Consider the following 102709-nt stretch of genomic DNA (forward strand, 5'->3'; position numbering starts at 1 on the left):
TATCAGACTATGCATTAAAAATGAGATTAAAGATTAAAGTTTGAAATTTAACCAATTAAGACAAAGTAATTTTAGTTCCCTTTATTCTGATTAGTCAAATTCTAATCTTTAATCTTCAATTTTCAATTCGTAGTGTGATACGGGCTTTAAGGCTTATTGTAAATCCGGCCTAAAATGCCTGTGTTCGAAAATTCTCAGCGGGAACTGGGAAAGCTCTCTTGGTTTAATCAAGTAGTTAATGATCGTGTAATAGAAGCGAGCAATCATGGCGGATGCTGCGGCTCGTCAATTACAATACGAATATAAAGCGGTTTGTATTTATTATTTTTGTCATTTACTTTCCATTTTAATAACATATTATAATAATTATCTCTAAAATTTATATATATATATTTTATCTTTAAATATAATTTATAATCTTATACAGTGTGTTTTGAATACTGCCTCTCTAGCATGTGATATTGCTTTACATTGCTTAATATAATAATAATTATTACTTGCAGAACTCTAATCTTGTTTTACAAGCTGACGTCCGATTAATAGAAAGACGTAGTCGAGATGAAGCTACTGGCGAAGTTATGTCCCTTGTGGGAAAATTGGATGGTACACGCATGGGCGACAGAGCCCAGCGTACCAAACCAGGGAAAGCAGAAGAGAGAAAAGTCAAGTAGGTTTATCATCAATGCAATCTAATACAGTCGGACTTCTTATCGTACGACAAAAAATCCTCTCATGCTACGACCGCGAAAGGGGAATTATACTCCCACTTTCAAATTTTTGTCGTAGAATCAGAGGTTAAGGGGAAGATTCCGGACCGAAAATGTCGTAGGATAAGAGGTCTGACTGCATTTCTTACATCAACAGAATAATCCATGTATTTTTATAGTGTTTGAAAAATGTTTACCATGACTCAATAATTTTATAGTTTATGATTGTATTAAAGCTAATATTTAATATATTCTTTTAGGCGTCAAAAACGTGATGAAGCACAGTATGACTTTGCACGTATGAAAGGAGCAACATTATTGTCCGAAGGTGTGGATGAAATGGTTGGTATTGTATATCGTCCAAAAACACAAGAGACACGTCAGACTTATGAAGTATTACTCAGTTTTATACAAGAAGCTTTAGGTGATCAACCACGCGATATCCTTTGTGGTGCAGCTGATGAAGTACTGGCTGTGTTGAAGAATGATCGGCTTAAAGAAAAAGAGAAGAAGAAGGAAACGGAACTTTTACTTGGTTTATTAGCGGAAGAAAGATTTGCCCTGCTTGTCAACCTTGGGAAAAAAATCACAGACTTTGGCAGTGATGAAAAAAGCACGACAAACGATGAAAATATCGATGAAACATATGGAATTAATGTACAGTTTGAAGAGAGCAGCGAAGAAGATGACGAAGATGTGTATGGAGAAGTCAGAGAGAATGATGATGAAGGGGATGAAGGTGAAGAAGCTAATGATGATAGAGCTATTCATGCAGAAAATGTAAGTATTTGCTTGATTATTATTAACAGCAGTCAGCTCAAAGAAAATGTTTGCCTCTAACATAGCTATACTTTTATAGTTGGGAGGTACGGAAGAAATGAAGAAAGAAAAACCATTACATCCATTAGACATAGATGCATATTGGTTACAAAGAAGGTTAAGCAGAATATATGATGATGCTATGGTTTCACAAGCAAGAGCAGCAGAGGTACTAGCCGTTTTAAAGGATGCTGCGGATGATCGCGAATGCGAAAATCAACTTGTGCTGCTGTTGGGCTACGATTGCTTCGACTTTATTAAACAGCTTAAAAAGTATAGGCATACAGGTAAGTAAAAATTGCGTATATTTGATAAAAAAAACATGCATTTGTGTAATTTTTAATTTTTCTCTAATAATTTTTTTTTTAAATTAACTTTATTGGGGAAATTTACAGTTGCATACTGTACAATGTTGGCCTCATCGCAGTCTGAATCAGAGAGACAAAAAATTCGTAACAAGATGAATGATGACCCAGTACTGGCGAAAATTTTACGACAATTGGACACTGGTAAAGGTGAAGACGATGCTGACGAAACAATGGAAGCGAGATCACAACGTAAGAGACGGGAAGAGAATGAAGACACAGGGGGGCCTGGGGGACAGGTTCAAGGTACAAGAAATTTGATAGATTTGGAGGATCTGACATTCGCTCAGGGAAGTCACTTTATGGCGAACAAACGTTGCCAGCTGCCTGATGGTAGTTATCGAAAACAGCGGAAAGGGTAAATATATAAATATTTTATAAAAAAATATTTTTTCTCTTCAAAACTTGTCATCTTAATCATTTGTATTAATATTCAATTTGTTACAAATACTTAGATATGAAGAAGTTCACGTTCCTGCCTTGAAGCCGAAACTGTTTGAGGAAAACGAGAACTTACACCCGATCGAACAGTTGCCGAAATACGTGCAACCCGCTTTTGAAGGTTTCAAGACATTGAATCGCATACAAAGCCGTTTGTATCAGACGGCATTGGAAAGCGACGAGAATCTACTGCTATGCGCTCCAACAGGAGCGGGTAAAACCAATGTAGCTTTATTATGCATGATGCGAGAGATCGGAAAGCATATAAACGCCGATGGTACAATTAACGCAGATGAGTTCAAGGTGATTTACGTTGCTCCGATGCGTTCGTTGGTACAGGAAATGGTTGGCAATTTTCGCAAGCGATTGTCAACGTACAATCTGACCATCTCCGAGTTGACAGGCGACCATCAGTTAACACGAGAGCAAATCGCTGCCACCCAAGTAATAGTATGTACCCCGGAAAAGTGGGACATCATAACGAGGAAGGGTGGTGAGAAAACGTTTACATCACTCGTACGGTTAATCATTATCGACGAGATTCACTTGTTACATGACGAGAGAGGTCCTGTTCTAGAAGCATTGGTTGCGAGAACAATACGAAATATCGAGACTACTCAAGAGGATGTGCGACTTGTCGGTCTATCGGCTACGTTACCTAATTATCAAGATGTCGCAGCATTTTTGCGTATTAAACCAGAGTCAGGATTATTCTATTTTGACAACAGTTTCCGGCCTGTGGCTCTTGAACAGCAGTATATCGGTGTCACCGAGAAGAAAGCGCTAAAACGCTTCCAGGTGATGAACGAGATCGTTTATGAGAAAACGACAGACCACGCTGGCAAAAATCAGGTTTTGATATTCGTGCACTCGCGCAAGGAAACTGGAAAAACGGCACGCGCTATTAGAGATATGTGCCTGGCGAAAGACAGTCTGGGTAAATTTCTTAGAGAGGGTTCTGCATCGATGGAAGTTTTAAGAACGGAAGCGGAGCAAGTAAAGAATCAAGAACTTAAGGATTTGTTGCCGTACGGATTCGCGATTCATCACGCTGGTATGACTCGAGTAGATCGCACATTGGTGGAAGATCTCTTCGCCGATAGACACATACAAGTTCTCGTATCTACCGCGACTTTAGCCTGGGGTGTAAATTTGCCGGCTCATACAGTCATCATTAAGGGAACTCAGGTTTATAATCCGGAGAAAGGCAGGTGGGTAGAGCTGGGCGCTCTCGATGTGCTACAAATGTTAGGAAGAGCTGGTCGACCTCAGTACGATACCAAGGGCGAGGGTATTCTTATCACAAATCACAGCGAATTACAGTATTATCTATCGCTTCTAAATCAACAACTACCTATCGAATCCCAATTAATCAGCAAGATGTCCGACATGTTAAATGCAGAGGTAGTGCTAGGTACAATCCAGAATATCAGGGATGCGGTCACCTGGCTTGGCTATACTTATCTTTATATCAGAATGCTTCGTTGTCCGAATTTATATGGAATAAGTCACGACAAGTTGAAGCAAGATACTTTATTAGAGCTCCATAGAGCCGATCTGATTCATTCGGCCGCAGTCGGATTAGATCGCAGCGGTTTAATCAAGTACGATCGCAAGTCTGGCAATTTTCAGGCAACCGAATTAGGCAGAATAGCGTCTCACTATTATTGCACTCATGATACGATGTCTACGTACAATCAGCTGCTGAAACGTACATTGAGCGAGATAGAATTATTCCGTGTATTTTCGTTGTCGAGCGAATTTAAGAATATAAATGTCAGAGAAGAGGAAAAGCTAGAGTTACAGAAGCTAATGGAGAGGGTGCCAATACCTGTGAAAGAGAGCATCGAGGAACCGAGTGCGAAGGTAAATGTGCTCTTACAAGCGTACATCTCGCAATTGAAACTCGAGGGATTCGCTCTCATGTCCGACATGGTGTTTGTGACGCAATCCGCCTCGCGTCTCATGCGAGCCATTTTTGAAATAGTTCTGTTTCGCGGTTGGGCACAATTGGCGGATAAATGTCTCTCCCTGTGCAAGATGATCGATCGAAGGATGTGGCAGTCTATGTCGCCGCTCAGACAATTCCGTAAAATGCCAGAAGAGATTGTAAAGAAGATCGAAAAGAAGAATTTCCCGTGGGAGAGACTGTACGATCTAGGTCCCAACGAAATCGGAGAATTGATCCGTGTACCGAAACTGGGTAAGACGATTCACAAATACGTTCACCAATTTCCGAAGCTCGGTTTGTCGACACATATTCAGCCCATCACGCGTTCCACTCTGCGAGTTGTGCTAACTATTACGCCAGATTTCCAATGGGATGAGAAAATTCACGGTATGTCGGAAGCATTTTGGATTCTGGTCGAGGATGTAGATTCCGAGGTGATACTGCATCATGAATACTTTTTATTAAAGGCCAAATACGCGGGCGACGAACATATAATCAAGTTTTTTGTGCCAGTTTTTGAGCCTCTGCCGCCGCAATATTTTTTACGTATGGTATCCGACCGATGGATCGGCGCGGAGACGCAATTGCCTGTTAGTTTTCGACATTTGATACTACCCGAGAAGAATCTACCACCCACAGAATTATTGGATCTACAAGCGCTACCAATCACAGCGTTAAGAAACGCAAAGTTTGAAAATATCTATTCGGAATTTCCGCAGTTTAATCCGATTCAAACGCAAGTGTTCAATGCGGTTTATAATTCTGACGATAATGTGTTTGTCGGAGCGCCTACGGGTTCAGGAAAAACGACCATCGCGGAATTTGCGGTATTAAGATTGCTAACGCAAAACTCAGAAGGTCGATGCGTATACATGGTGAGTAAAGAAGCATTGGCAGAATTGGTCTACGATGATTGGGCAAAGAAATTCAGCCAACAGCTAGGTAGGAAAGTCGTCCTTCTAACGGGAGAAACGGGAACGGATTTAAAGTTACTGGCCAAGGGACAGATTATTATCACCACAGCGGACAAATGGGACGTGTTGTCACGAAGATGGAAACAACGGAAGAATGTGCAGAACATCCAATTATTTATCGTGGACGAGTTGCAGTTGATTGGTGGCGAGGAAGGCCCTGTGCTGGAAGTCGCGTGCTCGCGAGCACGTTACATCTCCTCACAGCTCGACAAGCCCACCAGAATAATAGCGTTGTCGGCCTCATTGGCCGACGCCAAAGACGCCGCTCAATGGTTAGGTGCACCAGCAGCGGCTACTTTTAATTTCCATCCCTCCGTGCGACCAGTGCCACTAGAGCTTCATGTCCAAGGTATAAACGTCACTCACAACGCATCGAGATTGGCCGCTATGGCGAAACCAGTATATAATGCAATCCTTCGGCATGCTGCGCATAAGCCGGTAATCATATTCGTGCCTACTCGTCGACAAGCGAGATTAACGGCTATTGACTTGTTAACGTTCACGGCAGCCGAAGGTCAACCGTCAAAGTTTTTCCACGCAGAAGAGGCCGACATTAAACCGTTCCTCGATCGGATGGTCGATCAAACGTTGAAGGAGACTCTGTCGCAAGGTGTGGCTTATCTTCACGAAGGTTTATCAACGGATGATCGTCGTTTGGTCGAACGATTGTTCGACAGTGGTGCTATTCAGGTGGCAGTCGCTACGAGAGATCTCTGCTGGGGTTTATCCATCAATTCTCACTTGGTTGTGGTCATGGATACACAGTGCTACAACGGCAAAACACACGCCTACGAGGATTACCCGATCACGGACGTTTTGCAGATGGTGGCGCGAGCTAACCGTCCGCTGGAAGATGAGGATGCCAAGTGCGTCCTCCTTTGTCAGAGCTCGAAGAAAGATTTCTTCAAAAAGTTTTTAAACGAACCGTTACCAGTGGAGAGTCATTTGGATCGCCGATTACACGATCACTTCAACGCAGAGATTGTGACAAAGACGATTGAGAACAAACAAGACGCAGTCGATTACCTCACGTGGACCTTCCTGTATCGACGACTTACTCAGAATCCAAATTATTACGGTTTGCAGGGTGTTACGCACCGGCATCTCTCGGATCATCTGTCCGAGCTAGTCGAGAGTACATTGACCGATCTTGAGCAAGCCAAGTGCGTGGCCGTGGAGGACGAGATGGACACTTTGCCGCTCAATCTAGGAATGATCGCCGCCTACTATTACATCAATTACGCCACTATCGAATTGTTTAGTCTGTCTCTCAACAATAAGACAAAGATTAGAGGCTTATTAGAAATTATTTCAGCAGCCGCCGAGTACGAGAGCGTTCCGGTGCGACAGAGGGAAGAAAATTTATTGAGAAGTTTAGCCGCACGTCTACCTCATGCACCACAAGCCACCAGAATGGCCGATCCTCACGTGAAGGCGCAATTATTGTTGCAGGCTCATTTGTCGAGGATACAGCTGGGCCCAGAGTTGCAAAAGGATACCGAATTGGTGCTGGGTAAGGCCGTAAGACTGATACAAGCTTGCGTCGACGTGCTAAGCTCTTCCGGATGGTTAGCGCCCGCCGTCGCCGCTATGGAATTAGCACAGATGGTGACGCAGGCAATGTGGTCCAAAGACTCTTATTTGAAACAGCTGCCGCACTTCACAGCGGAGACTATAAAACGCTGCACCGACAAGGGCGTTGAAACGGTGTTCGACGTGATGGAACTCGAGGACGACGATCGGAATCGACTATTGCAATTAACGGACGCGCAAATGGCGGATGTCGCCAAGTTCTGTAATCGTTATCCCAACATCGAGATGTCGTACGAAGTACAAGATAAGGATAAGTTGCGCAGCGGCGGTACGGTAAATGTGATCGTGCAGTTGGAACGAGAGGACGAGGTCACCGGACCAGTGGTCGCGCCATTCTTCCCACAGAAACGCGAGGAGGGCTGGTGGGTGGTGATCGGCGACCCGAAGAGCAACTCGTTACTATCTATCAAGCGGCTAACGTTGCAGCAAAAGGCGAAGATCAAGCTGGACTTCGTCGCCCCGGCACCTGGTCAGCATTCCTACACTCTATACTTTATGAGTGATGCTTATCTTGGCTGCGATCAGGAATACAAGTTTACCATCAGTGTCGGCGAATATGAATCGGATGCTAGTTCCGCTTCCGATTCTGATTGAAGCATTTAAAATTCAATATTCTTTAATATATGTTTCATATTCCTCATTTTCTCGTGCAAAGCATATATTTGTCAAATATTCCGATATTACCATCCGATATCAATCAGATTATTTCTTTTAATTAATAGTTAAAATAAATGGAGTAATTATGAAAAGAAAGCGTGTAGAATTCGGTAAGAATTTAAAAGTAGTGATGATTTAGTATAAGTAATAAATACACACTAAGTGTTATTATTTCAGTAATTATTGATAGGAATTGTCTTAGATAAGAATTAAGAATAAAATTTATATTTAAAATGAAGAGCGATATAATTGTGTGTTATTTCTTAATATATATTCTTATTTTGTGTATCAAGTTTTTTGCACTTAAATTTTCCGAAATAATCTAATGTTATAATCAGTATCTATTTGTATCTGTTCTACTTCATCAAGAAGAAATCGAAATATATACGATATATTTTATATTCACAGTTTCACTTCAGTATCATCAGTCCATATTTGGAATGCATAGTCGTAATCGTAAAATCCATATATGTATCACACTATGTACATTGAAGATAAAAATTCAAGATTGACAATTAAAACCTTTGACCAATCAGGACAAAGAAATTTTAGACCGCGCCAATCACATTTAAACATTTTCAATGTAATAAGGTTTAATTATGATTGGTTAGTTTGGTTACAATTTTATGGTACAACCATAGTCACTAGATTTATAAATCTAGTGACTTTAAATATTAGATATAGAACACGCTTTAGTTAGGAACTAAAACTGCTTTGTCCTGATTGGTCAAATTTCAATCTTCAATGCGTAGTCTGATACGGGCTTAAGGTATGTGTATGTATGTACATACACGCGTCACGAACACGTATGTACTACATACATGTGTGGAAGACACTCCTATGTCCCATATATACAAGGTGTCCCGTAAAGATTGAATCAACGTTCGTGAGAAGGTAGAGCGCATTAAACTGAACAGAAAAGTCCTTTACCATTTTACATTTTTTGCAATATTTATTGAAATATTAATTAAAAAAGATTGGCGAAAAGCGCGCGCTCATTCGCAGAGCATTTTTAATTAATATTTTAATAATTATTGTGAAAATCGCAAAATGGTAAAGGACTTTTCTGTTGAGTTTAATGCGCTCTACCTGCTCGTGAACGTTGATTCAATCTTCACGGGACACCCTGTATAATACATGTGTAAAATAAGTTATAAAATAATATTTTAAAATGCTTTTTGAAAATATTTTATACAAGGAAAATTTAGAAAATTAGTAGTCTAGTAATATATGGAAGTCTATGATATTATATACGGTTGTCTTTGTCAAAATTTTCGATTATCCAACAATCAATCAATAAAAACCGACAAAAATTTTGTGCTATACAACTATTTATTCTAAAATGTAAAGAGCACCGTAGTTGAAACGTAATTTATTGAGAATTTTTCAACAAAACGTATGCAGAAAAATTTTCTAAATTTCAAAAATTCTCTATTTGATAGCCAATTGCTTGTCTACCTATTCATTTTCTTACTAGGAAGCTTTTATCGCTACTGGCTCACGCAACCAATCAAAATCGTGAAATCGCTTGAATCATGGGATAATTTTCTCCTTTCTTCCGCGATACGGCGCATATAAAAATCCGTCAGCCGGTTTCCCGTCTATTCTACAGTTCGTCGACCGTTGCTTCTCCTCCATCCGATCCTCTTCGGTTACGCTGACCTCAAGAGTTCTCTTTGTGATATTCCACGTCGAGATCACGTCAGGCTCGTGGTAGAAGTTGTTCTGCGGTTTATACGTGAGTCAAAGTAAGTAACGCATCGGACAAAAGAGATGAGCGACGTGGCGAAATTGGCGAAATTGGCGCAATTGGCGCGCGCTTTGCCGGGCTTTTTCGCGAATATTTTAATGGCCTCGGCCATCATCGTGGACATGCATCGCGCGCGATCTTAACCTCTGAATCAGCCGTTGGCGTTACGTACGTAATCCGCCGGCCTTGTACGTCACATGTAACCGTACTGTGCCCGATAATAGCGGCCGATTCCTGACGCCGCCATTTGTCAAAAATCACGCTCAACAGTTTTAAGGTCAAGTGTTGGAACGCAACGTGATCAACTTGCCCACACACTTCCCTCGGCTCTTCGTATTTTCGCACGATTGTATTAGTAGAGATTATCAAATGTAACAAATCTCATTGTAATATCATACGAGATGGAATTTGTTCGCACTTTTTTTTTTTTTTTTTTTTTTTTTTTTTCCCCCTATTGAATTTCCGTTGATTTCACAACTTTTCGCAATTTAATCTTCCTGAAAAGATAGTAGTGTATATAATTATTGATTTTTCTTTTTTTAATTTATTTTTCAGAAAGGTATTGTATGAGTCAAAAAATAGAAAAACCAATACTATCAGGTCAACGCATAAAGACCAGAAAAAGAGGTATAGATAAATGTGATTTTATTATGTGGAAAACAATTTTTAATTCTCAAAGTATTAAAAATAAAAAGAAAATAAAATGATTTGCAGATGAAAGAGAAAAATATGATCCAACTGGATTTCGGGATGCGGTGTTACTTGGCTTGGAAAAAGCTGGTAACGACTTAGAAGCAATTTCTAAATTTCTGGATGCGGCTGGTTCCAAGTTAGATTATCGTCGATATGGGGAAGCACTGTTTGATATCATGATAGCTGGAGGCCTTTTAGTTCCTGGTGGTTCCATTGCTCAAGATGGAGACAAACCAGTCAAGACTAGTGCATGTGTTTTTGAGCAACCAGAGGACATGGAGTCTATGCGGAATTTCGAACAGGTACAAGCTAAAAAAATTGAACATTTAAATTACTTTAAAATCATATTTTTTTCAAATATTCAACTCGAATAACAAATGTGTTTAAATATACAGGTCTTTATTAAACTCATGCGACGTTACAAATATCTGGAAAAAATGTTTGAAGAGGAAATGAAGAAAGTATTGGTCTTTATGAAGGGATTTTCACCTAAAGAAAGGATTAAGCTGGCTAGAATGACAGCGCTATGGATCTCGAATGGTTCTGTGCCACCCACAGTTCTCTCAGTTTTGATCAACGAGCACCTTGTTAAAGACAACCTGGCATTAGACTTTCTATTGGAAGTCTTTGTTACTTGGAAACAGGAGAAGGGTTTATCTAGTTTAATGACAGCTCTGAAAAAAGGAGGCATTGAGGGAAGGTAAAATTAAAATATAGTGTATTCATATTTGTTATATCATTATAAGATGTAATTGTATGAATTACCATCTTCCTTGTTAACACAATTCTTTTTCTGTGTATATTACAGGTTGATGGAATTTGTACCACCAAATAAACGAACAGAAGAGCATTTTCGGTCTGTATTTGAAGCAGTAGGACTGGCAGATATTGTAAAATTACACAAGGCTCAGGCAAGTCAGGAAGCCAAACGAGATTTGCAACAACTTCTTTTGGACGATTTAGCAGAAAATAGGCCAATGAAAGATATAACATTAGATCTCAAAGAAATGGCACAAAGAAGTTGTATTCCCGAACACGAAGTGATTGGATTGGTAATGTTTCTTTTCTGTTTCTTTTATATATATATATATATATATATATATATATATATGCTCCATTAAAACTTTTTATGAGAAAAAAAAAAAAGAGGGAAAAACCTTTAAAGATAATAATCAATATTCTACATCTATAGATTTGGGTTGTTGTAATGGGTCAAGCTGAATGGAACAAGAAAGAAGAGTTAGTTGCTGAACAAGCGCTGAAACATCTAAAAGTTTATACTTCATTGTTCGGTGCTTTTACAACCACTGCCAGATCTGAGCTCGCACTTATCCTCAAGGTCCAGGAGTTCTGTTATGAGAACATGAACTTTATGAAAGTCTTCCAGAAGATTGTTTTACTCTTTTATAAAAGTATGTTATTATGCAATGTATTATATACAAAATAGTCTAAAATTAAACATAATGTATTATATTTATGTATATGTATGCATGTGTATGCATAACTTTAATATTTTACATATAAATTTAATCAATTGTTTAAATTTCAGCGGATGTTGTATCAGAAGAAGTAATATTAAAGTGGTATAAGGAGGGTCATTCAGTTAAAGGAAAAATGCTCTTTTTAGACCAAATGAAAAAATTTGTAGAGTGGCTACAGAGTGCTGAAGAGGAATCGGGATCAGGAGAGGAAGAAGATTAAATATATTCAAGTAAATTATTTATTATATAAAGCTATGTGAAATATGTACATTATATAGCTACTATGTTCTAAAATATTTTCCTTTACAGAAAAACACATCATTGCCAGCCATTGATGAAAAATGACGGTCCCAAAATTTCAAGAACAATTCAATATCAATTAGAAAAGACATGGACTCCATTGAAAATATACAAAATAAAAATAAGACTTAAGTCAATGTTAGGTACACCATGACGGATCAGGTATTCGAAAGAATAGAAAATTTTTAAAAATTATTGTCAATAAAAACTCCAATACCAATACATCCGATCAGTGTTAAGGAACTGTAAATTTACAATGTCTTTGAATTGTATTACTTTAAGAAAAAATATTTTGTGTTACATTTTTATAAACTCCACTACAAAATATATACAGAACAAAAATTATAAGAAAAGAAAAAAATCTTTATCCCTGTGTACGTACAATTTTCGGATCCCTGTCTTTCTTTGTATATAATAATGTACTAGTTTATAGAAAATATATACTGACAGGTGGTGTTTAATATTCGATCTCTTTCTCTTTCTCTTTCTCTCTCTCTCTCTCTTTCTCTTTTAGTAATTCCTAACTTCCTTTCATAATAGAATGAACAAATTCTTTAAATTTTTCTTCTATAGATTGAATTCCGGATAATTACTTATTAGGATATTTATTGTAAATTTATTTTGGACTTAATCTTTGTTTATACTTATAATGTCTCATGGGTGCTATTGATTGTTTCTTAATAAGTGTTTTACCCTTCATTAAAGGCACCAATTTCTCTGGCACAGTAATTCGGTGATGTTTTGTTTGATAAGTCTCGCATAACGCGATTAGCATGCGAGGTATTGCACACGCAGTTCCATTCAATGTATGCACGTGAACTATGTTACCCTCTTTGGTTCTATATTTAATGTTGAGACGTCTAGATTGATAATCTGTGCAATTACTACAACTAGATAATTCACCGTACAATTTTCTTCCAGGCATCCAGCCTTCCATATCACATTTTCTGAAAAAAGAAGAGGAAAAACAAGGAAAATATTGCGTTTGCATATGTAAAAAAGTGCAGACTAAACATAAATGAAATATAATTACTGTACCTATAAGCTGGTGAACCGAGATCAGTTGGAGGCATATCCATTATTTGAAAATGTAATCCTAATGAAGAGAACAATTCCTCTTGTATGTCTTGAAGATCTTGAAATATTTTCTCAGATTGACACGGCTCGGAACAGACAAACATTTCCACTTTGGTGAACTGATGAACTCTGTGTTTAAACGTGATGAAATTAAAGGATAAAATCAACTTTATAATTTTTTAAAATATATTTTTATACCTTAATAATATTATCCATTACCTATATATTCCTCTTTCATCGAGTGAACTTGAACCCTCGGCACGATAACATCGACTAACAGCGACTAGTTTCAGTGGTAAATTATCACAAGAGAATGTAGTATTCATCAGCTTTCCAGCTAACGACATTTCTGCAGTCCCAGACAGACTATAGTCATCGCCATGACAAAGATCCAAATTGTATACAAGAGTTCGTTCATCACCCACTATTAAACCACATCTCTCGATAATTGAAGGTTGAATAATATCAGGAACTGATATTAGCTTAAATCCATACTTCATCAATTTCCCAATAGTATACTGAATTAGTGCCTCTTCCAATTCTGCCAAATCGCCCAAAAGTATATAACTCCTCTGTCCAGCAATAGGACCTAGAATTTGCGTTCTTATTGCTTTTAGATTAGCGGCAAGCTCAGCAAATTCTTCAGGTTGAAAATCGAATTTTACTTTTTCGCCACATTGTTTCAAAAGCTTTGGTACATCGCCGTATTCAAGTACTGCAGGATGTGTACAGTTTGGTATTTTACTTAATTCTTGTAAGAACAATTCTCGCTTCTCGGGCTTGTTTGAAAATTCGAGAACTTTATCGATATCGCCAACATCCTTCCTTCTTTTGATATTATTCAAAATAGCATCACGATTTTTAGCATTGCATAAAAAATCTGTATCATATTCCGGTTCAGGCAGGCATAATTTCTCGTTGGCCACGTTTTTTCCTGATGTTTCTGCAGGCTGTTACAAGCATCAATATTATTAAAATAAATTATTTGTATAAAAATAGAAGATAATTACGCAAATAATGATGCACAGCATTACGTACCAATGTGTATAGCCAAGAAGATCGGAGTCTACAAAATTGCTTGAGACACTTTTCAAGCTTAAATTTCATTTTGTATAAAAAAAGAATGTATTTATTTATATTATCTTCTAAAATATGTCAGATAATAAAAATAAATTCATTAACACTTGGAAAGTTTATAACTTGAAAAGTATGCTCGTTACGCAAACAATGAAAGATGTAATATGTTAACAAAAAATGTATATATTTATTTAAATTTTTTTACATGCCTATTTGATATTTGAATTTTCACTATTTTTATGCAAGCTCACGTAATAACGTTTATTCAATTATTACAATTATAATCGCATTAATTTATAACAGTTTTTGTGAGTAAAAGTTAAGGCTGGATCTACAATGGTGTAGGATCGTCCCAATTGCGCACATGTTCGATCGGACACTCATACAATTGTCAGATACCTAGGATAACCACCAAGTTGACCAATCAAGAGTTGAATATGAGAAAAATACTCAAATGTGATTGGTTAATTTTTCACAGCTTAAGGCTTACTACACCTACAACTGTGATTGGTCAATTCTTTACGATTTAAAGCTTACTACACTATCGGGGTGAGTATCGATCGGACAATGCTTATTGGTCAGATGAAAATAAGGCCCTTTGATTGGTCAACTCTACTAGTTACTCTAGACACCGGTCGATATGGGTTAAGTGGAGAGTCCGATCAAACATGTGCGCAATCGGGATCCCACAAGCTTAGTTTACACCGAGCACTTGATATACGTACTAAGTACTATACTAGCCAATCATGACCAGTCTTCTAAAGAATGGAATGGCTATGATTGGCCAGTAGTATTTAGTACGCGTATCAAAGTATGTCGGTGTAAACAAGGCCATAGAGAATAAGAACAGAGAATAATACAGGCAAGAAATAAATAGATGATCTTTTTCTCTCTTTCTTGCTGCGTTATTCCCTATTGCCTGGTATTGTGATAAGTCTATTGCACAATACAAATAATTAGGAAAGTACCACAGACTTCTATATACATATAGAAGTCTGTGATCAATACTGATTCAAAATTTTTCACTTTTCAATTTTCCATCGTAGGGAAAAAGTTTTATAATTCATAGGGCTCTATATATGATGACTCTGGGGGTCGATTGTATATTTTTGATGGAGTAGAAATGCGAAAAAGTGGGGAGTGTCCCGTTAGCACACAACCATACATATTGACCGATGACTAGGGTAACCAACACAGTTAGCCAATCAGAAGGTCCTAAAGGAGTTATTGTTGGACATTAGGAACCAACCAATCACAGCAAAGGTTGCTTTGCTGTGATTGGTTGGTTCCCAATGTTTCATAACTTATAGTGTAATCACGGCTTAATGTTCACTGACTAATTAGCATTGTGCGCTATCGGATGTCGTCCGAAGAAGTGAACAGCACTGATTGATGTATATTGTTAGAGCTAAAAGTACACACTAATGATCACGCAAGCTGCTCACTTTTCATATTTCTTCAGAAATACACAATCGACCTCTGATTGATCAATCTAGTGAAAAACACGTCGATTACCGGTCGTTGGGAGTGGTGCGGACAATCACAAATGGGCGGTTGCATTTTTGATAGCCACGTATAGAGAGAAATTATAATAAGTACACAATATTTAATAGAAAAAAATAAAACACATTTGATCTTTAATATACATATTTCAATCGATTAATTTCTTTATTCATTGCGATACGCAATAAAATCTGTCACGGCAGGTACATACTCAGGTTTTTCCGGTTGCGCGTGCGCACAAGAGCCATTGCGTCCGAGCGCGGGCTTGGCGTCGCTCGCCTGGTGGAGAAGACAGAACGAGAGGCAGCTCATACGAGCAATTGGCGTATCGACCGAGCACTTGGCAAAATCTTATTTCGCGCACTTACGCGCGCGCCGCTGCGATCTCGCGTAATTACGGTAGGTACGGCGATCGATGATGAGCGAAAATAATTGATCGCGCGCGCGCACGTTATTCTCGCACGAGAAACCCGCTCGGAGCTTGCCTCGCATTCCGCGTGACGATAAACGCTCTCCCCTCCGTGCATGCCGTTGGCCATATTGCTATCCGTTGATAAATTCACGGAATTTTACCGTACCGACTGGTGAGTGAGGCCTCGCGCGGGGATCATCGCGTCGTGCAAAGTGTCAAAATATATACACGTCCCTCGTAAACGCGTACCTCGACGCGCTCTGACAGCCAGCTGAGAGCCGAGTAGCCTTTCGCGCCGCGACGCGCGTTCTACCCGTCCTCTACGATCCGACATTATCTCGACACGATGCGAAAACGCGACCTTCGTCGTCTCCCTTGAATATTTTCGAATATTCCGCATTTACCCTGGCTTTCTCAGCGTCGGCACGTCTTTCACGCTCTCGGATTTTACGTAACGCTGCGAGCAAAAACTCGTGTGGAAATATCCGTTGGCGTAAAAAAAATACGCGACGCTATTCCTTAGCATCAACCTGCAATTTACGAGTGTATATAATAATTCGTTCATGTACCAATATATCGTTTATACGTGTACAAACTTGCGTGCTAATTTTCACGTTGCATTTATTTATTTTTGTACATACTGAATTTTAGCTTTATCGTATGTATATATATATATATATATATATATTTGTTTATTTTTTAGATACAATTTGTATATGTAATTCAAGAATGGAGATATCCTCAGAATTGTTGGAGAGCTTGGTTATGGATAACAAAGATGTTATGGAGGTGCTGAAAGATGGAAGTGTCACGGAGGAAGATATTATTTTTGAATCTGAAGCAACCGAGGACTCCGAAGAAGCAGAAATAGAAGAAATTATAGAAATAATCGAGGAAGTTGAAGAGTGCGACGATACTGTACAGGATGATAATGTATCTTTGTCGGAGGATAAAGATAAGACAGTGACTAAGGATAGCGGAACGGTTGAGAGAACAGAGAAGATTGATCAAGTAACTAGGAAAAATATAGAACTTTATGGCTTCGAGGAGGAGAATTTAGTGTTTGCTGTGCAATCTGCAAAGAAGGATTCGACCAAAAATACTAATAGCACCACAAGGAAGATTATTAGTAAACAAGTTATAAATTATGACGTAGACGAGGACTGGCAGGATGAAGAATTGGAACACATAAATGAATTGGATAATACTTCTGAATTAGCGGGCAATCATGCAGATTCTTTACAAATACAAGCAGATAAAAAACATGTAAATAATCAAACCGCTTCGCTACAATCAAACAAAATAGATTTAAGAATTCATGTGGATTCCGTGAAAAGGTCGGACAAATCTCGAATGGACAGTGGGATTGGAAATAATATAAATAATATTGAAGATGATAACGAGACGACTCACGAGATAGTGAAAAATGTAGAGAATAATTTATTGTATACTGTGCTTGGTACAAAGAAGCAAGATTCGTCTAAGCAGCAACAAGAAAAGCTCAATGATGCGCATTATGTCAAAGTAAGTATACCTTTGAAATACTGTCAAAAAATATAATTAATCTTTTGATATCGTTAATGTTTATCTTAGATGGAACGACTCGAGGAAAACACTATACCAGTCGAGGGTACTATTTACTATGAAGGAGACAATATGGAAACATTATATGTAGCTCAACCTATCGATGATAATGAGCAATATCAGTATGATAATGCGACAATAGAGCAAGATGAGCAAATGTCTTGGGAAGCGGCAAATCCCGAATCTAATCAAAATCAGGAAGAGGATAATTCTCAAGTATATCATCTCTAGCTAAAAAATTAACGTCCAAATGTTAAACAAATATCTACTAGTAAATATCTCTACTTTTTTTTTTTTTTTTTTTTTTTTGCATAGGATCAGATATTTTTACACGAAGACGAGGACGGTCAGTTGTACTTTAAGGATGCTAGTGGAATTTTGCAACCAGTATATTTGACCGAGGATGGAAATTATGCGATTGCTGAACCCAGTGATGATCATACTGGTAAAGAATTGCAATCAAAAGCTCAACAAAACGATACGATTGAAGATGATACTTACATTTTGCCTGATTCGGATTCTAAGTCTAATAAACAGGTATGGATCTAATCTGACATCAATTTAATATATATACATTAATAGGCTTTATACATATAAAAGTAAAATTGTCATTTCATTTTATTTATATTTACAAAATTTACTAGGCGACCAGTAATGCGATATCACCGACGTCGCTTCAAGATTTTGATAATGAAGAAAATACTGTAACTATATCTTTGATAATATCGGAAGATGAAAATGGACAAAAGAGGACTCAAGTTATTATACCAACAACGGATAATTTAAAGTGTGACATCTGTAACAAAAGTTTTAAAACTTCCTGCCAATTACTCAGACATAATAGATTAAAACACGCTCGCGAGGAAGATATAACTACAAGAAACTTTCCTTGCGATTTGTGTCCTAAAAGGCAAGTGAGCCCTAAAAATAAGTTGAAAAATTTAGTATTTTAATTAAATTGTTTAATGTAAAATTCTTCATATATGTGAAAAAAATCTTTTTTACTTCTAGCATTACGCTTTTTATTTTTTTCTTACCAGGTATCCGGATCAAACTTCTTTAGCTCGCCATAGAAAAACACATACCGGCGATCGACCGTTTCAGTGTCTGGAATGTCATAAAAACTTTCCTACTTCTACGGCGTTACGTCGTCACTTAACGTTACACAATTCGCAATCGCGACCGCTTCCTTGCATCTACTGCGGTCGCCGGTTCATGGACAAGACTAGTTTAGCGAAACACGAAGAATCACATATGCCTAATGAACAGCGCAAGTATACGTGTGACATATGTCAAAAGACCTTCCATCATGTAACTGACTTGAGTATGCACAAGAAGTATCACGATCCTGATAAGAAATTCGATTGCGAGGTCTGCGGTCGCGAGTTTAACAGATTAAACAACTTGCAAAGACACATGATGGTACATCAACAAGTATGTATATAATTATCTTAAATATGCTTTCTGTAATATTCTCTTCAATACATAAAAGAACAAAATATAAAGATAATATTATAATTTGATTTATTTTTACGTTTTACAATTATCTCATTTTTTATTTTCGTTGTAAGTTATTTTTATTACAAATTAAAGAGTTATAAATTATTTTTCCTTCGTGTATAGCAACAAGGAGGAAACGAGAAGATACTTTATAAAAGAAGAAAATATAAAGATAATATTGTAATTTGATTTATTTTTACATTTTACACAATTATCTCATTATTTTATTTTCGTTGTAAATTATTTTTATTACAATTTAAAGAGTTATAAATTATTTTTCTCTCGTGTATAGCAACAAGGAGGAAACGAGGAGATACTTTCCTGCGACGTATGTGGAATCACGTATAAATTCATGAGTTCGTTGACGAGACATATGGTGACTACTCATATGAATCCTGAAAAATTGAGACAGCAGGCAGAAGAGCAGAGAAGGAAACGTGAGAATAATTACCGAAAGTATTTAGAAAACCGAAAGATGTACGAAACTCAGCATTCTACGTACGGTACAAGACGTAAATATCATTTAGTTTCCGAAAGTAATGACGAAACGGCCTGACTTAAATTTTCTCGTAGTCTCTTGATAGTTTCGTAAAGAGCAGTCACAAGATTTCTATGGGTGTAATAACTTGATAGTTGTCTTTGTATCATACATAAATGATACAAATGTGCATTTAATTTAATGACTTATTGATAACATATACATACATACATATATATATATACATATACATATACATATATTAATTAAAAAATATAAATGTAGATGTCTAAATCAGTATCCGATCATTATGAAACAGTATATGTATACAGTGTGAATGCATATATATAAATATAATTTCTCTTTAGTCACTTGCATGCACTGATTTAAAATAAAAATAGCACCGTTTATATACAAATGTTTATAAAATGTGCCTTAACCACAAACTTACTTGTTTATTTGCACAATGTCTCAAGTGTTTTAAAGTACGCGTATTTAATATCAAATTCCATATCGTACCAATAATTGATGGATATACAACCATGGGACTGTCTTACATGATGGAACCATAAAGATGGTAAATATAATGCATCTCCAGCTTTCAGCGTTACTTTCAAAGTGTGTGCATTACGATATTCTGGATATCTATATATAAAAAAAAAAAAAAGAAAAAATAAATGTTTAGTTTTAGTCTTATTCTCGTAAATAAATGTCTAAAAAGAAAATTGTACGCAATATTTGTACTGAACTTTTTGTAATCTGGATTTAAAGGGTCTATACATATCCATGGTGTCAATGTAGAATTGACAGTCTGTTCTAAATCAGACATTTCACTAGCTATCGGTTCGATAATCCATTTTCCAGATTCATATTCTTTGTAAGTAGCAGATGGATAATTTCTATACGGAATCCATGGTAAATCCGTGGGAGGATGTAAGATAAAATTCTTTTCACCAGACACAACACAATATATATTTTCATAAGGATCTTTGTGCACTATATATAAATTGGTAAAGTAAGTAGTTTAGTATAAATGTGAATTTTGTCAATTCTTTTAGAATTAAATATATAGATTTGTAAAATAATGTGGATAATATGCAAAATTTCAAGTTATAAAAATAAGATTCAACCACTGATGATCTTGTACCAAATTTTTTAAACTTTGAGATATTAAAATACTCTTCCAAAATGTTATCAAGTCAAATAAAACTTTACTGGAAGTTACAGCTCTTTCATCTCCCATCCAAAAGTTTACAGCGTCGGGTTGCTTTCCAAATGCTTGCGTGGCCCATGGTATTTCAATTTCCGCATCTGACCATAATTTGCGAAAACCATGTATAAAATTTGAATTTTGCTTCTGTATGTAAAACACGCTGTCTTTCTTTACATTTTCTAACGTATCGAGAAACTCTGACATTGCGAGTAAACGTTCCTCAGGCATTACGAAAAATTCTTCCCTAGTCTCGTCATCCCTTCTGGCTATTGCATCTGCGTAGCCATTCGGCGTTACAGCAACTGTAACATTTTCGTCGCCAAATACTTCACCAAGGTATGGTATAGACCATTTGCTTAAAGCAGGCCAGTGTTTTATCGCTTCTTTTATCACCAATGGTATATTTTTCGAGACATACTCTCGGTAGAAAGTAAGAGGTGTAATTTTTGTGTAATTTATTTCTGCAACTTTACTTTGCAAATACAATTCTACAAAAAAATATAAAATTACAAGACTTATATATTGTATTACATAAATGTATATTTTAATTATAGAAGAATATATATAGTATTTTTTATACGTATATCCCCTATATAATTGTATATATAATTTATACACACATATATAAGCCATTTTAAACACAGTCATGCTTTTTCTTCACATATATATTATTTAAAGATAATACATTTTTTTTCAATTAAAGAATAAAGAAAATAATAAAAGTTATATATTTCTATCCAATATATTTTATAAGTAAATCTGTATAAATCCATTTCTATTACTTATAATAAATTATGCATTATAATATGCGCTATAATATTGATTAGTAATTAGTTTTTGTGACCAAAGGAGAGACGAAGAATAATATGTTATTAGTACATAATTATGTCATAGAGATCAATAATTAATAAAATTTAATAATTATATATTAATTAATATAAATTAATAATTATATTTTTACATTTATACATAGTATAAATATTATATATACATATATATTTTTTTTATGTGTATGACAAAATTAAAATTGTGCTATATTATGTATAAATTGACAACAAATTAATATATACGACTTTTTGATAGCCATTAATTAGTCTTCTGCACCTTGGATGTGAGGTTAACCACATGCCATACATATTTTGAAAAATAAATAACAGTAACACAGTAACAAACCTTTTGCCTCTTGTGACAAGACATGATACGCCTCGTGGATTCTAGTTTCAGCATTTGACATTCTGCAATGCAAGTTGAGAAACACAAAAAAAAAAAAAAGTATATTAAAGTCACATGTCAATAAACGCAGGAACAGATACAGATGAAGGTTAAAAGTATTTAAATCTTATATGTGTATAGCCAAATCAATTGTATATACGAATAGTCTGGTGATTATTAGTCACATGTGCTACCTACTATTTGAAGGATTTTATTTTATTTCCCATCTATCAATGATATAAGATAGATTGAAAAAATAAATTAGGTAAATTCATTCTTCTCACAATAAATATATAATCTGATAACAGTAATGACAAAATTGTAATGATAAAACAGGCAGGAAATTATAAATACAAATTTTCTTAATTATAAATAGTAATATATATACATAGTTGTGCATAGAAAAAAAACGTGAAGTATATTTTATTTATCTTACATTATACATATTAATATATAAAATATATTTTTTTCATACGCATAATAAATTTGCAGTAAAGTTTGGTTTATAAATGTTATATACTAAACTGAATTGTTGCAAGTTTAATATACAACAGTAAAAAAATATTAAAGTCAATGTATATATATATAAAGATGTTATATAATTATGAGTGGTGTTAGATATTTTTTGATTATTGAAAACTTAAGATATTAATGTAGGTATTATCAGTTATGTTTATATAATGCTGATTATACTGTGTAGATAAACTAAATAAAGTATAAGGAATGGTCAAGGATTCAGAGAGATAAGCACATTTTTTTATACTAAAAATATGTATAATTCTTAAGAGTGAGCGTGCTTAGTGATTACAGACTGCAATAATGGAGAAGCGTGACGTGCTGTTGCAAATAAATTTAGAGAGGCCTCTTTATGAACACGAAGCATTGAACCAAACTTACGAGTATGAGCAACCAAAATCACTTTGTAAGTTATGACATAATAAAGTAACAAAAAATAAGGGATATTTTCTGTGTCGCTTGATAAATTTTAAAGCACATTTATATTTTATATTTCTGTGATGCAGTGGTGCAAAATGCAATGAACGTCATCAAATCAAAGGATTGGCGAGCTTGCATAGTGTCAGCAGTACCAGCGGTGAAGTGGCTTAGCAAGTATAACTGGAGAGAAAACATATTGCCTGATATTATCTCCGGTCTAACTGTTGCAATCATGCATATTCCGCAAGGTATGGCCTATGCACTTTTGGGAAATCTACCACCAGTGGTCGGCATATACATGGCCTTTTTTCCTGTCTTTGTATATTTTCTATTTGGGACATCGAGGCATGTATCTATAGGTGAGAAAGGTGTAGAGAAAATATATGAATTAAAATACAAAATACATAATTTTAGAAACTCTACTAAAGTATATCAACGTACAACAGAGTTGTAAAGATATGATATTTTTTTTATAGTTTGTAACTCTCGAGCGTTAAAATGCATTTATCTGGTTAACTTCCATTACAGAACAATTAGAAATAATACAACTTAATATGTGAACTTATTCAACAATCTTGAAAAATCAAACATTCTTGGCATCCATCAGGAACTTTTGCCGTGGTTTGTCTAATGACTGGTAAGGTGGTAACGTATTACTCAACTCCACTCACGGGTCATACATCTGCGAATCTTTCGGACGCTCTTCCTCAAGAACTCGAAGATGTTACGTATTATACATATACACCCATGCAGGTAGCAACAGCCGTGACATTAATGGTCGGAATATATCAGGTAAATACATCACGCTATATTTTTCAAAACATATTAAATAGAAAATTAATCTATCAAATACAATGATGAAAAATGAAGGTTTCTCTTACACGTTATAGATAATAATGTATACATTCCGATTAGGCATTATAACAACATTGCTCAGTGAAACTTTAGTGAATAGCTTTACAACAGCAGCTGCTGTTTATGTCTTTATCTCTCAAATCAAGGATCTTTTTGGTTTAAAACTGCCAAAGCAAAAAGGATATTTTAAGTTAATTTTTGTAAGTAAATATAAATTTTATGTATATATATATTTGTGCATATACATAGACACATAAATTATATTAATGTATTAATACTTATCGAGAGTAAAACAATCAAGCAAAAATTTTTGTTTTAATTTTCAGACTGTTATAGACATATTTAAAGAGATAGAAAATACCAACATGGCTGCACTAATAGTATCAATTGTATCAATTATTATTCTTATTTTTAATAATGAGTTTCTGAAGGTAAATATATATATATTGCATTAATTTGATACTTTAATTTGAAAATATTGGTAACGTAATGACATAATTTGTCTTCAATTAGCCAAGAGTGAGCAAAATATGCAGCATACCAATACCCATTGAACTCGTTGCAGTCGTCGGTGGGACATTGATTTCCCGATATTGCGATTTACCAAAGATTTATAATATTGAAATCGTCGGATATATTCCTACCGGGTACGTTCTAAATAAAGAAAGTTTTATCGCTTAAATTTATTTACTAGAATTCTGATGTTTATTAAAATTTGGACATTATATAATTCTCAATAGGCTTCCCAAACCAGAAGTGCCGAGTCTTGAATTATTGCCCTTAGTAGCGATTGATAGTATTGCAATAACAATGGTTTCATATACTATCACTATATCAATGGCATTGATATTCGCGCAAAAACTTAACTATGAAATAGATTCTAATCAAGAACTTCTTGCAATGGTGAGATTAATATATATATATATATTTTAATAATATATTTATATTTATTGTATTTATTCTCTCGACAATAAATTATTTCAATTTCAGGGCTTTAGTAATGTAATGGGCTCTTTTTTCTCGTGTATGCCGATATCAGCTTCCTTAAGCAGATCTCTCATTCAACAAACTGTCGGAGGACGTACGCAGATAGCGAGCATCGTGTCTTGCTTACTGCTGTTTATTATACTCTTATGGATCGGACCGTTTTTCGAACTGTTACCAAGATGCGTGTTGGCTTCCATAATAGTTGTATGCATAAAATTATATCGTAATTCATATAACGTTAAAAATAGTCACATTAAAAGAAAAAAAAGAAAGAAAATCTGAAAATTTGTCATGCAGGTAGCATTGAAAGGAATGTTCCAACAAGCTAGTCAGTTTGTTAAATTTTGGAAACTGAGCAAAACTGATGCCACAATTTGGATCGTAACGTTCCTGATTGTAACGCTAGTAAACATTGATATTGGGTTGCTCGCTGGTTTGCTCGTGTCGCTGGCCATTATTCTGCTGCAGGCTATTCGGCCTTGCATGTATTTGTTAGGTCACATACCACATACGGATTTATATTTGGATTTGCATAGATACAAAGCGGTAAGTTTTTATCAAGTAGATAAATGCGAGACAAAAATAAAAAATAAAATATTAATCAGTTTTACGTATTGATTTTAGGCGGTAGAAATACACGGAGTAAAAATAATTCATTATTGCGGCTCTTTGAACTTTGTCAACAACAGTTACTTTAGGTCTACCGTGTACAAACTCGTAGGGGTATGTCCGCAAAAGATGATGAAGAATAGAAAAAAATTAGCCGAAGAGAATCATTTTTTAAATGATAAAGATTCCGAGGATAGACATGAATTACAATGCATAATCATGGACATGAGTGCATTGAGTCACATTGATCCTAATAGCGTTCAGATGTTACACCTGATTGTCGAAGAATTTACACAGGTGAATATAAGGTTTTACTTTGTCAATTGTTCAAGTCTCATCTTCGAAATAATAAAGAAATGTGATTTATATATATACGGTAAGATGTCGTTGAAAATCTTCGCGACTATACAAGATGCCATCACTTACTTTCGAAACGAGGTTTCCTCGAGATAATAGTTTTCTCAGTCACATATATATGCTATGTATACGACATATTTTTGATATCAACATTAATTATAATGGAGGAATATGCAGTTGTATTTTGCATTCTTTTCAGTATTGCTTTTTACGTTGTACGTTCGCGAGAAGTACTGTCTGCAAAATGATATTATGAAGAAAGAAATGATATTTTTTTTACTCAGTGCTAATTTTTAATAAAAAAAAAATGCATTGTAAAACATGTGGATATTCGTAGATTGCACTGAAGACACAGTGTACTTTGTGTAGATACAAATGTACTTTACAATAGATACTACCTGTATCTAATTTGTTTGTACTTATAGCAATACTTAAAAATTTTTTGCAGATTTTAAACCGTTTGTGTGTGTGTGTGTGTGTGTGTGTGTGTGTGTGTGTGTGTGTGTGTGTGCGCGCGTGCGTGTGTGTATGTATGTATGTATATATATTTTTTTTGTTACATAAAATTTTGATGGCTACATGTATCATAAATATTATTGCGTATCGGAAGGAGAAATATTAAGCAATGTAACATGTAATTGAGCAATCGTCCTGTTTATTTACAGCGATCACCCTATGTACAATGACAGCTTTCACTTACTCAGGGTAACGTGCTGTAACTGTCATAAAGTAGATTTACTGTGCCTTTTATAATTATAGAGTCAGTAATTAGCGTTCTATATATTTCCTATTTGTAAGACACAATTATTTTGTCTAATAATCTGCGGCAGTGTTGCCTGTTGATACTGAATTGTATTTCACAGAATAAATATTTGAAAATAAATGACGGGACACATTGTTCAACAATGGTACGGCACAAAGATCAAATTGAAATTGCTTTATACGTTTTCTTCTCTAAATTCGCCGATCCGAACGCGGCGTTTATGCTACTCCGTACTTTTTCTTGAGAGATTCTGGCATTTCGGGTGGTGGCGGACGGGGCATACGCAGCCAGACCTTGACGGCATCGTAGATGAACCATTGCGCTGCAGTCAGGGTACCGATCATTACAATCCTCGGTCCTAGGCCCTTCCACACACCACCAAAGCCGAGTTTCTTCAGAACGTCACCTGCGGTCGCTCCCTTCTCTTGGTTCAATTTCGATACCACCTAACGCACACATAGACATTTATATATATTTATATATTTAATAAACGTTAAAAAGAGCTCTCTTTTAAATAACAAAAAATGAAATTTAATTTCCTTGCTCTCTACTGCCTTTTGATCATTTAATTTTTTATATATTTAATAAATTAAAAAAAAAAAAAAAAATGATTTGAGAATTTGTGATTATGCAAATTTACCGTATCAGCGGGGTGAGATACGATGGCGCAAAATACGCCGGCGATGTATCCAGCTGCGAAAGTGACTACTAATTGTTCGCCTTTACTGCACTCCGACCTAGGCTTAGGTACTACGAATTTATACAGAAGTTCGACGGTGCGTTCGAAGCAAGCAAATTTCATCATCGTGTAAGGGATTTGACGCAACCACAATGGCACTAGACCTTTGTAGAAACTGGAAATACCCTCGTCCGCATACATCTTCGGCATTGCTTGCCGCAAAGTGTTGGCGTATCCAGGCATAGTTTGTATCCTGACCTACAATAAAAGTAAAAGTTTCGTTGTAATAAAATAGAATAAATGACAAGATATCGAATTGTCTATAACGACTTGGAAAAAAAGAAAAAACATTCGAGTAATTTATTACCTTGGCCGCTTCAAACGGCGCTAAACCAATATCCGCGAAGAATTCCGCGGAAGCTGACGATACCAAATATAACGTGGTTCTGTATTCATAAGAGAGTTCTTCACCGGCTAACGCAGCGTACTGAACTTTGAAAACCTCATAAAGACCAAATTTAAACATTCCCTGAATAGAATAGCCAAAGAAGGTAGGCGCCCAGCCTTTTACTAATCCTCGAGTGCCGTCTTCGGCAAATGTTACCTACAATCAACAAAAGATCTGTGATAAGTATTACATTTATAGAAATCTACAAAAATTGAGGCATAATCAGAATTAAAATTACCCGAAATCCATTGAACACTGATTTATATTTTGCAGGGTCCACCTGAATTCGGCATTTGACTAAATCTAAGGGAGTGATACCGGTATGAGTGATACCGCAAGACAAAATGCCTCCGAGGCCGCACAACATGAAATAATGATTCGACCCAAATTCGCAGCTATCTGTAAATATACAAAACATCATATTAATTTTTATTTTCCACATTTTATTAGAAAATAATATTTTTTACAACAGCCAAACATTGTGATTAATAAATAACATCGTTTAAAGATTTAAGAATTATATTCTAAACGTGTTTTAGAAAATTTTTGAATATTAGGGCTACGTTCCAAAACGTCCTCTTCGAGGAAAATTTTACTCGAAAGATACAGGGTGTCCCAGACACCCTGTATAGTACACGTAACATATACTACATTATAGAGTAAAATTTTCCTCGGAGAGGACATTTTGGCACGTAACCTAGGCAAGTAAATGTACAGAAGTACAGAGATCATAAAAGGTTTGAAAGTTCATTATTCGATCAGCTGATCAAACTACCAAGGCATTCGATGAGTTCCTCTGGCGTGGATTCAAAATTCAAGTCGATTCATTTTTCCCCATTCTTAATCTAAGAGGAACAAAAAAAATTAATTTAAGAAAAAAAAATATCCTTCTCTCGACATGTTTCTGGGTCACGGTCAACGTATAACGAATTGGATTTATTTTTACGTAGCCGTCATCATGTCCAAGGTTAAGGGAAGCACGTTTTTAACATGCGTCGATATGATAAGATGGCCGCGCCTTATGCAACCTAATGTCACCTAATGCAACTTGCGGCGTGCGTGCATTTAAATTCTGCGGATTATGTCTTCGTGACCTCTCTTGAGGATTTGTCATTTGTGAATTATGTAATTCATAATTTTATCCGTCAATAGGAAAATCAAATCAAACAAACGTACATGCATATCGTAAAATGTGATCGTATATACATTTAATTGAACGTCCATTCGAATTTACGTAAATTTCAAACTTAAAAGTATATTGGCTGTTTCATGCAGGTGCACGAGATGTGCAATTATATAATAAATGTATCATAACCGATCGAGAGGTACAAAAAGAACAGAATGTTACTGAATGGTAGTGAGAAAAATTATATCTTGTTGTTATTAAATTTGAATTTGAGAATGATGTCACGTGAATACAATCGATAAGGAACTTTAAAAATCGAATTCTGACAATTGAACCGATGTTCATAATTTCGGGTTATGTAACGCGACACGGTCAGACATGAATGTCAGAGAAGAAATGGCGGGCGGTATTATCACATATAAATTTATATATCTCGACATATATAAATCTGGAAGATAAAATTTTTGAGACAAGCAGTTGTTTCTCAGCCATTACGAAATAATATGTAAGATATATTCTTTGTAACGTTAAACAGAAAAATTATACAAAAAAGATATAACCTCTCGGTTAACCGATCAAGGAGATATTCGGTCAATCGTTCCCTTTAATTCGAAAAAATCATAGCGAAAATAATGACTGACCACCCTCCTCGACGGAGGCAGCGGCGGCGGCGGCGGCGGCAATGTTGCGATTCGGAACGAGCGGTCGTGTTCCATCGTCCTTTAATGCCTGACACTTCGCCTGTGTGAACGGCGACGAGAATGGGTTCATTTTCACTGCCTCCTGCACCCAAGACAACATCGTGATCACTCGCACTTGCACCTAAAGTATTCAAAATTAACGACAGTTCGAATTAGATCGTATTAGGTGTATTAGGTTTACATTTGCTAAAACACTATGTCAAAGTACGGCACCTGTTCTAAAGGAATGATTCTCGCCACCGAGAAACCGCGAGAGTGGTAGAGTGGAGGTAGAAGATGCAGCAGCACAAGCGCAGTCCGTCTAATGCATAGATATATTAAATATAGATAGAGCTTTGTGCGATCTTTCTACTCTAGGGCCGGTATTCATAGTTCATCCGTTCTTAGGCCGGGTCTACAATAGATGTAGTAAGCCTTAAGGTGACTTTTCATGCTGACGCTCGACGCTCACTTTTGGCGTCAAAACAGATCACGTGATCAAAATTGACGAATTGGTATTTTTATTTTTGGTCACGTGATATCTTTTGACGCTGAAAATGAGCGTCAGCATGAAAAGGCACCTTTAAGCTGTAAGAAATGAACCAATTACAATTGACTTTAGAGAAGAATAATGAATATGATTGGTTCATTTCTTACGACTTAAGGCTTACTACAGCTATTGTAAACCCGGCCTTATATTCAAGCTCGTCTTAAGAAAGGTCTTAAAATTCCATTCGGTCATCTGATTGGCTGAACGTAGTCTTAAGTCGACTAAAAACATGTCTTAAGATGATCTTATATACAGGGTGTCCCATAATTCGCGAACCACCCATTACGTGCAGATAGAGTAGGCTAAGCGCGCCGATATGTGTGTGTGACTATGTGTGTGATTCTTCAGGTGTCAATGCAGACAAGTTCCTCTCACCGCTTTGTCGACGCGCCTAGTATCAAGTAACAATGGGAGGTTTCTTTGTGCCATGCTCTCCTGTCGGGCGCCGATTGGCTGATCAATTATAATTAATATCTCATTAACTATTGCGAAAATTGCAAAATGGTAAATAATTTTTTTACTCAGTTTAACCTACTCTATCTGCACGTAACGGGTGGTTTGCGAATTATGGAACACCCTGTATGTATAAGAACAGACTATAAATACCGGCCGTAAATTCGTTGCCTTGTATAGTATACGTCCCGATGTTAGTCGTCTCATTCTGCATAGTGTATATTAGTAAGTTAGAAAGAGAAAGAAAAGTAAGGAAGGTAGAGTAAGCGAGATAGAGACACTAGTCATGATTGGTTCCCTACCAAGTTCGCGCATGTGCAGTTCATTTTTAGGTACGCTGCATCAAAGATGCCGCCAACAGAGTTGCGCTACTGTATATACTATGGTCACGGGCCATTTTTCTTTATGCCAGTGCCTCCCTCTTTTTAGTATGTTTATATTTCAATGGTTATCTTTGGAGGTTATGTTTGTGAGTTGTGCATGTAGTTTTACACATTTACAGGCACTCGCGTAAAATGATTTCTACTTCTACCTTGCAAAGAATTGCGATGACAAGAATCGCTAGCAAATTCTACAGGTCGTGTTTTCGAACTATAAGTAAAAACTCCAACGACAACTCTGCAAAGATCAATGTAGCGGTGGAAAATGACATGGTAAATTAAAGTTAATGTATTATAATTTAGCTTGTTATGTGTTGATTATAAACAGAAATAACTGCGTTAAAAATTATTTATTTTAGTTGTCACATTTTATTCTCAATTCTTGTTATCTGATACTGCTTTATTCTTGAATTATATACTAATATTATTACGCCACTATATATTTGTTTTTATATAATTTATAGCCCATAAATATTCAAAATCCTTTTGTAAAGGAGAAAAGGCAATGTATCTTGTGCAAATTGAATATCGAACCAGATTATAAAAATGTAAGATTGCTTTCTCAATTTCAAAGTCAATACACAGGCAGAATATATGGAAAACACATAACTGGATTATGTGAGCATAAACAGAAGAGAATAGAAGAAGAAATTGCAAAAGCTCAAGCTGCAGGTACTTCAATATGCATGTATATATACATATATATATATATATATATGTATAGAGAGAGAGAGAGGAAGAGAGACAGAGAAATTTAAAAGAAACTATAACAATATACTTCTTTTACATTATAGGTTTAATGGCCTTTTGGACCAAAGAACCAAAGTATATCAAAGATCCGCAGCTGTTTGATCCAAATCATCCATTTAGGCCACATAAATATTAGACAAGTAATAACGGAATACATATATATGTACAAATATATAAATATATGTGCATTTAAAAGGAAAAATTAATGTTCTATCATGGAGTTAGAAGACTATTACGTTTGTCAAATGGTACTGATTGGTTGCCATTGCAAAAAACTATAGGAATCCTAGAGATTCTTTATCTAGCCAATTTGGCAAACTTTATGACAAGCATAATATTATTCTTAATTTTTCTTTTAATTGTACTTGAATAAAAGAAACAATTGAATTGTTTAATGATCTTTGGTTTCTCTTAAATAAAGAAGATTTGTATTTATCATTAAAATTCTTTCTTTGAGGACATCTTATTTTATTGCATTTTATTGTATTGCAAATATAAAACGGTATATGTTAAAAAACGGGGAAAAAAGTCCATTGGGATAAACGTACTTTATTTCCATCATGTATAAGATGAGAAGAAAAGGAGACAAATATCCCGATATAGAACTCGGTTTAAGAAATGTATAGTCAATAAAATTGTCGCTGTTCTGTAAAAGCTACAAGCTAGCTATACATTTTTCGAAATTAAAACTTGGACTGAGTTCTTGAATCGTGAACATAAAGCCTCGTTTGAGTCAATTTGCTTGCGACCTTACGTTCTACGGCCATTGTAGACGAGGCTTAAGGGCCGTCGATAGGTGTTGTAAGTTGTAAGTCGTAGGCAAGAAATTAACCAATCATAGTTGAATGTGAAAAGAATAATTGTATGTGATTGGTTAATTTTTTACGGCTTAAGGCTTACTACACCTATTGTAGATCTGACCTTACATATCGCTTGTCTTGTCTCTCTTCTGACGTCAGAGAAGAGACCTACTCTTTTTCACTGAACTAGCTGCACTAATTCAGAGTTCATCTTTTTCCCTTCGTATTAGAAAGAGAAAGATAAACTTTGAATTAGTGCAGCTGGTTCAACTAAAAAGAGCAGAGAGCAGACCTTATTGATACTTGTCAATATATATGCATAGTTTGCTTATACTCGAATCGGACGAATTTTGATTTGCATTCTAATTTAATAAATAATGGATATTGACGAGGATTATGACAGCGAGGAAAGCGATTTGGACGAACGTTCCATCGTAGGTAGGTTCTTCGACGGAGATTATTTGACACGCGATACACTTTAAGATATATCGTGTAAGGTTACACACAGAGATGTATACATTCGTATATGTGTATATATATATATATATATATATATATATATATCGCGTATTTATATTTGCAATTGTTAATAACATTACGCGTCAACTAGTAGTACAAGGGTCGGTTGTAGTCAAATCCTCGTTTATAGTAATTTGCTGTCACTTTTTAGATTATAGCTTAATCTATGACATATAGATAGAAAAAATGACATTGACGCAACTGTGCGTAAGACCGTTCAAGTGCCCAATATTGAAGTTAAACTGCTTTGCAGAAGTTAATCCGCATAGTAGTCCAGACGAGGATTTTGAAAGTTCGTCAGATGTAAGCACGCTCGAACTAGGTATATTCTCTGATATTTTTCGTATCTTAATGGATCTTCACTTGTTTCCCTGAACTCGTAAAAAAAAAAAAAAAAAAAAAAAAAAAAAACAGAAATGTATACATATATTTTATTAAAATACATGTGCCATGGTATATTTGTAGACCCAGCTCATAGGCGATACGTAGAACCCAATATGGAGGATATACCGGTGCCTACAGAGAACACATTTGATGTGACATTACCAGCGACACATTCGGTAAGTGTGTTTTTCATATTAAGAGTATAATATTCAATTGATTTTGTAACTAGTGGAATAATTTTCTATAAGATAATTATGAATTTTATATAAATATATGTGTACATTTTCTTTATTTAGTATTTAGGACAAAATTTAGAGGAAGTAAGAGGAAGAACAATACTGGACGATGGCATTTATATGAATCTACCACTGTTGATAAAACCATCTGTATTATTCCCTGGTCAAACATTACCTATGACAGTTTTTGGCACACAGACTATAGATATGTTGCAAAATTGTATACAAAACGATCGTACTTTTGGTGTTGTATGTAATGGTTTCCCTGAGATGGAGCGAATAGGAACAACTGCCGAGATCTACGAGTACACAGATGGAGGTGTATGGATGGATCATGGTCGGCGAGAATTTCGCTTGAAAGCTAAAGGCAGACAGCGTTTTAAAATATTACGTATTAATACACAGGTCAGTTTTTATATGAGAAACGTACAAATTTGTAACCATAATTGCTTGAGAAATATAAGAAAATTATGTCTTAGACAAATTAAAGATATACTTTAACATTATTAAAGTAACATAAATTACAATTATTTCTTAATATAATTATGTATATGATGTAATATGATTTTATAAAAACGGAATATTATTATAGCTTTTAAATTTCTGTAATCTTATTGTAGCCATATGAATTATAATGTCAAAGAATCATAAATTTTTTCTTATGAAATATTTTTTTTAAATATTTTCCATGAGCGCGAGTCGAAATAATTTTGAAATAATTTTCATTAAACTAAATTAAGCTTTTTTTTGTATGCATTACTCATATTGGATAATACTATTATAGCTTTTAAATTTCTGTAATCTTATTGCAGCTATATGAATTATAATGTCAAAGAATCATAAATTTTTCTTATGAAATATTTTTTTAAATATTTTCCATGCGTGCGAGTTAAAATAATTTTTGTTGAAATAAATTAAACTTTTTGTATGCATCATATTGGATAATACATATGAATTTGTAAAGTATCTTAATTTTTTGTTGTATATTATTATACTTAATACATGTAAAACTCAATCAATGTGTTTTACTTTCTTGGTAAGAATATGTCTTGTGATAATTTTGATTGAAATTTACAACTATTAATTCAAGAGTTCTGAAAGGATGTTCCTTGGTATAATTTATTAATTTACACTATCAAGTTTGTGAACAATGCAGAATATTAAAAAATTAATTTACTTTCATATATTTCACAAAACATTTTAAAAAGATATACATGATTTATCTTATTATCATTATTATCGTCTTGATTTATTTATTTTTTTAAATATAATTCAATATAGCTGCAATGAAGAATCAGGAGATGATTTCTTCAATCTCAGATATAGATATTATAGTTATATCACACATCTTTACAATTTAGTGTTTATAATGTGTTTATTGTTTACAAGATTTTAATATTATAATCAGGATTACAATAAAATTTCGGCCAATGTTAAAGTATTACCAGAGATAACACTTGGGCCACCATTTTTGGATGAACGTTTGGCCTCGTTAGATCGCTTGAGAGTTTTTTCTGATTCAGAAGAAGATATGAAAAAACAGCAGAAAGTAGAGAACTTGGATGCCGCTGTGACTGCTTGGCCAGCTTGGGTTTATAGGCAGTATGATCCTACAAGACTTTCCTTTAGAATACGTCAGCATCTACAGTTTCTTGAAACTAGTAGGTTGCAATTGTATAAATAAAAATATGTATGTAGATTTATGCAACGTTTTTATTATATAAAACTGTATTTTTATAGGAGGTGGTAGTATACCTAAAGATCCTATAGATTTATCCTTTTGGGTTGCACAAAATATTTTAATGGATCATGATGAGAGACTTATGTTATTAAGTTACGATTGCGCAATTTCTCGATTGCAAAGAGAATTAAAATATCTTATGGAGGTATGTACAAAACAAAACGCTATATATATATAGGTACTTGACGAGAGAGAGAGAGAGAGAGAGAGAGAGAGAGAGGGGGGAGGAGGGGGGAGGAGGGAGGGAGAGAGAGAGAGAGAGAGAGAGAGAGAGAGAGAGAGAGAGAGAGAGAGAGAGAGAGAGAATATATTTGCATTGCCTTTTTTTTTTTTTAATATCAAACTGTTATTTAAAGGATAAAATTTATGTGTGCGTTAATTGCGAATCCTTCATCGGAAGACAGTCGCACATGTTTCCGATGAATAAGGAAGGTCCGCAGGGTACTTACGTCAATCCCGGCGGTGTCATACACGAGACTATAACTTTTTACCACGTTCAAGGAGTTATGCTCAATGATTCGGCTCCTTCAACTGAATACAGTTGGTTTCCAGGGTAAGTTGCAATATTCACATTCGGAAATGCGCTCAAAATACGTGAGATTTATGTTTTATTACTAATAATTACGCTCGTAATTTTAGATATGCTTGGACAATAGCTATCTGTAAAGGCTGTCATCATCATGTCGGTTGGAAGTTTACAGCAGTACATAATAATTTAAGACCCAAAACATTTTGGGGTCTTACACGTAGGAGTTTGAAAAATAAGAAGAAAGAAATAAAATAAAGATGTATGTTTATTGTATATTGGATGTCATAAATGTTTTATTTATTAGATGGGTACTTTTGTCAAATGTATTGTGTCTGATATAATCAATTTCTGTTATTTTAAGATTTCTTCTCGTAAACTTATTTTTAATAGCATGAACGGAATGAGAATGACTGTGTATTCTGTTTTTCGCTTACTTATTCAGTTTAACATATGACCATGTGGCAAATACGATTAATAGAAGAGCAGCGCGAAAGAGAAAATTTAGATTAGAAAAAAATCTAAAGTAGAAGAGATCTTGAAATAGAAGAAACTTTCATACTATGACTTTATATATCATGATTGATATGCAGTTTATATATGTATATTTAAAAGAATGTTAAAGTGACTAATAGTAAATAAAGTAAATTTGACAGGTTTTATAGAAATGAAGATAAATGTAAAGCATAATGTATATTAAACATTAACTTATACTATTCTGTATTACAAATTATGATACAATGCATCCTCCCAAAAAACTCTTTTAAAAAATTCATCCAATAAATATCAAAATGTTTTTATGACATCCAATATGCAGTACGCAAGTTTTATTTTATCTCTAATTTAACTATAAACGCTTTGACAATAGCGATTTATAAAAATTATATATGCAGAGGCTAATGATTACATCAATAGCAATTCTAATACAAAAAAATTTTATGTACATTTTGAGTGGTTGAGACTGTTGCAAGAGAGTGATTAGCCACCTGTCTTTCTATTTATATTAATTAAACGTTATATAAAATATTGTTTTTTAATATGCAGATATCGCAGAGACTGTATAATTAGAGGAGATAAGTGAGACACCTTTTATATTGCCGTTCAATCTCTTGTCTAATTTTATTTTTTGTATCTTGTATAGTCTGCAGTCAAGACTGCGCTACGAATGCTTGGAAACATTATTCTACCTTTGTTCTATGAATAAAGTTAGAATGTTTCGAAGCATTCTAACTAGTGCAGTCTCGATTACAACCATAAGAAGAGTATGTTGTTTCATATTTACAGTAATTCTATTTTATAATTAATCTGTTGAAATTTTGTTTTTCTATCTATAATGTTCGCATTTTTTTTCCTTTGTGCAATGGAGGTAATAATAGAAAGGGATACGAATAATTTAATAATTTTTACGTGTATTATATGAAATGTATATGAAAATTGCATACATATGTATACCTTTATCTATTGGATTTTTTTTATTACAGTTATATAAATAATTTAATCTATTCTGAAAAGTTAATAATAAAATGTATATATATTAATAGACAGAATAAAAAGTCTATATGAGTTTCATATGTGTTGTGTGTATTTAAAAGATACACAAATATATAAAGGAAAAAAATCACGTATTACATACATAGAGATATTACATATCATGCTTCGTAACATATATCAAAAAAATCTCGGTCGGTTTTTATAAATTTTATAACAAAATAAAAATATATTTTTATTAGAATTAATAAAATAATAATTGTTAATTATTAATAATAATAATTATTAAATATAATTTTATTATAATTTATTTATTAATCTTCAATGCGTAGTATGATACAGGCTTAAACTCCGCTTGAAGATTGAAATTTGACCAATCAAGACAAAGCAATTTTAGTTCTTTTTGTTCTGATTAGTCAAATTCTTTTTTAATCTTCAATCTTCAATTTTTAATGCGTAATCTGATACGGGCTTAATAATATCTCGTCGGTGATACAGCTATAAAAAGAACAGATTTTATATTACCGCCGATAATATATATTTGCATATATTACGTAATTATATTTATTACAAAACAGAATTGTAAATACCCTTTAAGCACATAATATTATATAATATTTAAGATATATTCAAGATATATTTGTAGAACATATAATATTCTAAGAATATACCTTAAATATTATATAATATGTGCTTATAGGATAGTCTTATAAATAATAGAATTAGAAATATTTACAAAATTATAATTATATACTGAAAATTATATACAAAATTATCATATCAATAAGGTTGAAATCATATGGTGCGGAATATAAGTATACGGAACAGAGAGTGCGTCATAGAAACAGCCAATCAGAGCTTTGCCGCAGTGCCTACTTAAGCTCTGATTGGCTGTTTTTATGACGCATTTTCTATTCCGTACTTCTATTCCGCACCATGTGATTTTACCCTAAGGGTGACTTTACACTAGAGAATAAGGAATTGACCAATCACAGTTGAATGTGAGAAGAATAATCGAATGTGATTGGTTAATTTCTTACGGCTTAAGGCTTACTACACCTATTGTAGACCCGGCCTAACACAGATGACGCGACGCGTGACACGCTCAGTGGAAACGCACCCTAACTGAGTATTTATGTACATATCATGATTCGGAGAGAGAGAGAGAGAGAGAGGAGAGAGAGAGAGAAGAGTGAGAAAGAGAGAGAAAGAGGAAAGAGAATATTTTTCCAACCTAATGGTGTAAAATAGTATAAAATACGATAATTTTTGGAAGTTTCTCTATGAAAATAGTACACATAGAGAAATTAGCAAAGACACAAGGAAGATTCCTGATAAATCGATCTGTTGGTAAAGTAAGAGCGAAAGAAAATTTTGCTTATATTTTAAAATGGATGAGAATGCACGCACACTTTATTGCGGAAATCTAAGCGAAAAAATAACTGAGGATATTCTCTATGAATTATTTCTACAAGTTAGTATATATTATACGTATAATAATATTAGAAATTAAATACATAAATATTTATATTTATATATATATATATATATATCTATTAATATTTCTTTCAATATTCTTTATGTAAAGATAAAAGTTTTTTCTCTCTAGCTATTATTTAAAGAATTAACTTTTTGTTATTAACATAAATTGCACAATATGTTATATATGTATTTTATAGCTATTATAGTATTATTGTATTTTAGTATCATTATTATCCTTTTTGCACACAATTATTTGAATAGTAAAACATAATATTTCTTCCAAATTATACAATTTATTTGCTAATTTTTAATTGTAATGTTTGATTTGAATACATCATTATATTTGTATTTATAGTGCAAATATAAAGCACTGGATACTTTCAAGATTTAAAAAAATATTGTTTTTAAAAATAATAAACTATTAAATGTAAATTATAGATAAAGTTTGTGTGAATATCTTTGTTGTTATATTAGGGAGGCCCTGTACAAAAAATAAGCATTCCTAAAGATCGTGATGGCAAACAAAGACCATTTGCATTTGTCACGTATAAACATATACATTCTGTGGAATATGCTTTACGTTTATTCGATGGTACAGAACTGTACAATCGTACTCTTAATATGAAATTGAGAAATAATGTTGAGTCACAACAAGTGGAACAATCTTCGAATCCTGTTCGCAATATAAATCATATGCTAGAATTAGGACAGCAAATGCTTTTGGGAAATTATCCACCGCAAAATGGGGGTCCAATGTTTTTTGAACATATTTCACAAAATGTTCCGACATATCCAAGACAATTAGATGTAAACTGTGGCAATGACGATAGAACTAGAAGAAATCATCCTTATGTAAGGAACAGAGATAGAAAACAAGAGAGGAACAGAGACAGAAATCGAGAGAGAGATAGAGAGAGGGATAAAGATAGGGCAAAAAGCAGAGAACGAAATGATCATTATAGAGATGAAAGGTCATACCATAATAGAGATAATTGGAACAGTCACCGTTTCAATGGCTATTCTCGATATAATGACAATAGAAAAAAATGGACTAATTGATAAATATTTTTTTATCCGTTATCGCTAATTGGATTTTCAATTAATTTCTAAATTTCACATAATAAGTACAGATTTAGTTATTTTTTTTCTTTTATTTTATCCTGAAATAAATACATTTATTGATATGATAATTTTATTATCAATGATTGTCAATTTTCAGTATATAATTATAATTTTGTAAATATTTATAATTATATTATTTATAAGACTATTTACAATTCTGTTTTGTAATAAATATAATAAATATAATATAATTACATAATATATGCCACAATATGTGTTATATAAGCAGTTTCTATATAAATTGCTGAAACAAATAAATGTGTTTTTGCCACATTTTTAACATTATCTATTAAGAAAAATTTATATATTGCAAAGGAAAAGTATATGTTCACATTAATGATTTAAGTTAAAGATTATTTAATATAAGGAAAACTTTGTGTTACTGTCTATTATTACATCAATAAATGTATCACTATTAACAATCAATTTTTCATGCGCATCCCAATTATATAATTATATCAATAAGCCATTTTAATTATTTATAGGTTTAATTTTGTATTTATGGATATGTGATACTTCACATATCCATACAAACATTAAATACATAACAAATGTTGTATGATTTGTACAGCCTTTGTATGTTTTTTTTCTCTTCTATCCTTTTACTTTCTTTAATAATATGGGCAGCTTTTTGAGCTAACATAAGTACAACAGCATTGATATTTCCACTTGGTAAATATGGAATGACTGATGCATCCACCACATACAAATTTTTCATATTGTAAACTCTATAACATACGAAGATAATATTTGCATATACGCGATAAGAATTTAATGATAATAAAATGAGAAAAATTTCGAACATTTAACACAAAATCTAATATGAATCAATTGTAAGATAATAAAAGCGTATACATCGGTCATTGTTATATGATTAGTAGATAAAAACAATGAATTTGAATTTTTATTTTAGAAATCATTAGATGTATTATCTTATTAGTTGTATTCTTTCTAAAAATCCTCTATAAAAACTTGTTATATTTTCTCTATGAAAATTTATTATAATTTTCGATTTTGACTTCATATTAATATAGTTTTTCTTTTGAATTGATCCTTTAAGATAAAAATTGAAATTTTTTTCCTGTTTATTAGTCTTTCAATGTTGAATTAAGCATGCACGATATTACACTTATACATCTTACTTTTGATTCGTATTATTCTTTTATTTTCTTCTAATTACAGTAGTTTTAATTTCATGAAGTAAATACCTGAATGATTTATCAACAACGCCGTTTATACGGCATGTACCAACTGGATGATAAGATGTCAGTGTTAAATGTTGCACATAACATTTCCAATACTCTCTGGTGTCAAATGTATGATTTTCACAACCAGGAAAAGATTTTCTGTTGAGAGACGCGCCAAAACTTCTCAAAGCACTTGTCTTCAAAAGCTTCTTTATAAAATACAACCCTAAACATTTATACATTAAACATTGCTTCGAGAGGATTGTTATATTTGCAGGTATATATGTTTTATCTATTAATATATCATATATGCATTTAATTACCTTCTACGAGAGTGTCAATATCTTCTTTGTTCGATAAGTATTTTGGATCAATTAATGGTTCATCAAAGGGATTGCTACTTTGTAATCGTAATTCTCCGCTACTCTTAGGATGTAGTAAAACAGGCGCGATTGTAATTGTATTTTCATGTGAAAGAGAAGCGAAATATTTGTTGTAAACCTAGAGAACACAATATAGAAAAATAAGATTTTTTATAAAAAGTATTTGAACTTTTTTCTGGTCTTTAGTTCAGTCTATTTTCTATTCTGTATCTCTTTTTTTTTTTTTATTTTGTATACCTCATCGGAAATTCCCATTGCTCTTTTGAGAATAAAGCCATAGTCTTTTGCCGCTCCAAGAGGTAATACCATTAATTGCAAATCTGGTATTCCGGTTTTATTTGTATGTAAAGCACTGTAAAAAGTTCCTATTACTTCGACTCCCGCTGATGTCCATGGTCCTAAATAAACCGATGAATTATCTCTACAATAAAGTATGTTAAAATGTAATGATCGTAATACACATATGTGCGTTATGGAAATTGTTCATGGTTATACTACTGTTTTATCAGCTGCTATAAACTAGTCATTTGATAATCTAAAAGCGGAAAAAACATTGTAGCCTGTGAAAAAGGCATGATTATGTGCATTTACATGCAGCTTTGCTTTATTACTCTGTTCAAAAAGTATAAGACTTTATTTTTTTTTCTCGGAAACCAGTTGGAATCGAAAAACAAAATTCACAGAGTCTGATGGCGAACCTTCCTGTGCATGCAAGACTTTTTTTCAAACTCGAGTGAGTCACTGCCATGCAGTCATACCTATGTGTAGTTGTGTAAAACGTGCTCATTATTTTTTTCACGTACGATAACGGAATTCGTTGAGCAGCGTTACCACAAAGTTTTCGAGTAAAATTAAAGTCGGATATTTTTTGAACAGAATAATATTTGTATTAACATATTCTTACCTTTCCCAAAAAAGAAGTAATTAAGAGCTGACATAGGATTAGTGACATCAAAAAGATTCAGTCCAAGGGTTGTATTAAGCATGATTAAATCGAGACCAGTTAATATATGATCCATCAAATTTTGACCAACTGGCAAATCATTGATCACACTAATCTAAATGATAATAATTAATATAGAAGTAACAATGTAATAGAAAATAATAAGTAAATAAATGACTCTTATCAGATTGTATAAGTATTCTGTATCTTGTTTTGAAAAATAAGCAAATTTTGTGACATTATTAATGTAAGTTATGTGTTATGACTCGTGTATAAATATATCATATACATATAGTGTTTTTCTAAAATTTTCTTTATAATAAAATAAAGCTTACGATATAAACTATAAATTGTAAGAGAAATATATACATTTTGAGTTACGTACTAAAGACTTACTTACATTTAAATCCTTCAAGTGCTTCTTTGGTCCAATTCCAGATAACATTAATAACTTTGGGCTCTCAATTACACCAGCACTTAAAATAATTTCTTTTTCTGCTATCGCTGTATATTTATTACCAAATCTAAGAAATTCAATCCCTTCAGCTTTATCTAAATTCACTAATACCTTTAATAATAATTAATTAGTTAATCATATTTAATTTGTCTCGTTGAGACAAATTTTCTATTGTATATAGCAATATACAATAGAAAAGTAATAACCTTTACAACAGGCTTACTTTAGTGGCACGTGCATGAGTAAGTATGGTCAGGTTGGGATAATTAGATTTCTGGTGTAGAACTTTGTCTGAACTCCATCGTCTGCCATTTTCCATTGTCAATTGAGCTTTCATAAAACCTAAATAATAGACATCATTATAGATAAGAATGTAACATGCAACTAAAATATTTTATATAAAAAGAGATACCTGTATCCAATTGCAAATTCATGTCGCCTATATTATGATTTAATTCTTTTACTGCTTTTAAAAATACATCAGCAAAATCAGAGCTCCATCTTAATTCATCAATGCTCACTAATTTATTATTCTCTACAATTGATTCTAAAAATAATTAGATAAAATTTATATAGTGCAAATTTAAATATAATTTAAATATATCTTTGAATCTAAATTATATGGATTAAATTAAAGTTTCTTACGTACCCATAAAATCTGGAAACCATGTTTCATAGTCCTGTCTATGTCCCAATACATAAGCCATATAATTTAAGCGACTTGTTCCCCCAACAATTTTACCTCTAGGCCATCTGCTTTGCTGTAAAAATCTTTGTGACAATATATATGCAAGACTTTTCGATAAACATTTCAAAACATGTATTTACATTGTTAATTAAACCTTTACACGCATGCTCTTGAGGAACAGTAATATACTGCCAATCATAGGCAGTTTTTTGAATCATTGGTGCCAAGAGTGGTATATCGAGAAAAAATGGTGCAGTACCACCTGTTTCTAGCAATAATACACTTTGTTTGTCCTCTGCTAGCTGTGTTGCCAGAATTGTACCCGCACTTCCAGCACCAACTGTAATTATTCTGATTAGATATATAGAAATAAACATTATTGTTTTTAAAGTAGAATAAATTAAAATAAAATAACAATAGTTTTGTAAATGTTAAATACATACAGGAATAAATATTTAAAAAAAATGGAATCAATTATTGTTCCGCAAGTTATTGAAAGAATCATTTCCAATTAAAAAATATACACTAATTTGATATATTCAGAAAAAATAAATAAACAAGCTATAAATAAAGTTTTTAGATAATATATTTGCTTTTATATTTATATATTTTATTATTTCGGTTTCAATTTTTATTCTAGATCGTATAGCTCACCAACAATATAATCGTACTCTTGCATATCACGGACATTGTTGTAGAACCATTGTAAATATAAGTCCAACATATATGCAAAATGAATATAAAAAAGAAATAGCGTTATAGATGTGCCAGTGAAAATAAATAATAGCGATTTTGTAAAAAGAAACATTTTAATTAAATTGACGCTAAGATAAAGGAAGACCATTCAAAAGACATATCCTCTTCTCATTAAAAAATTCTATTTTTCAAATATGTAATAATAAATTCCATAACAGATAACACACATGCGTACGATGCGCGAGCTTTCTGCTGAAACCATAGAAATATAAAAATATAGTAGGCGAATCAAGGGTCAAGGGTTGACAGGAGGCACTGTGGAGACTCCTATCAGCCGGCTGCAAACTACAGATTCGTATTTTACCATAGAGATATATATAATATCTCTATGTATTTTACGCATTATGGCTAAAATATAGAAAAAAATTGAAAAAAAATTATAGTATTATTCTTATCTCTCTAATCAGCAACATCATCTGCAGGTTCCTAAAGAGCGATTTTTTGAAAAATAGGAAATAAAATTTTCAAAAACATGCTGCCAGCTCCATTTTATGGATCGATAAAACTACATGGCTGAATCCACTTTCCATGCCATGGTAAAACAACCGATTGGTTCAAGTTCGTGCTAGATCCACAATTGTGGATCTCAAAAGTATGAAACATTATGGATTTATTAGTATGTTTTATATTATATATTATTAATTAATCGTGCGTAATCTTTTACATAAATAATTATTTTATTAAAATTATTGTACTTACTATTTATCAGATTCAAAGTTATAATAAGCTTTTATAATTAAACTAAAAAATATTTACAAGGATTTGCTTATCAAAGATATAAGACAAAATAATAGCATCCAGTTTAATAAATAACAGCGTTATGAGTTCAGGAAGAGATTCCAAAGATCTAATTATGTGCCATTTTGGCACTTTTAACTTGGAAGCATACTCCTCATTTTATCCGTCTAGCTAGAGAAATTTGAATAATTCTTTTTCTGCTAGCATGTAATCTTTTCTGCGTATTTTCCTTTCAGATGGTAGTAAAAATATTAATATTAAAAAGACATTGAAATTCTAACTCTGTCGATTAAAATATATTTATTTCTTTAAACATATCAGAGAAAAAAATTGAATTTAATATACTTTAAAAGCTTTTTTTCTCGAATTATCTTTTCTGGCAAGTATAATAAGGGACTATTATAAATTTCAAATCATTAGTTATAAAAAGTTTGATTTTAATGTTGACATTTATTTGAAATCAGTTTCGTATATAAATTCTGTTTTTTTTAAATTTTAATTTTTTTATTTTTAAATTTCTAAAATTCTTTTATTTTTAATTATTAAAATTTAAGATAAATCTAACTTTTTTTCTATTTCCTCCCCTCAGCGCTGATAAAACTTTGAAATTGTTTTTTGATATAAAGTATAAGCAAGCCTGTTACTTATTGTTACGGTCGATTGATGGATTCGTTAAATTAAAAATTATAATATAAATTAAAAATTACAATATAACCACCAATTGATATGAAAATATAATTATTAATTGAATTAGAATAATTTAAATAATAAAAATTAGTAATATAAAAGGAAACAATTATATTATTAATATAATCATAAAACTTATAAAAGGACAAAAATAAAATAAATTATAAAATTAGATTTATAAATACTTCCATAAATAATTGTTTAATGAACAATTTAATTGCATCTCTGAAAAAAATTAAAAAATTCGTACTATTCTAATTTTATTTGGATTCTTTCACATCGGAATATAACATAGATTTTTTCGTTCTAATAAGGATAAAAAAGCATTAATAAAATCACTAATAGAATTAATATATTTAAAAATATCAATATTATATAATAATATATGTTTTTAATTATTACTTATATAAATTTTATTAACATAAATTAAAAATAAAAAATAATACAAAGTTAGTAAAGATAAAAAATTGTTCTATTTAAAAAAAATTAAGTAGAATGAAGAAAAAAGAAAACACAAAGAAAAATATTATATCTTGCAAAAAATGAAAAATGTGTATATTATTTCATTTTATGTAGATATTTTAGTCTCTTCATTTTATATATATATATATATATATATATATATATATATTTATATCTTTATATAAAATATAAATACATGTAGATAAGATAAAAATAAAGAGTATTTTTGTTTGATCAAAACTAATTGAATAAATTTAATCTCTTTTATTTTATTTATTTTAATCTCTTCTCTCATTAAAATAAACTAAATCTCTACGCAAACTCTCTTAGCAGTTTGGGCAAACTATCCTTACTAGGTAGGAAATATTGCGCACTCACGTGATCGGCGATAGTAATTTTCACGGTGTTTCAAAACTTTATGAAATATTAATCTCAAAAAAAGAAATATCTCAGGAACTATTTTATCTGCATTTATTTAATAGTAAAATATTTCTTAAGAAAATATACAAAACATTTCTCAAAATTTAAGCATTCATTTTTAACAAATCAAGCCGAAGATTGTAAATAACACACTAATAACTCCTTGAATCAACACAAAAAAATTTAATCGAAGTTTCTACGAATGATGTTTAAGTTCCTTACATGAAGGCGCATCTTCCTACCTACTAGAATTTTAAAATGCAACAAAACAAACTCTCCTACCGCGCAATCTTTTCTAGCTTTATCTTATGTAATTGAAGTCGCACGTTTCTTCATATTAGTACAAATATTTCGGCAATCTTCTCAGTTATATGTATTTTTTTATATTAATGACATCAACACGATACGTCTTTTTAGCTTGCTTTCTAAATAAATATCAGAATTCATCGAAACGGTCAGGTCTATAATCCTTACAAAACGCAAAATACAAAGACAAAGTGCGTACAGTTTCGAAGTAAATTTCATCATCCAGAAATTCCGCTCAATTAAACAATTATTAAATCGTTAAAATTAAAACTATCGAAATCGTGATACAATATCAAACACAAACTTACTTAAATAATTTTCATTGATACATAATTTATATAAGTATAGCTCGGCGAAATTTATATATATCTCTCCAATTGTCTTGTCAGTTTATATCGTCAGCGTGAGTCGGCTAAAAATAATAACACATTATAAATTATACATATATATTATATATAAAATTATTTACTATTTGTTAGATTCAAAGTCCACAATTAAAGTAAAAATATTTAAAAGGAATTGTTCCAATATATCAAAGATATATGCGTATAAGATAAGAATGTAAATATATATATATATATAGTTATAACTATCTAGTTTAATAAATAACAGCAATAATTACAAGTTTAAAAAGAGATTCTTAAGATTTAGACAAAATAAGACTTTAAGTCAATAAAGGCCAATAACGGAGCCAAACAGCAACTGTGTATTCAACAAAATGCTCTCTCTTTTTCTTTTATTTTTCTTTAGCAACAACTTTCCTAGACTGCATCATTGTGCATCGATACTTTACGATGCCAACACGATGGAAGGTGAAAAGAGAGGGGAAAAAAAGTAGTCCAAGTGTACGTTGCTGGGAGATGGCGATTGCGAGATTCGAGATATGTATAGTACGCAACGGTCTTTGATTATAAATATAAGTCACCTCCATCAATTTTAACGGTTTGCCTCACATTACAATTACGTCTCCTACATAGTGTGGTTAATTTTTTAGAGATATAATTTTTTGAATTGTAATTTTTATAATACTTAGCTTGCGTGTATGACATTATTTAATTTTTATTTTGCGAGTTTTCCTTAATTTTTCCTCCTTTATTTATCCGTGATTTTGACAGACATACAGATTTTGTACAATAGTTTATATTTCATAGTGCGGCAGTTATTTTTTTACTAATAAGATGATCGTTAATTTTATATTGCGACACGACCGACATTTCTTGCGTTTTTTTTTTTTTATATAATTTCTACTGAAGAGATCTCAAAATAGAGATTGAAACGTTTGGTTTTTAGTAACTTTATATTCATTTAGTTTCATATGTATTAAGCATTTTGTTAAATACAGAGTCGCTCGCACTAACAATAACTGCTGTTTGGCTCCGTTACTGGCCTTTATTGACTTAAAGTCTTATTTTGTATAGATCTGGCAGCCTTTGTAAAATTAAATTTTCTAAAGCTTTAATTATATGTTCCATGTATCCATTTAAACTTGAAAACATACTCGTTATTTATTAAGCAAAGAGAAAACTTGTATAGTAATATAATTTATGCCACAAAAATATTTAATAAAACTTTTACAAATACATTTAAAGTCTATAATGAGTTTCTCAGTTGTGTACTAAAATTTTTAAAAACAAAAGAGTAAAATGGGCTAAATTTTGCCTTAAGAAGTGTAACGTAATTTATAGGTGTTTTCTTATAGTTTTGAAGCTGCTGAATATGATAGAAGTATATGTTTTATTCGTTTAAAGCCGTGGAAAAATAATCAAAATTTGTTTTAAAGAAATCATAATATATATTTTTCACTACTTAAAGTCTATAATGAGTCTCTCAGTTGTGTATTAAAATTTTTAAAAAGAAAAGTTTTTTATTGAATACCTAAATGGCATTCTTTTATTTAAATTTAAAATAAATACGTATATTATCTGTTTGCATATCAATTTGATGAATTTAATACTTATCTGTCTTGAAAATAACTTGAGAGATTTGAATTCTTTTGTTTATACAACTAGTATGTAATTTTTTCTACATTTTCTCATTTCAGACAGTCAAAATGTTAATATTAAAAATACATTAAAATTCTAACTTTGTCGATTAAAACATATTTATTCTTTTAAACATATGTGTAAAAATCTGAATTTAATATTTTTTAAAAGCTTTTTTTCTTGAATTATTTTTTCTGGCAGGTAGACACTATCATAAATTTGAAATTATTAATTATAAAAAGTTTTAGTTAAAAGATATTATTATTTATATACATTTTAAATATTACTTATTATATAAATTAAATTTATATTTAATAAATAAGGTATATTAAATTTATATTTAATAATTAAGGTATTTATATAAATTAAATTTATATTTAAAAATTAGTTACAAACAGTATAAAAAATTATTGTTTATTTGACATTAGCATTTTTAAACAATGTGAAGAAAAATATTCATAAAAGCTTAAATTTTAAGTTTTACGTATAAAATATTCATACTTTATTTTACACATATAGAACTAATATAATAAAATAATGTGATAAAAACTTAAATATTATTATTGAAACATAAAATTTTACCAACTTACCTTGAGTCTTTTTCTGCGTAAATATAATTTTAAATGTTTGCAATTTTTAGTATAAATCTCTGCTGAACTTTCAGATGAACTTCAACAATTTCGATGTCCTGCGTATCTATTGCTTCATTATTGTTCCCAGTCGTTGTTAATATTTTCTCGCTTTAGTTATTCCGTAAAAATTGATATATTTTGTTAGGTTTTTTGGACAAATACATTTTCATATTCCGTCACATCCATATTTTCCACTACAGGACTTAGCATTTCAGGTATTCCCTCAAGGACAGTGTCTTCCTCTATTACATATTTAGTTGATGTTTCAGCATCAGATTGGTCAGTAATTTCAACATTTACAATATTTTGCTGTTGGTTTAAATATTCTTCTCTTCCAGATTTTCTAATAGGACTTAGCACGTTAGGTATTTCCCCAAGAAAAACGTCTTCCTCTATTACAATTTTAAATGATGTTTCAGCATCAGATTGATCAGTAAATTCAACACTTACAATATTTTGTTGTTGGTTTGGATATTCTTCTCTTCCAGATTTTCCACTAAAACTTAGCACTTTAGGTTCTTCTTCAAGAACGATGTCTTCCTCTATTACATTTTTAATTGATGTTTCAGCATCAGGTTGATCGGTATCATTATCTTTTTGCAAAATCTCTTTCTTAATTTTAAACCTTTGGCAACGGTACTTAGTTCTCCACAGCCAGCTTTGTTTTTCCTTTTCTGTTAATGTTTCACTAAATTTGCCCATAAGTTCCGATATTTTATCTATAAGCATTTTATGTGAAATTATATCTCCTGATTTTTTCCGTTCTATTAACCACTTAAGTAGTTGTTCATCTAAATCAGGTAGATTGGTCGCATCATTTTTTTTATCGAAATTTTGTAAAATATCAGGTTTTGTTAGAATCTCATGACATTTTTTAAATCTATTCAGCCACCTGTTTCTTGTTTCACGTGTTGATGATTCCGCAAACTTGTCCATAAGTTTGTTTGTTTCCTCTTTAAGCTTCTCTTGTGAAATATTATCCCGTTTTATTATTTGCTCTAGCAACCAATTAAGCAATTGTTGATCCACTTGTTTAAACGGGAATTCACTAAAGTGTAATTGAATATTGTGACGATTTGCAAATTTTCCCAGCCAATTGTTTAGATTCTTTGGTGATGATGTCCCAACATTATTTATGATTTCTTTTGCTTTCGTATAAAGTAGCTCGTAGGTAATTTTGTTTCCTGATTCTTTCTCCTCTACATACCATTTGTTTAATATATCGTCCAAATCTTTATACTTATTAGAGACAGAGTGCAATGATTTTCTTTGTAGATTTACTCCTACCTTCACCGATTCATATTTTATATTGTTCTTTATTTTACTAATTGTCGATATATGCATTTTATATTTAACAGCAATTTTATTTAGACTGACACCTGCATTCGCTTTCTGATGAATTTCAATTTTCTGTTGGTTCGTGAGTCGGATTATTTCCTTTCTCGTTTTACGCTTGGATGACATGACGAGTATTTTATATTTAAAATTATTTGTATTTTATTTCAAAATTTTATTTCACTATTACTGACTTTAGAGAGACTCTGAAAACTTTTTGCAATATAATATGAGATTTTAAATGAAAATTATACTAACAACTAAATGTACTTGCTCTTGAGAAGAATTTTCCAAACTAAATAAAAATATTGTTTGAAAGTCATGTATCCACTCTTAACGGCAATATTTTCGCTTTCTCGATGTTTACTGTTTACGTATAGTGATATCTGCTATTTATGTTTAAAATTTAGGTAATAAATTTGATATAATCGCTGACGTAAATAATATATAGTTTTGTTATTTTACTTATATTATGATGAATAGTGTCGTCGCTTTTTCACCTGGTACTTTTTGAATAAAAAAAATTAATCCGAAATTAATGATTCGGCGATTTAATAAACGTACCAGAATTATATCATAAGTACAACGAACTGCAAAGTTAATTAACTTTACGTAACGCACTGAGAGAAACGCTCAAGGAACTTTATAAAATAGCATTCAGTTACAGTGGAAGATAAGAACAAAAAAAAGACGTCTCACATTTTACTAAATAAACTCATTAAATTTGCCCTTTCTTAAATATTAAATTTAAATCCTATAATTAATGTGAAGATAACACATATAAGGATATAGGTTAAATAAAAAATGACAATTAAATAATAATGCAAAAGTTATGTGTCCAATATTACCGTTTAAAAAATTCAGAGTTATATACTTATGAGATTCATAGAAATAAGGTTTCTTCAACGCACACGTAATATTATTACACGAAATTTTAAGGTTGCGTGCATCGTGATATCGTGAAATTGAAAGAATCGCAGATATTAAAATATTGATATTTGTTTAGGATTCCTTTCGTTTTTACTCGTATTTTAGATCATTACAACTATTTATTTTTACTGAATGTATACTTTTTGAATGATAATAAACCCCAAATTGCGATCATTATCCCTTTTGTCAATAGAAAATCTATAGAAAGATTGAATAAAATAAAACAAATTGAGTGCGATTTTAAATAGAAATACCATTTTAAATACGACGCAAATTTATATATGTTGTCTAATGTAACATATTGGTGTTTTGAGAAGCAGTAATGATTACGCGATGAATATCAATATTCATTTTAATTTCTGATTATTCATACTGTATCCTGTGTGAAAAAGAATGTATTTTACTGCGATCCATCATACAATTGCCGAATATAGATGCAAGCAGTATATAATAACAATAACTGAATTACGTAATTTAGAAGTACATTTTTCATCGTTTCCTTTTATATGGATATCTCTAAGGATGGGAAAGTTACTTTTAATAAGTAACTATAATTACCGCTACTCGTTACCGAGTCGAAATAGTAACTATAATTGCCTATCGCGGCCAAAAGAATTATTAATAAATCTATATTTCTCAATTAAAAAAAATATTATATATCTGAATTAAATGAAAAAAATTTGAATATATGTTGTAAGACTTTTTGAAGAAAATATTTGTCGACGCTAAAGGATGCACGAAGTTTCAATGTTAATCCAATGATTAAATCAGAAGATAAAGTGATTTAAGTTTTGCAAATGCATTTGCGTTGTACACGATGAATAAGTACAATAAATTGACGGTTATAATATTTAATTGTAATACACGTTATTTCTATAATAATTGGAACACAAGGTGCGTGCGCACCATATACGATTATTAATATTTTATACAACAATAAAAATATTTCGACATGGAGCATATTTCAGAATTTGTAATTATAATATTAGTAAGGAATCGAACGCGGATGTAGACACTATAATACCGATTTATTTTTAAATGTACAATTTTATACGACTTTGGCAATCAAAAATAAGATATAATCTATTCGTGATAAAAATAAGACTATATCTTTTTTAGCAGACAATTATAATCCTTAATTATAATCGACTTATCGTCGCATTCAATAGAGAATAAATAGCCCATCGATTAGACCAAATCAAGATTCTTCTGACAAGTAAAACACTAGTTAACGCGAAATAAAATTCGCTAAATACGACTAAAAGGATAAATTATTTTGTTTTGCTGCAGATATTTTCTAAGCGTGATCGATAATATTTAATTCTAAACTTTGTAATATTTTACTTTAGAATGTACTCATATTTTTGTGCGATCGATATCAATATCAAAAACGCGACCGACAAATTTCGCGAATAAAAGATTAATATTTAATAATTATAAGTATTATTAATATTAAGTGTTAATTTAACAAAATTTAATTTTTATAGAATATATGTTAGTGCAATGAATTTTGTAATATTGTACATGTTTGTTTAATTTCGCGCAACTTAAAATAGATAATTTTATTACAGAATTACAATAAATATAATATAGATAATAAATATAGAAATATTGCAATGAAAATGTCTGTAACAAATACAAAGCATAAATAAAAAATACTTATTTACTTAATTTATGGTTTTATTTTCTCTCATTTAAAAAAAAAATTATAATACATTTCTACAATTGAAATGACGTAACGTGGAGTCAAAATAGCGGCTATGTTTCCCCTAATTGCAGTACTTTATAATCTAGTGACTTCAGCAAAAATAGGTGGCTGCAGAGAAATTTTTCATGCATCTAGTTAGAAAAAATTTGATAGCCAAAAGTATGATACATTTTAGATTTATTAGTATGTTTTATATTATATATTATTAATTAATCGCGCGTAATCTTTTACATAAATAATTATTTTATTAAAATTATTGTACTTACTATTTATCAGAGTCAAAGTTATAATAAGCTTTTATAATTAAACTAAAAAATATTTACAAGGATTTGCTTATTAAAGATATAAGACAAAATAATAGCATCCAGTTTAATAAATAACAGCGTTATGAGTTCAGGAAGAGATTCCAAAGATCTAATTATGTGCCATTTTGGCACTTTTAACTTGAAAGCATACTCCTCATTTTATCCGTCTAGCTTGAGAAATTTGAATAATTCTTTTTCTGCTAGCATGTAATCTTTTCTGCTTATTTTCCTTTCAGATGGTAGTAAAAATATTAATATTAAAAAGACATTAAAATTCTAACTCTGTCGATTAAAATATATTTATTTCTTTAAACATATCAGAGAAAAAAATTGAATTTAATATACTTTAAAAACTTTTTTTCTGGAATTATCTTTTCTGGCAAGTATAATAAGGGACTATTATAAATTTTAAATCATTAGTTATAAAAAGTTTGATTTTAATGTTGACATTTATTTGAAATCAGTTTCGTACATAAATTCTGTTTTTTTTTAATTTTAATTTTTTTATTTTTAAATTTCTAAAATTCTTTTATTTTTAATTATTAAAATTTAAGATAAATCTAACTTTTTTTCTATTTCCTTCCCTCAGCGCTGATAAAACTTTGAAATTGTTTTCTGATATAGAGTATAAGCAAGCCTGTTATTGTTACGGTCGATTGATGGATTCGTTAAATTAAAAATTATAATATAAATTAAAAATTACAATATAACCACCAATTGATATGAAAATAAAATTATTAATTGAATTAGAATAATTTAAATAATAAAAATTAGCAATATAAAAGGAAACATTTATATTATTAATATAATCATAAAACTTATAAAAGAACAAAAATAAAATAAATTATAAAATTAGATTTATAAATATTTCCATAAATAATTGTTTAATAAACAATTTAATTGCATCTCTGAAAAAAATTAAAAAATTCGTACTATTCTAATTTTATTTGGATTCTTTCACATCGGAATATAACATAGATTTTTTCGTTCTAATAAGAATACAAAAGCATTAATAAAATCACTAATAGAATTAATATATTTGAAAATATCAATATTATATAATAATATATGTTTTTAATTATTACTTATATAAATTTTATTAACATAAATTAAAAATAAAAAATAATACAAAGCTAGTAAAGATAAAAAATTGTTCTATTTAAAAAAAATTAAGTAGAATGAAGAAAAGAGAAAACACAAAGAAAAATATTATATCTTGCAAAAAATGAAAAATGTGTATATTATTTAATTTTATGTAGATATTTTAGTCTCTTCATTTTATATATATATATATATATATATATATATATATATATATATTTATATCTTTATATAAAATATAAATACATGTAGATAAGATAAAAATAAAGAGTATTTTTGTTTGATCAAAACTAATTGAATAAATTTAATCTTTTTTATTTTATTTATTTTAATCTCTTCTCTCATTAAAATAAACAAAATCTCTACGCAAACTCTCTTAGCAGTTTGGGCAAACTATCCTTACTAGGTAGGAAATATTGCGCACTCACGTGATCGGCGATAGTAATTTTCACGGTGTTTCAAAACTTTATGAAATATTAATCTCAAAAAAAGAAATATCTCAGGAACTATTTTATCTGCATTTATTTAATAGTAAAATATTTTTTAAGAAAATATACAAAACATTTCTCAAAATTTAAACATTCATTTTTAACAAATCAAGCCGAAGATTGTAAATAACACACTAATAACTCCTTGAATCAACACAAAAAAATTTAATCGAAGTTTCTACGAATGATGTTTAAGTTCCTTACATGAAGGCGCATCTTCCTACCTACTAGAATTTTAAAATGCAACAAAACAAACTCTCCTACCGCGCAATCTTTTCTAGCTTTATCTTATGTAATTGAAGTCGCACGTTTCTTCATATTAGTACAAATATTTCGGCAATCTTCTCACTTATGTATTTTAATGCGTGTTTTAGCACGTAAACTGATGAATTTTTGATCATTCCGAAATATCTGTTTTTTTACACAAAACGAAAAGCACAAATATTTTAATAATATAATATAAACATTATAGTACAAATCGAACAGAAATCGAATAGAAACTATACAGTAATAATACAAATTTAATCAAGGAACATTTAGTATAATTAAATTTTTTAATAAATCTATTATATGTGTATTATCTATTTCCTAGAGTAATTAAAATAATATAGTAATAATAATTAGTTTGTAATAACAAAATTATCACTTTTTAATTATTTTGGCGCAATATGTTAAAATTAAGATACTTAAAATTTTTTAATATTTTATATAAATAGTTCATTTTTTGTTTTTTTTCATTATTTAAAAACTAATTATATTTATAATTTATTTATTTTTTCAAAGTATAATTTTTTAATGTATTCCTAATTTAAACTTCAATATTACACAAAGTTACGTCTACGGAAAATTTTTTTATATTAATGACATCAACACGATACGTCTTTTTAGCTTGCTTTCTAAATAAATATCAGAATTCATCGAAACGGTCAGGTCTATAATCCTTACAAAACGCAAAATACAAAGACAAAGTGCGTACAGTTTCGAAGTAAATTTCATCATCCAGAAATTCCGCTCAATTAAACAATTATTAAATCGTCAAAATTAAAACTATCGAAATCGTGATACAATATCAAACACAAACTTACTTAAATAATTTTCATTGATACATAATTTATATAAGTATAGCTCGGCGAAATTTATATATATCTCTCCAATTGTCTTGTCAGTTTATATCGTCAGCGTGAGTCGGCTAAAAATAATAACACATTATAAATTATACATATATATTATATATAAAATTATTTACTATTTGTTAGATTCAAAGTCCACAATTAAAGTAAAAATATTTAAAAGGAATTGTTCCAATATATCAAAGATATATGCGTATAAGATAAGAATGTAAATATATATATATATATATAGTTATAACTATCTAGTTTAATAAATAACAGCAATAATTACAAGTTTAAAAAGAGATTCTTAAGATTTAGACAAAATAAGACTTTAAGTCAATAAAGGCCAATAACGGAGCCAAACAGCAACTGTGTATTCAACAAAATGCTCTCTCTTTTTCTTTTATTTTTCTTTAACAACAACTTCCCTAGACTGCATCATTGTGCATCGATACTTTATGATGCCAACACGATGGAAGGTGAAAAGAGAGGGGAAAAAAGTAGTCCAAGTGTACGTTGCTGGGAGATGGCGATTGCGAGATTCGAGATATGTATAGTACGCAACGGTCTTTGATTATAAATATAAGTGCCTTCCTTAAATTTTAACGGTTTGCCTCACATGACAATTACGTCTCCTACATAGTGTGATTAATTTTTTAGAGATATAATTTTTTGAATTTCAATTTTTATAATACTTAGCTTGCGTGTATGACATTATTTAATTTTTATTTTGCGAGATAGTTTTCCTTAATTTTTCCTCCTTTATTTATCCGTGATTTTGACAGACATACAGATTTTGTACAATAGTTTATATTTCATAGTGCGGCAGTTATTTTTTTACTAATAAGATGATCGTTAATTTTATATTGCGACACGACTGACATTTCTTGCGTTTTTTTTTTTTTATATAATTTCTACTGAAGAGATCTCAAAATAGAGATTGAAACGTTTGGTTTTTTGTAAGTTTATATTCATTTAGTTTCATATGTATTAAGCATTTTGTTAAATACAGAGTCGCTCGCACTAACAATAACTGCTGTTTGGCTCCGTTACTGGCCTTTATTGACTTAAAGTCTTATTTTGTATAGATCTGGCAGCCTTTGTAAAATTAAATTTTCTAAAGCTTTAATTATATGTTCCATGTATCCATTTAAACTTGAAAACATACTCGTTATTTATTAAGCAAAGAGAAAACTTGTATAGTAATATAATTTATGCCACAAAAATATTTAATAAAACTTTTACAAATACATTTAAAGTCTATAATGAGTTTCTCAGTTGTGTACTAAAATTTTTAAAAACAAAAGAGTAAAATGGGCTAAATTTTGCCTTAAGAAGTGTAACGTAATTTATAGGTGTTTTCTTATAGTTTTGAAGCTGCTGAATATGATAGAAGTATATGTTTTATTCGTTTAAAGCCGTGGAAAAATAATCAAAATTTGTTTTAAAGAAATCATAATATATATTTTTCACTACTTAAAGTCTATAATGAGTCTCTCAGTTGTGTATTAAAATTTTTAAAAAGAAAAGTTTTTTATTGAATACCTAAAAGGCATTCTTTTATTTAAATTTAAAATAAATACGTATATTATCTGTTTGCATATCAATTTGATGAATTTAATACTTATCTGTCTTGAAAATAACTTGAGAGATTTAAATTCTTTGGTTTATACAACTAGTATGTAATTTTTTCTACATTTTCTCATTTAAGACTGTCAAAATGTTAATATTAAAAATACATTAAAATTCTAATTTTGTCGATTAAAACATATTTATTCTTTTAAACATATGTGTAAAAATCTGAATTTAATATTTTTTAAAAGCTTTTTTTCTTGAATTATTTTTTCTGGCAGGTAGACACTATCATAAATTTGAAATTATTAATTATAAAAAGTTTTAGTTAAAAGATATTATTATTTATATACATTTTAAATATTACTTATTATATAAATTAAATTTATATTTAATAAATAAGGTATATTAAATTTATATTTAATAATTAAGGTATTTATATAAATTAAATTTATATTTAAAAATTAGTTACAAACAGTATAAAAAATTATTGTTTATTTGACATCAGCATTTTTAAACAATGTGAAGAAAAATATTCATAAAAGCTTAAATTTTAAGTTTTACGTATAAAATATTCATACTTTATTTTACACATATGGAACTAATATAATAAAATAATGTGATAAAAACTTAAATATTATTATTGAAACATAAAATTTTACCAACTTACCTTGAGTCTTTTTCTGCGTAAATATAATTTTAAATGTTTGCAATTTTTAGTATAAATCTCTTCTGAACTTTCGGATGAACTTCAACAATTTCGATGTCCTGCGTATCTATTGCTTCATTATTGTTCCCAGTCGTTGTTAATATTTTCTCGCTTTAGTTATTCCGTAAAAATTGATATATTTTGTTAGGTTTTTTGGACAAATACATTTTCATATTCCGTCACATCCATATTTTCCACTACAGGACTTAGCATTTCAGGTATTCCCTCAAGAACAGTGTCTTCCTCTATTACATATTTAGTTGATGTTTCAGCATCAGATTGATCAGTAATTTCAACACTTACAATATTTTGTTGTTGGTTTGGATATTCTTCTCTTCCAGATTTTCCACTAAAACTTAGCACTTTAGGTCCTTCTTCAAGAACGATGTCTTCCTCTATTACATTTTTAATTGATGTTTCAGCATCAGGTTGATCGGTATCATTATCTTTTTGCAAAATCTCTTTCTTAATTTTAAACCTTTGGCAACGGTACTTAGTTCTCCACAGCCAGCTTTGTTTTTCCTTTTCTGTTAATGTTTCACTAAATTTGCCCATAAGTTCCGATATTTTATCTATAAGCATTTATGTGAAATTATATCTCCTGATTTTTTCCGTTCTATTAACCACTTAAGTAGTTGTTCATCTAAATCAGGTAGATTGGTCGCATCATTTTTTTTATCGAAATTTTGTAAAATATCAGGTTTTGTTAGAATCTCATGACATTTTTTAAATCTATTCAGCCACCTGTTTCTTGTTTCACGTGTTGATGATTCCGCAAACTTGTCCATAAGTTTGTTTGTTTCCTCTTTAAGCTTCTCTTGTGAAATATTATCCCGTTTTATTATTTGCTCTAGCAACCAATTAAGCAATTGTTGATCCACTTGTTTATACGGGAATTCACTAAATTCACTAAAGTGTAATTGAATATTGTGACGATTTGCAAATTTTTCCAGCCAATTGCTTAGATTCTTTGGTGATGATGTTACAACATTATTTATGATTTCTTTTGCTTTCGTATAAAGTAGCTCGTAGGTAATTTTGTTTCCTGATTCTTTCTCCTCTACATACCATTTGTTTAATATATCGTCCAAATCTTTATACTTATTAGAGACAGATTGCGATGATTTTCTTTGTAGATTTATTCCTTTCTTCACCGATTCATATTTTATATTCTTCTTTATTTTTCTAACTGTCGATATATGAATTTTATATTTAACAGCAATTTCTTCTAGACTGACACCTGCATTCGCTTTCTGATGAACATCAATTTTCTGTTGGTGCGTGAGATGGATTCTTTTCCTTTTCCTTTCGCGGTTGGATGACATGACGAGTATTTTATATTTAAAATTATTTGTATTTTATTTCAAAATTTTATTTCACTATTACTGACTTTAGAGAGACTCTGAAAACTTTTTGCAATATAATATGTGATTTTAAAGCGCTGAAAATTATACTAGCAACTAAATGTGGTTGCTCTTGAGAAGAATTTTCCAAACTATATAAAAATATTGTTTGAAAGTCATGTATCCACTCTTAACGGCAATATTTTCGCTTTCTCGATGTTTACTGTTTACGTATAGTGATATCTGCTATTTATGTTTAAAATTTAGGTAATAAATTTGATATAATCGCTGACGTAAATAATATATAGTTTTGTTATTTCACTTATATTATGATCAATAGTGTCGTCGCTTTTTCACCTGGTACTTTTTGAATAAAAAAAATTAATCCGAAATTAATGATTCGGCGATTTAATAAACGTACCAGAATTATATCATAAGTACAACGAACTGCAAAGTTAATTGTAACGCACTGAGAGAAACGCTCAAGGAACTTTATAAAATAGCATTCAGTTACAGTGGAAGATAAGAACAAAAAAAAGACGTCTCACATTTTACTAAATAAACTCATTAAATTTGCTCTTTCTTAAATATTAAATTTAAATCCTATAATTAATGTGAAGATAACACATATAAGGATATAGGTTCAATAAAAAATGACAATTAAATAATAATGCAAAAGTTATGTGTCCAATATTACCGTTTAAAAATTTCAGAGTTATATACTTATGAGATTCATAGAAATAAGGTTTCTTCAACGCACACGTAATATTATTACACGAAATTTTAAGGTTGCGTGCATCGTGATATCGTGAAATTGAAAGAATCGCAGATATTAAAATATTGATATTTGTTTAGGATTCCTTTCGTTTTTACTCGTATTTTAGATCATTACAACCATTTATTTTTACTGAATATATACTTTTTGAATGATAATAAACCCCAAATTGCGATCATTATCCCTTTTGTCAATAGAAAATCCATAGAAAGATTGAATAAAATAAAACAAATTGAGTGCGATTTTAAATAGAAATACCATTTTAAGTACGACGCAAATTTATATATGTTGTCTAATGTAACATATTGGCGTTTTGAGAAGCAGTAATGATTACGCGATGAATATCAATATTCATTTTAATTTCTGATTATTCATACTGTATCCTGTGTGAAAAAGAATGTATTTTACTGCGATCCATCATACAATTGCCGAATATAGATGCAAGCAGTATATAATAACAATAACTGAATTACGTAATTTAGAAGTGCATTTTTCATCGTTTCTTTTTATATGGATATCTCTAGGGATGGGAAAGTTACTTTTAATAAGTAACTATAATTACCGCTACTCGTTACCGAGTCGAAATAGTAACTATAATAGCCTATCGCGGCCAAAAGAATTATTAATAAATCTATATTTTTCAATTTAAAAAAAATCTGAATTAAATGAAAAAGATTTGAATATATTTTGTAAGACTTTTTGAAGAAAATATTCGTCGACGCTAAAGAATGCACGAAGTTTCAATGTTAATTCAATGATTAAATCGGAAGATAAAGTGATTTAAATTTTGCAAATGCATTTGCGTTGTACACGATGAATAAGTAAAATAAATTGACTGTTATAATATTTAATTGTAATACACGTAATTTTTATAATAATTGAAACACAAGGTGCGTGCGCACGATATACGATTATTATTTTATGCAACAATAATATAATATATTTCGACATTTCGGAGCACATTTCAGAATCTGTAATTATAATATTAGTAAGGAATCGAACGTGGATGTAGACCCTAATACCGATTTATTTTTTAATGTATAATTTTATACGACTTTGACGTATAAAATGATCAAAAATAAGATATAATGTATTCGTGATAAAAATAAGATATCTTATTGTTTGGCAGACAATTTTGTAAAATAAAATAAAATAAATTATAATTCTTAATTTCAATTTTTAAAATAATCAATTTATCGCCGCATTAAATAGAGAATAACTAGCTCAACAATTCAATGATCAAATTAAGATTCTTCTGACAAGTAACACACTATGAGTTTAATAAAAGAAAAAGATGAATTACAGAAAATCAAGATATTATTGGCGAAATTAGAATATTGACAATATTTATTTGGTTATTTGATATTAAAAGTAAATTATTGCCAGAGTGAAGGGAAATAACAAATTATTTGTGGGTGAAAATGAATAAGCAAAATAATAAATTTTGTGGACATAGCACGGAATAGAATCATAATCTGTGGACATAGCGTGTTATCCTCTGAGAAGTTTCGTGGACTGTGCTATGTAGTTCCAATGTCCATTTTTTATGGACATAGAGGCGTCTTGATTTGCGGTCGCACCTAAATCGAGGGGATGATCACTCTCGGACTACTCTCTCGTATATGTTCTATCGAGTTTTTATACAGGGTGTCTTGTAATTGGTGGAAAACCTGCTAATGATAGATTCTTGAAATCATTTGGAGAGGTCATCATTTTTTGCAAGTTTCCAATTTTTATCATTATGTATCTTTGTAATTAAGCCTTTAATTAAAATTTTATTACGGTAAACTCTATTTGAAATTAACTGAAGAATGTAATAGTTTTGGTAATTTTTTAACTCCAAAAAATTTAGTTTGCGAAAAGCGCCTTTTTTCAATCGCATATAATTCGGAAATTATTGATGCCTCGACATTTTCGCTGAGGAAAAATGCGTCTCTAAATGCTCTCAAGAATCTGCCATTAGCAGGCTTTTTACCAATTACCGGACACCCTGTATATTCTTAATTCTAAAAGCTATGTCGATCATGAATAATCATTGAACGGTTCTGCTTCTGGATGCAACTATATTATTTTCCCCTGCTATTGCGTATACATTTTATGTGCATACATACATACATGGCATGAAAACGCATTATCGTTGCAGTTGCAATTGTGATGATGCAGTATACATGTGCACGCGAGTTGTTCTGTAAAATGTAAATATATCCATATCAACTGCTAGAGTAAGAGAGGTTGTGAAAAATTTGTAGCAGTGCCAGTGATTTTATTCATTTAATGCAAATTTAGTATATTATTGCTTTTGAAGAACAAAGAAAATTAAAAAGTGAGTAACAAAAAAAAACAAACTCTTCTCGAGTTTACAATTGTAACGAGTTACAAATTTTATGACGAGTTGCTAATTTTGTTCGAATATTTAGAAGCTTAGTAGTGAGTAACTCTATGTAATTTTATTTGTCAAGTAAAAATTTTATAAAAAACTAATTGTTTTTAAAGCATGGAAAAAAAATAATTTGAATAATCGTCTTAAATCCTATAATTCTGTAGGTTAAATAACATGAATGTTTTATATTTTTCATTTGTATCGATAAGGAAATTTTTTTTTAATTTTGAGATTTATTAAATAATAGAATAAGGGAATAACTGACATGCATGTATCATGTATTTTGTAATATTATATTATTTAAATAATATAAGGAGATATATAAATGAATGAATATTTATATGTAATATATATGGCTCAACAGATTCATATATATATATATATATATATATATATATATATACTGATATACATTATACTGCAAAATGAGTACGTTGAAACCCTTGACCCAAACTCTGCAATATTTGTTGAACTTCAGTTTCATTCCGATGATAAAAGATGTAAGCTTCAAATTTTGTTGCCATATTACAATTTGTTTCTCTAAAAACAAAATACATAGAATATATAGAATATAGAGTAAAGTGTTTATATAATTTTTCAATATTATGCAATCCATCTTGATAGAACTTACCCTGCGATAAATGCGAAATAATCTGGGATGTTAGCGGTACACCCACACGATGAGATTTCCATATAACTTTGTTTGCATATTGTCTATAAAATGAAAATTACTTTGTTTAATTTAATATAACAGTATTTTTTAAATATGTTTATATATTTAAATTTTATATAAATTTTATGTACACACACGTGTATGTGTGTGTGTGTGTGTGTGTGTGTGTGTGTATAAAAGATTTAATAATTATTACTATTATTAGCCCTAATTATGTAAAATTCTACACATTACTCTAATTAACTCACTTTATCATCTATTTCTTGAATTACTACAATTCCAATTTCTAAGCATTCAAATTTCACAGGCACTTGCTTCGCTTCTCCTGATTTTAATAAACGCCGAATGGCTTTTTCAATTTGTTTAACATCACCTTCTGTACCAACATGCACAGAACCACAATATTTTACCGAAAATCCGTTACTTAATGTTTTAGTTTTTAATTTAGAGAGTTGATCTCTTTTAGTGATTTCTGCTTGGTCCAATTGTGATATTTGTATTAAAGACTTCATACTCTCAATACCCGAACTTTTGATAAGATGCACTATTGGTTCATAAAGTTCACGGGATTTCTTGGTACGATACTAGAAACATATGTAGTGTCATATTAGTACAAACATTTCTAATTTTTAATTGATGCTCAAATATACAATATACACACCTTAATGATATGTAAAATTATCGGTTGTCCATTAGCTTTCCTCATAATTTTACGCAATTTTCCTTTACTATCGCCATTGATGACATTTTCGTTTATCTCGTCTAATACATCTCCGATTTCAATTTTATTCTGATTTACATGCAACATGTAATTTAATTAAATTTGCTTGTAATTTTAAAGAACTATTAAATATTTAAATTTTGTTCTTACATCCTCAGCAGCCACTGATTTTTCATCAACCTTTACAATTAATGCCTTCTCCTTGGTAAAACTGCAGCAATAGCAACAATTAGGATTCATCTATTTTCTTCTGATCAAAATAAGCACTTACCACACAGAGATACCTAAACTTTTACAAGGTACTAATTCTAAAGCTACGCATGATGGCATTTGCCAGGTGTCATCCAAGAAAGCTGCGTTTCTTAAATTCAGCTTAAAATTAAATTTACTGCATTGCAATAGTACAGAGAGTAATATCTCTCGTAAAATGTCATCTCCTAGAATGCTCTTCAAGTCATAAAACTCTGTAGCTAAAGTTGGTATTCTCGTCTATATGAATTACAAATTTTTGTAACTAAATAATAAATTGGTATATAGTTTTGTATATGTATGTATATGTGTGAGTGCATTTCAGCAGGAAGATATCTTACCAATATTTCTATCGGCATATGAAGGCATTTTCGCACCAGACATACTCGTATCAGAAAACGAAGTCGTCCAGTAGATGTGTGTATCTTTAAATTTTGGTTTACTTGTTCTACCATCAAAGAGAATGTATTATAGGAACTAGAAATTACATTAATAAAAATTAAATAAAAAGCATAAATTATAAATATGGATGTTGGAGAAAATAAAAGAGTTTTTTTACCTATAATTTTTTTCAGCAATATATTTCAACCAGTGCCACGCGCAGGGTACTTTCAAGTATCCAACACTATCGAGACAAGGCAGTAAACCTTTTTGTAAACAGTTTTCGAAGCATTTACAAAAGTGAGACAAGTCTTCATTTTCATCATTGATCTCCTTGATATATTCCATCAGCTTTCGAGTCCATCCTGAAAGGATCATATACATTGTATAAAATATATTGGATTAATCTGCAAACTAATATATATTTATCACACAATTATGTTACAATTAATGTTCTCTATAAATGAAGTAAAAATATCAATAAGATTTGCAACAAAATTATGATAATAGAATATGTACTATCGATGAAAAAAGGACTGTATATTATTTATTTTTTGAAAAAAAAAAAAAAAAAAAACATGAAATTATAGATTGATATTGTCAAACGATAATAAACATTGACTCGGTGCAGATAGGAAAACATTGAAAACTTTTAAGGTTAATATTAACATGATTTAATTAATTTTATACAACATTTGTATATGTTTTTACACATACAATACGTACATATGTAATGTTTGGGTGAAAATGTAATATATTTTATATAAAACTTATACATACATACATATATATTAAAAGATTCATCAAAAATATTACAAAAAAAAAAAAAAAAAAAAAAAATTGAAACTACTTATCGATAATTTTTTCTTTTCTTTTTTTAATTATGTATGTCAACCGTATAAAATGAAAGAAAACCGTAAATCTTTTCCTCGTATTCTCGTAATAATAAGACATCTAACCTGCTAAATCGTGACGTTACCTTTCAACTCTTTGATGAGGGGATCCGAGACCGACATGACACATTCTTCGCGGAATATTGCCGTTAAATTACCTGCACCAACCCCTCCATGTCAGGTCCTTGCGTAAATGACTGCGTAAACTCAATTTAACGTCGTAATTTGGCTTTTTGCATGTTAACTTGGCTTTGTCAGCGATAACGCTTGCATTCTGCACTGCATTGTTTCTAGCAACAGCGGAGATGACAGATGACAGATGACAGTAGAACGTTAGAGCGGTAGAGCGGTAATAGTAATGTATACATACATATATAATAAAATTGCGCATTCTGAATCGCGCTCGTTGAAGATCGAACTCGCGTATCGCGTTAATACGTACATACACGTGCGCACATATACGCGTATTGTGTATGTGTGTGCGTACGGCGTACGTGTGTGTATATAGTGTAGCGTGATAAAAAGAAAACAGAGTTTCATTCTACTTATATATTATTAGGCGAAAATATAAATATAAAGAAAGCATAAATTTCACGATATCTATAAAACAGTTAGGATAAGTTTCAATATATAGAAATTTTATTATATATATATATATATATATATATATATACATTTTTTAAATGTCAATGACACTCATGAAATGTATATATACATATATATACAGGGTATCTGAGACCACCCGTACACCCTTTTTATTTCGGAAACAGTGCATTTTCGAGAAAAATGTTTCACAATCAGACTATAAAGGGTGGTCTCAGACACCCTGTACATAATTCGCTTGTGTATGTAAACATTATATAGATAATTTTTCTTGCAGAGCGAAAAAAGAGAATTAAAAATTGACGCATGTCGGATTCATGTACGGGCAAAAAATTGCGCTGATAACACGTCCACGTCATTCATTACCCCATTAATCGTGCGTAAGAAGATTTATATTAATCAGTATCTTTATGACCATACGACCGTCAACCGCGGCGCAGTTATCATCTATCTCATCGCCTATATAATCTCTCAATTTCTTTCCTAGTTCTGACAGAGTCGTTGTCATTTGAAAAGTGAAGTTTCCGAAATATATAATTATTTAATATGGCAGCATCGGTCCCGGACGTTCACAGTGTGAAAGCGAAGGCGTTGCAGATTTTCGCCGAGAAATTTAACGAGCAAGCCGTCGTCTGCGTGTACGCGCCAGGTCGCGTTAATCTCATTGGCGAGCACACCGATTACAACGAGGGCTTCGTGTTGCCGATGGTAAAAAAGTCTTAAGCCTCTGCCGAAGCAGGATGCACTTTTCTGCATAGCCTTTATGATTTATTTTTTCTATTTTTTTTTTTTTTTAGTTTTTTAGTTTTCTCTTTTCTTTCAAAATATTCTATTCCGAGCGTAGAAAATGCATGTGATGCATATGAGTGTGTGATGTGCGTGATTATTATTAATTATATTATACGCGCGCACACATGCATGTGTATTAGTTCGAGTATCGTTTATTCGATATCTATTAGATATGCACAGAGTTATAAATTACATCGACATTCAGATGTCGTGTGACATGTCTCGCGATTTCCTCGACGCGTCGAATGTCGTCGCTTACATAATCAAAAAAGATGCAAATAAGAATCGTTTGATAAATGTTCGTTTAGCGCGCCAATTTGGTGACGATTCAAACGTTTTCAATCGCGACGCGCGGATCAATCAATGCTATTATAAAATAATATCCATGTTTTATAATCTCGAATCTTATCGATTATGTTTGCCATTACGAAAACGGTTGTTGCATTTTTCCTCATTAATATCATAAAATAATTCTAAATTTACAATACAGTTATTTAAATCTATATTTATTAGTTGAATGATAAAAAATATATTGTGTATACGATAAAATATATATTGACTCTTTTCAAAAGTGCTTGTTAAATGCATTTGATACAAAAAATGCAAAAGTTATTTTTTTTTATAAAGTAATGAGTTTCAAATTGTTATTGTTATTAATTTTGTTCTAATATTCAGAGGCTTAGCAGTGACTAACTCCATGTAATTTTATTTGTCAAGTAAAAATTTTATAAAAAGCTAATTGTTTTCAAAGCATGGAAAAAATAATTTGAATAATTTTGCCTCAAACCATATAATTCTGTGGGTTAAATAACATGAATGTTTGGTATTTTTCATTTGTATCGATAAAGAAATTTCTTTTTTTAATTTTGAGATTTATTAAATAATAAAATAAGGAAATAATAACTAACACGCATGTATCATGTATTTTGTAACATTCTAGAATAAATAATATATATAAGGAGATATATAAAGAATGAATATTTATATATAATATATATGGTAAAATAATTTTAAATTTACAATGCAATTATTTATTGAGTCTAAATTTATTAGTTGCATGATGAAAAATATATTGTGTATACGTATAAAATATATCTCTTTAAAAGTGCTTGTTAAACGCATTTCGTACAAAAAATGCAAAAGTCATCTTTTTTTTTTTTTATATTCACACATACATACATATATTAAAATTACCAGATATAAATTTAAAATAGTGCTACGTGTGCGTATGTGTGTTTTTACCATGATATCCAATGATATATATTTCTAACGGTTTATCGTTAATAAAATATTTCATGATTTCAATATTATAATTTAATTATCAGGCGCTACCGATGGTCACGGTGATAGTTGGAAAAGCTCACGATGGTCGGAAAACCAAAATTATTTCTTCGAGCAACGTAGTCGATGCTGTGAACGAGTTTGAATTTGAAGCAGGAAAACGAGCTGATATAAAACCAGGAGAGCCAAAATGGGCGAATTATATAAAAGGATGCATTGCCAATTTTATTTGTAAGTCCTCTTCACAGATTTTACCATTGCATATTTAATCCTAAAGCTGAATATATAGTGTTTTGTGATTTTAATTATAAATTTTGGTACAATTTTTAAACAGGAAAATTTACATTAAATTCTACGACTAACATAAGTAAAATAAGTACGCAAAAGAGACAGGTTTTGGGCTATTCTGTATATAATCACAATCACAATACACATTTTAGGCGACGTTCCTGCGTTTAATGCCGTGATTGTGTCGACTGTACCCATGGGCGCTGGTCTCAGCAGTTCGGCGGCTCTAGAAGTAGCGACGTATACTTTTTTAGAAGCGTTGAGCGGAAAGAAACCGGAGAAACCAGAACAGAAAGTAATTGCGTAAAGAAATTGTTTGGTTTTGACAACTTCGCAATATCGCTGTTAAAAGATTAATAGTTAATTAATTAAATAATATTTAAAAAGACGCGTAAAGGCAGGCGGATAAAAATTTCATCATTTATATAAAAATCGACTTAATTAGGCGTTTCGATTTTTTGTAGTATAGATTTATTTTATAATATTATTACTGAAGATGAATCGAAGAGATACCGAAATGTCTAATTGACTTTTATTGTAAATAATGGAATTTTTATTCGCGCAAGCGCAAGGCTGTTATCTACTGTTAATACCTATTTATGTATGTCTTTTTATATATTTTAAATATTTTTATCAATATAAATATTTTGTAGGTTTTGGCATGTCAAAAAGCGGAGCACGAGTTTGCTGGAGTGCCTTGCGGTATAATGGACCAGTTCATCTCGGTAATGGGCAAGGAAGGCTGTGCTCTTTTACTTGACTGTCGGGATCTCGCTACTAAGCAGATACCCATGATGCATATAGACGACTATGTCTTTCTCATAACAAACTCGAATGCGCCGCACAAGTTAAGCTCGAGTACCTATTGCGAACGTCGAGACTGTTGTTACGAAGCTGCTAAAATATTAGACAAGAAGAGTTTGAGAGATGCGGATATGAACGACATCTTAGGTAACGAGAGATTATTTTTCTTCAATTTTATTATTCCTCGACTGACAATAATGAGTCTTATTTTATTAAGTATGGATAATCACTTGACACATTCATTTTATATTTTATATATAATACAATAGAAATAATAAAAATTAACGTACATTCTGCTTTCTTATCATTTCTACGAGATATGTTAATTTAATGTGTTTTTAGCGTTAATATCACGGAATGTCGCATCTGATTGCGTTGTGAGAAGAGCTCGTCACGTAGTCGCAGAAATTCAACGTACCAAAGACGCCGCGGTAGCGCTTGAAAAAGGCGACTTTCAGTTATTCGGTCGATTAATGAACGAGAGTCACGATTCATTGCGCGATGATTACGAGGTCTCGTCCAAGGAGCTCGATTCACTTGTCTCGGCGGCTAGAGAAGTGGACGGTGTTATAGGAAGTCGTTTGACAGGCGCAGGCTTCGGTGGTTGCACTGTCACTTTGTTGAGAAAAGAAGCGGTTAATAAAGCGATCCAACATATAAAAGCAAAGTTAGTATCATTTTCACAATCTATTAGGCTCCTCTTTCTCTTGTGTTGTTTTTTATATAAATATTACTAAAATATTTTTTGGTCGTAGGTACTCTGGTGTACCTGAATTCTACATAGCGACGCCGACCGGAGGTGCCCGAGAAATCAGCGTGAATTAATTAGTGCTCATTTCTTAAATACAGGGATGGGAAAGTTACTTTTAAAAAGTAACTATAGCTACCGTTATTCGTTACTTAAAAAGTAAATATTTGTTACTTTTTTCGTTACTTTTTTAATATTAAAACAAGATTAAAAATTAAATAAAAAATATACTTTTGTAATATATTTTATTTAAAAAATTAATAATTAAAATATTATTAAAATATTGACAAAATTTTAAAAAATTTTTTATTTTAAATTTGTAAAACCATAAATAATAAGGAAAAAATTTTAAAATACTCAAAGTATAAATAAAAAAATTTTGGTTTGCATAAAATTTATAAGCATAGTCAAATACACGATATATTTTTTGTACTCTCATAATTATGGTCTGTATTCAGAACGCTCTTACAAAGAGTTGTTAGGTATTCTATATGAATATCAGTTGATAATTGAAGGTTGAATATAGGAAAATAGAAAATATAATATGTCATAAATAGGTTCGATATATAAAAAGTAACGATAAAAGTAAGTGTTAAATTCGTTACTAAAAAAATGTAACTACGTTATCGCTACAGTTACAGAAAAAAAATAGTAACGCTGTTATCACTTCGTTACTAAAAAAAAGTAACTGTACAAGTAACGCGTTACTTCCCAACCCTGCTTAAATATACATATTGTACATAGTTTACAATGTCGTATGATAATAATTGTGATTTAAAATATAGATCCACTATCTTTTCAAAATACATGTATATATATCATTTTATTGAATACATATTTTACGCGCGCGCATACGTATGTGGATATGTGGGAAAATTTCAATATATTTATAAGATTTTTTCATAATGAACGTAATGTCATCACAATTCACATATATATATCAAACGTACATACAATGACATAAAATGGTCGCACACACATTACGAAAACATACACATTATTGCAGAATTGCTATTTTTCCGATTCTACCATACAAAGAGAAAAAAAGTAATTCTCTCTCTCTCTCTCTCTCTCTCTCTCTATATATATATATATATATATATATATAAAAAATAGATAGAAAATATACAACGTTTCATATGGGTAATTTTTTTCTTTTCGAGAAAATATACTTCAAAAATCAGAAAATCTTTTGTCATTACAAAAATATATAATTTATATGTAACATGCATATTCTAATGATAAAAAGTCACAATAAAATAGAGAAAAAATTATTTTAATTTTTATAATAATAAATATTATAATTTTTTCATTTGATTTTCTTGAGAATGGAACATTATATGAAAATTTAACTTAAAATTTTTAATCTGTGTCTTTTTATTTATAAAATTCTTTTCTCAGTGTTATCAACTGTGCATCAATTAATAATAGACCTTATAGCTAATACCTTTTGGTGTTAATTCGATTTAAATTCAGAACATATATTATTTAACCTGCCGTTTTTTTCGTACTATTAAAATATATTTCATTTGTGTAGGCATTGTGTCGCACAGATTTACAATAAAAGTGACAAGCTAACTTTATACTGACTGTCATAAATATATTTTTATATATATACACACTATTATCTGTAACGCGTGAAGACCAGGATATTTTCATTATAATACTGACGTTTATCTCTCAAGAAAGGAAAAATCTATCCGAATCATCCGTATCTTGATCCCTATACATATGTATATAGGTTTTAATATCGATTGAGACTTTCTGTTGAAATATTTGTGTATTCTGTAATAAAAATATGTAATACATAGAATTTAGAAAAATACACGAAGGAATCTGATAAAAATCGGTTTACATACCTTTAAGGCAGTCGTTAAGTTCGAGTTCACTAGAACTGCACGTGAGCCCCGAGGGTTTTACACCTTTAAAGATCTCGATAACGCTCGGCTTTAAGTTATGAAAGATTAAGGGCTGACCCCGCTTAGCAAAATCCTCTATTAAAGTTTTAATACCCTGTAAATGGAAAAGTTGATGATGGAGAGACGATGCGACATTTGATTAATATAACGTGTCAAAATAAGAGTATAATTAAAGAGTTTGATTATTTATTCTTTCGAGAATTCTATTCGCACCTTTGCAGCGGTGAAATCGGCTGCTTGAATATGCGTGGAATCTATTACAACTGGCATGGCGGTTCCCTCTCGCAGTCCTTGCTTACTAATGACGGTTCGTACGTATTCGACACTTGGAAACACCAGACTTCGATCTGGAGTTATGACAAGATATTCACAGCCACTAATGCTCTGTAAGAGTAAGAAAAAGAGGAAACGCAAATTAGCATTTTGTTCTAATGCCGACTATATCTTATGTCGATATTTCCTTCTTTCCAATCTTTTTCGTTTAATTATTATTTAATTATTTTAATTGAAGATATTAATTAAAAAATTAAATATACAAATATGTAGGATGTAAAGAAAGTTTAGTATAAACGCAACAATATACACACGTGAAATATAATGAATATAAAAAATATTAGTATGCATACGATGTGCAAAGGTTTTTATCATTAGAGTTAGATTATATTTTTGTGGTAGATTAAATTTATTGTACAAAAATTGAGGTTTAATTTAGATAGAAAAATTTTACTTTTTAATTTATAAATAAACAGTTTTATTTTTTGCCAATAAAAAAATACTTTACGTGTCATATTTACATGGTGCGTTGTGAACTTACCGTAGCTTTATGAACTCGTAACGTCGGCCTAGCCGAGGCGTAAAGTAGGAACAGAAGATTTATACCGATGCCGATCACTATGCCCAATTCGAGTCGTATAAAGAGGCAACATAGGAACGTAGCCACGGCAGGTATGAGATCAATTTCTAAAAATAACGAAATTAGTACAAAAGTTTGTAAAAAAGAAATGTTAAAAAACAATTTTAAAAAATCTTATAATATCACAACAGAAATAAAATAATCGATCGAAGATATAATGGCTTGAAAAAATAATTAATGAAGATGTAGTTTTGACAGGGATGGGAAAGTTACTTTTGAAAAGTAACTAGTTACTTAAGTTATCGTTATTGTTACTTAAAAAGTAACTATTCGTTACCTTTTTCCTTACTTTTTTAATGTTTAAACAAGATGAAAAATTAAATAAAAAATATACTTTTGTAATATATTTTATTAAAAAATTAATAAAATATCAATAAATTTAAAAAAATTTGTTATTTTAAATTTATAAAACCATAAATTATAAGGAAAAAATTTTAAAACATTCAAAGTATAAATGAAAGAATTTTAGTTTGTATTAAATTTATAACTATAGTCAAATCACATGATATATTTTTTGTACTCTCATTGTCGCTACAGTTACAGAAAGTAACACCTAACGGCGTTACAAGTAACGCGTTACTTTCCAACCCTGACTTTTGATCTACCTTGAATTCTTTGAAAAAGGGTCTTTTATGTCATTATTTTTCCTATCTATTTATTTATTCGAAACTGTTTAAACTCCATTTCGTCTTATTATTGTGCCGTGACTTGTGATTCGTTCGTAAGTAATTAATAGTTTTGTGAAAAGAAGCGTACTTTTGCTTCGCCACATGGGCTTCACCACCTGAAATTCCATCATAAAGACGACCGCAGCGATAATAACGGCTGCCAGGGCGGCTTTCGGGATATAGTAGAGATAAGGTGTGAGGAACTGCAACGATATAAGCACCAATAATCCGGTGTAGACTCCACCGAGCGTGGTCTTTACTCCAGACGAGTGATTGACCGCTCCTCGGCTAAGGCCACCGCTTACGGGCATCGATGACACAAACGACGATATCACGTTGCACGCGCCCAATGCCAGCATCTCTTGAGTCGCGTCTATCGACTTGCCCTCCGCTGTAACATTCATTAATTACACTCGAAATATATTGCAATGCATTTAGTTACATACGAATAAATAAATATAAATTTGTCGCTTTGAAAATCCCAAGTTTATCCGGAATCAAATAAATAAAAAAAAAAAAAAAAAAAAAATTAACCCTTATTCCGTACTGATGGATACCATTTTTGTCTGTGATTTTTCTAACAACGTCAATTTCTCGAAAACAAATAACCATTATAAAATAATATATTTAAGGAAATTATTTTTCAAATTTATTATTTTAGTCTTTATTTAGAATGTTCAAAGAAGGTGTATACATTTTTTTCAGATTTTTTTAAAACACTTTTACATATTAATAAACTTTATCGAAAATAGGCTGACCCCACCTGTACAGTTAGAAGGTGCCAAAAATAACAATAGGGAGTAAGGGTTAATATTAATTGTTTTTACATCACAGTCGTAGTTTTATTCCAATTTTCGTAAACATAAATTTTAAACACTCTTCTTACAGAATACTTTGGCGATGGAGATGGTTTCCAGCAAGCTCAACATAGGGACGACCAGAGAACCGGTCCCCAGAGAGGAAATCATATCGATGAAGGTATAAGTTTCGTTTCCGACCTGGGCTTCGAAGGGTGGCAAACGAAATTCCGGCAGTCCTTGTTTTACATGGCCCGTTAAAATAACGGGCGATTCTCCGTAATGTTTCTCGAGGAGCCAGGACATTATCGCGCAGACGATCACTATGATAATGTTTCTGGCCGTAGAAATCAGCCAGAGCAACTTTGTGATGACTTGTTGAAGTTGAGATGGTACTTTGGTATTTTTTGATATTAGCCGCCAGTCTTTCACCTTCTGTCAATACATGAAAAATATTATCCAATTTTCATTTCCTTTGCTATTAAAGTATAAAAAGCAAAAATATTCCAAAGCAACGTTTCCATCACCAAAAGTACTTTATACTTTAAGAGGTAAATAATTTTCGACACTTGTCACATATGTCGCATCCTTTGACATACGTCATTTATATATTATTTATATATTATGCTATATATTATAATATGTAATAGCTATCTAATTACATATTGCACATGTAAAACAGTAAATTCATTTCACAAATGTGCGATAAAAATATTGTATCGAGAGACAACTTTTGTGGTATACACCCAGCAGAAAGATTAAATAAATTCAAGTAAAAATGAAAACATTATTAATAATATGAACAAAAATATCATTATTTTGAATTACAATCCCTATAGTTGTTTTTTAAGCTATATAATAATCGATATTGCAAATATCCGCATCAATTTGTAAGATTATTTTTATTAAATGACGACAATTAGAAAATAATGTTACGCTGTGCGTAAAAACACTAGCATAACATTACTAATTAACGAATTTGAAAAGAAAAACAATAACGACTATAATAGCTCGTTATTTAAGAGTTGCGTAAATATTAAACTATTTAGAATTTAAACAAGTAATAAAAAATATAATTTTAAAAAACAAAAATATAAATTTGTTCAACTTTTTACTATAAATAAAAGAAATAAAGTTATCAATATTTTTTTAGTTTGTTTTTAAGAATACAATAAAAAACCGGTGTCAGAGTTAAATTTTACATAATTTTAATTTGAGAGACGCTTATATATATATATATATATATATATATATAAGCTGTAAATATGTAATCGAAAGAGAATTGCTTGATTACACATTTTCTTGACTTGGACTATTCGCGTATACTATTAAAACAACATGTTGCAATTTAAATAGTGTCGTGCTTACTCGGAGAAGCAGAAGAATAATTATGCAAACAATTCCGAGAACGGTATCCCAACATCTCGTCTCGCCGATATGCTCGAAGATACTTTGCCAGACTTGTACGAATTTAGTACCGGTAACTTTGAGTCCGAGAATATCTTTCACCTGGCTGGTAGCGATGATGATCGATGCCGCAGATGTGAAACCCACGGATACCGGTCCCGATATAAAATCCAGCAGAAATCCTAATACATCAAATAGCGTAAAAATAATTCGAGACAAGAAATCCAGAAAAATATTGAACAATATATTAAATATACAAGAAAAAATAAAAGTGTATACACATTTAAAATATAAAATGCAGTTGAATGTTTATATTGTAAAATCATTAGGGAAATTATTATCTCTTTTATTATGTGTAAAATTGTCTTTCCACATTTATTTTAATGGCACATGTGCAAAATGTATGAATATATTGCGACTCTGTCTTTCATTCATATTCTAGTATAATGCCAGGTAGCAAGCATATTTGACATTTGACATTTTGACAATTTGACGTCAAAATATGGTCAGTTCGAACCAAATATGACGTGATGTAATGACGGAAAAATGACGGACTAATGTCACAGACCGAATGACGACATTTCAAAACGTTAAAAAGACTTCATGACTATTTTAAACCTATTAGAGACGTTTTAATGACATTTGATCATGAATCTTTTTCTCTAGCGTGAATTCGTAAAAAATGAAAAATTCATTCAACATATTCAAATATTGAGTTTGTTAATGAAACTTTTCACTTTTCACGAGTTTACGCTAGAGGAAAAGATTCATGATCAAATGTCACGATCAAGTCCCAGGTTATAGAGGAAATTCATGTTATAGAGAATTGTGAATATCAAAATTATACACAAAATTGTTTGAATAATTTAAGATATTATAAAAAAATTAAATGAATTTTTAGTTAAAAAATAATAATATTTGGATAATTTATAATAATGAGTTAAGAATCACGATATTATGACGTTTTTTTTACAACATCAGTTAGATATTATTTGATCACGTGACGTCATTGAACCGGAAATGATCAGTTTTCGACGTCAAAATGACATGTGCTTGCTACCTGGGATACGTGATACATTGTCATGCAAATGTCGACGTAATGTGGGAAAACATCGTAGAAAGAGAACATTAGGAACATTAGGAGCGGTCAACTCTGATTTAAAATATATAACATTTTACTATATAAATATTCGATTATGTATATACATATATTTTGAATGAAAAAATGTATTATCTTCAAAAATTACATAAAAATATTATTTGTGAATAGCGCTAAAGCTATGTTAATTAAGGACACAATCGCGAATGCGATGACTAGTGAGGCGTGTGAGTTTTGTATCTTTGCTTGTAATTTTACCTAAATGCAAAATGCCCATCAGTAAAGAAACGCAGCCTGAAGCGAAACACAATAATACGGCGAATTCGGGCCCTAAATGGGCCTTTTGTAATGTCTCTCTCGTTAGAATTGCGGCGATCGCAGTTGGTCCTACAGGTACGTCCTTCCAAGAACCGAAAATTGTGTACACAAAACAGGCCATGAAGGACGAGTAGAGTCCATACTGTAAATCCAGAACAATATGCGATATGTTGTAAGTTTTTCATCTCTTTAATCGTCATCAATTTTATTCAACTCGATTCATTGAGGCACGTGTTATCGTTATTTAAATAAAATCTTTTTAATAAAACTGTATTATTTATTTTTTTCTACTATCTATCACTTAATATACATATAAAAAAATTAGAAAAATTTAAAAAAAAAAATAAGAAAAAATCCATTACATTAATAAACTTTGAAATTCACTAGATTAATAAATTTTGACGGATATTGTCGAGTCTTACCTGTAGCGGAAGTCCGGCAACATTAGCATATGCTATAGCTTGCGGTATGACGGTGAGTCCTACGGTAATACCAGCCACTAAATCGCTCACTACGTATTCTTTTCGATAATTTGGTAACCACGCTAAGATCGGTATTCTTTTGAACAAAAGTTTCTTTCTGCAAGACCTTTTCACTCGCTGATAAATCCATCTTCTTCCTGAGGTGCATAAGGCATTCTTATCGGAATTTTGTGGTACTGAAAAGTACGATAAAAGTACATATATACATGTGAGGAAAGTACATTGTATATGGAAGGTGTTTTAATTAATACGTGCACTACAATATATACTACATATAATAAGAATATATGTTTAGAAAGAAATTTCAAGAGACAATATTTTTTTTTAGCGATTTAAAAATTTAGATTTAGATTTTAATCTCCTACATATATATATATATTTATTTCGCAAGATTGTTAAAATTATAGAATTTAATGATTATATCTCAGCTTAATCATTTTCCCATTAATATATAACATTGGAATAGATGACATTTGAAAAACTCGATATGTATATTTTTGTGAAAAAAAAAAAATTAATATTTAAAGAACAAAGTTTAGATATGAGCAGGTACAAAAATTTTTAAAATATTGTAAAAGGAAAACTTTACTAAATAATTTTAATAAAGTTCCAATAATAATTAAATCAATGTAACGAAGGAGCTCAAGGAGCAAAGCGAAAAGTGCGAGAAATTTATTATAATTAATAATAATTTATATTAAATTTAAATAAGCGCGAGAATTTTACATTATATAAAAGTAGTAAAAAACAAAGTATTTTACAACTTAAAAACTTTATAAAAGTGCAAATAACAAACATTTCTTTTCTGGACTCAAAAAACTAAAAATATCGTAAACAATCAGAGATGAAATAAAACAATCGTATGTCATAAATCCTGATGTATAAAAATTAATAAATTACAAAGAAAAAAAAATAAAATATAAAATATAGCAATGCGCATTCATAGTTTTGTCCGCATAGATGGATATTTTGAAAGCAAGTGACAATTAAAATCGATTGTTTACTACATACAGTTTTTCCAAGAACTTGCGGCAAGAAAAATCCAGAATCAAAGTGCCGTCTAAAAATTAATAATTTAAAATTGGTACAACAGAATATTAAATACTTCGCTTTAATATTAAAACGCAGATTCATTGAATCCATATAAAACCCGAGAGCAAATCAATCAACCGAGTTCTCGTGACATTTCGATGACAGCGCGCAGAGACACACAATGTAACGGAAAAAGAAGACAGACAAACATGTTATGAATGTTCGAAATCAACGAAGCAAAAATATAAAGAAAAAAGATAAACATGGAACAAAAAAGCATTAAAATATTTAAGCTTTCCTTAATAAAAAGTCTCAATAATAAAAAGATAAGAAGGATGGAATGATTCGATGTCGCTCTGCAGATTTAATCCTTATTTTTGCCTCTTAATGAAAAGCATTTCGAATGCAAGACATTTATAATAACGAGACTCCCTATCCAAAAGCCCATCCCAATCGAAATCATGGCTCTCGTTAATTCTATGATCTATGATGATGACCGAACTCTGAGAACAGGATTATTAATATATGATTGCGGTTTTCTGAGATACGAATTTTCAATAGTCTCTCTTTGTCTGGCTGATTTAAGAGGCATCGCATTTTTTGCAATTAATCCCATAGATAATGTTATTTAGACACGATTATGGCGGCGGATCTTTATGTACTTTTATAAAAAATTTTAGATTGTTCAATGCCGTGTAAGAAAGATGCAAATCAGATTTTTTATTAACAAAGTTAAATTTCTCTGACAACGATTTAATATATAATAATAAGAACTGCCTCGTATGAGGATCAACAGTTTCTCTTGTTAATGTCATTGTTATAATAAAATTTTATTACCAAATGTAATATATATAAATGCATTTTTTATTTCATGGCACATTCTATGTGTCGTTGTTATATTAATGTATCAACAATGCGATTGATAATGATATTTATCTTTTTATATTTATCGCCGCTTCGTGAAATGCTTATTCGTGTTCTCAGTTTATTTTTAACAAAAGAAAAGGAAACACACCTGAGTCAAATATACAAAGAGCCCAAGGCAAATGATTCGACGTGTTTTTAAATTATTATATTCTGTAATAATTTTAAAGCGGAGCAAACAACTCGTCATATACGCAAAATCACTTTTTTAATTTAAATTTTTAATTTGAAATTAATGAGTTTTAACATTGGAGAATAAAATACTCTTGTAAATAAAGATGTATTTCCAATGTAAAATATAAATATATAAAATAAAAAATAGATATATAAAGTTTAAAATTTAAGATGTATTTTTTTAAATGTGTATTTCTTGGAAAATTTTACGAGATCGTATAATCATGTATAATCAGTTATAAAAAAATTACAATATTACACATATATAATGATAATGTTAATTTTTTCAAATATCGTTAAAAATTGTTAAAAATATTGGTCAAAACGAAGAAATTAAAAAATAATAGCCTATATTTATTCTTATTACAGCCACGTTATAATAACGTTGAAACGGAAGTTAGACTAGTAAAATATAATTAACGTGATTTTAATCAGGATACATCAGGAGCCGCGCTTAATTCGCGTAGCATCTTCAAAAACGTCACGCGCGAGGTTCAAGGATGCGTTAATGCCTACTTTTATATTATCATCAGACACACCTGAGTGAGGTGCCAATTTCTGTGAATTTAGTATTTCCAACACGAAAAAGAGTTGCATTATGCGAATCTTTCGCAATTTATATAAATACAATACAGTTTTTTATCAACTTATTTTTCAATATTGCCATAAAGTGTCACGCAGAGCGTAATAAAGTACTATTGACACATTGTCACTAATGTATGATAAAGCTTAATCAACTGCGAATGATACGATGTGAGTCTGCAAACGCGTAATAGTAATAACATTATTACGGTAATTAATTAATGATTAATGCAACACTCAATATCAACAGATATTCATTAAGATTGTATTTCATTATCTTTATTTTGAATTTCGTTTGCTATTAATATTAATCGAAATGATAATGATTAAATTTTTTGCAAAATAATAAGAGAAAACGTCAGAAAATAGACATGTTATTTTGCGTTTTATAGCTTCGATTATTTGTAATATATGTCAACATTATTGATTTTTTGCGACGTGTGCGACTATTGTTCGAACGATTGTACGAACGAGGATATTTAGAAGATTAGAAAATATAAATATCGATAAAATGACTTGTACATGAGAGTAGAAGATAATGATTATTATTAATTTTTATAGATTTTTATATAATATTTTAATAGAAATATTGCTTTTTGCAAAATGATTATTGCTCTACAAAATATTTATTTTTTCCATAATAATCAACGTATTGACAGCAAAAATATAAAAACATCAATGCGCAAATGTCAGATGTCTTATATAAACTTGCAGAGATTCTTATATAAAGAGTATAATATTTTTTCATTGCACTTTTTCTCTCTTTCATGTCGTATTTAGCCGTCTTACTGTTGTAAATATAAATTTGCTTTGAGTATTTAAACTTACACTAAAAAATACAAATTTTAGCTTGATTTTAGCACAATTATTGTCGCGACTACATTCTTATTTGGCTATGGTATATTATTTGTATGCGGAAAAAATTGTACTCATATTATTTTTAAACAAAAATATTTCTCCAAGTGTTATGTCTACACGGTTAAATTTAACACATTTCTCGTGTCCCAATTTATCCACTCTAATTTCAATGTTAATTTAACAGAAGGCAAATATGTAAACAAATAACACAAATAATATGTAAAAAATTAACACAAAAATGTGAATTAGTGTAAGATTTTACTTGTTAATTGTGTTGTTTTGTAACTCTTAGAAACGGTGAATATTAACCCTCCCAATGCAGGAAAGTTAAAATAACATAACGACAGTATGTTAAAGATTTAACACAAAAATTTCAACAAAAATACAAAATGTTTTTTACCGTGTATGTAACATATTATTAGGAAAAAACCGTTATATCCTCCGTTATATTATGCGTGCATAAAGGTATACATATATATATACGCAATGTAGATAAACTGATCGTGATAAAGGTAATGTGCCTTGAAACAATTTTTCCATTTATATATAATTATCGTAAAGCGTTATAAACGACCGTTTAACCGTGAAAGTGAAGGTCGGTATACGGTGCATGATCATTTTTGCAAATTTTTGCCGATGTGTCCACCGCCATTCCTCGTTACATGTTGTGTCGCGCGTTGAATCATACGCCCATTATTTTCTCATTTTCTACTCTCACGTTCATTGAACGTTGATAAAATTTTTACACGAATCATCGACGAGTTGGGCACACTTTGTGTTAAAAAGTTACAATTACATGTGATGGATTTAAAAAAAAAAAAAAAAATAAGTCTCTAATCGGGATATATGGTATTATATAGAATATCCCTTACTGCTTTTCGAATGTCATATTTTTTGACCAATTTTCACATATAAATATCGAGGAATATATTTTTTTCTCAAGTTCAGCATCTCGCGCTTTTTTGTGGAATCTCTTATTTTAATGTTCTTTAAAAAAAAAAAATGGTTGTATGGGAAAACTTATATATTTCGGAATTGGTTTCTTTCTGTGCGTAAAGAATGAAGATGTAATATGTAATAGAGAAAACTTACCTTCGAGATTAACAATTTTCGCATCTTTGGTGATGGCGTGAGCCCCGCCGGGATTACCGTTTAAGGTATTCGATTCATTATTGTTGCTACGAAGAATATCGTCAAGCGCATTACTGCTGAAGCCGGTCAATGTTACTTCTCTGCGGTTCTCCATATCGTACTCCTCGTTGATGTTGTACTTGGACATGGCGCGATTGCCTGAGATCGACAAGCTCGATCAAGCGTGAAAATCGGAAGAGATGCATAAACTGACGTAAATCGATGTAAAGCCGATGATTTGTCTGCTTTTCAGATGGACTCCATTCTGACAGCTCTCGTGATCGCGCGGTGACTCTGGAACGAATAAATAACCGCGATAATTTACATATAATTTGTATATATAATTTATATTGCAACTCTACAGTTTTTTTTTTACTTGTCGCTTTTATTTCATTTATATTTTCAACTCGCTTATAGTTCTCGCGATTTCGATTCACATTGATCCAATAATATATAATACTTTTTTTGTTTTTTCTCTCAGGGACTGTTCGCTCAGGCAATTGCCTCGTTTCGTGGCTATTATTATATTTACGCAGGATTTTCTTGCCACTGTGAAGCGCAAAATTTTCCAGGAACTATAGCAATTTCACATATAAATAATTACATTATTTTTTTCTACATTTTATCTTGGCAATAAATAGTCTTATATAAATATATAGCCGATTGTTTCTTTTAATAATGTAATTAAATAAAAGACTGTACGGTAGATTATCTTTTTCGCTCTTTCGTGCAAAGAGAAAGGAATAGCAATCTGAAAATTCACACCATCCTTTCCTTCAATGAAGTAATGTGCATCATATGTATATATATATATATATATATATATATATATATATATATATATTGCGTTTACAATTGCCGTGCGAACATAGATTTCTCAGATGGATGACAAAAACGTGGCGAACGAGTACAATATAATTGACGGAATTTTGCAATCGGTTTTGCGAAAGTACTTGTAAAAGATCGGATTTTGTCGAGTGCGTGTGATACGAATTAAGCAACAATTTATTTAAAAAGAACATTGCACGCATAGAATAATCATTGTGTGTACATTTTTAAAAAATTCTTTAAATAATTACGTATATAATTAAATCTAATTAAAATCGAGAGAGCACATCATGATTCGTAGGTGTATTATATCTATTTGATTCCGAATTCGAAATAAAATTATATGAAAAAAGGATGCATCTTGCCAGATGCAACGATATAAAAAAATATACAAAACAATATTTTATTAAGATAACTTTTAATCGATATATATATATATATATATATATATATATATAATGATCGGGGTAAAAGTTGTCAAACCTTAAATCACACCTATTTCATGATTCGTGCAGTTTATTCAAGTATCGAGCTCGTTAAAAGGCGGAAGCGTGACGATACCGGAAACCGCTGTTTGATGATGTTACGATGAATAACAAGTCAACGTGAAAAGACAAGCGTATAAGAAAATTATTTGAATCACGTGTATAATCTAGAAATCTAATATTATCCCGTGAGGTTTTTTACACACGAGAAAAGCATACAATACATATGTAATATGTATTGTATTTCTCGGAATTTGGAATACAATAATGCGTCTAGCATCGCGTCCATCGCTGGAATTGGTCTTGGCAAGATGTTTACGTAATTAATTTCGTATTGAAAAATACTCTGATTAGCCATGCCTTCCTCGTATCGAATAAACGTCGTTCTCATTACTGCCTATCTACCGCATCGAATAATGCGATATTATGTAAGACGATATCGAGCACATTACGGTCGTCGTTATCATTGGAAAAAAATAAGTTTAATGGTCTTTTTCTTCATTTTTTAACGACTTTAACATTTACACAATTTTCTGCATATTATGCACAATATAAAATGCATTAAACGATACGCGAATTCTGTTATTATAAGTTGAAGAATTATTAAAATAAGAGAAATAACCTTCGCATTCTATGGAATAATGATTTATCGAACACGTTTTAGCTGTCTAAAATCCGGTTTTTGGCGTCAAAGTTTACACAGTTATCTTTAAAATACGCTCATCGTTTTATTTTATATCGATGGAAATGTCGGAAGTGTATACCTTGTATTCTTTTTCAAGTAATTCGGGCCAATGAAAAATGTATATGTACATTTGTGGTAAATACATTATATTTTTATATTCCGGTACTTTTGCAAAATAATTATAAATAAATATAAACGATGAAGCGCACTTGGCTGTATTAAATTTAGATTCGACGAATTTGCATCAAATTACACGTGTGATGTTTCGATTTTCAGATCATTACAATAACATTATTCAGGTTTTTCCTTGTATCAATTATTTTTATGCTTCCGCTTACTTTACCTTTTTAAGTGCGTGCGTATAAATATTTGATAAATATCGTTGCGTTTTCTCAAACGGCATCATTCAAAGTATTTTTTTTTTTTATCATAAACACATTTAAATACGATTTTCGTAGTGTTTCGCTGTTGATTTTGTTACTACTGTGTTAAATATATATTATCGTAACCATCAAATTTTTTGATTTTGTGAAACTTGCTGCCTCCGACAATATGATGTAAGACTACTTTGCGAGAGATATTATTTGAAATTTTATATATATATAAATTACAATAGAAAAAAAAAAATTCAAATCTTTGTTTTATATATATATTCAAATTCGTCGCGCTTTATCGTTTATATTTATTTATAATTATTTTGCAAAAGTACCGGAATATAAAAATATTATGTATTTACTGCAAACGAACATATACATTTTTTATTAGCCCAAATATATATTATATATAAAACAAAAATTCCAATATTTTTTCTATTGTAATATGTATAATATCATAATATATTTAAAAGACATTAAATACAATAATAATAAGCGAGAGATTTCGAGTATTTTATTATGATAGATCTTAAAATATTATTGCTCAGCGACTGTAAAATTCAAGTCATTATTGATTCAGAGCTTAAATCAATAATCTATCTGATTAATTTAATTATTTTAATTCAATATTTGCGGTATATTCTGAGGGTAAAGAATTATCACGTTTCCCCGATGAATTTTTCAACGTGAAAAATACGTCATGTACGGAGAGGGAAAAACGGAAGTTTTTACCATTAGGCTACTCTTATCTCGTGGATTAATTACGATTCATCGCTCAAGCATTTTGCACGTGACGAAAGAATGTCGTCGTGAATAGCTGTCCAGGTTTTTAAATGGATCGTCAATGAATCATGCCGCCTCGCGTTAACCGAGGAATGAATAGTTCACTTGGAAATCCTTGAATGTCTTTGTCGTAAGCAGACGATTGTAATTTCGAGCTTTAACTCGGAATGTCGTTTCCACGTTATCCACAACATTAAAACATCACTAATGTCTTAACTGACGTTTACAGTTTAAAATGAGCAATTCTTCTGAAACGATCCAACTAACATAAATAAACAATTCCCGCTAAACAATTTTAAATATTTTCTTTTAATCGATAATAATCTAACTTTATAAGAAATATCTATTTATAATCATATACAGTATCGATAGCTAACCATTTCACATATGATTAAAACGATTTTCATGTCGTGCCATATGTCACTGTATGTCTCTATTTATTATACAGATATAATTCAAACAACACAAATGTTTATATAAAGTATCGTAAAACTTACTTTTAAAAATGACTAAAAAATGTCTCAATAAAATTCAAATTATATTAATATTTAAAAAATTTTTTAAGGCTCTGTTTTTTTTTTACAATACTTTCTTGATATCCCATATTTCTCCTTACTCTTATTAGGATTTATTAAATTTCTGCCTATAGTTTTTAGAATATTTTTACTATAACTAGGATAGAAATTAATGTCACATGAAAATTTTGTGAGCGCGATTGCAGCACGAGGAAGTATATCGGAGGTCTATCAAAGTAGTTTTTACCTCCAATATCGTCAGATACCGTAACTGAAAAAATACCGCTTTGGTCAAGGTTTCCGTTTATAAACGAAGTTGACACCGACTAATACGAGTAACGCACAACGTTTACAAAATTTATAGAAGAACTACAGAAATTTAATTTTACGTTCTTTGAAGACAATGTGTACGATACATATATGAAGAATTAAATGCAATAGTGATTATAAGCACAATAGACTTTTCCGCATATTTCCAGTAATTGTTTCAAGTACATTTGATAAAAAAAAATCAAAATTTAAGAATATAAAAACTTACTAACGTAGAAACAAAAAATCCATCAAATTTATTTAATACAATTCTTCATTTATAAATTTTTTTTTTAATTTAAGAATTCGTCTTATCCGCTTGTTGGATTTATACATAAACTATATAAGCTATAGTTTAGAGCCTCACGCAAAATTAGTGTTGAAATAAAAATTATTTTTTGTTGTAGACTATTTTGTAAATTTATGATAATTTTTGCATGTATAACTGTAACTGTAATTGTTTTCTTTGCTCGTTCAAATTTTCCAAAGAAAGAGATGTCACTAGATAAATAAATAAATGAATAAAAAAATGTTGGAAAAAAACATATTCTTTTTAAATATTATTAGTTTAAAAGCTAGAAAATTGTAAATCCGACCCCTGTATCTACCTTTTTTCTAAAAAAATAATTTCTTATTCCAAAAGATATTGATTCGTATACGTCTCTTGTATATTCCTGTGCGTATCTAATTTGAAAATTCGCGTTCTCGTCCTTTCGTGCGTGCAAAATGACACGATAAATTCATGCAATTTGCCTGTTTCACACTACAACCGCCACGCATAAAGTAAGTCTATGTGCGAAAGTTTATTAGAAGGCCTATAATCCTACATAAAGGCGGATGATGCTTTCTCTACCGCGATTTCAGCGTTTAACGCGGTTGATCGGTATATTTTTCCATGAGTGCTTTCCATTTAGCAAGTTGACACAAGCGTCATTCTATCTTTGCTGACCCTGGATGTTGAAAAAAGATGGAATGACGCTTGTGTCGACTTGTATCGCTAAATGGAAAGCATCTTATGTAAATGTGCACAAATAATAACTCACAAATGAATTTTTTTGCCTTTCTTTTTACAAACTAGCACAAAAGCGTGCCATTCAAATTCATGATGACATTTAAGCATTTCTATTATATATCGATTTTATTCGCGCGAGTCTGAGATAGTCAATGAATCGCGCGCAACATTCTTAATGTATAATAAAAAAAAAAAAACTGTCAAACGAATCATTTAAATATCCTCGACCGCGTTTGGTTTTTCATTATGCCCCATTAAGTGCCAATGCACTAAGCTAAAAATATATTTTTTTTAAATATTATTTCTTAAATTAAATGTTGTCGTGATATAAAAAAATAAAATAAATATATTTAAATATATATTTGCTCCATTATATAATACATAATCTCCGAATCAACGCGCTTCTGTTTGAATTATATTTACGAGAGTTTAAATTTATCACTCTACATTTCTTATTTTCTCGCCCATTAATTATATCAATACTCACCCCTGATTGTCTCTCTCTCTCTCTCTCTCTCTCTCTCCGTAATATTACACGTGACGAGATTGAGTTCTACGTTTCGCGTTCATCGTCGATACGGTACGCGTGTTTTACCGTTTACCGAGACAGGTTGGTTTTTCGCGATGAACCGCGAGTTCTCCTCTCGATGAGCGATCGCGATCACCTGCCTGCTACCGAGACGCTTTCTCGCGCGCTACTGTCGCAGTTCGCAGTCGTCAGTCGCACGAATATGCCGAAAAAGCGGAGGAAGTGCGGGTGGTTGCGTCCGCGCGTCGCACGCGAGTCCACCGGCTACCGATTCTCCTCTCTTGTCTCTTGCAGCGCCGCGTGGAAGTGGTGCGTTCGCTCGCGCTCGCTCACCTCGTGTCAGACGTCGGGCGTCGGGCGTCGGGCGATCTGACAGTTTGAGAAGTCGGTCGGTGCCACGTGTTTTCCGACATGATGCCGAACAACCAGCAAGAGATCCTTCTTTCCTGCCGATCTCTAGATTATTTCTCAGTTTTTTTATCAGGTTCTTCCCCAGCTCAAAGAGCGTCTTCTATTCATGATATTGAACAAAAAACGCTTGGTGATTTTTCTACAGTTGAAACTAATTATTTTGTATATGCCTATATTTAGATATATTTTATATACATATATATATATATATATATATATATATATATTTATTACATATATTATTATACATATCCTAAGTAGAGGAAATACACATCATTTGACGTTAAAATGCGCTTTATTATATAAGTATTATTATATAAATATCAATATTTTTAAATTAATAACTAATATATATAATAATATATATAAGTATATATATATATAAAGTATATATATATATATATATATATATATACTTTATAGTAATTTTACTATTAGTGGGTAACTAATTGATATATATATATATATATATATATATATATATACTTTATAGTAATTTTACTATTAGTGGGTAACTAATTGATATATATATATATATATATATATATATATATATATATATACTTTATAGTAATTTTACTATTAGTGGGTAACTAATTGATATAATAATTATAATGACTGGGATTCAAAATTACTCACAAGCTGGAATTATAAATATAGCTTGGATATTTCAAAACATGTGTATGATATGGTAGTTTTTGTAAGCAATAAAATTTGAGACCAATTATTTATGCAAATATTGTACATTTACATATACAATATTACATTGCGTAAGCAAAATGATACGCATTAAGGAAAATTTTTCTTATTAAAATTTAAAATAAAAATCTCTACAGAATAATTGTTTCTGTTTTTTTATCGCAACTTTTTTAGTTATATTATCTATCCATGTTAGGAATGTATTTTTCTATTCATCTATTAGGCATATATTTATCTATATTTTTAATTACAAATTAATGCATATGACGTCTCTTGACACCATATTCAAAACTCGGAAAATAAAAATAATTGATTTTCACAAATCCTAAATCTTGAATGTACCAGCAGGTAAAATGTCACGTGCAATGGGAAAAAAGGGAGTGAGAGCGAGCAATTTGCGAGAAACGTGGGCTATCAATATTCATATATAATACTCTATGCAAAGGGGATTTACCGACAGACCTGTAATTATTGTTACGCAAACAATTATAATGTCCACCGGTTTGCATTCTCGTGTATGTGTGTATACGGTATATACAGTGCGAGTTCGCGTTTTATAACGGATACCTATCTGATTCGTAATGACTTGCACCATTCCTGTTGATCATAATAGTTATATATCCGATTACGTGGTATTGCTTTCACGCGTGTTACATTTACATATGACAGTTATTGTTTACATCGTAATTAAGTGTGGTAAAAATTAAAAGACAAACAAATTCGATCGGAAAATGTAAAGTTTCTCTAGTGAATAATTTAGCACGCCTTTGCGAAAAGTTCTCACGTAGAACAATTATTTATTATTTTTTTTTTACAATCGATGTGTCTTCTAATAATGCGGATAGTTAAAAATAAACCGCACAAAGCGCGACTGCGAAAATGATATATGTATGTATAAGCGTACCGAGAATTCATAATGACGCGCATTTTACACGCGTAATCAGTGTCTGCGATGGAGTGTAGCGAAACCTGAAAGTCAATCGGATATACTCGATATAATTTTGCTAGAGCGAAAAAATATGTTAATCGATGAAACGATAAAGCGATAAAACAGCTGAGCATATATTTACGTTTTAAAACGGGTAATTTATGCATGTGTTTTATCGATCCGATTTGTATCTCTTATAATGTAATAATATTCTGTATGCATAAGTAGTTTGTAAACTTTGCGATATAGAGCATGTGTTACATATCTTTAAATTATAAGAATTTAATTAAAACATAACAAGTTAAAGATTTATTAAAATGTTTCGTGTCAATTTATTAGTGACGGTGTATATTTTTATTTTACGTGAATTATCACTATGTGATATATACAGTTATTACACAGTAAAAAATTGTGCGTCCATATGTTAAAATTTCCTTGTGTTACCACGTTTTGATTACTACTTCGATGCAAAATTATTATAGTATACAGTCGATATGTGATTATTTTTATAACACTTTGATGTGTTACATTTATGCCAACTTTATAACTTAATACTTTGTTAGAAATGGAATATTATTTTGAGTGCTTTCAACACATCATTAACAATCATTTCAAACAATCAACATGTTTCAAAATCAATTTAACGTTCTAAGAAAAATTAAAATAAATCTTAGTAATCGAGTAATCATGAACTTTAAAATGTTCTATCAATATTTCTTAACAGTTATTGTGACTACTCTTTCATATAGTTTTTAATTAATTTGTATGTAATTTTTACATCACACTTAAAGTTACAATAACAAAAATAAATGTAAAGTTTTGTGTCAATTACTTAACATTTCTAATTTGTCAATATAAGTAACACACAATAAATAAGTCTTATTTGAACTTAAAATTTAGAGTGCACTTTCTGGGACATGCAAAAAATATTAAAATTAACATTTTATTTTTCACCGTGTAATAACAAATTTTCACAAATTGTTAGGAATATCTTTGTGGATATTTTTTATGCCGCAGATATGTACTAATAATAATATAAATTGAATGAAATAAAGAACTGTTATAATTAATATAATATATAGATTATATAATTTTATATAAATCTTGACCGGTATAATAATTTGACATTATCATAAAAATGGATTTAAAGTAAGACTTTGGCAAACCTTTTTGTGTTTCTGCATTAAAATTTCTTCTTAATTATACCCGAGATAAAGAGCGATTAATTTAATTCGTACTTTTGCATCCTGTATACACACACGCACGCACCTATACACGTGGGCACGCACATGTATACATACATGTATTAAAATTTTATTTATTTATATAAGAAAAAAATATAATTTCGAGAAGCGTTTGACGATTTATCGATGATAATTACACAAACAAAGTATTATCACGCTTCTTTAAAAGAGAAAAATTTCTGTAATAAAAGGAGAATTAAAAAATTTTTTCAACTTTCATAAAACTCTCTCTTTCTTTCATTCCTTCTTTCTTTCCTAGAAACGATAGAATACATACAGAAGAAACATATAGGAAATGTTGAATATTCCATCGGCATTCCATCCATGTATATGATGGTAATTACTGTTTACCAGCGGTGACATTACATAATTTGATGCTCGGCATGCAACGTTAGCGATAAGGAACGCGATCTTCCTCTGTGACCAGAGATTTTTGCTGCCTACCTGCCTGTGCTCGCTATCTCGGGATTGTTTCCGTTCTCTCTTACATCATCACGCATGCACGTTTACACTACATTTGCACACGCTCGCACGTGCATCACGAGCGAAATGTAATTATCGTAATGTAAGTTTAACCCAATAAAAGCGTTTTGCATGTTACCTGTGAGCTTGATATTTATCATTCTATTTATGTTTAATCAATCAAGATTAATTTCCGCATTTAAACTAATATGTATAATTAATTTACATAACTCATAATTGCAATCTATATTTATGTTATCGGCATTTTTATTCTCTCTCTCTATCCTCACTTCAATATTATATTTTTAAAGTCGATCTTTGGATTATTTTTTCGTAAAAATATTAACAGTAATTATATTATTTAACTTTTTTTTTCAATTATTTATATGATATTATATTATTAGAATATTGTCAAATATATAATAAATAAAATAACATATTTTTTAAGTTGTTTTCAAAGAAAAGTACCTGTTATATAAATCACAAATTTGTTATTAAAAGATAACAAAGATAAAATAAATAACAAAACAACTTATGCATATTTTATCTGTATTGTGATAATAAGAGTAATTAATTTTTTGATTTCAATCTATAATATCAAACTGTCAATTTGGTTGCCAGATATTAATCGATCAATCAAGATGAAGCTTTTATTACACTTTTGATTCTAATAAGATTCATTTTTAAACATTATACATTCTCGAAAAATAATTTATATACTATTATTAAATAATATATATATATATATATAGTTTGAAAATTTAAAAATAATATATAATTATTTATATACTATTATTAGTTTATATATTATATATAATTTATATAAATACCTGTGTGTTTGTAATGATACATATATTCAAATCATGTTACGCTCCCGTAATATGATTGTATAAGCGTATGCAATCAATTTTCAATCAAGAACATCGATGACACGTGTTTGCACGCAAACTCATCTCGTTATTCATAAAGCCTTACATGCTGCATTTGATATTAGTTTCTCTTTCTTTTAGTTAATCTTTGCGATAGAATGAAGAAAAACGTTTGAGATGACGATAGTTGCAATTGTGTCAATTAGCTTTCGAAATGATTCAATTTGTGCTAAAGCTATATCTTAGCAAACGCAAGTTGCAAAAATGTATCATTTAAATTTTAATAAAATGTATTACCCACGCTTTTGTAAGTGTATAAATAAGTGTGTACATATGTATGTATATATATTGTATATACATTTATTTATTAATTTATTATATATATATATATATATATATATATATATATATATATATATTACCCTCTAGCTTTAGTGTTTTATCAATTTTTATTTATTACACTTTCATTTTAATATATTTTTAATTTATTACATGTATATATAATAAATTAATAAATAAATGTATATACAATATATATATATATATATACACATACATACACTTATTTATTAAATTTCTCATATTATTAATGCTTTTTCATTCATTTTAATTATAATTTATTAACTTTTTAAGAAATGAAATTATTAATAAATCAATTATGTATTATCTCTACTTTGTTTAGGTATAAGATACATATTTCATAATTTTACGAAAAATCTTAATAATTAATTAATATAATAATTAATTGTTATCTTATAGTTAATTCAAATTAAATAAAATTACATGCATATAATTATTAAGGTATAAAGTCTATTTTAGTTAATTAAAAAATAATCAGAATTATTAGACTAAATAAACGTTATCAACATTAAATACATATCTTAATTCATTTTCATTTCTTCTCAAGGTAATTAAAAAGAAAATGCAGGCTGGAAATTAATCAAAGTTTTCTTAGCTTTTTGAAAAAAGTAGCCTTTGTTCCGCCACATCTTTTATATTACGCTTAAATCTGTTCTAATGCTTAAGAACGAGGAAAGAGGAGTGCGTATCGATTCGCCGCATGTATGTAGCAAGTCGAATAATTGAATCTTGTTGCGAGGCGTTATCACGAATATGTATGTATGCATGTATGTATATACAACGGAACTCGATCGCGTTACACAAATCGCATTACATTAATCGTGTGCCACTTGGCGCGCAGTTAGCTCGATTTTATCGATTATCTTGAAGGTGCGTAAGCCGGTGGAAAATTTCTATCTTTTTTTTTGGTCTCAACTTTGTTTTACATCGCGTTCGCATGTAATGAAGATAAAACCGAGATTAATCGTACTCTAAGTATGGTAAGTATGATATTTCAGTTTTCTTTCATTTTATTTGTTTTTATTATTATTTGTAACATTTTATTATAATCAAATATCAAATTCTGCGGATATGATAATAACGTGTATAAGTATTGTTGTTTTTTATCTTGTTTAAATAGATCTAAAGATAATCCATAATTTTTATAATAAGACAACATTTTCAAGATGTGTGTATATATTTATTACTTGTTCAACTTTTTATCTATAATTAAATTTATATCGAAAATTTTTTTTTTTTTATTAATAAAATCTCTCGTCGGCGAATTTTTTTCATCAACAGAAATGTTAATTCAACTTTGTATTAATTTTTAGTATTGATAAATATTATTTTTATATAAAGATATATAATAAAAATTATTATTTTAAATTCTTGTTGTCAAATAACATATTCATATTACATACAGTTCTGTAGTAATCGAGTTCACAAAGAAATTACATTTATCTCAACGTGTTTAAATTATTCGGCTTACCTGGTACACAAGCTGATCCATCGAGCAATGCAGTTTCCTGCAAAAATGAGAAATTTATACAAAACAACAATTGTACAATACGTCGTGTTATGTCTGATTAGAAAGCTATCCAACACGTAAACTTTAAAAAACCATTAAGAATAGCTCTCTTGTAAATAATAATAAATTAAACATTAAGTGCTGTAGAGAGCAAGATCGAAAGACATAATAAAAAGAAATAAGATAATATTAAATTAATATAATTCAATAAGCATAATGCTACATATAAAGGTAAACTTTATTTTATATTACATTGCTTGCCTCAATTGTAATGTTTAAAAGATACTTTCTTTATTAATTTTTAAAAAGATGAATTAAAAAAAACACTAGCAACTCAGAAGAAGCTGATTTTGTACACAGAAAAAAAAATAAGTGTCAAATGAAAACTTATATACTCATATGACCGCGTTCATTGTTTCATATATACGCAACAATTTATAATCTTCTTGGAAGAAGTAAAAAATTTTTAATTTCAACAATATTATAATCTTATTTCAATACTACAATTGTCATTTCAAGAACAAATTATAATCTTCGATTTGAGCAAGTGTTATTTTCTATCCAACATTTTTTCCTCTCCATTCGAGAAAATTATTCTTAAATAACAAGAATATATTTTTTTTTTGGGTCGAATTATATAAAATGTACATATTGTCAAAGTAAGAATATTCTTTTTTTCTGTGTACTGATAGAAATTTTATTGTTGTTGTATTTTTTGAAATAACGATACATAAGGATATATTAGCACGTGTTTTATTTACATGACACACACAGAGTGTCATGTAAATAAATTATTTTCGCGCTGACCATTAATAAAAAAATCTCGTAATAAATTGCGCTGATCGTGAGTCTGACAAGTCGTAATCAGCGGAATCCTAATAGTTTCTCGATCACGATCCTCGGATATCGCGTCAGACAATGTGGCGCGATGCCACATTACGCGGCCGCGAATCTCCAAGATCGGCGGCGGTGCCGGCGGCTCGTCCCGGTACCCGCTACTTGGTACCTACATTCCTCACGGAACGACGGCACATTCCTCGGCTTTTCTGCTCGCGTTCGAATTCCTGGTTCTGGCTTCTTCCCTTTACCTCCTCTGAATCGCCGATGAGATTACATAACCGTGGCTTTTCAGCACATCCGCGTTCTCTGTGAATTGTCCGATTAAATGCGTATTTCATGACTAGGAAATACATATATTTGAAACAAAATTTCCTCTCTCTTTGTATCGCGTATACCTCATTTTGTACACTCGTCTGAAGAACGTTGAATGGATGATTTATATATTTATAGCACGGTTAATATGATAATTTAATTTAGTATAGAAAATGTATGCGTCATAGAAGACGACATTTTTTTTCAAAGTACAAGAAACTTTTTCAATTGTTTAGCAATTTTATTAATATATTAATATATTACTTATTGTATTATTATTTTATTATTTATTCTTAATCCTTGTCTTTCGGCTTAAGAAATGCCTTGGCTTCCAGCTTACATGTTTTACATATTTACATATAACCATTTCATATCTTGAATTCTATAAACCACATGAGTACGCTTATTAATTCTACCAAATATAATCCAAAAATATATCCCATAAAATAAAATAAACTAAACTAAATAACTCCATAAAAATATAGAAAATATAATAAATATAATATATATTTATATATAATAGATAAATATATATAAATTCAAGAGAAAATATTATAAATATAAATAAAATATAGATTAAATATGTATTCTTGATTATCGTATATTTTAAAATTTTAAGTGTTACTTTTTTTTTTAGAAAAAAGAAAATGATTTAGATCTTTTAATTGACATAAGAAAGACACAAGCACAATTATCAATTCTATCAATTTTAAATGTATACATTATGTTACAACAAAAGAATGCATTGGGCAATTAGCAGCCAGCAAGAGCAACAGGTTGTATCGTGATTGATGCGAGGGATTTCTGGAACTGTGCTGTTGAAATTGATTTGATAATACCGATTATTCTTGGCCACTGGGGCGAGACAACGGGATCGCACAAATATTCTGACAAATCTCATGATTGCACGCGTTGCGCACGATTGCATAAGTTCGAGGTCGTTGCGATGTTCCCCAACATACAGAGTAGCAATAAATGATCAAAATTGAATCAATTTGCATAACTAGTAATATAGATGCCCCAGAAATTGGCATAGGCGAAACGATATAAGATGAAAGCATATTTAATATTTCGAATATAAGGCTCTTAATATTTTACAAACAAACAATTACCAACCTGACGAATAAGAGCCATACGCAGATGTTAATGCGTAAATTTTTTAGAAATTAATTTTTTTCGCGAAAATTGAAACGTGCACAGAGCACATATTTTACTTGGTGTATTTACCAAGAAATAGATTGTCATTTTTGAGAATTTTATACCTCCTCTTTACTCCCCTAAAGAGCCCCGTTATTTTTCTCGCCTACGTCTCTGTAGGGGAGTAAAGAGAGGGTATAGAATTCTCAAAAATGAGAATCTATTTCTTGGTAAATACACCAAGTAAAACATGTGCCCTGTGCACGTGTCAATTTCTTAGTCAATTTTCAATTTTTCTTTTACAATGTGTCAGAGTAGCTTTTTCAGTCATGTATAAGCAATTAAAAAAAAATTAAAGTTTTTTTTTTAAATCCTATATTTTACAGAAATACGGGAAGACAAGTAGCTAATAATCATATATTCTTTGTTTTATTCTAAGAAGATTTTAGCTTGATAGAATTAGAAATTGAGGTTTATAAACCTCCAATTAACTAATTAGTTACCAAGATATAAAAAATTGAAAAGTTGCGATTAAAATTGATCTTAATATATCCTCACTAATTGTTTTAATTATAAATATAAATTATTAATTATTTACTTGATACACAAAATTTGAAGAGAGAGAAAGAGAGGGAGGGGGGAAGCTTTGTCTTATATCTAATAATTAAATAGAAAAATTTATCTTTCCCTTCTTAATTTAATTATAACATAATTAATTACAGTATTATGATCACGTCAATCGTACTACAAATTTTCTTTAAATTTTCTGAATAGAGTCAAATCGAGATTTTCACATATACTTGAAAGAATCCGTCATGAAAAAAATCACACAATTAGGATATATGTGTACAATTTAAACTGCAAAATGTGCTAATTAGCTAAATATTTTGTACATTATATTTAATATGTAGATAATATATATAATTTCACACCAAAAAATATATATACATACTTATATATATATATATACTTACATATATACTTAATTATATAACGTTTAGGTATATAAATGTAAGAAATATATCTATATACAAACAAGTATTAAAACGGACGAATTGCCTCGGCAAATGCGTCCCGTTTTAATATCAGACGAGGTGGCCGAGTGGTTAAGGCGTTGGACTGCTAATCCAATGTGCTCTGCACGCGTGGGTTCGAATCCCATCCTCGTCGTTTCGTTTTTGTGTTGGTTTGCAACGGGGCTCTCTTGCCGGACTTTGTAGTAAAAATTTTACACAAACTTTTATTTAAAATATGTAACATTTTGCTAAATTTTTCATGATTTAGAATTATGATGATAATGAATCATAAAAATTATGCGACTAAATAAACTTTTATATCTTGGTAACTAATTAGTTAATTTGAGGTTTATAAACCTTATATGTAAATATGTAAAATTCTATCAAGCTAAAGTCTTCTTAGAATAAAACAAAGAATATATGATTATTAGCTATTTGTCTTCCCGTATTGTTTTTCTGTAAAATATAGGATTTAAAAAAAAACTTTAATTTTTTTTTTAATTGCTTATACATGACTGAAAAAGCTACGATATCAGTATTCAATCCTAATTAAATGATCATACGGCTTCGAGAATATTATGTCTAAGGTTGCATCAACATTATTTTGGCTCAAGCCAGACTTAAATATATGTCTGTCTTTATTTATTTAGAAAGAAAGATAAAAATGGACACATGTTTAAATTTCACTTAAATCCAAAATAATGTTGGTGCAATCGGGCGTTAAAGATATTTAAATTAAAATCTACTTTAATGATACATTATGGGTATGCGCACATAATATTATTTCGTTGCCTCTATGTGTCGCGAAATAATTTATTATCAAGCGATAATGCATATTTAAATACTATATTTTTACGAAAAAAATAACATTTAAAAAATTTTTCTACAAATAATTTCTTTCTTATTAACAATATGTAATTTTAATACAATTTCGTTCTTTTAGATGTGTACAAAAACTAATAACAATGTATATACATATAATAGGTTTATGAGAGATGTTATATTTCTGGAAAAATTTTGCAAGAATATCGAATGATATTTTATGTAATATATATTATGCAATGATTTGCATGAATGATTTGTTATAAAACCGATGGAAATCGCTTTTTGTCATGCATCGTATAAATAGCAAATAAAACATTCGATTATTTCAAAACTACGTTCTCGAATGAGAAGATAAACGAAATCTCTGATGCTTGTTATTAATTGATCATAATGCTCTCTAAAAGAATATATTATTACTATGATGTAAGAAAAATATAAAATTGTATTCTTCGTTTCCGGTATTTGTCGTAAGATAATAATAATAATAATAATAATAATAATAATAATAATAATAATAACGTTATCATATATTATAATTAGTTATATATAATAATTTAATATTACACAAAAATATTAATATCACACAAATTAATATTAATTAAAAATGTTAATATCATATAAAAATTTTACACAAACTTTTATTTAAAATATGTAATATTTTGCTAAATTTTTCATGATTTAGAATTATGATGATAATGAATCATAAAAATTGTGCGACTAAATAAACTAAGATTTATGTACATTGAATTAAGATTTATATACAAAATAATTAAATAACTAAACATATCTATGGAAAAACTAGTACGATGCTCAATCTGTTCATAACTACTAAAATTCTCCATTGATTGGGTGACGCAAGCAAAAGATTGATAGCTGAATGGAATAATATACGTTCACTAAAGACGAATATTTTTGCTCCACTAACGATGTAACTGCTTATGTGATTGATTACATAAGAAATTGATTACGTAAAATTGAAATGTATTTTGGAATCGTTTGTGCAAACTATGCTGTCCATTTGAAACAACAATCGAGATCAAATTACGTTTTAATATATATCTTCACTGAACTGTGCAGTGAAAAACATAATCAATTATGGATTTATAATGAACATTTTCCGCATTCTACATTCTTGCTGTCATCGTTTAATTTCTATTTTTTCCGAAATAGCGTCATTAAATATATACAGCGATTAAAAGTCCCTGTTTGCTGTAATTTACATTGTAATAAAAAAATGTTTCAAGGCAGAGCAAAGTTTAAAAAAACAACATTATATCTCTATTTTTTCAACTTTGTTTTTAAGATAATAATAACTTTTTTGTCAGTGATACTTGAATACATTTGAAAAGAAGTAATCAAGAATAACGATCACTATAGTTATAAGATTATGTACAAGTTTTTTCTGAAAATTTTCTTCGATTATATTATTTTTTTATCAGCATTTGCGACATGAGATTTTTTAAAATAAAATATTGAAAAAAAATTCCATTTGTTTTATCAGAATATGTTGAATCATCGTTATATTTAATTGCTCGATAATACATTGCTGATAGATTTTCTTTTACAACCATGATTTTTACAATTCCCACATTAACTGCAGTTGTACAATGTAACATGCTACTAATTTAACATGATTATCACGATGCTTAATTGTGATTTGATTTAAATCTTGCAATGTGAATATCACGCGCTCACGCATTTCTCACGATATCAAAAAGTGATGTACATTTTCTTATAAACATTTCTCCATCGTACATTCATGTTTTATTACACGACTAATGAGCTAAACGAAATTCAATTCTATACGCACACATATGTTTACATATTATATGCTACGCTGTGTGAATATCTTCGAAAATACTGTACTAAATGTGTATGCTTATATAATAACCAGCAATAATAGTTATAATCGAGTGCCTTAATAATGCATTTATATTTACAAAAAATTTCATCATATATTCTTTGCAAATATAAGAAGCATACTATTAATTATATAACTTATAAAAAGATAGGGTTCTTGAATATTAAAGAGCATTATTGGAAATATAAATGCATACCATTAATTATGTAACTTATAAAAAGATGAGATTTTTAAATATTAAAGAACATTATTGAAAATATGAATCTATCGAATACATTAACGGATTACATACCTTTAGACATGTATGTGTATATATATATATGTATATGTATACATTCACGTAAAAGGTACTTAAAGAACGATAATTCGCTAATTTCTAGTGTGTGCAGGCTATCAATTGAGTCGCCATCAAAATACACTGTAATGTATAAGTATACAGCGGATTGGTATGTTTTAAGTACTTTTTACAAACTTTCAAATTTATGACTAAAAAACGAAGCCTTTACCGCAATTTTGTTACTCTTGATTTTTGTTTTATTTTATCGCGTAGAATCACTCCTTAAATTTTATTGTATATACTTATCTGTAAACATTTTTTCATTCGATGCTGCAAAGTAAATAATTGAAAAGTTTCTTTTATTATTTGTTTATTATTAATTAATGTAAATTAAATATTCTTGTTTCAAGCAAGAGATGATTAATTTTGTTTTAATATAAAAATGTTATTAAAATAATTATCAATGAAATATAACAAAGTAAAATATGAACAAATAATGAATAAATGTATATATTCGGATAAATAAAATAAATTTTAAGTCAATCTATTTTTTAATATGTTCTGCAACAGCAACATTTCTTTTTAACATTTCGTATAGATCATTGTAAGAATCGTATATTGTACAAATTTAATGAAATTCCAGACCAAACAATTTTTATTGACAGTCGTTAAGAATAAAAATATTTTTTCTAAAGTTTCCCCGATTCTAAGATAGAAATCTAACTTGAACGAAAATAATCTAGTTTTAAATTTTGAATATTTTTGACTTAAAAAATTCATCAGGATTCATAAATATAATTATATAATATTTGTATAGCGTGTAAAGAAAGAAATTTAAAGATTGTGAGAAAAATCTTTTAAAATTCTTTATTATACATATAGAGGTACTAGGAATCACGGTACTTTGAGGAACGACGTAAAGATTCGATTGTGCAGGTATGCAAATCCGAGGTCGTGAACGAGCCATGAAGATGGTTCAGGCGCAAATGGGAATTTGATATAGAAAGCACTTGAAGCTTATGACAATACTGAAATCTACTATACATCTTTATCTCTACGTTAGCGATCAATGTTTAGTTCTGCCATCGCTAGCACACGTACTTTCTATCATAATGATACTTAATTATATCATAATCTTTATACCAGTGTATATCTTAATTAACTTGATTGATACTTAACCGTACAGATACTCACAACACGTAACAAATTTTGCGTTAATTGTTTCAAGGCTTAAGATAGAGACAAACAATAGCAGGAAGCGACGCTATCACATACTAGATTAGATTGCAATTAGTGTGTTAATCATTGTCAGTCATTGCGCATTTTAGTGATCTTTGCAATCTACGCTAAATCCAAATAAACATTCAAATAAACAAATTATGAAAAGAAGTAGCAGTTAATTTTCATATTGTTAGATTTAAATAATTTAGCAAAAAAGAATACTATTTGTATGTGTGTGTGCGTGTGTCAAGAATTTTAATTATTCCAATGTTTCATTAAATATTCTTTGTAAAATTTTGACAGATATTCAAATTAAATTGCTTTTAAATAAAAAATAATTTTATTATAAAATAAGATTAATTTTCGAACACCAAATAAAATTATATAAGCATATCTGCCAGTTTGGTCGATTACTTGCTATCTTCC

At 30.4% G+C, this 102709-nt stretch overlaps 15 protein-coding genes, 1 long non-coding RNA gene and 1 other non-coding gene across 34 annotated transcripts; 9 read left to right on the plus strand and 8 right to left on the minus strand.

Moving 5' to 3' along the window:
* The first annotated feature begins 234 nt into the window (after positions 1-234).
* On the plus strand, positions 235-7751 carry L(3)72ab (U5 small nuclear ribonucleoprotein l(3)72Ab). The gene is made up of 6 exons (XM_072910756.1): positions 235-310; positions 504-667; positions 968-1487; positions 1567-1813; positions 1922-2249; positions 2347-7751. The coding sequence occupies exons 1-6, from the start codon at positions 266-268 to the stop codon at positions 7442-7444; spliced, it is 6402 nt and encodes a 2133-aa protein (XP_072766857.1). The 5' UTR covers positions 235-265; the 3' UTR covers positions 7445-7751.
* Positions 7752-9101: 1350 nt separating this feature from the next.
* On the plus strand, positions 9102-12192 carry Kra (basic leucine zipper and W2 domain-containing protein kra). Of its 2 annotated transcripts, none has more exons than XM_072907118.1 (8): positions 9102-9255; positions 9813-9884; positions 9972-10252; positions 10346-10650; positions 10759-11002; positions 11143-11362; positions 11500-11661; positions 11741-12192. In XM_072907118.1, exons 2-7 carry the CDS (start codon positions 9824-9826, stop codon positions 11649-11651), a joined length of 1263 nt encoding a protein of 420 aa, XP_072763219.1. In that variant the 5' UTR covers positions 9102-9255; positions 9813-9823; the 3' UTR covers positions 11652-11661; positions 11741-12192. The 2 variants fall into 2 exon arrangements, with proteins under 2 accessions (XP_072763219.1, XP_072763224.1); XM_072907123.1 differs by lacking the exon at positions 9102-9255 and adding an exon at positions 9516-9534.
* Serrs-m (Seryl-tRNA synthetase, mitochondrial) lies at positions 11657-14256 on the minus strand. Its single transcript, XM_072907110.1, has 4 exons — positions 13847-14256; positions 13028-13758; positions 12770-12937; positions 11657-12678 (listed from the first exon to the last, which is right to left on the minus strand). Exons 1-4 carry the CDS (start codon positions 13913-13915, stop codon positions 12348-12350), a joined length of 1299 nt encoding a protein of 432 aa, XP_072763211.1. The 5' UTR covers positions 13916-14256; the 3' UTR covers positions 11657-12347.
* Positions 14257-15307: 1051 nt separating this feature from the next.
* Positions 15308-19656, plus strand: LOC140673823 (uncharacterized). 4 transcript variants are annotated; one of them, XM_072907043.1, is made up of 9 exons: positions 15308-15480; positions 15592-15787; positions 16504-17324; positions 17394-17600; positions 17700-17921; positions 18029-18294; positions 18425-18818; positions 19008-19064; positions 19177-19656. In XM_072907043.1, the coding sequence occupies exons 3-9, from the start codon at positions 16530-16532 to the stop codon at positions 19438-19440; spliced, it is 2205 nt and encodes a 734-aa protein (XP_072763144.1). In that variant the 5' UTR covers positions 15308-15480; positions 15592-15787; positions 16504-16529; the 3' UTR covers positions 19441-19656. The 4 variants fall into 4 exon arrangements, with proteins under 4 accessions (XP_072763144.1, XP_072763127.1, XP_072763135.1 ...); XM_072907026.1 differs by lacking the exons at positions 15308-15480; positions 15592-15787 and adding an exon at positions 15817-15972; XM_072907034.1 differs by lacking the exons at positions 15308-15480; positions 15592-15787 and adding an exon at positions 15981-16345.
* On the minus strand, positions 19358-21881 carry LOC140673897 (bifunctional peptidase and (3S)-lysyl hydroxylase Jmjd7-like). 2 transcript variants are annotated; one of them, XM_072907156.1, is made up of 5 exons: positions 21749-21881; positions 20578-21063; positions 20112-20358; positions 19814-20007; positions 19358-19494 (listed from the first exon to the last, which is right to left on the minus strand). In XM_072907156.1, the coding sequence occupies exons 1-4, from the start codon at positions 21807-21809 to the stop codon at positions 19818-19820; spliced, it is 984 nt and encodes a 327-aa protein (XP_072763257.1). In that variant the 5' UTR covers positions 21810-21881; the 3' UTR covers positions 19358-19494; positions 19814-19817. The 2 variants fall into 2 exon arrangements, with proteins under 2 accessions (XP_072763257.1, XP_072763251.1); XM_072907150.1 differs by lacking the exon at positions 19358-19494 and having other exon boundaries at positions 19687-20007.
* LOC140673841 (prestin) lies at positions 21807-26075 on the plus strand. 6 transcript variants are annotated; one of them, XM_072907098.1, is made up of 12 exons: positions 21807-21896; positions 22598-22709; positions 22810-23082; positions 23331-23515; positions 23614-23778; positions 23905-24009; positions 24092-24225; positions 24319-24481; positions 24569-24769; positions 24863-25111; positions 25190-25471; positions 25731-26075. In XM_072907098.1, exons 1-12 carry the CDS (start codon positions 21891-21893, stop codon positions 25785-25787), a joined length of 1932 nt encoding a protein of 643 aa, XP_072763199.1. In that variant the 5' UTR covers positions 21807-21890; the 3' UTR covers positions 25788-26075. The 6 variants fall into 6 exon arrangements, with proteins under 6 accessions (XP_072763199.1, XP_072763158.1, XP_072763166.1 ...); XM_072907057.1 differs by having other exon boundaries at positions 25190-26075; XM_072907065.1 differs by lacking the exon at positions 21807-21896 and adding an exon at positions 21913-22052 and having other exon boundaries at positions 22488-22709; positions 25190-26075.
* A 91-nt stretch (positions 26076-26166) lies between these two features.
* Positions 26167-29544, minus strand: Mpcp1 (Mitochondrial phosphate carrier protein 1). The gene is made up of 6 exons (XM_072907137.1): positions 29462-29544; positions 29189-29369; positions 27660-27820; positions 27341-27577; positions 26935-27231; positions 26167-26740 (listed from the first exon to the last, which is right to left on the minus strand). The coding sequence occupies exons 2-6, from the start codon at positions 29346-29348 to the stop codon at positions 26513-26515; spliced, it is 1083 nt and encodes a 360-aa protein (XP_072763238.1). The 5' UTR covers positions 29349-29369; positions 29462-29544; the 3' UTR covers positions 26167-26512.
* A 1091-nt stretch (positions 29545-30635) lies between these two features.
* Mrps18c (mitochondrial ribosomal protein S18C) lies at positions 30636-31797 on the plus strand. The gene is made up of 3 exons (XM_072911336.1): positions 30636-30883; positions 31075-31282; positions 31405-31797. The coding sequence occupies exons 1-3, from the start codon at positions 30746-30748 to the stop codon at positions 31494-31496; spliced, it is 438 nt and encodes a 145-aa protein (XP_072767437.1). The 5' UTR covers positions 30636-30745; the 3' UTR covers positions 31497-31797.
* Positions 31798-32384: 587 nt separating this feature from the next.
* Positions 32385-37024, plus strand: Ohgt (E3 ubiquitin ligase component cereblon). Of its 5 annotated transcripts, none has more exons than XM_072886360.1 (8): positions 32385-32598; positions 32933-33001; positions 33145-33239; positions 33360-33704; positions 34708-34960; positions 35040-35185; positions 35397-35593; positions 35680-37024. In XM_072886360.1, the coding sequence occupies exons 1-8, from the start codon at positions 32538-32540 to the stop codon at positions 35822-35824; spliced, it is 1311 nt and encodes a 436-aa protein (XP_072742461.1). In that variant the 5' UTR covers positions 32385-32537; the 3' UTR covers positions 35825-37024. The 5 variants fall into 5 exon arrangements, with proteins under 5 accessions (XP_072742461.1, XP_072742462.1, XP_072742460.1 ...); XM_072886359.1 differs by having other exon boundaries at positions 32388-32598; positions 32831-33001; positions 35680-37022; XM_072886364.1 differs by having other exon boundaries at positions 32580-32598; positions 32933-32982.
* A 1206-nt stretch (positions 37025-38230) lies between these two features.
* Positions 38231-39870, plus strand: LOC140676405 (splicing regulator RBM11). Its single transcript, XM_072911422.1, has 2 exons — positions 38231-38528; positions 39011-39870. Exons 1-2 carry the CDS (start codon positions 38445-38447, stop codon positions 39593-39595), a joined length of 669 nt encoding a protein of 222 aa, XP_072767523.1. The 5' UTR covers positions 38231-38444; the 3' UTR covers positions 39596-39870.
* Positions 39871-40041: 171 nt separating this feature from the next.
* Positions 40042-44259, minus strand: LOC140676404 (glucose dehydrogenase [FAD, quinone]). Its single transcript, XM_072911421.1, has 11 exons — positions 43971-44259; positions 43457-43656; positions 43278-43389; positions 43041-43175; positions 42852-42970; positions 42572-42739; positions 42133-42286; positions 41466-41626; positions 41169-41346; positions 40867-41071; positions 40042-40386 (listed from the first exon to the last, which is right to left on the minus strand). Exons 1-11 carry the CDS (start codon positions 44158-44160, stop codon positions 40176-40178), a joined length of 1833 nt encoding a protein of 610 aa, XP_072767522.1. The 5' UTR covers positions 44161-44259; the 3' UTR covers positions 40042-40175.
* Positions 44260-46182: 1923 nt separating this feature from the next.
* Positions 46183-50917, minus strand: LOC140663037 (uncharacterized). Its single transcript, XM_072886888.1, has 2 exons — positions 49258-50917; positions 46183-47097 (listed from the first exon to the last, which is right to left on the minus strand). Exon 1 carries the CDS (start codon positions 50761-50763, stop codon positions 49441-49443), a length of 1323 nt encoding a protein of 440 aa, XP_072742989.1. The 5' UTR covers positions 50764-50917; the 3' UTR covers positions 46183-47097; positions 49258-49440.
* Positions 50918-55994: 5077 nt separating this feature from the next.
* Positions 55995-60083, minus strand: LOC140662991 (uncharacterized). The gene is made up of 2 exons (XR_012046202.1): positions 58521-60083; positions 55995-56355 (listed from the first exon to the last, which is right to left on the minus strand). It is a non-coding gene; the product is annotated as an uncharacterized lncRNA (long non-coding RNA).
* Positions 60084-62308: 2225 nt separating this feature from the next.
* LOC140676137 (galactokinase) lies at positions 62309-71041 on the plus strand. Of its 4 annotated transcripts, none has more exons than XM_072910873.1 (8): positions 62366-63000; positions 66855-66957; positions 67065-67285; positions 68692-68878; positions 69088-69230; positions 69589-69886; positions 70082-70406; positions 70495-71041. In XM_072910873.1, the coding sequence occupies exons 3-8, from the start codon at positions 67124-67126 to the stop codon at positions 70562-70564; spliced, it is 1185 nt and encodes a 394-aa protein (XP_072766974.1). In that variant the 5' UTR covers positions 62366-63000; positions 66855-66957; positions 67065-67123; the 3' UTR covers positions 70565-71041. The 4 variants fall into 4 exon arrangements, with proteins under 4 accessions (XP_072766977.1, XP_072766974.1, XP_072766973.1 ...); XM_072910872.1 differs by having other exon boundaries at positions 66855-66953; XM_072910875.1 differs by lacking the exon at positions 62366-63000 and adding an exon at positions 66223-66323 and having other exon boundaries at positions 66855-66953.
* LOC140676136 (uncharacterized) lies at positions 63373-66195 on the minus strand. Its single transcript, XM_072910871.1, has 9 exons — positions 66061-66195; positions 65260-65446; positions 65042-65177; positions 64723-64940; positions 64602-64662; positions 64392-64520; positions 63979-64314; positions 63689-63771; positions 63373-63597 (listed from the first exon to the last, which is right to left on the minus strand). Exons 1-9 carry the CDS (start codon positions 66095-66097, stop codon positions 63471-63473), a joined length of 1314 nt encoding a protein of 437 aa, XP_072766972.1. The 5' UTR covers positions 66098-66195; the 3' UTR covers positions 63373-63470.
* Positions 71042-71382: 341 nt separating the features above from the next.
* LOC140676135 (sodium-independent sulfate anion transporter) lies at positions 71383-88522 on the minus strand. The gene is made up of 11 exons (XM_072910870.1): positions 88270-88522; positions 82753-83085; positions 78031-78266; positions 77549-77750; positions 76153-76373; positions 74874-75219; positions 74076-74378; positions 73221-73366; positions 72620-72790; positions 72347-72500; positions 71383-72272 (listed from the first exon to the last, which is right to left on the minus strand). The coding sequence occupies exons 2-11, from the start codon at positions 82937-82939 to the stop codon at positions 72232-72234; spliced, it is 2007 nt and encodes a 668-aa protein (XP_072766971.1). The 5' UTR covers positions 82940-83085; positions 88270-88522; the 3' UTR covers positions 71383-72231.
* A 9649-nt stretch (positions 88523-98171) lies between these two features.
* Positions 98172-98253, plus strand: Trnas-gcu (transfer RNA serine (anticodon GCU)). Its single transcript has one exon. It is a non-coding gene; the product is annotated as a tRNA-Ser (tRNA).
* The last annotated feature ends 4456 nt before the right edge of the window (positions 98254-102709 follow it).

The sequence above is a fragment of the Anoplolepis gracilipes genome, chromosome 2, assembly GCF_047496725.1.
Source record: "Anoplolepis gracilipes chromosome 2, ASM4749672v1, whole genome shotgun sequence".
Taxonomy (NCBI): domain Eukaryota; kingdom Metazoa; phylum Arthropoda; class Insecta; order Hymenoptera; family Formicidae; genus Anoplolepis; species Anoplolepis gracilipes.

Coding starts and splice junctions, on each gene's coding strand:
- Kra (XM_072907118.1), top strand. CDS start 9,824: ATGAGTCAAAAAATAGAAAAACCAATACTATCAGGTCAACGCATAAAG. Junction 11,003..11,142: donor AACACGAAGTGATTGGATTG/GTAATGTTTCTT, acceptor CTACATCTATAG/ATTTGGGTTGTTGTAATGGG. Junction 11,363..11,499: donor TGTTTTACTCTTTTATAAAA/GTATGTTATTAT, acceptor TTTAAATTTCAG/CGGATGTTGTATCAGAAGAA.
- Serrs-m (XM_072907110.1), bottom strand. CDS start 13,915: ATGAAATTTAAGCTTGAAAAGTGTCTCAAGCAATTTTGTAGACTCCGA. Junction 13,759..13,846: donor CTTCTTGGCTATACACATTG/GTACGTAATGCT, acceptor TGCTTGTAACAG/CCTGCAGAAACATCAGGAAA. Junction 12,938..13,027: donor GATGAAAGAGGAATATATAG/GTAATGGATAAT, acceptor GTTTAAACACAG/AGTTCATCAGTTCACCAAAG.
- LOC140673823 (XM_072907043.1), top strand. CDS start 16,530: ATGGAGATATCCTCAGAATTGTTGGAGAGCTTGGTTATGGATAACAAA. Junction 17,601..17,699: donor AGGAAGAGGATAATTCTCAA/GTATATCATCTC, acceptor TTTTTTGCATAG/GATCAGATATTTTTACACGA. Junction 17,922..18,028: donor ATTCTAAGTCTAATAAACAG/GTATGGATCTAA, acceptor AAAATTTACTAG/GCGACCAGTAATGCGATATC.
- LOC140673897 (XM_072907156.1), bottom strand. CDS start 21,809: ATGTCAAATGCTGAAACTAGAATCCACGAGGCGTATCATGTCTTGTCA. Junction 20,359..20,577: donor TGAAAGAGCTGTAACTTCCA/GTAAAGTTTTAT, acceptor ATTTATATATAG/TGCACAAAGATCCTTATGAA. Junction 20,008..20,111: donor TTAAATCCAGATTACAAAAA/GTTCAGTACAAA, acceptor TTTTATATATAG/ATATCCAGAATATCGTAATG.
- LOC140673841 (XM_072907057.1), top strand. Junction 22,710..22,809: donor TGAGCAACCAAAATCACTTT/GTAAGTTATGAC, acceptor TCTGTGATGCAG/TGGTGCAAAATGCAATGAAC. Junction 23,083..23,330: donor ATCGAGGCATGTATCTATAG/GTGAGAAAGGTG, acceptor GGCATCCATCAG/GAACTTTTGCCGTGGTTTGT.
- Mpcp1 (XM_072907137.1), bottom strand. CDS start 29,348: ATGTTGTCTTGGGTGCAGGAGGCAGTGAAAATGAACCCATTCTCGTCG. Junction 27,578..27,659: donor CAGTGTTCAATGGATTTCGG/GTAATTTTAATT, acceptor TGTTGATTGTAG/GTAACATTTGCCGAAGACGG. Junction 26,741..26,934: donor TATCTCACCCCGCTGATACG/GTAAATTTGCAT, acceptor TGTGTGCGTTAG/GTGGTATCGAAATTGAACCA.
- Mrps18c (XM_072911336.1), top strand. CDS start 30,746: ATGATTTCTACTTCTACCTTGCAAAGAATTGCGATGACAAGAATCGCT. Junction 30,884..31,074: donor TAGCGGTGGAAAATGACATG/GTAAATTAAAGT, acceptor TATAATTTATAG/CCCATAAATATTCAAAATCC. Junction 31,283..31,404: donor TGCAAAAGCTCAAGCTGCAG/GTACTTCAATAT, acceptor TTTACATTATAG/GTTTAATGGCCTTTTGGACC.
- Ohgt (XM_072886359.1), top strand. CDS start 32,866: ATGACATTGACGCAACTGTGCGTAAGACCGTTCAAGTGCCCAATATTG. Junction 33,240..33,359: donor CATTACCAGCGACACATTCG/GTAAGTGTGTTT, acceptor TTCTTTATTTAG/TATTTAGGACAAAATTTAGA. Junction 34,961..35,039: donor TCTACAGTTTCTTGAAACTA/GTAGGTTGCAAT, acceptor GTATTTTTATAG/GAGGTGGTAGTATACCTAAA.
- LOC140676405 (XM_072911422.1), top strand. CDS start 38,445: ATGGATGAGAATGCACGCACACTTTATTGCGGAAATCTAAGCGAAAAA. Junction 38,529..39,010: donor TCTATGAATTATTTCTACAA/GTTAGTATATAT, acceptor TTGTTATATTAG/GGAGGCCCTGTACAAAAAAT.
- LOC140676404 (XM_072911421.1), bottom strand. CDS start 44,160: ATGGTCTTCCTTTATCTTAGCGTCAATTTAATTAAAATGTTTCTTTTT. Junction 41,072..41,168: donor TATTGACACTCTCGTAGAAG/GTAATTAAATGC, acceptor ATAAATGTTTAG/GGTTGTATTTTATAAAGAAG. Junction 40,387..40,866: donor GTTGTTGATAAATCATTCAG/GTATTTACTTCA, acceptor CGTATGTTATAG/AGTTTACAATATGAAAAATT.
- LOC140663037 (XM_072886888.1), bottom strand. CDS start 50,763: ATGTCATCCAAGCGTAAAACGAGAAAGGAAATAATCCGACTCACGAAC.
- LOC140676136 (XM_072910871.1), bottom strand. CDS start 66,097: ATGTCGGTCTCGGATCCCCTCATCAAAGAGTTGAAAG. Junction 64,663..64,722: donor AGTTTAGGTATCTCTGTGTG/GTAAGTGCTTAT, acceptor CTATTGCTGCAG/TTTTACCAAGGAGAAGGCAT. Junction 64,315..64,391: donor TAATTTTACATATCATTAAG/GTGTGTATATTG, acceptor ATATGTTTCTAG/TATCGTACCAAGAAATCCCG.
- LOC140676137 (XM_072910873.1), top strand. CDS start 67,124: ATGGCAGCATCGGTCCCGGACGTTCACAGTGTGAAAGCGAAGGCGTTG. Junction 68,879..69,087: donor ATGCATTGCCAATTTTATTT/GTAAGTCCTCTT, acceptor TACACATTTTAG/GCGACGTTCCTGCGTTTAAT. Junction 69,231..69,588: donor CGGAGAAACCAGAACAGAAA/GTAATTGCGTAA, acceptor AATATTTTGTAG/GTTTTGGCATGTCAAAAAGC.
- LOC140676135 (XM_072910870.1), bottom strand. CDS start 82,939: ATGTCCAAGTACAACATCAACGAGGAGTACGATATGGAGAACCGCAGA. Junction 73,367..74,075: donor GCCCATGTGGCGAAGCAAAA/GTACGCTTCTTT, acceptor CGTTATTTTTAG/AAATTGATCTCATACCTGCC. Junction 72,273..72,346: donor ACTTAACGACTGCCTTAAAG/GTATGTAAACCG, acceptor TTTTTATTACAG/AATACACAAATATTTCAACA.